We start from the raw sequence: 144179 nt of genomic DNA, 5'->3' as shown, positions 1-144179 counted from the left end.
CCAAAGTGTTTTCCAAAGCCGCTATACCATTTTACATTCCCACCAACAATGAACAAGTGTTTCTATTTCTCCACATCCTCTCCAACACTTGTTATTTTCTATGGTTTTTTTTTTTTAATAGTAGTCCTTTTGGTGGATTTTCAGGCTTTTTTAATCTTCAGATTTATTGTGGAAAGAGGGATCCTGTAGGTCCCTTTCTAGATGAGTTCAATCAGCTGTTGCTATGCAGGATTTAGCATCTAAGGTTCCAACCAATAACTGTAAAGCTATATAGGATATATGGATAATGGTAGACATTGGTCACAGTATCTTTGAAAATTTTCAGATACGAATTGCAAGTTTTTGGAAAAGTAGAGGAGGTACCATCTGAAAAGTGAAAATTGTCCTTTAAATAGGATATAGGTCAGATAATGCTGGAACATATACACCCAAAAGAATTCTGAAATCTCCTATGAATATTTGCTGGTCTTGTTTGGAATAATCTTTAATTATGGCTTTTAATTCAATTCATGTCCAAAGTTTAAATTCCACATTAAAGGGTATGCCAGATTTTAGTAGAAGGCTTCATCTGGACTCAATAATTTTCCCTCAGAGGGTCAGAATGAACCCGTTAAGGCAGCTATAGCAGAAGGGCTGGTAAAGGAAAGCTAGAGAAGAGATAGGTTTGGTTTGGAGTTTGCTCCCCTTTTCATCTGTTTTTGGCCTTTTCTTTTTGTAATGACCTTAAAGTGAAGCTATTATGGAGACAGCAGCTTCCACCTACCACTCTTGGATCCTTTTTTTTTTTTTTAATGTGCAAATGAAGTGCACAATTTTGTTCATACCAAAAGTTTCTCAAAGACAAATTGTCGTTCTGTCATAGCCACCCATGACAGGAAAGTCGCATGTAGCAAGTCAATAGTGTGAATACATATTAAATAGTGGGATTTTAGCAGGCAGAGGAGAGGAAGATTTAAAGTCAGTGCACAGGGAAGCAGATTTGGCCTAATGGATAGGGCATCTGCCTACCACATGGGAGGTCCAAGGTTCAAAGTCAGGACCTCCTGACCCGTGTGATGAGCTGGCCCATGAACAGTGCTGATATTCACAAGGAGTGCCGTGCCACACAGGGATATCCCCCGCTTAGGGAAGCCCCACACGCACAGAGTGTGCCCCGTAAGGAGAGCTGTCCAGCACGAAAAAAGTGCAGCCTGCCCAGGAATGGTGCTGTACACACACAGAGCTGACGCAGCAAGATGATGCAACAAAAAGAGACACAGATTCCGGGTGCCACTGAAAAGAATACAAGCGGACACAGAAGAATACACAGCAAATGGACACAGAGAGCAGACAACTGGGGAGGAGAAGGGGAGAGAAATTTTTTTAATTTATTAATTAAAAAATAAATAAAGCAAGAGATTATTATGCTGCAGCTAGATGAAATGTCTCTTTGGCCCCAGGTCTTGTGCCTCAGTCACTCAGATACCACTCTGACCTTAGTGGACTCTGCCCTTGAGTGGATGTTCTAGATGGTCCATTAGAACTGAACATAGGCAGTGCAATGGGTAGAAAAGGCCCATTACACCAAGCAAAAGTTCTGGCAAAACTGCTCGCCATCTGATACTGGTTGGGAGTCAGTTTATCAAGCCATAAGATTTTCAAATCTTATGTCTGCAAGAAAGTCAGAAAATTAGAGAGCTGAGGTGAGAACTGAAATGAAACCAAATGGAAGGTCTAGAGATAGAACTGAAACCAAACCAAAACCAAATTCCACAACCAAAGTCCCAAATAAAATTTGAATTCAATGCAAATTGTGTAGTTCAGATATAAGACAGGTTTACCTGGGGTGTGTGGAGTCATGGTAAATCAGGCAGTAGACACAAGGGGACAGCTGTATCCACCTCATATGGCCAGTCCTGAGAGCACACAGACTCAGAGGGACAACTTTTATATCTTGGTGGGATGTACAAACTTACCAAAAACAAATCAGATTACAGCATTTTATTCAGAACACCAAAGTTTTGCTGCAGCAAGGAAACTGATCATTCACAAAAGTGGAAATGATATCAGGCTTCAAGTATTGACAAATAGTCTTTATACACATAAAGAAAGAAGTTAGCTTGAGTCGTACTGACTGGATGGGGGTCTGTCCATTTGATAGGGGTGGGCTTAGGGTGATTAGAGCATAATTTAGTTTTGGACCAGGTGAAACTAACCAGAGGCTTAGACTAGAGGGTTGGCGCATTGGTAAAGGATTAAGTAGGTATGGGTTTGGGCAATTTAACTTAAGTGTTGGTTCTGAGAAAACCCAGAAACTCCTTTTTATTACATTTTTCAAGTGGAGGAAAATGTTACCTTTGAAAGGGACATTGACATAAGAAAATTCTTTTATATCTCTGTTTTTAATAAAATAAGGGCTCTGAAAATCAGTATTTTTTCTGTCAACAATTTATTTAAATACGAGAACAATAACAGTAAAAACAATAATGATATATCTTTGGTAGTCATTCTAAATAGTACTTAAAACATACATGAGCTAAAAATCACTATCTTCATTGGGCTGTTCTGTAACAAACTAAAACTACACAAATACAGAAGAAAGGTATCAGAAAATAAAACAAAGAAGTTTTTCTTTATTTCTTTTTTAAACGACAATTTTCACTTTTCTGATGGTACATCCTTTACTTTTCCAAAAACTTGCAATTCATATCTGAAACCTTTTCAAAGATTCTGTGGCCAATGTCTACCATTATCCATATATCCTATTTACTAAATAATTTTAAACATCTAAATGTATGAAAACAGACACAATAAAAAAAATAATGAGGGGAAGCAGACTTAGCCCAATGGTTAGGGTGTCCATCTACCACATGGGAGGTCTGTGGTTCAAACCCCAGGCCTCCTTGACCCGTGTGGAGCTGGCCCATGAGCAGTGCTGATGCGTGCAAGGAGTGCCCTGCCATGCAGGGGTGTCCCCCGTGTAGGGGAGCCCCACGGGGTGTGCCCCATAAGGAGAGCAGCCAAGCAAAAAAGAAAGTGCAGCCTGCCCAAGAATGGCACCACCCACACAGATACCTGACACAACAAGATGACACAACAAGATGACACAACAAAAAGAGACAGAGATTCCCGTGCCACTGACAACAACAGAAGCGGACAAGGAAGAAGATGCAGCAAATAGACACAGAAAACAGACAACTGTGGCGGGGGGGGGCACAATAAATAAATAAATAAATCTTTTTTTAAAAAGATATAAGATGGGAAGACGATGTGGCTCAAATGATTAGGCTCCCGTCTACAATTTGGGAGTTCCAGGATTTGATTCCTGGGGCCTCCTGGTGAAGGCAAGCTGGCCAGCATGGCAAGTTGGACCACACAGTGTGCTGACTCTCTCAGGAGGGCTGGCCCACAAAGAGAGCTGGCACAGCAAGATGATGCAACAAAAAGAGACACAAACAAGAGACAATAAGAGATGCAGAAGAACAGGGAACTGAGGTGTCACAAGAGATTGGGCACTTCTCTCCCAATCTAGGATGTCCCAGGATCAGTTCCCAGTGTCTGCTAAAGAGCAGACAAGCAGACACAAAAGAAGACACAGTGAATGGACACGGAAAGCAGACAGTGAGTAAAAAACAATGAGGAAATAAATAAATAAATATTTTTTTAAGATATACTTTGTATAAAAACAAAGGACAAAATGGCTGAAGTAAGTCCTGCCTTATCAGTAATAATGGCAGATTCCTGTGCCGCTGACAACAACAGAAGCGGACAAAAACAAGAACAAGGAGCAAATGGACACAGAGAACAGACAACTGGAGATGGGGGAAAGGGGAAAGAAAGAAACAAAAAATAAATCTTTAAAAAAAACCTAATGAAAGGTTTCCCTATATGTTTTTTCTTTTTCCCTTCTTGAATAATTGAGAACAAAAGCCATTAGGGGGAAGCAGATATGGCTCAAGCAATTGGGCTCCCATCTACCACATAGGAGGCCAGAGTTTGATACCCAGGGCCTCCTGGTGAAGGCAAGCTGGCCCTTGTGGCGAGCTGGCCTACATGGAGTGCTGGCCCATGCGGAGTGCTGCCCTGCCCAGAAGTGCTGGCCCACACAGAGATTTGGTGCAGCAAGATGACACAACAAAAAGAGACAGAGAGGAGAGATAATTAGAGACATAGCAGACCATGTAGCTGAGGTGGTACAAGAGAATGATCATCTCTCTCCCACTCCAGAAGGTCCCCAGGATGAGTTCCAGGGGCTGCCTAATGAGAATACAAGCAGACACAGAAGAACACACAGCAAATGGACACAGAGAGGAAAGAATGGAGAGAGCAAGGAGAAAGAGAGAGACAGAGAGAGACAGAGACATTAGGTGAGTCTGAGTAAAGTTGGCATCAATGTGGCCCAGTGCAGATGCCAAAGCACTTGAAAGCCATGTGTCAGGCATCAAATATACGGGGTAGTTACTGGGGTGGTCCAACAGAAGCTATTGAAGTCTGACCAATATGAGAATGACATCCATGGTGGGACAGAGGTGGGGTGGTGGATTAAACGGTGTGGTGGTAACCCAGTGCTCCCCACACAAAAAAAAGAGTCCTGAGCTTATTTCTACAGTGTTAATACTGTAATCAGGAATAAGTTCAAGCTAACAATGATTTAACAACCAGCTTGCAAAAGTCCTGAATATGTGACAATCATATCTCACAACCTCCAGCATACTACTGGGTAGATCAATCCTGTAAGTAAATGTATTGAGGAAAATGACAAGCACATTTCTCACTGTCAGATATAGGGTTACAAATTGGAAAGGGAGAAAAAATAGAATGGTGTTGAATTGGGATTAATACAATTAATTAGGGTAAACTCATGGTTTTCAATATACAAAGATATAGAAATAGTGATGTAAATGAGTGTAGATGTGTTTATATTCATAAATATGTATTATGGGTGTGTATGTATGTGTGTTTATGTAATTCCCTAGCTCTATCCACTAAGAGAACTGGGAGTGGTAACATACCTATGTCAGTAAGTACATCTAATTTCCAGATATTGAATGGCTCATTCTGGGTTTGAGGCAATGGAAGTACAACTTGAACCTGAAATATTTTTTGTGCCTGAAAGGAAAAAATTACTCAGAAAATTTTGACAAGTGTCAAAAAGACCCAGAAGCCAGTTTGAAGGGATTATGTTTTAGTTTCCTAGCTGTTAAATGCAATGGATTGGCTTAAGCAATTGGAAATTGTTGGCTCATAGTTTTCAGACTAGGAGAAGTTTAAAATCAAAGTATCATCAAGGCATTCTCCCAGAAGACTTCAGTATTCTGGGGCTGGCTGCTGGTGATCTTGGTCCTTGGATTTTCTGTCACATGGTGTATTAGTCAGCCAAAGGGGTGCTGAGGGAAAATACCAGAAATAGGTTCGTTTTTATAAAGGGTATTTATTTGGAGTAGGGGCTTTCAGATACCAGGCTATGAAGCTTAAGTTACTTCCCTCACCAAAATCTTTTGCCAAGTGTTGGAGCAAGATGGCTGCAGACACCTGTGAGGTTTCAGGCTTCCTGGGTTCCTCCCTTACAGGGTCTTGCTTCTCTCTGGGTACAGGGTTCCACTCTTCCCAGGGCTTACTTCTTTCTACACTCAGGGTTCCTCTCTTCCTGGGGCTTGCTTCTCCTTTCTCTGTATGCTTACTTCCTGGGGCTCCAGCTTAAGGCTTTAGCATCAAATTCCAACATCAAAACTCCAACTTCAAAAGCCCCCACCTCTGTCCTTTGCCATACCTTTTATCTATGAGTCCCCATCCACCAAGGGGTGGAGACTCAACACCCTAATGATGTGGCCCAATCAAAGCCTTAATCATAACTTAATCATGCCCTTCTATAGACCAGATTACAAACATAATCTAATATCTATTTTTGGAATTCATAACTATATCAAACTGCTACACGTGGCATTGCACACTGTGGTCTCTCCTCATTTCTCTGGGTTCCATTAACTTGGGCTTCTTCTTGTGGCTTTCTCTCTATGCGTCTCAACTTCATTCTGCTTATAAAGGACACAATAATAGGATTAAAACCCATCCTGATTCAGTTGAACCACATTTTAACTGAAGAAACTTCATCAAAAAGTCCTATTTACAATGAGTTCATGTCCATAGGAATGGATTAAGTTTAAGAACATATTTTTCTGGGGGCATAGTTCCAGGGCATCACAGATGTCTACTGGTCAAATCTGGGACAATTTGAACATCCAAATGAGTAATTATTGTAATGAACCATAACCCATTTGCAAAACAAAATAGAAATCCAAGAGTCCATAAAAATATTAACAAATTAGTTTATAACGTAAATGAGGAAAATAGTTTTCTTTAGAGTAGAATACCACGTAATAAATGTGGGATTGGCAGAACTTTAAAATCAGTCAATAATAGCCATAATAGCATTAATTAATTCAGCCAAGAAACATGTTTCAGATAGTCTCCAAAAATGGCCCCATCAAGTCCTCCCCTCCCCATACACAATAATACTTCTCGTATCAAGATATGAGATAGCCTAACTGAATTGCTTGACAAATAGTGTATACTGGAGGCAATGTTCCAGGACTTCCAAGACTAGGTCACAAGAAGGTTTGCAGTTTCCACATGGGTTTCCTGGAATACTCATTCTTAAGACTCTGTCTCTCTCAAAACTTGGTCACCATGATATAAGCCAAATTACACAGAAAGGAAATGCTTGGTAGCCTCCAAATGCCAGCCCCAGTGGAACTGTAGCCAATAGCCAGATTCAGCTTCCAGGGAGGTATGTAGGTAAGCATCATGGATATCAAGCCCAGGCAAGCCTTCAGATTACTCCACCGACCACCGGACTGCAAGCAACCAGACAACTCACAGATCTATGAGAGATAAAATAGTTATTTAAGTCGCTATGTCTGGGTGTGCTTTGTTACACACAACAGCTCTTCAGAAAAACAAACTTGGTAACAGTTTGATGTGAAAGAAAGACATTTTAATGAGAAATTAGATATATGTATAGACTCTAAGTGCCTCCCAAAAAACAGTTATTATTTAAATGAGTAGAAACAGCAAATTTACAGTGGAGATACCTATCAGACATCTATTTAATGAAGTGATCAAGCATCACTACAAGCAAACAAATTGAAAGAAATTTTTAAAAATAATTCCATGTTTCCCAAAGAATCAAACTAGTATTTTTTAAAATATATAACTTTATTGAATTGCTTCATATTTGTTTTATGGTGTAGCATTGAGTTTACTCATTAGAATGTAAACTTTACAGGAAAAAATCATTTCGTTTACTCTTGTGGCTTCAGCACAGAAGAGTTCCTGAATTGATGCTCAAAAACAGTGTCTGATTGAGTAAATAAATGAATCACATTTGGAGATCATGCACCATGATCTTTTTAGTGTTTAGGGCACCTAAGTGATTATTATCTAGCCTCAGTTACCAACATGTATTATGTTACATTCCAAAACATGATCAAAAAAATTCTGAAATGGTTCCCTTTTCTGATTACAAAATTAAGAGAATTATGAAGGTGAAAAATAATTCTACTTTTCATGGTCCCTATTCAACACTATTTCCCTATTTGCTCTTTTAAATGTTAAGCATTTATAGAAACAGGAATCAGAAAAACCTGAATTTGATATATTCATTCTTGTCATGGATCAAACATAGCATGACTGTCTTTGAGGAAAAGAAATTAAGTTTAAAATGTGCAGCAAAAGTAATTTATTGTGGGATGAATGGAGGAGAAAAAAGAGGCAGATTTTTAATAATAGGCTTTAATTTAAATCAGAAATTTCTGCTAAGAATTCCTTTGATAATTGCTTTTAATTTCTCTATCATTTGTCTTTTATACTTTAGCTATGTTCATTATGGGAAAGATTTTAAATTTAAAATAATTGTGCATGCTGAATTCTCTATTGCCTCAATTTTCATTTCACTACATTCCTTTAATGTTATAATGAGTAAAATAAAACAGTATATTTTGATGAATCAGTTAATAAGGAACATTTGACTAGTCAAATACAACTTTAGAAATCTTATGTTCTATTATTTTGGTATTCTATTTTAAATGCATTCTTATACCTTTTTATTGTTTTTATTATGCCAGTTTTCAGATCTAATTAATTCTGCCAGCACAATAGCTTGTTAAAAAGGCTTTAAGATAGTAAACAGCGGAGAATTATGCTATATCTGTGTCTATAAACACAAATGGTTTAATTATTTTAGTTAAGTGATCAGTTGTTAATTGTTTAAAAATGGTTAAATTCATTCAAGGCAGTTAAATCTGCTGTGTGCATAAAACAACGACAATATCAAAAATAAAAATGCTAGAAGCGTCATACGATGCTCTCCTAAAATTATGCAAAAATTGTGTATTTTAGATTGTATCTAGAAGCATAGTAGTCCATTTTCTACTAACCACACCTTATTTCTAAGTGGTTTAGATATTGGCTATCTGTTGTATTAGCCTAAATGAAAAATGGCTGATAAAACAGACATAAGTGACTGAGTTACTACAGCAGATCTTCTGTTTAAAGTACACGGGGATTATTCAGACTTCTTGTTTCTTGTTGTTTCTGCCATTCCTAAAGTGTTGTTCCTTCCCCTTAAAAGCACAAACTGTAAGTTAAACATATTACTTCCACTCATATCCCAATGGGTAAGCCTTGATCATACGACATACCTAGCTGCAAAGGAGACTGACAACCAGTCTATATTCTGAGTAACCATGGTCCAACTAAAAATTAGGAGAGTAAATAGCACTTTTAACCATGAGATTTCAATCTACTAAAAGCTCACAAATTTATACTTTATATTTAAAAATTGTATTTTGCATCTGTGCGGTGAAAATTTAGAGCCTCCATGATAAGTGGCCATAGCTGAATTTCAAATGGTAAGTAATATATAGGGAACATTTAGATGTTTTTCAATACAAATTGAATATTGTATAAAGTAATATTAATCCAAAAGAGTCAAACTTCTCTAGAACATTTTATACACAAGATTCATCACTAGACTACAATGATATGGTTCCATTTTCTTGTTCAGCATCCTTGTGTTGGACACCAGTGATCACCCAGCATCCTTTCTGCTCTCCTCTTTCTTGAATGATCAATTGATTACAATTATTCACATAAGAAGACTCTCTCCTCACCTCTCTACATACACACACACACACACACACACACACACTACTCAAGATCAAGAAAACTTACAGCAGCCATTTCACAATCATAAAGTGAGGTGAGGAGCCCCCGCTTCTCTAGACAGGGGGCTCGGGGTGGGGAGGCGCAGGCGTGAGAGGACGCACAGTGGCTCGAAGGACAACTGCGGAGACGAGGCGGATGGCGCAGGTCTACTTTACTGAGGAAGTACAAGCAGTTTTATAGAGTATGAAGAGAGGGGATTGGTGGAGGGTGATTGGGTTCTGATAGGCTAGATTGGCTGTTGTTACCTTATAAGGGCATAGAAGCAGAACTCGTCTACTAGGCTGGTCAGTAGTTACTAGGGAGAGCTTAAATTTGAGAGAGCTGAGCTGGATAGCTCGCTGATCGGTGGAAGAGAGCAGGCGTGTCTTTACGAGGTAGGAGGCCCTGAGATTGGCCCAGACGGAGGTGGTGTGGGGGGGCTTGCGTGAGTTTCCCCTGCGGGGAGGCGTAGGTGCAGACCTCGTCCCGAGGGGCCAACCAAGGGAGGCGTATTTCGTGCCTCAGACCTCGGAGGCGGCCAGTTCTGAGAGCCAAACTTTTGCATGCTTGCCCTCAATAAAGGAAACCAGACATTGTTTAAAGCTGATACTACAAGCAAAATAGTAGAAAAGCTGGAAAAAAACTTGTCTTTCATGACAAGGTGGAGCTGTTGGATCAACCCACCTTAATGCCATCCCTACAAGAAAATAAATAATCTTATATTTAATCTGGCTTAAGTCATTTTTCAAACACTCGCTACAGAAAGCATCTAACTGATATGTATTACTAAACAACTTCTTCCATTACTTATAAGAACATTGAGGAATACGATTTCCAGAGATAAGCTATTTACAACTCTGAAAAGCAAAATTTTCACCGAAATTTTCAAATTATCATGAAACACCTTCATATATATTCTGAATAAGTTTGGAAAGGAAAAAAGCAATACAACTTAACTTTGGATTGATCAGATCAAAATACTATTTATTTTAAAACATTGATTTCAACAGAATTTGTATACTCCTTCATCTAAGCATGTATCCCTGTGAGTCTCCAAAGTTCAATAGAGTTAAAAAATATATATGACCATTAAATGAAGGACAGATGCTTGACTGTCCAGAACTAAGAAACTGTTTGCAAGGGATGCCATGACAAATACCACCAACTGGTTGGCTTAAACAACAGGCTCTTTGTTTTGGAGACAACAGTTTCACAGTTTTGGAATCAAGGTCTCCACAGGCTGGGACTTCTCCTGGAGTCTATAACATTCTGGTGCAGGTTTGCTGCAATCTGCGGGGTTGCACTGCAAGGTGGCATTGCGCTCACGCTCTCTCTTTCCCTCCTTTGTCTCCTCTGACTTCTGATTTCTGCTGGCTGCTCAGTCATCCGTGTTTCTGTCTACATATCCTTTACATGTTCTTCTTGCTGTGGATTAAGACCCACCCTAACTCAGTTTGGCCTCATCTAAATAGGATCTTTTAACTATTCACAAATGAATCCACACCTCAATTAATAATAATATTTTCAAAGGTGTTATTTACAAATGGATTCACACCCACCAGACCAGAGGTTAGGACATAAATGTACCTTTTGTTAGGGACATGATTTAATCCCAAACAGAAACTAAATGTTTTCTCACTAAGGTTTGCCTACTGATAATTTTTTTTTAGCCCGGGACCTTGTACATGGGAAGCAGGTGCTCAGCCACTGAGTTACACTTGCTCCCCTACTGATACACTTTTAAGTACTTTTGCATCAGGCTTATCTTTCCCACAGGAAGAATCCTGGAAGCTTATATTCTTTCATCAGGCCAAGAGTACTACATTATTCAAACAGAACTTCAAACTGTCTCCCTTTGGAATAGAAATTGTCCTTAAAAGATCTTAGAATAGTTAAGCTTCTTTTGAAAGCAAACAATTATTTCCCAGACAGAAAGGAGAAACTGACATTGTAACTTTTGTCTCTTTTTTTCCTCAGGCTTCTTTCTTTATTTCATTATTGTTCTTGAAGTATTTACAATTTATTACACTTGGTACCACAAGATACGTCATTATAATTGTCATTCTTATTTAAGGTTTTGAAAGATGTTGAAAGGGATAGATCTTTGAGCCATCTGCATAAGAGATGAAGTAATACTAATATGTAATTGAATGTCAGTTGCTTGAGTAAAACAGATGATCCAATCACTTCTAACAACACGTTCTGGGCTGTGATAACCTAACAGAACTGAAGAAGGTCTCATGAAAGAATGAAAAGAAGACATATATTGGCTACTTTTAGCTTCATAGAGTTCATCATACTTTTCAGCTTATGGAGATTCATCAGAAACTGGCTTCCTGCATTTTAAAAGCAAAAGATAAAAAGCATTGATACATTGTAATACACATGCTGGAAAAATACATAAATGAATTGCTGTCTCAGATGTTTAAAAAAGGGAAAAGTTGATATCACAAGTTTTGGTTTTGCAAAAGGGAGAAAAATAGAAATTACAGATGTTAAGTAGGAAAAAGATTATGCACATCATTTGAACACATGGAAATGTCCAAATTTTCTTTCGTAACTGTAGAAAGGGGGAAATTTAATATATTTTACATAATTCAGTAGTGGTTTTGGAAATCATCATGGTAAGATGCCAATATTGCAGTTGATCATAAGACCAGAAGAGCAGGGTTTAATCCTTGACTCTACCATTTATTGACTGTGTGCCTTTAGATAAACTAATGAACTTCTCTGGGCTCCAGTTTTCTCAGCTGCAAGATAAAGATGATGATAATAATAGTACATAGCTAACAGGAGTGTTATACAGATTAGAAAGTAAATATAAAGAACTATATATTTATTTATTTTATATAAGAACAATGCATATACTCAAAAATGTTAACTACTATATATATATTTTATAACTTCATATGAATAAAATTTGTCTATTGACTATATTCATAACAACTGTCAATCAAAAGCACACTTCTATGCTTTTTATTTTAACTTTTAGTGGCCATGCAAATACATGATATATGGTTATTTAAGTTGACTTTGTTGAGAGCAAAATTAAACTATGTAGTCTGTTTTCTTACCTGTCTAAATGTTTATTCCTCCAGCTGTATATTTTAAAAAATAAATATACTGGTTCTGTTGGCAAAGCATAAATACAGCACAAGTAGCTAAAAAGTATTTTTAATATATTCATTACTTTTGATATATTCAATCCATTTATTTGGCAACTTATCAAAGATAAAAATAATAAGGTTTACTAGATATTTCCAACCAGTATGTGGAGTATTTTGTTTTCAATGAGCTCAGATTGTTTTTAGACAACAAACATTTCTCTTGGACACAGTAAATAACGAATCCATTGCATTTGTAATTTAGTCACATTGATTCCGCTCTCAAAATTACAAGTATTGAGATTCTACTGTATTTCCAATAACATGTTACTACCCATTTGGAAGTCAATTTTTTTTCTTATCATCAAATAGTTATTACGTACTAGGTGGATTCCAAGAAACATTAAAGCTGGAAGGACCTTAGATCATGTTGGACAAAGCTTTCCTTTCACAGATACAGAAACAGATGCCCATGAAATGATTCAAGAACAGAGAGAAGTTCAAGGTCACTGAATTTAACCAGGAAGTGAATTCAGATTTCTGTTCAACACATCCCACTACTTAATGTTCACAGACTCCCTGTCCTCAAATTACATCCAAGTTACTAGAAAACTTGTTTCTCTATAGAACAGTGAATGGATTTGTTATGACCTTTTATAAAGCTGTATTGAGACTTACAGAAGATTCTGTCTTCAATTCCACTAAAGATATTGTGCTGTCAATAGATAAGAAAAGGAAATTGGTGATATCCATAGCCAGAACTAAAGTTCGTGATGGAATCATGTTATCCTGATTAAAGAAACTGCTCTCCTTTGGTCAATCTGCCCCAGCTATTATCTGAGAACATCTAATCAAAAAGTGCTGGATGACATGTTCTAACAAGAAAAGATGTAGTTGTGAGTAATTTGAAGATGTTGATTGACCCTTTATTTACAGTAGAAAAAAAAAACTGCAATGAGATATCCTTGAATCCCAATGTGTTTTTTGGAAGACTGGCAATTTTAACCTCTTAATCAATCAAAAAATATTTGTATAATCTATCTTCATTTTACTTTATACTCAATGAAAAATAGAAAACAATCTTTTCATGAAAGTAAAGAAGAGAGTTAAGCATCGGCCTAATGAGTCTTATCTCTGTAGTTTCCAAGCCATAAAATTCTGTAGCAAATTTCACTTATTTTTCAAATCCTATTTTCAAACTGAATTTTTCTGATTAATTTCCTTATCTGCAATTTTGAAATGGCAGGAAATAAGGATCACTAAAAAATGGGAGAAGATATCCAACTTTCCTTGATTCCAAACTGGCAAAATGGTTTTTGGTGATTTCTTTAGATTCATTTGATCATTCTAATTCTTGAAAATAATATGCACACCTCAAATAATGTGACAGAATATGAAAGTTTAAACAATCTTAACATGGACACTTTACTGTCGTGTTAATCTCCCCATTTATTTGCCATTTAGAATAATGATAACCTTCCCCTTCCTTCAAGGGACATATTAATGATGAAGGTCTCCAGATCAAGGAAAGGCAAGCAAAATCTTTGGTGATAATGATTCAGACTCTAGTTTAAGTGGTCATCAACATCAAATGAGAAAAAAATAGAGGGAAGTTAGAGTTTTAAGAGGTGAGATTCCTCTGACCATGAAGTGAAGCCAGGCTGAAGAGACCCAAAGCAGGGAAGGGATCTTCTAGTTTCCCCCTAGAAGAATTCCTGAGAGGAAAACCCAGAGAGCTGAGAGAGGAGTGGCTGCATATTCCACCTAAGAAAGCTGGATCAAAAGCATAAATCTTTCAAGCCTCACCAATGTTTTATGGCCTAAGAATGACACAAAAGCAGCAATGAGCAAAAAGTGGTAATTGCTACTGATGGATGATTAGTGGCCTGAAATTCTTCTCCCACCTCCAAATTATGATACAGTCCTCACTGAGGCTTGGGCAGAGGAATCTTCAGGAAATATAGGTGGATCATGATGTCATCTATTAGTTGCTTTTAAAAATAAATGCAGAGCCTGAGTCCTTAGCTTCTTGCAGTTACACACTCACGCACATATTATGAGGACCTATGAATATAGAAATTCGACAGTAAGAGATAAACTGGGACAGTGAAAGTCCAAATTAAGAATAGGGCAACTACCCCTGCTTGGCTACACCCCAAACATAACTTTAGGTATCCCCCAAGCAGTCCCCTGTTTGATGACCTAGCTATCCCTCTCTGCCCCCACACAAGCAGTAGGATTTTCCCCCAAACTAGCTTTCTTTCTCCAGGTCTACTAGAACTTTTTCTTTTAACCCCATACAATCTATCATACTTCTTAACTCTGGATAATTTGGTCCAAGATCATTGCATTTTGTTTTGTTTTCTTACTTTAAAAAAAAAAATTTATTGTCTTTTTTTTTGAAAGATACATAGATCACAAAAAAATGTTTCATTAAAAAATATGAGAGGTTCCCATATATCCCACATCCCACCCTGCCCCACTCCTCCCACATCAGCCACCTCTTTCATCATTGTGGCACATTCATTGCATTTGGTGAATACACTTTGTGTTTTTGTTTTGGTTTTTGTTTTATTTTTTTTTAAAGATTTATTTATTTATTTAATTCCCCCCCCCCCCCTCCCCTGGTTGTCTGTTCTCTGTGTCTTTTTGCTGCGTCTTGTTACTTTGTCCGCTTCTGTTGTCGTCAGCGGCAGGGGAAGTGTGGGCGGCGCCATTCCTGGGCAGGCTGCTCTTTCTTTTCACGTGGGTGGCTCTCCTTACGGGTGCACTCCTTGCTCGTGGGGCTCCCCTACGCGGGGGACACCCCTGCGTGGCAGGGCACTCCTTGCGCGCATCAGCACTGCGCACGGGCCAGCTCCACACAGCTCAAGGAGGCCCGGGGTTTGAACTGCGGACCTCCCATGTGGTAGACAGAGGTCCCAACCACTGGGCCAAGTCCGTTTCCCTGGTGAATACATTTTGGAGAACTGCTGCACCACAGTGACCCTCAGCAAGTTATCCAGGCTTCATTTTATCATCTCTTCAAAGGAAGCCAAATTAGCTTTCATTTGAGAAGGTCATTTTTATGAATACATTTGATGATAAAAGTTAATGTTTAGACAATAATGCATATTTTCACTATTATTGATATTATCTTGGATGGACACATAATCTTAATGAGAACAATTATAATGGATCCTTTTTTGGAGCATTTTGTCTGCACGTAGATTTTTTTTCTTCTCATATCATCTCCATGGTGAAATTACATTGTAATAAGTACTTCTCATCTGTGAAAAGATTCCATTGACAAAAGCAGAAAGTTTAAAATATAGAATTCCATGATCAGATATTTATCTTTTCTATAATAAAATCTGATTAGCAAAAAAAAAAAGTGATCACTCTTGCTGAAATTAAATCTTCTAAATACACATTCAGAGATAGCCTTTCATTCTTGCATTTTCAATTACTCCTTTTTCTCTGTAACCACTCTTGCCCCAAAACCATACTTGCTCCAATTAAAATTAAAAAGCTGTCCTCTTCTCCTAAGCTTCTATCCAACTTTTCCTCAGTTTTCACAGCAAACCTCTATTAAAAATGTGATGACCATCTCTACCAACTCTATATTACCCTCTCACATGATGGTAGAAACCAATACCTCAATACAATATTTGCATTTGTACAAAAAAGCTACTGTACGTGTATGCCCACGTATATAAAATATTGGTAATAATTTGCTTATTATCAGTGACACTTTTGCACTATCTCTTTTTATTATACTTCTTTCTTCATCTTACTTTTTCTGACCCACTTACTTTCCAAATGTGCCTACACACACACACACACACACACACATACTCTTACTGAGCCACTTTGTCCATTTTGACTTAGTGATTTACAATGACTATTTTAATAGAGAAAAAAATTTAATGTCAATTATAAATGACAATAATGTCTCTAAATCAGGGGTTCTTAACCTTTTTTGCTCCACAGACCCCTTTGCCATTCAGGTGAACTAAGTCCACACTATACTGTGCATTATTTAATAGATACATCACACCTGCACTATCACGTCCCTACAAGAATAATGTTTTTTTGAATTTCAATTCAAGCTTACGGACCTCTTGTTAAGAACTCCTGCAAATCCATGATACAATTTCACAACAATTATGTAGCCAATCTTAGCTGATTGCTTGGTTGAATGATTTTTTTTTAAATGGTTAAAACACTGGTAGATTAAAAAGAGTTTTTATTACTTTATTGTAGGTTAAAAAAATTATTTGGGGAGCTTGACCTTACTGGTGGCAGTTACTGTTGAGCAATGGTTAATCCCTTTTAGACTACAAGGGCTTAACCACTTCTTAACATCTTCTTGATCTTTTATCTTGAACTCTTTTGCTTTATATTTCTTTCAGAAAAAATAAAGTCCTCTTCTTATCACAGAGCAAATATTAATCACACAAGAATAGAAAATCTTCTCATTAAAGCCTTGAAGCTCATTAGGAAGTTTAAGTTATTCTAACACTTCCCCGACATTGTTATATCCACATAGCTGAAGAGCCCTGACTTTCCTGCCAGTTAATTGTCTTATGAGCTGACCTAAAGACCAAAGTACATTTTCTATGCTGAACAGAAGACAGAGTTGTAGCTGTTTTTATTAAACCAACTAATTAAAAATTTCTCTGCCAAAACACTGTTCTTCCCTTTGTCTATTTCATTAGCAAATACTTGAAAGTATTTTACAGATAAGCTTCATTTTATACAACCAATGTGTTTCTGAAATGTCAGGAATATTTGGAACCCATTGGAGGTGCAGAAAAGGTTTCAAGCTAAAAGAAACTCATGTAAAACACTTTGATAATTGTAACATTCTCAAGTAAATAGCTATCCCCTAATAGATAAGTTCTTATAAAATTGTTCTTATAAAATAGATAAGTTATTATAAAATTGCACAAAGATAATAGTATTCTGTAAAACTGGAAGAAACTGAAAGGCAAAGACTGCTGTGTAAGAAAGGAAAGGAAGAAAGGAAAAAGATGAAATAAATAGGACCCATAATTGGCAACAGAAGGAATAGGGACAGAGTAAAGGAAAGAATCTCACCTTCAGAAAGCAAGTCCACCTAGCCTGCTTGTCGAGGAACTTATCAAATAATCTGAAGCAGTAAGTGAAAATCTAGAGAAACAGTTATGAAGCAGTAGAAAAGAGTCCTGCAGTCTACCAAAATGTAAAGTAAACATAGAACATATTTCCTCTCTTACTTTCCTATGCAGTTGTAAAGGTATTCGTGATGCTAACTAAAATGAAAAACAGTGTTAAAACCTTACATTTCTCATACTAAAGAGCAAATAATATAAATGCTATGCATTTTTTTGTTTCATGGGAACCACTGGATAAACAAGCCAAACAAGCAGTTTTTTTTTTTCTGCAGGTCTTTACTTTTCAGCATTTTAATACGTTTGTAAATATGGTGACTCTTCAACAAAACTATAGTGCTTCCCAAATTTATGCCACTGAAAACATTTTCTAAAATTATTTCTAGGAATTAAGAATTGGAGGACCACAAGTTAGAAAAAGTTGAACTAAAGTATAAAATCAAATGATACGAACCAGATGATTTAATTTGATTTAAAACATCAAGATTTCAAGTACTCATGTGGCACTGGATATAAAGCTGGTATAGAATAAACCGTCTCTTCTTAACAATGTTATGGAGAGGAGAAGAAAGGCACTGTGTGGCAACTACCCTGCTACAGCTATGGGTTCCAAAGCATTAAGAAATGTGCAGATAAATTAAGTCAATATAACCTTTTGGCATTCTTCATATTAGAATTTGAATGAATGAATAGTATAGTCACAAACTTTGATAAGCTTAATCAGGAAAACAAACAAATATATAAAAAGCCTAAATTCCCAGAGTTGCTGAACTTTGTAGTTTTCTTAGCATTTCCCAAATACCAGACACTTTATAAAATATTCTTCACTATACACATTGTTGCTTTCAAAAACACAGAAATTCCAATACCACTCTCATATACATAAGTTGCTCCATGAAGGTCTTGAACATTTAAATTACCACCTGTATTAGTCAGCCAAAGGGGTGCTGATGCAAAGTACCAGAAATTTGCTGGCTTTCATAAAGAGTATTTATTTAGGGTAAGAGCTTACAGTTACTAGACCCTAAAGAATCCAACTCAAGGTTCTCTCTCACCATGCATCAATGCAAGATGGTCACTGATCTCTGCGAGTGTTTAGCTTCCCCTCTGGGCTTACGTTCTCTCTGCTGCAGGCTGGATAGGGCTTGTCTCTCGGGGTTTCCTCTCTCTCCTGGCATAGGGCTCATTTCTTTCTGGGTCTTCTATATCAGTCTTGACTCTCTACCCAAGGTCAGCTGCAAACTATCAGGGAAATGTCTCATCTGTCCCTGGGGCTTTGGTTGTTTGAGCATTCTCCTTTCTGTCACATGGCAGGACCAAAATGACAAAGTTCTCTCCTCTGGTGTGTCTTATGTCTCTTGAGCAAGTGTCTATTTATATCAGCCCACCCAGGAGGCAGGGTCTCAACCTAAATCACGTGTTACTGACATGTTTGAATCAATAATCTTAACAGGTAATTTAATCAAAGGCCGCTGAACAAAATACAATATAATCAAAAGGTATCATACCCAGAAGAATAGATAAGTTTACAAACATAATCTTTCTCTTTTGGAGATTCACAAAAATCTCTGTCATACCACCTATAAATAGGGCCCTGATTTAATGAACATAAAACAATTGTGATTTGTGATCTTTTTACTTAAAATCCAGAATTTTTATGTAAGCAACTGAGTGGATAGTGAATAAAGGAAGAAAGGAAATTTGAGAAAAAATGATGAGAAGTAGATGAATTCAGTTTTTGCCATGCTGATTTGGGTGCCTCTGGGTATTCACACCTGAAGTTCAAAATAAGGTTGGGATAAAGATTTTGGATTCATCAGCAAACAAATAGGAACTGAAACCAAAGTGGTAGATAAGATTGTTCAGATGGGCTATTCAGATGGGCAATATAAAGTGATATGAGAAAAAACCTAGGAAAAAACACTGAAAAAAATCTCATTATTGAATGCTTACAGATAGAAAAACAAGAATTCCTTTTAGGATGATGATTTAATAAAGCTTATTTTACATGAAAGTGCATCGTATTATTGTCTTTCATATTGAGTTCATTTTCTCAATTCTTGCAAATCACACACGTCCATGCACACACATACTCAAACAGACATAAGCACAATATATAGCTTTCAGAATTGTGATTATAGTATAATATCAGTAGCATGTATACAAATTCATTTAATCTTCATAATAGCTTGTTCTGGTTACCTGTTGCTATGTAACAAACTGTTCCAAACCTTGGTATCTTGAAACAACAGTAATTTATTATATATCATGATTTTAAGGATCAAGAAGCTAGGTAGGGTTAGAATGGGTGATGCTTAAGCTCCCTAAGGAGTGAGGTGAAATCAATCAAAAGAATTCAGCTTAATGTCTGCATCTGATACCTTGGCTGGAATGCTTCAAAACCTGGGCTTAGCTGGTACTTTTCACCAGAACACTTACATGTGGTATCTTCCAGCATGACAGTATTAGGATAGTTAGACTTCTTATATGGTGGCTAAAGGCTCCCAGAGAGAATTTTCCAAAAGCAAGCACTCAGAGGGATTAGCAAAAGATGCAGAACTTCAGGTAACCCAGCCTCAAAAGTTCCAGAATCGCATTTCTACTTAGTTCTATTCATTAAGAATGTCACTAAGAGCAGCCCAGATTTAAAGAAATGGGAATTAGACTCTACCTTCCAAAGGGAGAGCTAGCAAAGAATTTATAGCCATCTATAATCTACCATGTGGCCTTATAACGTAAGTTTTAATATCACTCCCTTTTATAGATGAGAAAATTGAATTTTCTGTGAGAAGATTCCACAGCTATTAAGTGGCTGGACTAATTTTTAAAGATGGTGGCCCTAATTCCAGTGCCTTAGCCTTTAACTGCTATTTTAGACATTTTTATTCTAATTAACATTTGAGAAGCTATTTTGGTTAACAGCAGGTTTACTAACATAATAAGTAAAACTATCAAATTTTGGATAATTTGAAAGATATAATTTTTAAAATATTGTGTACCATGCACTTATAAATTTGGCAGAGGATGTGACACTTACCAACCCATAATCCTCAAGAAGCTAATACAAAATCACTTTAACATAGTGTGAAGCACGTGCTGTAAAAATAAAATCTCTATGGTGGCTCAAAGGCAGAAAAAACTGCCAGCTCTGTCTACTCTCTCAATCCATCACAGCAGGAACAGGATTGCCTTTAAAGGCTCAGTCTCAAAGACCACAACCTCCTTGAATCCATTCCCGAATCTCCAGACTGTATGCAATTTCTCTACCCTTTGAGCCTCTACTATATGTTGTTTATACGTATCTCAGGGTATTTTCCTTATCATACCTATCTTACCTTATCTCATGTACACACTTGTCTAATTGCCTCTCTTCTGTAAACCAGCACATTTGTCTTATTCATCTTTGGTTCTTCTTTAGCTCATGGCGTAGAAAGAATGAATCAATAATTATTTGGTGAATTAATATCCAATATCAGCCTATTAAAGAATTATTGAACATCCTATAAAAAATTGAATTATGTACCCCTGAAAAGATATATTCTTAATCTTGATTCATATTCCTGTGACTGTGAACCCTTTTGTAAACAGGACTCTTGGAAAATATATCATCAGCTAAGATATGGACTCTTTCCTGAACAGAATCATCTAAGATCCTAGTTAGATGTGGCCAAACTGAATCAGGAAGGACCTTAATCTGTATTTCTGGACATTGCCATGCGAGAAGAAACAGAGACACAAACCAAGAAACACCAAAGATTTCAGCAAGCCAGATCCAGAATGCTACAAATCTCAAGGAAAAAGCATGGACTTGCTGATGCCTTGATTTGGGACTTCCACCCCTAGAATTGTGAGCCAATACATTCTTGTTTTTTAAACCAACCCACTGTGTGCATTTGTCAGGGCAACCTGACAAACTAAGACACCCATTCAATATGTATTGATTGTCTACTATATACCAAGAACTAGGAACAGAGAGATTAAAAAAACATGGCCATCCTCTTATAAAATTTACAATATTGTTATCTAGTAAGTTTAAATCTAAACCGTAGAGTTTAAGGATTCATACCAGCACAGTTATTGGCAGCCAGGATAATGGCTTGAATCCAATATAAAGTGAGAAGTTCAGCTAACACAAATTTTGAAGCTTCATTGTTTACACTTTACAAAGACCTGAACATTCAAATCGCCCCCAAAATAAGCAGGGCCTATTTTTTATTCCTTATTGTCCAATTAGGGGAAAAGCTCTTCCTCATCCCGTGGTGTCACTTGCAATAAAGAAGGCTAAATTGGTAAGTCAAAAGCTCAAGAACTGAAAATGAATGGTTACTTTTGACTGGTAATAGCTTCAGAATATTGACAGTAGATAAATATCCTTATTAAAAGAAAGCATGTTACTGAAATCCTATTTCACTGATTATTTGGATTTATCACCAATATATCATTAAATTCTATAAATTAAAAATCTGTCTTCATTCAAACTTTTAGTGCATATTTATGAATATTAAATTTTGTTATTTTTATTTCATATGATTTTTTCCATGGAGCTGTCATTTCATTAAATCTAAAATAGTAATTTTCTAATTTAAAATATAAAGACTAAAATATTCTGGGAATGTTGCACTATTATTATACATAATAAATTTCTTTAGTAGGCATGATAAACTCTAGTTTTTCTACTGTAAATAGATTACAACTCTAAGTGGCCTTCTATGAGAGCAAATCCACTAAATAAGTTCATCTTTCTGTGTCCACTAACTCAATCATCCTGCTTGCTCATATCAAAATTAGCACTCAAGAAACACAAGGATGATGGCAGTCAAAATAAATAATGACATAACTGTAAAGTTTAAAGAGTTAATTTTCTCAGACATAGTTGAGTTTTAGCAGCACAAAGACTTAAACTAAAAGGAATCAATTCTCATTGGGAATTTTAGGCATCAGCTAGTAAGTGAAGATGGTAATGGGTGAGAAGGTGCTCTTTGAGTCTACCACAGTCTTGTTACAGATAATATTTCATAGTACATCACAACATTTGGTCCTGATAGAAGATTAGAGAACAGTCAATATCCTACATGAAAGGGAAACATTCTCTATTCTTTGTAAACTACAGAATCTGATATTAAGTCCCAGTTGAAGAGTGACTCACTAACAATAAAGAAAGTCTTATATTTTATTTCTCTGGTGAATCTTCCTGTGGAACAAGTTGTTACACCATGCATTGGGGGAACACAGGCTCAGGCGCATCTAAGACTCTCAGCAAATGATGGCTTTATTACTTACAAAGAGCAGGCAAAGAAACCCTTTTGTGGCCAGTCCCCCAGGAAGCCCAACTACTCAGGGTCCACATACCCAGCATGCCAGAGATGAGGGGTATTTGTGCTGCCAGAGTGGTTGGGTTTTCATATACCCCCAGGGGTGGGGTCTGACAATAAGCAAAACACATTCATCAAGCAACCCGTGCCTGGCAAGCAGCTGAAGCAGGTTAAGATTTAATGTCTCCACTAGGATGCCTACCATCTATTGCAAAATAGAAACATACTGACCACCTGCACACAAAGAAGCAAGTGGTGGGGGGAGGGAGGAGGGGAAGGAGTGGGTTAGGAAGGAACTGGGGGATGGCCACTGAGTGTGACCATGGCTTCCCCAGCACTACCCTTAGGAGTTATCTGTATACTAGATTACTTTAAAAGAGGACACATTAGATGGGATCTATTAGGCAATACCTAAATTGAGCATTGATTCAGGAAGAAAAGAGATTTAATTATGTTTTGATCTATTAAGCACTAATCTTCTTTGCAGAATTAGAGATAGAATCCAGCTCTTTTACTAGAAATTAGAAACAGATTCACAAGGCATAGGTGAATCACAATAGTGCTCTAAAACTGCTACCTCCTGGAAAAAGACTTTGACCAAAAGGGGGAAATATTAAATATCAAATGAAGTTTTTATGGCTAAAAGATTTGGAGTCAGTAGGTCATTCCAGAGGTATGCTTATGAACATCCCAGCAGGAACTCATTGACTGTGACAGTAAACAGTGTCTCAAATAGTGGGGCTCCTGAGGGCTGTAGAGACATCTAGACACTGTAAGAAGGGCAGACAGCTCAGGAATTCGGCACCCTGTCAGTGGGCCATACTTTAGAATATATGCTGCCCAATGTAAAAGAATTAGACTCATTTATAGTTTCCCTAAACATGGCTTTCCTGCCCCCATACTCATTAAATACATGTCCCAGAGACTTAAATCTTCAGTCTGTTCATATGCCAGTTGAGCCCTGACTCTCAGCAGAGTTGAAACACCTACTCTCCAGTTCTTTGGACTCATCCAGGACAACCAACAAAAGGATGATGACGGACAATGTCCAACCAAAAAAAAACAGTATCTAAAACTTCAAGAAACACAGTTCAATCCATCTGCCCAATGGAATCTAAGATTCCTTTCAATCAGAAGTAGAGTGAACATCACCATTCCCAAATCCTCAAGATTGAGGAATAAACAAAGATAAGGGGGGAGATGCAACTATGGACTAGAATAAACTTACTATTATTCTAGTAATGGAAGAACTTGTAAAATTGATATAAAGGCAGTGTCCACCAGAGGATCTGAGGGGAGAAAGAGGGAAAAATAGACATATGGGCACATTTTTGGGGACATTGGAATGGTCCTACCTGACATTGCAATGATGGATACAGTTCATTATACATTTTGTCAAAACCTATAAAATTGTGCAGGGCAAAGTATAAACTGTAATGTAAACTATAGTCCATGGTGAGTAGCATTGTTTCAATATGTGTTCATCAATTTTAACAAATGTACCACACTAATGAAAGATGCTGTTAATGTTGGAAAGTGAGGGAAGGAGGGAGCCATATCCCTGTTTACCTCAATGTAACATAACAACGGGTGAGTTATATGGGCATTCCCTATATTTTTTATGTAATATTTACATAAAAATCTTCTTTAAAAATAAAAATAAGAATTTTAAAGCAAAAATAAATTAAAAATAAATTTTAAAATTGCTGCATGAATGGAAAAAAGAATCGCTGCCTATCCTTCTGACACCCAATAGGTCAAAAAACAAAAGAATGGAGAAGATCTTATCCAAAGTAAAGTAATAAATAGGTAGGGAAGGCACAATTTGCAGAAAAATAAGGGTGGTATTTATCTTCTGATTTAGGTGTCCATACAGAAATGTATCAATCTTTACCTTTTCAAGGGGGGGAAATTGCACAATATCCTAAGACCACAACAGGTTCAACAGAAACAGCATAGACCATGCCCTTTATTGTTTAGTACAGATAAATGGAATTCTCCAGCATCTTTCTCAGTGAAGCCATATCCCTGTTTTCCTCAATGCAATACAAGTAAACATGATGTGCCCCACTCCCCACCATGGACCTAATCCTAGGACCACGAGAACTCTGCCACCATGCTTTCTTTCCCCTTAAGCTGACATTCAAAGAAACCCTGCCTCCATCATGCAGAGGGTAACATTCCTCCGTGATGATAGGGCAAACAATGGGAAGAATGTGGATCCTTTTATAATTTCATGGAGCAAAGGTGGACCCCTAAATTTGAACAGTCCTACAAGGGAAAAATGAACCTCTACCTTCTCTAATTTACTGAACATTGTTCTCTTTGTTATAGCCCTAGTCTTAACCTAATACAGACCAATGTGTCCTGTCCACTGAAGCTTTCCAAAAAACACCATCATTAGTACTTCATTTCATTATTCCTGATCAATATAGGCCTGTCTCAAATTGGGAGAAGCTAGGCATTCAAATATCCAAGTGTAAACAACATCTGAAAATGCGTAGCTAAGAACCAATCCTGCCAATATAATCCAAACATAGCAAAGTACCTAAATTCAGCTTCCATATATAATCAAGTTGCATGGGCCAGCATTATACAGAAAAGCTTGGAATTTTTAAATTACTTAGGGAGCCATTTGACTATCAATAAAAGAAAGTCATTTTAAAAAGCGACATTTGACATTTTTAAAAAATTATTTAAATCTTTCATCAAGGAGTTGTTCATAACAAATGTAGTTTTTCTTAATTTTGCATTACATTTTCCTATTACTTTGAGCTCTTTCAACAACCTTTTTTCTATATGTCCTCCCTGCCTCTACTCTAAATAGCTCTTCCTTAAAAACATGATTGTATTATTCTCAGATTAAATCATGCACTTTCTGTAAGATAAAGTCCAAACTCCCTTGAACAGGTTATATACAAGACCCTTCATGACATGACCCCTAGCAATTATTTCAGCCATGTGCCTTACTCTTCCCAGTCTGGTACTTCAACCTTAGGATCCTATTACTGCTTGTGGATTCCCTACAAATTCACACTATGCCTCAGTGATACATCTTGACTTCTCATCTCTCCTGAGATGCCACTGAAATAAAGATATAGATGTCCAAAAATAGAATCAATACATAATTGAGAAGAATGTAAGAGAGAAATTATCAGCAAATGATATATATCAACAGATTGCTAGAAATGAGAAAGTGAAAAATAGATCATTAACTAGTGCAAAAAATGCAAACGCCTAAAAAATAAAGTTAAGGGGCACAACTAGTTTGTAAAGCATAAATAAAAGAATTGGAAAACATGAGAGAAAACGTAAGACTCGTAGAGGACTTATATAGAGAACATTTGAATAAAAAATTTCAAAAACAGGAGAAAAGGGAAAAAAATGGAAAGAGGCAATTAATAGAAATAATAAAAGCAAATTTCTCAGAGTTGAAAGATATAAGTATTTAAATTGAAAAGTACCAAATAGAATGATTGTTAAAAAAAAAAAAAGACCCATATCTAGGGACAATGTGGCAGTTTGATATTGTTTCTGAATTCTAAAAATAGATATTGGATTATGTTTATAAACAAGTCTGTCCCTCCAGGCATATTAGATTATATTGGATTCAGAAGTTTCACTTTTTAAATGATTAAGGCTTTGATTGGGCCATGTCAATAGGATGTTGCATTCCTGCTCCCTTGGTGGGCAGGGACTCATAAAGAAACTCCACCACAGAGGAGGAAGGTTGGAGTTTTTAATGCTGGAGATTGGGAAGTAAGCACACGGAGTTGCAGAGAAGGCTCAATTAGACACAGTCAGAGGCCCCGGGAAGAGAGACGGGCCATTCACCTGATAGTCTACAGCTGCCCTTGTGGAGAAAACAGAGCAACTAATCCCAGAGAAAGGCAAACATTGGGAAGAGAGGATTCCAGGAAGCCTGAAGGCTGGCAGACATCTGCAGGCACTTACTCCAACACATGGCAGTAGACTGGTGAGGGAAGTAACTTGCACTTTATGACCTGGCAACAGTAAACTTCTACTCCAAATAAATACCCTTTATAAAAACCAACCAAGTTCTGGTATTTTTGCATTAGCACCATTTTGGCTGGCAATGCAGACAATTATAAAAAGTTTCTACAATTAAAAACAGATTACCTAAAAAATAAGAATGGATTGGCATAGTCCTCTCATCACCAACACTAAATGCTAAGAAAATTGATGAATGTCTTCCTGTTACTGAGAAACCTTTTAACTCTAGAATGTTTGTTCTGAGTGTAATGAGGAGCTATATAAAATAACAGCTCCCCACCAAACTGAGAGAGATACATCAGACCAAAGAAAGACTTGGACAAGTCCAGCATGGCAATCAAGTGAGTGTTTATTAGAGGGTTTATTTGGGACTTCATCATAGGTGGCGCAAGGAGAGATGATGATTCCAAAGTTGATCATGGCCTAATCCTCGTCCTCAGCAGAGGGAAGAGAGATGGCTCTTCCAGGCAAAACATCTCATTCACTGCAAAAGGAGAAGGGTCTTTTATAGTACATGTCTACCTGCAGAAGGAGAAGGCACATGAGGGGGGAGTAGTGCTCAAGACAGATTTTAAAGGAACAGACATTTGCAGTGTTTCAGCAGGCAGAAATTACATTTTCACAGTAACTATGTATAATACCTATTGATATGAGGTTAGTCAGGTAGCTCAAAAGAACAGATTGTTCTTAAAGCTCTATAGAGTAGAAAGTTAAATATTTTTGATACAAAATTTACTTGAGTTCACAAACACTTATTTCTCAAGACTCGCTTTGTAACTATTAAGGAATGAAATGCTGCTGCGACTAGAAGAGGAAAGAGCTGGAAAGGTTGGGGGAAAAACATAAACCCATACATGCCACAGTGATATACCCAGTGAGTCACACACATACAACACACACACAAATGTGTGCGCATGCTCACACACAAAATGAGAGTAAAATAACGTATTTGCTGATGTGATATGTACTTCCCACACAGCCTATCTTAAGAAATTATTTATGGAGTTCAGTAGAAAAATAATTAGGAAAACAAAAAGAAAGAGGAGAAAAAGGAGTAGAGATGGGATTCAGCAAGAGCAGAACCCATCCAAGAGAAAAATTAATGGAATTCCTGGAGAGAGGTTGTACAGCCGTTGTAGAGAACAACTGATTTGGATTAGTAGAGGAAGATGAATAGTGCCAAAAGGAACCAAGTTTTGGAAAAGATCTCAGTTTGAAAATATATGGGAAAAAACGTGTAAATATAGTAAAGACAAATATCTCTTAAAACAAGGGAGAAAAGTCTATTACTAACCTGGAGGAAAAGAAGAAAACTCTGTGAAAAACTATATTCAAAATATGGAGAAAGTAAAACTCTGCCAAGATTTTAAGCAATTGATAGTTTAAAAAAAAGAGAGAGAGAGAATCTATTCCACCCTATATGATCCGGCACACTTATAATAATGTAAACTTTCAGAGTCAATTTATGGAGAAAGTATAAAAGACCTCATCACTGTTTCATATTAAATTTCAAGTAGTAACAATCTCGACAAAATAAAAGAATAGCTGACAAATGGAGAATGATAAAGAAATAAATGCATCAGGGCATTTATTATCACAAGGGTAACACACAGAAATAAGAAAAAAGGTAATGCTCAAACCCTCAGAATAGATGTAAGCATAATATTGAATATTATGAAGAAACCACCAGAAAAAAATTAAAGAATATTTAAAAGAAGCCAAGTAACTGTTGAAGAGAAATAGTCCTGTTAACATCCGCCTTTGTGTACATCTACCCTACCAGACTCTGAGTTCCCTTGGAATAAAGACTACATTTTATTCATCACTGTATTCTCATTACTTGTACAGTATCTGGTACATGGTAGATAATAATTTTATGTTCTCTTAATGAATATTCAACCAACCATATTGGACAATGTAAATTAAAGTCAATATCAATACATTTATGGAAAGTGATGAAGACATTCAAGGAGATATTTAATTCCTTCCTTACCTCATTGTGCATTTTAACTTTCTAATGACATTAAAATGGGATAAAAGTAATGTAAAGCTGCTTATTTCCAAATCACCAGTATTTTATCAAGCATATATCAAAGGTTGGTCTCCAGTCTAACTGGTTATAAATCAACTCACCATCTTCAAAACGTTAATATCCCACACTAAGTCACAGCATGACACTATCAGTCTTAATTTGGTTTTATTTCACAGAAATGTTGCAATTACAATTTAGTCCACATTGATCAGCAAAAGTGAAAGGGCAAAATTAATTAGTGGAAACAGTAAAGGGCAAAAAATTAATATGATGACACATTTAAAGTGTTTAAAGTGTATGAAGAGGAACTGTTATTTTGAGCCTATCCATATTAATTTGAAAAAGTACGAAGGAGAAATTTTTGAATAAAGCTGAATTATAACACACTAAATTGTATGTCAACATTTTAAAAAAGCAATTACTAAACAGGACAACACAAGAGAACCTCATAGATTTGAAACATCTAACTAATAGACCTAACAATGTCTAATAACATTACATAGAAGCTTTGAAGAAAATTTACAGCAGCCGCATTAGAATGATGACTTCCAAATTGATGTGTGGACTTATACAAAACCTAATTAAAAACCAAGGGACTAATTTTTATTAGAATGCAGGCAATTTTTTAGATACTATATCAAATCTATAAAATTTTACATGGAGAAGATTTTCTGGTAAAATTTATTTTGAATATAGAAGCAAATGTCTCAGTTGAAAGAAATGAGGTTTCAATTGTAAAGTGCCAAACAGACTGTAAAAATGACCGACACTTAGGGATAAATGTAAAATATTCAAACAGTTAATTCCCTAAATTTATAAAGAATACAAGGACTTAATATCAATCAAAGTAAGACAAGGAATATTCTCCTCTTTTGGAAGGTTTGTTTGACTTTCAGGAATAAAATTATAATTTTACATTTATAATTTATACAACTCTATCACTTATAATTCATTTGTTCTAGAGAATACATTTCAGAGTTACACCTGGAAGGTGCTTTGGATTCCATAAATCAAAGGAACATGAAAGAGGTTAGAATTGCAAGCTCAATGTCACACAGTTATTAAGTAATTGAAAGGAGTCCAGAATTTGGATTTTCTGATTTCAGTTGTCTTTCCACTAAATGCTGGTTCCCGGCTCTTTCCAGAGAGCTTATTAGGTGTCACTTCAATTGGGGGCCATTTTGTAAAGGACCTAAATCTGTGATGAGCCTTTTCATATTGTAATCATTTCACGTAATTGAAAGCGTACAATATTTGTTCTTTTGTGTCTGGTTTATTTTACTCAACATGATGTGTTCACGTTTAATCCATGTTGCCACATGGAACTTCACTCCTTTTTATGGCCAAATAATTCCATTTAGGTATACACCACATTTTATTTATCCATTCATCTGTTGATAGGCATTTGAGTTGTTTCCACCTTTTGGTAATTATGAATAATGTTGCTATGAACAATGATTTGCAAATATCTGTTCAAGTCTCTGCTTTCAGTTCTATGGGGTATATACCTAGAAGTGGGATTGCCAGGACATATGATAGATATACACTTAATTTTCTGAGGAACTGCCAAACAATTTTTTTGTAGCACCTGCACTATTTTCTACTCCCACCAGCAATGAACAAGGGTTCCTATTTCTCCACATTCTTATCAACACTTGTTATTTTCCTTTTTGAAAATAAATTATAGCCATTCAAGTGGGTATGAAGTGTAGCTCATTATGATTTTTATTTACATTTCCCTGATTGTCAATAATGTTCAGTATAGTTTCATGTGTTCATTGGCCATTTGTATATCTTCTTTGGATAAATGCTTATTGAAATCTTTTGCCCATTTGTAATTGGGTTGTTTCTCTTTTTATTGTTGAGTTACAGTTTTTTCTTTCTATGTTCTGGTTATTAAACCTTTATCAGATATAGAGTTAGAAATTATTTTCTCCTATTCTGCTGGTTGTCTTTTCACTTTCTTTATAATGTTTTTAGATGCACAAATTTTGATGAACTCCAATTTATGTGTTTTTTTAATTTTGTTGTTCATACTTTTGGTATAACATCTAATGCTCCATTCCTTGTATTAACAAGGTCCTGAAGATATTCCCTATGTCTTTTTCTAGTTTTATAGCTTACATTTTATATTTAGGTCTTTGATCCATTTTAAGTTACCTTTTGTATCTGGTATGAGTAGAGGGCCACTTTACTAGCCTCTCTCTAAGCCAAACTTAGCATATAAAAGCACTACCTCTCCCCCTGCCCCCATGTGGGACATGACTCCCTGGCACTGAGAGTTTATTACCAAGCACCAACTAGCAATGCATCTGGAAAATACCTTGACCAACAAGGGAAAATGGTAAATATAAATGACTTTTTATGGCTAAGAGATTTCAAAGTCAGTCAGGAGGTCATTCCAGAGGTACGCTTATGCACATCTCAGCAGGAGCTCCTTGACTGCCACAGTAAACAGTGCGTCAAATAGCACTGCTCCTGAGGGCTCTAGAGACATTCAGAAACTATAAGCAGGGCAGACAGCTCAGGAATTCAGCACCCAGTCAGTGGGCCTTACTCTAGAACTTATGCTCCCCAGTCTAAGAGTTAGACTCATTTATAGGTTCTCTACACATGGCTCTTCTGCCTCTTTTATTTGAACCCATAATTAGCACTATACTTGATAAATATATGTCCCAAAGACTTAAATCTTTAGTCTGTCCATGTGCCAGTTTAGCTCTGAATTTCAGCAGAGTTGCAACACCTACTCTCAAGTTCACTGGACTCACCCAGGACAACTAACAGAGAGATGATAATAGACAATGGCATCCCAAGGAACAAACAGTGTCTGCAACTACAAGCAAGATAGTTCCATTCCATCTGCCCCATGAAATCTAGGCTCCCTCTTCATTAGAAGCAGAGTGGGCATAACCATCCCCAAATCCTCAAGATTGGGGAATGAGCAATGGACTAAAATAGACATTATTATTCTACTATAGGCTTATAGTAATGGAAGAACTTATCATTCTATCGCTCTTGTATCTGTCTTATCATTTCTATAAAGGCAGTGGCCACTAGAGGTTCTGAGGGATGGGGGAGGGAAGAATAGGTGTAAAATGGGGGTATTTTCAGGACATTGGAGTTGTCCTGTGTGACATAGCAGTGATGGACACATGCCATAAAATATTTTGTCGTAACCTAAAAAATGTTGTGGGACAGAGTGTAAACTATAATATAAATTGTAGCCCATGGCGAATAATAATTCTTCAATATGTGTTCATCAATTATAACAATTATACCATACCAATGAAGGATGTTATTGATTGGGAAAGTGTGGGAGGGGGAGGAAATGGGGAATAAAGGAATCCCTTTTATGTAGCAATTATGTAATCTAAAGCTTCTTTAAAAATAAAAAAATAATTTAAAAAAGAATAGCTTGAGAGCAGATGTGGCTCAACAGCTGAGCATCTGCCTTCCACATACGAGGTACTCGGTCCAGTTCCTGCCATCTCCTAAAAAGGACAAAAACAAACAAAAAAACCAACTCAGCAAAGCCGATGTGGCTCAGTGGAGGAGTGCTGGCTTCCCACGTACAAGGTCCTGAGTTCATTCCTCTGCCCTTGGCACCTTAAAAAAAAAAAAAGAATTTTTTTTTCAATTTAAAAATCAATTTGTATAATTTTCCCACCCATAGCTCTTCTGCTCCTTTTATTTGAACATATAATTATCACTGTACTCATTACTATATGTCCAGAGAATTAAATATTTCAGCTATCCATATGATCCATATGCCAATCGAGCCCTGAATCTCAGCACAGTTGCAGCTAACACCTACTCTTGGTTCATCAGACTCACACAGGACAACAAACAAAAGGATGATGATGGACAATGCCCATCCCAAGAAACAAGTGTCTATAAGTACAAGCAAGACAGTAACATCCATCTTCCCCAGGGGATCTAAGCTCCCTCTCGATTGGAAGCAGAGTGGACATCACCATCCCCAAATCCTCAAGATTAAAGAATGAACAAACATAAGGGCGGAATGCAACTATAGACTAAAGTAGGCTTATTGCTCTTCTAGTATTGGAAGAACTTGTAACATTGATATAAAGACAGTGGTCACCAATGATTCTGAGGGGAGGGAGAGGGAAGAACTGGGTAACAGGGGGCATTTTGGGGACCTTGGAATTGTCCTGCATGACATTGCAATGACGGATACAAGCCATTAAACATTTTGTCAAAACGTTAAGCCATGTTTAGTGGCAATAATCCAAAACGTGTTCATCAATTCCAATAAATGTACCTCACTAATGAAGGATGCTGTTAATGCGGGACAATGTGGTAGGCGTGGGGAGCGGGGCAAATGGGAATCCCCTACATTTTTATGTTGCAGTTGTATTATCTAAGTATCTTTAAAAAATAAATAAAAATTTTAAAACAAGCAAACAAAATAAATTTTAAAAGTCTATTTCTTGTAAACAGGAAAACAAAATGATAAAATTGTGTGGTGCAAAGTGTAAACCATAATGTAAACTATAGACCATGATTCGTAGCAATGCTTCAATACGTGTTCAGCAATTTTAACAAATGTACCTCACTAATGAAAGATGTTGTTAATGGGGGAAAGTGTGGGAGGAAGAGGAGTGGTATATATGGAAATCCCCTATATTTTTGAAGTAACATTTATGTAATCTAAAGCTTCTTTTAAAATAAAGGGGAAAAATCAGTTGGTCATGGGTGTGAGGGTTGGAGACATGTATATTTTACACATTTGGAAAACTACATTTGGAAGGCTGTCTACCACGTTCTCATGTTTGAAGATAATCTTTTTGAATAATTTGAGGAAATACAAATATAACTCTGTGAATTGCATTAAAACTTAACAGGTTAATGTATCTTTTTGTTGTGTTTTTTCACTTAGATATAATTCTATCTCTTCAAAAGAGTACATTATACTTTTACCCTAGAATACATTTTCCCTCAACTAGATTTTAAAACCATTAGAAAAAACCATAATCAAACAAAATTAGTATTTCTGCCTGGGTTGTAAGCTATCTAGTATGTCTGGTCCAAAAAGTTAAGGTACCTTAAGATCCAGGTAACTCATCCCACCAAGTAGGCAGACATTCAAAATGTGTTCTTTCATCACTGTAGACTTTAAGATGAATACTTCAGACCATCGAGACATTCCAAAAATATAAATGCATAATCCATGCATGATGAGCAGTAAAAAACAGCTGCTCTGCTGCATCTGCGGGATGATTTATAATTTTGAAGTAGTAACTACCAGAGATAAAGTGTGTTCTTGTTTCCCAGAATATAGGTTTTTCCTGTAACACCTTAATGGAAAGCCAGGACTTTTGACCAAAACAATGAAGTTTCCTAGTGGAAATAAAATAGCTCCTTTCATCTTGTCAGGAGACAGTTTCAAAAGGACAAGCTACATAGTGACTGAAAGGCAGACAATGTTAGTGTTTCAGTAAACACATTGGCCACACAGTGGTATGAGTTCAGTGACAGAGTAGCAGCAGCTGTACAAAAGCAAAAAGACTGATTAAAGATTTAAAATAGAAAGCAGAGAGGGGGAACAAAAGTGATAGGAAAGCAGCCCAGCATTGTACATAGTATCCAGAAACGACTGTACCTGTGGAATTCAAAAGAGAAGGCAAAAGGAAAAGTAAGTTTCAAGATTTGGGAGTAATTAAGTAAATTACTGTACTTAACAACTAGTACCCAGTACTAGAGCACTGTGACCAGGGTTCCACCATCCACCAGCCATGAGATATTGCTCAGATCATTTAGCTAAATAGCCCCATTTTCCTCACCTGTTGTCTTAGGTGAAAAATGATAAAACATACAATAAAAGCATCTACCTAATGTGTTCTATATGTTTTAAAATAGATAATAAAGAAAGATAATTAGTTGGTACAGTGTACTGAAAAGAAGATAACTATATTATCTTCTATACTAACTATATTAATATAGCAGAAAATCATGGAGTCCCTTGAAGCTTAATAAGAAAGTAGGAATAAGACATAGAAGACACAAGAACAGGACTAAAACACTGACTTAGCCACCCCCAAGTATAAGTGGGAGCCAAATGGTGGCAGTTAAGAGCATGGACTCAAGAACAAAACTGCCTAACTCTCTACATTCCAGGCAACTTGGGACAAGTTACTTATTCTACTTGTGCATCAGTTTCATTATCTGTATAATTAGAATTAGATAGCAACAGCAACACAGAATTATTATAAGATTAATTGTCCTTAAAAATCTTAGAACAGTGTCTGATTCTTAGTGTTAAAGAATTCCCTTCAGACATGGAGCTGCCCTGGATGGTGCTTCAGAGGTAATCACCGGACATTGTAAATCCTCACAGGGCCTACATGATGGAATAGAGGAGAGTATGGGCCATGATGTGAACCAATGTATATGAGGTGCAGAGGTGCCCAAAGATGTACTTACCAAATCCAATGGATGTGTCATGATGATGGGAACGAGTGTTGTTGGGGGGGGGGAGAAGGGGGGTGGGGGGGGGTTGAATGGGACCTCACATATATATTTTTAATGTAATATTATTACAAAGTCAATAAAAAATAAAAAAATTAAAAAAAAAAAAAAAAAAAAAGAATTCCCTTCATATTAATAAATAGAGTTTCAGTCCCCTAGAGAAGATAAATTGGTGATCAAAATTAAACAAACAGAAATTGAATATGTTGTTAACTGTCATTCTTATTTAGGACAGAAGTTTATTTTTATTATTTTTATTTTTTTAAGTAAACTATTTCAACTTCAAATGATAAAAAAAACAGATAAAAGGCAGCTTAATAAATTATGGAAGCATTACTATAAAAATTTCTGTTCAGGTAAATTAAATATTTACCACATTTAATCCTAAAAAAAACAAAACAAAATAAAACAAAAACTCATTTGTTTCTCCAGGGCTCAGAAAGATATGTAAATGAGCACAGATTGGTTAAATGACATAACAAAGGTCTCCATGTTACTTGAGAAAATGAAAAAAAATGCTTAATCATATTCATGTTTCATAACACTAAGCCCCATATTCTTTTTTTTTACCTTTAGCATTGATATAGTGGCTTCTTTGTATAATATTTCTATTAACTATAGTCTATAAATTACATTAGCTGTATTTTTCCATGTAACACCATATACTTAACACCTTGTAGCAAAAGAATATTATTGTACTATACTATTAATCACAATCCTCATCTACCTCCAAAATCACTATTAAACAGTCCCTTGATTCTCCTCTAGCTGTCTTTCAATTAAATTAACCTCCCTAACCTACCCGTTTCAGCCACAATCACATTTATAAATTAGTGTTGTTTGTTATATTCATTATAATGTGCTACCATCCACTCCATCCATTACCACATATTTAAAGATTAGACCATGTATATCTATTTATTGTTAAGTAATGATTTAAAGTTTCAATTCATGATCCTTAATCAAGCTTACTATTTATTTGTAATCAAATTATTTGAGAAATACTCCAGTAAATACTGGCTACCTTATTTTCCATTTTATATTATGTAGCCTCACATTATTGGAATTATTTTAATGCAGTAGGTATAACAAGGGATTTGAAGCTCCAGTATAGGAAATGGTTGTGGCACTGAAAGTTTTAAACACTGGTTACAATTTGACAGGGAAAAATAAAATTAGTCTGGTTGCCTCATTGAAAGATATATTAATAACCCCAGATAGCATAGCTCACTAAGATTGACATATTCTACAGACCAACACTTTCCTCATGAAACTTAATAGCAACATACAGAAGAGCAACCTGAGAAAAACGTGGCTAGGGTATCAATCAGGTGTTCACTCTGTGTTCCCACACTGGTATCAATAAGGATATTCAAACTAAAATGACACAGATACACTTTCTGTATGTGTGTAAATATGCAATGGCCCAAGGCAAGGATCTCCTAGTACTTAATGACTGATTCCATCCAGCGAACTTATCTACATACCAGGCAACTTCGGACAAGTTATTTATTTACCAAACACTCTATAAAATCTGGAATTGTCAATATAACAAATATATTTCCCAAACTATTCAGGCAACAATAGATTGCTCTAGAAATGTATATAGGAAGCCAATTTTACCTTCTTATACTTCTGGGTGTGTGCAGGTATGTTTGTTTTAGCTCATATATTATAACCTAAGTGAAATTGACAACTAAAAGTTTCAAAACTAAAAGTAAATTCCTACATACTCTCAGAGAATTTTTTAACAACACGCAAGAACTATAGAACCATCTTTCTCAGAGCTTCAGAAAACATTTAAAGGGTTGCAGTAACTTGGCAAGTAGTGAATTAAGAAAAAAGCAACTTTAAAAATGTTAGGAAAACCTCCTTTGAGGGCCCTTCTCCCACCCCTTCTCTGGCTTGATGTAGAGACAGGCCACACTTCCAATATGGTTTCATGATCCTGGTTCCAAAGGGAACAGAATAACCCTTATGTGCATATTAGAAGGCATGTATATCTGTACCAATCCATCTGGTGGCAGCCTGAAGGACTGAACCAGGATACTTGTCTATGTCTTTCTGGGCCCAGAATTTTCTCTGGATGTAGAAGTGGTTAGAGAGGGCAGCTAAAATGCTGTAAGAAGCAATCAAACTGCAGCTGCCTGGAGCAAATTATTACTACCTCTAAGACATACAGTATAACATCCAGGACCAAGAGGAAAGACTGTGAATTTCTTGAAGGAAGAGAGGCATTTGGAGGACCCATGGAAATTAGGGAATTCACAAGATCATGCACATTTGCCCAGGACAAGTCACATGCTCAAAAAAGACTGGATAGTACACTACACTTTCACTTCAGGTTGTTTTTTAGTTGGGGCTGTAAAGCTAGCTAAACTCTGAAAGAGAGCATCTATGCAGAAGTAATCTGCAAAGATTTGGAACTATAGAACCATCTTTGTTGTTGTTGTTGTTGTTGTTAGTTTCTCGGTTTTTTTATTTAGTTGTTTGCTCCTGGAATTCAAGGAAATTTCTCTCAATAATACCAGCTAGATAAAAGCTTAAGGAACAAACACTACAGTGATTAAATTCCAGAGTTAACACTTTAAAATATTCAAAGTCCCAGTTTGCAGTGAAAAAAAATTATAAGACATACAAATAAACAGGAAATGGCCTACTCAAAGAAACAAAATAAAACAACAGAAACCATCAATGAGGATGTCCAAAATTTTGACATAGTAGAAAAAGACTTTATTTAAAATTTTTCTTAAATATGTTCAAAGGGCTAAAAGAAAGCACAGATGGATTAACTAAAAATAATAGATAAAATGATATATGAAAAAAATGAGAATTTAAAAAAAAAAAATAGAAATCATTAAAAAGAACCAAGCAAAAATCCTGGAGTTGACCACAATAACTGAAGCTTAAAATTCCCTACAAGTGTTCAACTACAGATTGGAGTGGAGCTGTAAGAAGAAATAATCAGTGAACTTTAAAATAAGACCACTGAAATTATCCAGTCTGAAGAACAAAAGAAAAAATAATGAATAAAAGTAAACACAATCTAAGAGAACTGTAGAGCACTATCAAGCATACCAGCATATGCTTTCTGGAAGTTCCAGAAGAAGAAGAAAGACAGAAAGGCACAGAAAGAATATTTAAAGAAATAATGACTGAAAACTTCCAAAATTTAATGGAAGACATGAATATACACATCAAAGTTGCTCAACAAACTCCAAATAGTATAAACCCAAGGAGATTACCACTAAGACACATTATGATGAAACTGTTGAATACTAAAGACAAAGACAAAGACAGTCCTGAAAGCAACAAGAGAGAAGCAACTAGTCTTGTACAAAGGAGTTTCAATAAGACTCAGAACTGATTTCTCAACAGAAACCATGGAGGCAAAATGGCATTGAAGATGGCATATTTAAAGTTTTGGAAGAGAAAAATGCCAACCAAGAAATCTATATCCAGCAACACTGTCCTTCAGACATGAGGGAGAGATTAAGACTTTATAAGAGAAATAAAATCCAAGAGAGTTTGTCACAAGACATTCTCTGCAAGAAATACTAAAGAGAGTTCTGCAAGTTTCGCAAGAAAGGACAATAACAGTAGGGCAAAACCATATGAAGAAATAAAGATCTCCAGTAAAGGTAACTACATGTGTAAATATAAATACCAGTACTATTTTACTTTTTACTTGTGTGACAGTTTGAAGTTATTTTATGAATCTCAAAAAGAAAAAAGATATGCTCTTGAACAATCCATTCCTGTGGGTGTGGGGCTCTTTTGATAGTGCTATGTCAATGAGGCATGACTCAGGTTGGGTCTCTGCTTTCTTACTAGAACTTTATATAAATGGAGACACAGAGAGACACAGAAACAGGAAGCTGCCATTTAGATCCTGCCATGTGAGAGAAAGGAGAAAGTAGAGAGAGAGAGGACTCCATATTCACCTACAGCTGAGCTCAATGATAGAAGCCCTGAGAGTCTGAGAGAGGTCCCGGAGTCTAGAATCAGCAGAGCAAAGAGGCATAGAAAGAGGTCTCCAAGGGGATGGGTCACAGAGCAGCTCAAGGCTGAGGAGACAAGCCCTGCCATATGCATGATCACGACATGGCATAATGTCAGGATCACCAGTACCTGACTTTGGTGAGAAAGCATATCTAATTGTGCTTTGATATGGAAATTTCACAGTCTTGAAACTAGTTTTTTACCCTAATAAAATTCCCATTATAAAAGCCAACCCATTCCTGGTACTTTGGTGGCCCAGTGGCAAACTAAGATTGTAACTATGTTATTTACTTCTTTCAGTATAGAAAATGCAAATGCATAAAAAGTAATGATAAATCTATGGTTTGGGGCCCACAGTATATGAAGATGCAATATGCGACAAAATATAAACAACATAAGGGGGGAGGCAGAGGAGTATTGAAACATACCTAATTTAAATATACAAATTTAGTATATGTTTCTATACATCTTAATTTCTATTGAAATAAAATGAGCTTATTATAGATTTAGGATGTTACATTTAAGCCCCATGAAAACCACAAAGAAATATCTGAAAAATACAAACAGAAGGAAATGAGAAGGGGCTCTAAGGGATCACTACAAAATATCAACTAAATATAAAACTAGGAAGGAATGGAAGAAATGAGGACAAAAAAAAAAGGCATAAAACTTATAAAAGCCAAACAGAAAAGTGACAGAAGAAAATCCTGCATTATCAACAATTATTTTAAATGTAAATGGATTAAGCTCTCCAGTCAAAAGGCAAAGAATGGCAGAACGAATTTTTTAAAAACCATGACCCAACTGTATGCTGTTTACAAGAGATTCCCCTTCCCCTTATCTAAAGACACAAACAGGACAAAAGTTAAAGGATGAAGAAAAAAAATCTATGTAAATAGTAACTGAAAGCAATCTGGGGTAGCTTTACTAATATCAAACAAAATAGATTTTAAATTTAAAAAAAAAAACTCTTATAAGGGACGAAGAAGGACCTATCTATTGATAAAAGGGTTAATATATCAAGAAGATATATCAATTATAATTATATGTACACTAATCAATAGAGCCCCAAATTATATGAAGCAAGCATTCACAGATTTGAAGGAAGAAATACCTTAATAATAAGAAACTTCAATACATTGCTATTAATAATAAATAGAGGGAAGTGGCTGTGGTTCAAGAAATTCAGTTCCCATTTACCATATAGAGGACTGGGGTTCAATCCCTAGTACCTCCTGTTAAGGAAAAAAAAGAAAGAAAGAAAAAAGTTGTCCCAAACCTGCACAGAACAGAGAGGTGCAGTCCCCCATTGTGGTGAAACAACATACCAAAAAGACAATGATGCAACCAGATTTTTAAAATTAAATAATAATAAATAGAACACGTACACAGAAGATCAATAAGGACATAGCAGTCTTTAACAATACTATAATCCAACTAGACCTAACATATTGTGGTGGTTTGAACCTGTATGTACCTCAGAAAACGTTCTGTTCTTAAATCTAATCCATTCCCGAGGATGTGAACCCATTGTACATATGGCCTTTTGATGAGAATACTTAAATTGTGGCCCACTTCATTCAGGATGCATCTTATTCCTATTCCTGGAGTCCTTTGTAAGAGAATAAATTACAGACAAAAAAAGATAAAATCACAGGAGCAAGAAGCTGAAATCAATGAAACCTGGGAGAGAAGAGCCGATGAGCCTTGCCTTGTGGCAGAGGAACCAAGGATTGCCAGCAGTCAGTCTTCAGGAAGAAAGCATTACCTTGATGATGCCTTGACTTGAACATGTTCCTGGACTCTAACCATAAGCAAATAAATTACCACTGCTTAGGCTAAACCATTTCATGGTATCACTTTAAGCAGCCTTGGAAACTAAAACACATACAACACTTCAACTAACACAGCAGAACAAATATTCTATTCAGGTACCCCTGAATCATTGTCCAGGATAGACCACAAGTTAGGTCACAAAAGTCTCAATAAATTTAAAAAGACTGAAATCATACAAAGTACCTTCTCTAACAGTGGAATAGAGACAAATCAATAACAGAAGGAGAACTGGAAAATTCACAAATACACTAAATTAATAAATTAAACAATACACTCTTTTTTTAAAGATTTTTTTTTCTTTATTTCTCTCCTATTCCTCACCCCCCCCCCCCCCCAGTTGTCTGCTCTCTGTATCCATTTGCTCTGTGTTCTGTGTCCGCTCGGATTCTTGTCAGTGGTACTGGGAATCTGTGTCTCTTTTTGTTGCATCATCTTGCTGCATCAGCTCTCTGCATATGCAGCACCACTCCTGGGCAGGCTGCACTTTTTTCACACAGGGCAGCACTCCTTACGGGGTGCATTCCTTGTGCCGGGGCTCCCCTACACAGGGGACACCCCTGCATGTCATGGCACTCCTTGTGCACATCAGCACTGCACATGGCCCAGCTCACCACATAGGTCAGGAAGGCCCGGGTTTGAACCCTGGACTTCCCATGTGGTAGATGGATACTCTATCAGTTGAGCCAAATCTGCTTCCTACAATACACTCTTAAATAACCAATGGATCAAAAGAAATCACAAGCAAGATTAGGAAATAGCATGAGGTGAATTAAAATGAAAATACAACATATGAACATGTATGGGATGTGGCAGAGGTAGTGCTCAGGGGGAATTTATACTGCAAATAATTACATTAAAAAAGAAGATCTCAAACCAGTCATGTAACCATGCACCCAGAGGAATAGAATGAATGAACAAACTAAAATCAAGGAAACAGTTGCATTCACACTAGCAGCTAAAAGAATAAAATATCTAGGAATAAATTTAACTGGATTGAAAGACTTACAGAAAACTATACATATTACTGAAAGAAATTAAAGACCTAAATAAAATGGCAAGACATCCATGTTCATGGATCTGAAGACTTAATATAAAATATCAGTACTAACCAAAGTGATTCGCAAACTCGAAACAATCCCAATCAAAATTCCAAAAGCCTTCTTTGCAAAAATGGAAAAGCCAATCATTAAATTCATATGGAGGGGAGCCAGTGTAGCACAAGAGTTGAGTGCTAGCTTCCCACATGAGGTCCAGGTTCAATCACCAGTCCTGGTACCTCAGAAAAAAAAAAAAATTCTATGGAAAGGCAAGTCCCTGGAATAGCCAAAATGGCATTAAAAAAATGGATCAACAACCTAAATATAAGAGTTAAAATCATAAAACTCTTAGGAATAAAATTTAGAGGAATATCTTCAGGACCTTGTATTAGGCAACAAATGCTTAGCTGTTATATCAAAAGCAAGAGCATAAAAGAAAAAATAGATAATTTGAACCTCATCAAAATTAAAAACTTCGGTGCATCTAAGGATATTATCAAGAAAGTGAAAAGGCATCCTACAAAATAAGACAAAATATTTGGAAACCATATATCTGTAAGGGTTTAATATCCAGAATATAGAAAGAATTCTTACAACTCAACAAGATAAAGGAAAACAATTCAGTTTTTAAAAGGGCAAAGGACTTGAATAGACATTTCTCTAAATAATATAAACAAATAGTCAATAAATTCATGAAAAGATGTTCAACATCATTAGTCATAAGGGAAATTCAAATCAAAAACTACAATGAGATTCCACTTCACATCCACTAAGATGACTATTACTAAAAAAGAAAAGTAAAATAACAGTGTTGGCAAGGATGCAGAAAAATAGGAATCCTTATACATTGTTAGTCAGAATGTAAAATGGTACTGCCATTGTGAAAAAGTCTGGCATTTTCTCAGAAAGTTAGAATTACTATATGTCCTGGCAATCCCACTTTTAATTATATACCAAAAAACAAAAAACGGAAGTCAGAAATTCGAAGAGATATTTGTGCACCAATATTCATAGCAGCATTATTCAGAATTGCCAAAAAGTGGAAGCAACCCAAGGGTCCATCAATAGATAAATGGATAAATAAAATTATAACAGGATATTACTCAGCCATAAAAAGGAATGAAGTTCTGATACATACTATAACATGGATGAACCTTGAAAGCATTATGTTGAGTGAAATAGCCAGACACAAAAAGACAAACAGTGCATGATCCCACTTACATGGGCCTAGAATATGCAAATTCATAGAGACAGAAAGTAGATTACAGGGGCCAGAATGGAGGCTGGAATGGGAAGTTATTGTTTAATGGGTATAGAGTTTCTAATTAGGGTATTTGAGTATTGGATGTTAGTGATGGTAGCACAACATTGTGAACATAATTAATAACACTGAATTGTATACTAGAAAGAGGTTTAAATGGTAAGTTTTATGTTGCATATATAATACCACTATTGTTTTTTTTTCTGCCTTGCTAGTGCTAGAACCCTGCAACTAACATGACTGGAGAAAATCCACAGCATGTAAACTGGTTTAATTTAAATTCATGAACATATGTTTCATGTAGGTCCATAAAGCTGCCTGTCAATCAGACTATATTTGCCTAGTCTGTTCACTCTCCCAGTCTCCTGGATGACTATTTCATACGTTATTTCAAGCACATCTGATTATCATCCTCAGTTGTAACTGAATTTGCTTCCTGGTTCATCAAGTAACTGAAACAATCAGAAGAGCATATTCACAACCTTCTGTCCCCATGTAGTTTTCTTTCCTTCCTGTTATGGAAAATGAACTGTCTGTGTTCCCATCTACATCCAACCTCCCTTATCTTCTGCACTTGTTGCCACACTACTTCTCCACTCATGGACATGGCTCCAGTAAGTCTCCCTTTCTCTCTCATATCACCAAATATTTCCCACTATACTGGATCATTTCCACCAGCATTAGCCATAGTTTTTCACCCATTAAAACAAAAATAAATATATCTTATCTCTACTTCTCTTCTAATACCTCTATTTTCTCTTCCTTTACTTAGCAAAACAGCTTAATAAATTTTCCATGCTCCATATGTAATTCTTCTCTTCCTATTCTTTCTTAAATCATCACCAAAGAGGTTTTAATCCCCACCATTGTAGGAATCTATTCTCCTCAAAGTCACATATAACCTCCATATTGCTAATTGCAATAAATTGTCTGTGCTCATCATATTTGACCCATCAGTAGCCTTTGCCACAATTGATCACCAACACTCCTTTCTTTGGCTTTCAAGATATCATACATGCTTAGTTGTCCTCTAATCTCAGTTGCTGCTCCTTCTCAGTATCCTTTTTGCTTCCTCCTCTTCTCCCCCATCATTTTCTTTTCTTTTCTTTTCTTGTCCTTTATTCTTAAAGATGTTTTTGATTACATAAAAGTTACATCAAAAAGATAGGGGATTCCCATATACCGCAGCTCCTTTCCTTCTCACAATTTCCCCCATTAGCAATATCTTTCATTAGTGTAGTACATTTGTTACAATTGATGAATACATATTGAAACATTGCTACTAACCATGATCTATAGTTTACATTATGGTTCACACTTTGCACTGCACTATTTTATAGGTTTTGGCAAAATGTATAATGGCCTGTATCCATCATTGCAATGTCATACAGAACAAGTCCAATATCCCCAAAATAGTCCAAATTGCATATACCTATTTTTTCCTCTTCCTCCCCTCAGAACCTCTGGTGAACACTGTCTTTAAATCAATGTTACAAGTTCTTTCTATTACTAGAAAAATAATAAGTCTACTTTCGTCCATAGTTGCATTTCCCCTTATGTTTGTTCATTCCTCAAGTTTGAGGATTTTGGAATGGTGGTGCCCACTCTGCTTCTGATTGAGAGGGGCCCCCAACCTCTTAACATTACAGTCCACTGGGACTCAATTCTTGGTCCTCTTCTCTATATACTATTCCTTTGGTGAGCTTATCCAGCCCACCAAAACATCTTAAAACACCTTCTACTTAAGCTGATTAAATCTGTTTATGCTGATAACTCACAAATTTGAATCTCCAACCTTGAGCTGTATCCTGAACTTCAGACTCATATCCACTTGTCATTTCCACTTGGATGTCAATAAGCATCTTAAATATAACATAACTAAAACCAGTTTCCTGATGTCATGTCCAATCCTCCTCAACTCAAAGTGTTCCCCTTCTTGGTGAATGCAAACTTTATTTTTCCAGTTGTTCAGGTCAAAAGTTAACTAATCAATGTTGATACCTCCCTTTCTCTCATGCTTTTATACTATCAGGAAAACCTATGGACTCTACCTTCAAAATATCTACAAAATAAAACCTCTTCTCACTACCTCCACCACTAATGACCTAGTCCAAAACTACCACGATCTCTTACCTGAATTGCAACAGCCTCCTAACTTGTCTATGAGAGTCCCACCTTGGTCATCAACAGTGTATTCTCAGCAGGGTAGTGGAGGATAATTAGTAAGATTATAATACTCATCTGTTCAGATCTCCCACAATATCCCCATTTACACACTCATTTCAATTACAACAAAAGACAAAGTCTTTATAGGGATTTATAAGGCCCTACATAATCTGCCCCTTCTATTTTGCTTCCAACTTCATCATCTCATCCCTCCAGTCTTTCTGCTCAGCAGCCCCCACCTTGCTTTTGTTTAAACATGCTGAGAGACTTCAGCTTCATGACCTGTGCTAGAGCATTCTGCCTGGAATGCTCTACATCCAGATATTCATATGGCTCACTCTCTCTTAACCCCTTGGTGTCTGCTTAAATATAATTTTTTTCGGTGTGATAGACAGAATTCTAAAGTATAATCCTCTCCCCTTGAATATAGGTTAACCTGTGAATAAGATGGGATGTCACTCCTATGACTAAACATTAACCAGTACACAATGAGTTAATCAAGAGGGAGAGTATTCTGATTAAGCTGGGAGGATGGCCTTGACTAATCAGAGAAGACTTTAAAATAAGGTGCAGTGACTTAATCAGAGAAGACTTTCTTTATATCAATGTTTATATCAAGGTGAAATGTCAGTGACACTCTAGCTGGTCTCATAGAAAATGCAAACTACCATGTTGTGAACTAAGAGGGTCACAAGCAAAGGAATGGCAGGTGGCCTCTTGAAGCTGCTAGCCAAGAGCTACCAGGAAGACAGGGACCTCAGTCCTACAACCACAAGGAACTGACTTCTGCCAATAACCTGAGTGACCTTGGAAGAAGACCCTGAGATCCATATAAGAACAAGAGCACAGCTGCCATCTTGATTTCAGCTTTGTGATACTTTGATCAGAGGACCCTGGCCTGATTCACAGAAACTATGAAAGAATAAAATTTATGTTAAGCCATTTAATTTGTAGTAATTTGTTATCAGCAATAGAAAATATGTTCAGTGGTCTCTCCTAGCAATCTTATTTAAAATTACAACCACTGTGTTTGCACTTCTTCCCTTTATTCTCCTCTATTATATTTTTCATGACACTAATTCATTTTGTTTATTGCCTCTCTCCAGTAAAATGTAAGCTTCACAAGAGCAAGGATTTTTATCTGTCTTATTCACTGTTTTGCTTAAGTACAGTTCCTGGCATGTAGTAGAAGCTCATAAATATTTGTTTAATGAATAGATAAATGTTAGATACATGAATAAAAGACATAATAGTATTCTCCCAGAATAACCAAAATAATCATTTATTTAATTTATAAAACTATGTATCCAAAATCAGTGAATCTTGAAGTTTAGTTAACAAACATTAATGAATATTTAACTTATCTTTAGGTATATAAAGCATTATGATTATTATTAGAAGTAATAAAAAACACACGCAATTTTCATAAATTTGAATACTATAAACAATAATAGAAATTATAAGCCTTTACTTTGGGCTTACAATTTGCCTGGCACTCTTCTAAATACCATCCTTACAAATTTAACTCATTTTCTTCTCACAAATGCATTATGAGATAATTACCATTACTATCCCCATTTTAAATTTAGTGACACTTAAACATAGAGAGGATTAATAATGTACCCAAGGATACACAGCCAGAAAGTGATAGGACCAGACTCAAAACCAGGCAGTATAACTCCAGAGCTTGACCGTTTTAGCCACCATGTTTTAAACTTTGAGATTTTAACTTCATTATATTTTAAATATCTGTATATACATAAAATTTACCTTTATTTATAATCAAGACATTATGAATAAACTGAAAAGGCCAATGAAAAACTTTAAAAGACATTTGAACCAGATGGCAAAGAGTTAATATCCTGATCTAGGAAACCCTTAAAAATTAATAAGAAAATCACACTATCCTAAGAGAAAATGAACAAAGAACACAGTAGATAGATTATAGAAGAAGAAATATGAAATGTTAAAAAATTTTTGAAAAAATTATTCTATCTTGCTGGTAGATAACGAAAAAATGCACTAAAGCCGTTTTTAGACAGTTTTTTTCTTCTTAGACTGACAAAAGAAAATGTAATCTTTGATGAGGTTTCAAAAAGATAGGCACATGCTCCCTCTGCCAGGGCAAGTATACATTAGCATGATGTCCTGGGTTGAATTGTATCCCCAAAATTCATGTCCACCTGGACCCTGTGAATGTGACCTAATTTGGAATTAAGACCTTTACAATTGTAATCAAATTAAGATGAAGTCATGCTGGATTAGGGTGGGCCCTAAACCAATCACTGGTGTCCTTATAAGGAGAAAGACTCAGACACGCAAAGAGCAAAGATGGCCATGTAAAGATGGAGGCAAAGACTGGGGTTATGCTGCCACTAACAAAGGAATGTGAAGGATTGATGGCAACCACCAGAAGCTAAAAGTGGCAAAGAAAGAGTCTTTCCTTGAATCTTCAGAGAGAGCATGGCTCTTCTGACACCTTGATTTAGACTTCCAGCAGCCAAAATTGTGAGAGAATACATTTTTGTTGTTTTAAACTACTCAGCCCTAAGAAACCAATGCATATAGCAACTGCCTTTTAAAAATTCACATTATATGACTCACCCAAATTCTTCTCATAAAATAATCTATTATAAGGAAATACTTCCTTATAATATTGTAATATTGTAATAAGAATAAAGATTCTTTAGCAATTATCTTTAAATGTCTCAGAACACAAGGAAATGTATAATTGTCATATTATTGGGATTTTTTTGCTGTCATAGTATTTGGTTCTTCATGTTGCTTTGGTCAATATACACATCACTAGACATGTCTTCCCAAGAAGCTATGCTATCATTTTATGTGATCCGTCTGTATTAGTCAGCCAAAGGGATGCTGATGCAAAATACCAGAAAATTGGTTGGTTTTTACAAAGGGTATTTATTTGGGGTAGGAGCTTACAGATACCAGGCCATAAAGTATAAGTTACTTCCCTCACCTAATTTTACATCCATGTGTTGGAGCAAGATGGCTGCCAACATCTGCAAGGGTTCAGGCTTCCTGAGTTCCTCCCTTCCTCAAGATTCTTTTTCCTGGGCTCAGGGTTCCTCTCTTTCTGGAGCTTTCTTCTGTTTCCTCTATGAGCTTACTTCCTGGGGCTCCAGCTTAAGTCTTCAGCATTAAACTCCAAAATCAAAACTCCAACATCAAAAACCCTCAACTCTGTCCTTTGCAGTGCCTTTTATCTGCAAGTCCACACCCACCAAAGGGTGGAGACTTAACACCCTACTGCCACAAGAGGTTTACATAATTACTTAATCAAGTAAACCTATGAATCCAATATGATCTAATATGTCCAGAGAAGAAGATCCCTTTACAAACATAATCCAATATTTCTTTTTGGAATTCATCAATAATATCAAACTGCTATACCATCTAAGGCAGATAATGAAATACCACATTACATTTGATTGTAAGATGAATTTTTATTTTTATTTTAACATCTGAAGTTACCTCACAATTTATGGTCTGTCATAGATTAATCAACAATGATTTTTATTTCTTTCTTCATGGTCTATAAAACATCGGTTCACCTTTAAATAGACAATGTCTTCTTTCAATAAAACATGTTGGCCCCTCATCTCTTCCATTTGATCACTTCAAATCAATGAAGTAAATTCTTGGTTTTCCAAACAACAAATGGCCAAGTCTCCCCAATTTTAAATTCATAACTCTTATCTAAATAAGAAAACAAATCACTTGTCTTAACCAGCAAGAACTGGTTTCTGGTGCAACCCCAATAGACCTGAAAAGCACATACAAATGAGTGTTTTCATAGAGTCTGTGCAAGGAAATTGTCCATGTAGTTTTGCAAATTTTACATGACCTTTTTAAATTAGCAACGAATGATATGTGAAAAAAAAAAACTTACAGCCAAAGACATTGTATATGTGTCAAGGCCATCTCTGGTTAAAATTCTGAACCTAGACAGCTTAGTTCTGCTGGGGAAGTCACAGATACTTAGTGGCCATCTCCCAGCCCTCACCCTGCCTCCTGTTCTCTTGTATGATGATGTTTCCGTTCCACAACCTGGGGATGATGTTAAGTCTAATGAAAATGACCTACCAGATTTCAAACCAGAAAACCAAGAATGAAGAGCCCCAAATGCTAATCAAAACAGGAATTCTTGGTGGCATAGCCCCCTCTGCCAGAATGGATAAAAACCATGCTCAAACGGTATATTTTTGTCTCTCTTCTCTGACATGAAGTGGGGTGTACAGAGCTGCCATCCACCAATCCCAATCCGAGCAATTTTGGCCATCTCAGGAGTCAGGCTACACTAGTATTTCTTCCCCGCCTCTCAAAGGCTATTATATAGCCTTTGTGCTATATAATAAAGGGGTCAGTTACAGAAAGTTTCTGTTTTGCCTGAACCCGTGTTCCCACTACACACCATATAGCAACTTGCTTCATGTTTTGGTGCAGCAAACATGTTGGACAGGAAAATAAGGAGTGGGTTGATATTTTGACCATTCCTTTCATCACTCTTGCATTCCTTTTGTCCAGGAGCATCCTCGGTAACACACGACTCAGGACTTTGTGGGCTAAACTGGGGGGTTGCTCCCCACCCTATCAAGCCACGTTGCGGTACCAACCCATGGCTAAGAAACTGGGGCAGAGGCAACGCTAAACGGGACTTTGAAAATCAACCCTAGGGTGTTGGCTATTTGGTTCAACATGAATAGCAATGAGGTTGGGGCTTCCACCACACAGTATACATTTCCCTGGCTCATGGCCTCTTTTATCTGCTCTCATTCGGGCATTCTGGAATCAGGCAAACTCGGTGTACTCAGACCAGAACAACTGGTCGCAAGGTTAGTGTGAGTCCAGTCATTATTCAGGGGATGTTAAAACTGAAGATGAGGAACTGGAGAAAAAAGAAATGTGAGCTTTTAAGGACAAGGAAATATGGGATATGTGTGACAGAGATGGACAGAAACCAGGAGAAGATCTCTTTGTGATAAGAGATTGATGACCACCCTGATCAGCAAGGCTGAGCGGAAAAGTCTCAGCCATCTCACATCCAACCCTGTCCTGCAACAGACTCTCAGTCAATTGGAGCTATAAAAGGAGGAAGCAGAGGGCAGGGAGAGAGCTGCAGCAGCTAGTGCCAGGGCTGAGCTCCGCAAGGCTCCCAACCTTGGTTTGACTGGGTCCTAAAGGGAGTAATACCAGTAGTTCACACTCCTGATGACCTCCCCTGACTCCAGCTAAGGCTTGGACTAAGGAGAGGGCAGCCTTGGTCATGCTCCTACAGCTGAGTATTGGCGCATAGATATTCCATCCCAGATGGAGGAATACTGTGCCTTACCAGATTCCCATGCCACAACCAAACAATGAAAATTTTACTAGAAAGGGCCCCCAAGAGTGGAGGAACAAGTAGATTTGGCTCCTCCCTCCAGGTCTTCTCCCGGAAGATGAGATTTAGCAGGTTTATCATACCGTCCCCTCTTGGTATAGGGCCTCCCATGCTAGAGGAGTGATCAACTGGCAGTAGTGACAGGCCAGCGGCAGTGGGTGCATGCCCACTAACGCTACAGGCTCTAGGATTGGGTCGCGGATTGGGTCAGAAGCCGTCCCTTCCTGTAAGGGCTCCCACTCACTGAGGTAGGTTCTTATGGTTATTAGAGCAAAGAGTCCCAAAGGACACCATAGGCAGGATCTCTACTGGACAACACTGGGAAAAATATAAACGAAAAATATAAACCAGAAGGAGGGCTACGGGCTCAACGAGGTCAAACTGCCCCGGCCGGACCTCCTTCCCATAACCCCTAAACCCAGGCAGTAGAGGAGGGGTGGACCTTGCAGGTCTCCCACCTTTCCCTTCAGCCCTGACTGAGGATTCGGGTCCTTAGGAGGAGATTTGACTAAATGAAAAACGGCCTAGGGGTGGAGCCAAACACCCAGTCCACCCCACATCACACTGGGAACAGAAGGTCTTATGCCCCTGCGAGGCATTAGGAGGTCCCAGCAAGGGGGTTATTTGGGGACAGTGAACAAACCCTTATGGGACTTTTGGAACAAATTACTGTTCTTACAGTCACCCACCTCTGATAAAAGGTCAAGTGGTTGAGTGGGCTCTTTTCAGATTGACACCAGCATATTCCTTATCCTCCTGGTACCCATACATCATTTGACCTGGAAAGCAGGCACTTTTCACTAGGAAATGGAGAAGAAGCCGATCATGAGGGAGGTAAACGTGGCTATTTCAGTCACCCTGCCTCTAGGTCTTTTAGAGCCCAGATCTCCATTTGAATTGCAGGTTTCTGTGACAAACATTCTCTCAGGCAGGAAGAAGCAACAAGAATTCACAGGTCCCTAGGCTTTTCGAAGAACAAGTTCCCAGTGCTACTCCCCCTTTGAGAGGCAACTTCTGTGCTATTGGGACTTCGTAGAAATGGAAAGGATCGCCAAGAGTTCTCATGTACTCCTGAGATGAGAAATCCCTATCATGTCCTGGATATTGAGTAATCAGGACACTCGCCCAGGAAGTCCCCAACCACAGAGTATCATTAAATGGAAGTTGTACAGTTAGGATCGTGCCTGGGCCCTCAGGGATTGACATGCTTGCCTGAGTGAGAGGTAGAGGCCTGCTCAGCAATCATCCTGTTGAAACACCAGATGAAGGCCCTTCCCTCCCTACATTAGTATCTTGGGGACCCCAACTCAAGGGTGCCCCACCAGATGTTCAGCACAGGTCCACTGATGGATCGGCCACGTTGAAGCCATTTGGCATCTATTGGTCATCAGCTACTGTTTTTCCTTGCCACTGTCTCCTTATACCATCTCTGGCACTGGAATAAATGCCCAGAGTTCCTCTTAGCCCTGGAACACTTGGAGCCAAGCACCCCCATGTACCTGTTTACTGAATCATGGGCCATCACCAACAGCTTAGTGGTCTGGTCAGGGTCATGGAGGGAGCCCTGCGTGAAGAAGACACTTTGAAAACAATTGGTAGCAAAGGCAAGCACTATCTATGCCACCCATGTTGATGCACATGAGAAAGGTCTATATCGTGATGAACGTCATTGGAATGACATCCCAATGAAGGCTGCAACCAGCTGCTTTTCACACCTGATGAGGTCTCCTACCCAGAGGATGAGGACCTTGAAATTACCCACAGTGATATCCTTGAAATAATTAAATTTCCCATAGATATTTCTGCTGCCGAGTAAATTCACTACTGAACTGGACATGGAAATTCTAACACTATGAAATTATGGGCCCAGGAACACAGAGTACCTCTTTCATTAAAAGAGGTCTAATCTGCCATTTACCAATGTGAAAGATGTCAACTACAAGGCAGAGTCTGAAGAGGGCATTTAACTGCTATTCCCAGAGGGGCCTCACCAGATCACTCATGGCAGGTGGACCACACTGGCCCTCTCTCAGTTGTCCAAAGTATGCCCTATGCCTTGATCATATTAGCCACCTATTCAGGATATGGCCTTGCCATTACAGTTTGTCATACAGATGTAGTACATAAGTGGAATATCTTGGAAAAGCAGTTTTGCCACTCCTTCAGGTACCCAGATGACATCTTCTCTGACCAGGGACCTTATTGTACTGCACAATCTACTCATAATGGACCCAGATTCATGGAATTAGATGTAACTTCCATGTCACCCACCACCCACAGGCAGTCAGAAGTGTGGAGAAATTTAAAGGCCACCTGAAAAAGCAGTTTTAATGTCTGCATCCTGAAAAGGGAACCAAGAACACACCACTTGGGACTCTCCTTTCCAGCCCCAATCAGAGGATCATCCCACTCTTTATCCTACTATACTTTCCAAACAAATCCCAGATTGGTGGGAGGTTAGGAACAACAGATGGAGAAATGGGATGACAAAAGTAGGCTTAGAAGTTGTGGCAGTTTGAAATTATTTTATGAATCCCAAAAAGAGAAATATTATGTTTTTAACTAATCCTTTCCTCTGGGTGTGATATCCTTTGATGCAATTAAATTCAGTTGAGAGGTCTTTGATTAGACTACTTGATAAGATCACTTTGGGGCTTTTGGTTGGACTATGTTGGTGAGGCATGACTCAGGTTGAGTCTCTGCCCCTTTGCTGGGTCTGATATAAACCAAACTGCAGAGAGAGACTCAGACACAGGAAAAGGAAACAACCATGTTTGATCCTGCCATGTAAGAGAGAAGACTAATAGATGACTTAAGCACAAAGCTCTTAAAGGCTGGGCCCATGAAGCAGCTCAAAAGGAGAAAGTGATCCCAGAGGGGAAGGCTGAAACCTGACGAAGTTCAGTAGGCTTCTTGCTTTGCTGTGTATCCAGACAACAGAATCAGCAGTAGCTGACTTTGGTGAAAAAGCATCTTTGATGGTGCCTCAGTTTGGACTTTTCACAGCTTTGGAACTGTAAGCTTTTACCCTAAATAAATCCCCTTTATAAAAGCCATCCCATTTCTGGTCATTTGCATCTGCACCCCTTTGACAAATTGAAAATGAAGTCCTTAACACACATTGGGCGTCAATCCAGTGGGCTGCACCTGAAGAGCCTGACACAAATTATGCCCCTGGTTGGGCCACCAGTTCCTTTGGGAACAGTAATGGAACAACTTCAAGGGGTCCTGACAATTCATATCTATCAGGAAGGGGTGGAAGTAGGCTAGAGGTTATGGGTAAGGCACTCAGATCAATAGGAAAGGGATGAGGTTATAGCTCAGGGCAAAGGAGCAGAGAGACTAGGTGGCCTTAAGAGAAAAAAATAAGGTACTGCATATAGGTCAAGCGAAGTGTCTACCACAGGAAGGGGTTGCACAGCCACCCTGTCAGGACTGGTTACTGCTCCCAGCTCCTGGTTTTCTACAGGATTGACCTGGCAGCGATTTGGAAGGAAGATACCTTTGTCCATCTGGCCAGAAGGAACATGACCTCTGGCCTGGCCAGATCTACCATGAAGTCCCTCACTCTTTCTCACCTCTTTGCTGAGTTCGGAGTGACACTCAAGGAGCTGATCATTCCTCTTTCACATTTGAACTAACACCAGGAAGTTCTTCATTTACACCCTGCGACAAAGATAACGGCACAGCTGTTGGATGTGAACTTTTCTTCCCCACATCCCTGGACAACCTGTCAGGATGCAACAACTCCCAATGGCAAAACCTGGCAAATGGTTCAGGCATTTTTCTAGTTTACTCACCAATGAATACATGATGTGCAATCTATCAGCCACCTTCCCTGACATTGCTGCGGACACAGCACAAGTCTTTGAGTCTCAACAAAAGTAATTACTCTGTAGCCAATTTTTTTTTTTGTCAAGTGATTTTCTTTGCTATTGTTTTTTTTTTTTCTCTCTATTTTTTTTAATGTTACATTCAAAAAATATAAGAGGTCCCCACATACCCTCCACCCTCTCTAGCCAAATTAGTTTAGGATAATCAAATTGCATTAGACTTCCTCCTAGCCCCACAAGGAGGCATGTGTAGGGTAATACCTCAAGGGAAGTGGAATAAGAAGTGACTAAAATCTATCCGCAAGCTCACTGGCTACAAAGAGTGAAAACAGATTCTGCGTGGGACCTCTTCAGCTGGCTCCCAGGGGGCAACGGAGTTTGGATGCAACCATTACTGCTGACAGACAGACGCAACACCCACCTTGGAGTAATGTTATGCGTAGGTGAAGGCCTGTGGTGTTCCCGCTGCTGTTCCCAAACTTTTACTGCCAACAGTGTTGAGAGCCACGGGCTGGCAGGCCAACCCGTCTCCACCTTCATGTCTGGATTGGAAGGTGGGCTTATGTTGTGGGTGATGATGCAGAGAAGGCTAGGACTCTTGGAGAGAGGCCGAGGGTCGGACTATGGGGAAATTACAGACACATGCTCCGCAGCCATCTCCCAGCCCTCATCTACCCCTGCCAGCTATTATGTTGTGCCATGAGGTTTCCTTATGTTTCCATTCCACAACCTAGGGGGGGATGTTAAGTCTAATGCAAAGGCCTGACAGACCTTAAACCTGGAATCCAAGAGAAAGCAGCCCCAGATGCTAATTAAGGCAGGAATTCTCAGTGGCAGAGCTCCCTCCCCAAGGGTGAATAAATACTACACTTAAACAGTATAGATTTGTCTGTCTTCTCTGTTGCAAAGTGGGGCAGGCAGAGCTGCCCTCTACCAACCCCAACCACAGCCATTTGGGCCACCCTGGGAGATCAGATCAGCCATGATGGAATTTCTTCCCCTCTCTTTTGGACCCTTTGTGCTGTGTAAGTAATAGAGGGGTCAGTTGCTGAAAGTTTCTGTTGTGCCTGACGCCGTATTCCCATGTCATACCGGGTAGAACCTCATTCCACAAACTCACACAGAAACAAAGCTATAAATCATCTAAGCTTTATATCCAATTGGAAGAACTGCAAACAGCTTTTTTGACAAGTAGTTCGTAAGTGTATGGTAGATGGCTTGGAACCTGGGATTCCTCCTGAGGAAGGACAGACAGCTTGTAGTGGCTCTGGGTCCCTGATATCACACTTATAAGTCTTTCACCAATAATGTATGTCTGTAAGTAATGTCAATACTACTTTATTTTGTTTTGTCTTGTTTTCTAAACCTATTGCCTTTCACCTAGGACAAATACCCATTTGGAAGAGACCAGGTAGAGAAGAGGGACCTGGTGATTATATTTGCTTAGTTAAGATTGGTAGCTCTGCCATATAGATAAGGAAACACTTATTCCACTTAGCCAGTGATATCCATTAGAGTTAATCCATGGTAAGTCAAGAGACATAAAAAGATAACAAAATATAAATAAAAATAAGAGGAAAAAGAGAACTTCATCATTGGCAGCAATAGCAGGATCCCTGTGGCATCTATTACAGGGAGTACAAGGTGGCAAACATACATTCCAACAGGAAAGAAAATTGTGGTAGGATCTAAAGATAAAGCATTGCCACTGCTGAGGAATTCACATACTCATCTGCATCAATTGTTTTTATAGTTCCATACTCTGTTTACAATAAATCCAGGTAGGAAGGCAGGGAGAGAGAGAAGGATAGAGGGAATGAGGGAAGAAGAAGAGAGGGAGTGAAGGTGGAAGAAAGGACACACTGAATATTTATAATATACATAGTTCCTAACTAACCTCTGTGTATGCTTCTCTTAACCTTAAAATCTACATTCTTAAAGACATGGAATCTTTATAGGGTATTTGTGGTAAGAAACATATATGGAGGAAGCGGGGGAAGCGGATGTGGCTCAAGCAATTGAGCTCCTGCATACCACATGGGAGGTCCCGGGTTCAGCCCCCGGTGCCTTCTAAAGAAGACAAGTGAGACAGTGAAATGACGCAATAGGCTGGCACAACAAGCTGAGACAAGATGACACAACAGGAGATCCAAAGAGGAAAATATATTGAGAGATACAATAAAAGCAGGAAGAGGAGATGTGTAACAGTTTGATATAATTGATGAATTCCAAAAAGAAATATTGGATTATGCTTGTAATCTGATCTGTACCTGGGCACGACTGAGTTATAATTAGGGCATTGAGTCCTCACCCCTTGGTGGGTGGTGACTCACAGATAAAAGGCATGGCAAAGAACAGAGTTGAGGGCTTTTAATGTTGGAGTTTTGATTTTGGAGTTTGATGCTGAAGACTTGAACTGGAGCCCTGGGAAGTTAGCACACAGAGGAAAGAGAAGCCAGCCCCAGGAAGAAAGGAACCTTGAAGACAGAATAAAGCAAGTCCCAGGAACGTAGGAACCCAGGAAGCCTGAACCCTCACAGATGTCAGCAGCCATCTTGCTCCAAATAGACTCTGGTAAGGGAAGTAACTTATGCTTTATGACCTGGTATCTGTAAGCTCCTACCCCAAATAGATACCCTTTATAAAAACCAACCAATTTCTGGTATTTTCCATCAGCACCCCTTTGGCTGACTAATACAAGGTGGCTCAAGCAATTAGGCACCACCCTCTCGCCTGGGAGGTCTGGGGTTAGGTTCCTGGTGTCTCCTAAAAGGAAGATGAGCATATAACAGACACAGCAAGTGCAAACAATGAGGGGATGGGAAGAAATAAACAAATAGTAAAAAAAAAAAAAAAATAGATATGGGAATGCCATATACACCTAAAGGGTTTAATGTTTTTCTTCCCCAGCTAGAAAGCAAGTTCAATAAATGCAGAAGATGTGTTTGCTTTGCTTGGTTTTCTCCATTAACCATTGCTGTATCCTCAGGACTGAGAACAGTGTCCAGCATACAATATGTGCCAATACATATTTGTTGAATAAATGAGAAAGTTAACACATTACTCAGGAACTTCATATGGTTCTCTCTCTCTTTATAACATTAAAGATGAAATGTTTAATATTATTCTTCAGAGTGAGAAAGCACACCAAGTTCAGAAATCTCTTATCTTGTATCATTTTAGTTGAAGTGTATCTCAACTTGAAAATTAAATTGAAGGTTTGCATTTTGGAGTAAGTCCTCCCCAACAGTCTAGTACAACTGCTTGAAATAATGAAAGCCAGATATCTTCCTTCACCAGTCATCAGTAAACTTGGAAGAAGTCAGAGAGAACATGGGTGTAAGTACACATGGAGAGGTCTGAGTTCCATTTTTCAGTCCATAAAACCTACAAGTAGTGACATGGTTAATATTGTTCTATATCTCATTTGAAGCAAGGGATGCAAGGGGTTAGTGTAGATTGGGAAGAATGTGAGCTAGTTCTGGTGGCTGAATGTCAGTTGAGGGCAGCAGAGAGCTACCAGAGATAAAAGTGTGTTCAGGAGGAAGATCAAACAGTTCCCAGCTGACGAGATGGTGAGCCATCATGTACTGTTGAAGAGGTCGTCCATTTAATAAGCCAGTCCGTAGGGTAGCCAGCAGGAATGGGGTTCCCAAATACATTAAGACATGAAACCATGAAACAAGGGAGAAGGGCAGGAAGAAACACCATGATACTCAAAATATTCTGGACTCTGGCTCAGCACAGTTCTCAGGAACCATTGATTCAACAGTGATCTCTCTCAAGAGCTTCTGAATCAGATGATGATTGAGATTCCTTCCAACTCCAAATTCTTGGATCCCAAGATTAGCAAACATGTTTTGAGTGCATTCCTTTTGCAAAGACTAACACTCCTGTAGAAAGAATATAAAATTGTTAGTATTAAGAGGAGAAAATCATTGTTCTATAAATCCACAACTTCTCTAAAAGAAAAAAAGAGAAGAAAAGCACAGACTCTACCATGTTACAAAAGTTTCCTAGAATACTTTAAAAGTTGAGACTTCTCAATATGTGCAGTGGAATCTTGGTGAGACCTAATGAACAGCAGCATCAGTCGTAACTTGGGTTCCAAGTCATACCACTCTCAGACCTGGAGGGTGATGGGGAGCGAGTTAGCAACCTATCTATAAGCCAGTATTCACACTTCTTTTCTGTGTCTTCCTAGTGGCATGACCTTAGGAGTCATTTTAGCCTCTTTGGGTCAGTTTCTTCACTTCTAAAATAAAATAAAATTTCTCTGTATGGACTCTGAAATGAATTCACAGGGGAAAAAATCCCATATAGAGTGCCTTAATTTCCCAACTCCTAAAAAAAAAATACTGCAAAAAGGGTTGGCTTAATAACGGAATATATTGACTCAGAGACTAAAAGGCTTATCTCCTCTCAGGGTTGGCATGTTCTGGCTTCTGATGATCTCTGGGGTTCCTTGAATTTCCCATCACATGGCTATGTCCTCTTTTCTCTTCCTGGCTCTGTTGACGCCCAGCTTCTGCCCCCACATGTGGCTTTCTCTACTTTTACTGAATTTCTTCTGCTTATAAAAGTACTCCAGTACTCTGGATTAAGATGCATCCTGTTTCAGTTGGCCATATCTTAACTAAAGTAACATCTTCAAAGGATCCATTTACAATGGGTCCACACCCACAGGAATAGATTAAAATTAAGAATATGTTTTTCTGGGGTACATAATTTAACCTACCACACAGAGATTCATATATTTTTATACTCATCTGAGTCACAGGAAGAACAGGAAGATGTCTAAAGAACAACAGAAAAGTACCTAAGACATAAACCTTTGACAAATTCAGAACATTCCTCTGTATAGACAGGATTCTCCTATATATCTTCAGGCTCACTGGAGTCCATATTATATACTGAGAATATTTGCATCACAGGGTGCTATTTGTCTCCCTTAAGTGGTCTTCTTCTTGCTAAATCATGTAACAATGTTCCAATACAGATAGAATTTGGAGATATTTTACTATTGCTTCCAGAAGGAATTTATTTCCAAGGTCACAGAAGCAGCAAGGGAATGTGGGCTATTTGCAGCCAGAATATTCTGGCTCTGGTTCATAATAATAGTAATAATAATAATAATAATAATAAATAATCATCACATGAGGATATGGGAACATGTTAGAAAAACTCAAATACAGCTGCTTCAGCTTTGTGTTCAGTTTAGTCCTGTTCTCACACTATGATTTTTCTGATGGACAGCAAGAGAGAGAGCTGAGCGCATGCCAATAAGTTAGTCAATGGCTACTAGAGAGCCTAAGATTTTTATCATTTTTCAAATCAGAAAAAGGGGCAGATGGGCCAGACACAGAGAAGGAGGGGTCATCAATCCTGACTTCTAATGGAAGGCTTAACTGAAAAGTTCAGAATTGACAAAAGCCAATTCTGCCTTGAGTCACAAATAACAAGAGAAGAAGCATAAGGAGGTCTTCTCAAATGAAGGCCAATGATTTATTGATCCATAGATCTTTTGGGCTATACTGGATCACAAAGTATCCAACCTCCTCAATATATGTACAAGTAAACTAAGGTCTGGAGAAGTGATGTGACTAGCTCAAATTCTCCCAGGTGTTAACAACTAGTCCAGTTATCTATCACCCTAGGCAACTACCTGGCTAGGCTAGCTAGCATGCCAATTAGAAGCCAAATTCCATAATAAACACACAGAATAGACTGGTCAAAAATAAAATGAAATAAACAAATTTGACCTCCTTTAAAGTTACAAAATGGATCCATATATTCAGTATTTATCAGTTTCTTTGCCAATAAGAAATGAAACGCAATTGTGCTAGAGTGATTGCGCACACAAACTACACCCAAACAAACAGCTAGTTTATAAATTCACAGGAGATGAATTCTTTCTACCACCTCTCCCTAGAGTGTTAAATGCCAACCAAATGCTAAAATTTTTATTCTTAAAAGAAATGTGCTGTGTAGTCTCTCCGACATTGCTAAGACTTCACCTGTGCCCAGACATCTTTTCACTGAATCATTCCAGGAAAAAAGAGATGGAGGCCATCCATGAACAGGAATCTCATTTCCTCGCATATTAAAATATTTTGAGCAAAAGTGATATAGACAGAAGATAGATCACAACTACTTAAATAACAGTAGTGTTTTCAATATGTTCCTGATATTGACTAGATCAGACAGCAATTTCAAATCAGCTAAATGGTTGGTAGAAAGGAAAAAGGAAATTCCTGTAGAAAAGAAATTTCAGAGATGTCTCCTTTTCTCTAAGTATCTATTTAGAAACATATCTAGTGATCATTTGGAAAATAGTTAAATAAAGTACAACCCACAAATCATGTTTTTAGAATTACTCTCCACTTGGAGTTTAAAGCATTGGAAGATATTCTTTACAATTGTAATTTTTGAAAACATGAGATAAACTCTTTTCCTTTATTTATCTTATTACAATAAGATAGCTCAGTAAAAATATCCTTTGCTATCAAATGAGCACTGTTTGCAAAACAGACAATCACGACTTTGAAATCATTCGTGGCTCTCTCTGAAAACTATCTTCAGTAAAATGCCATACCTCCATTGTGGCTATTGAGCATCTTGGTCACTAGATGTCGCTGCTGCCGTTTGAATGAGTTTTCTTGATAGGCTCCAACAAAAAAAGGAAGAAAAGATTCTTAAGGTTTTTAGACTCTTTAAAATTCTAAATTTTTAAATTGTGCTATTGAGAGAATTTTTAGTGAGTCTTTTATATATTAATGAATGCATATCACTTATTTTTCACATGAAGACCGGAAGACCTGCAAAACTGAAGTAACTTGCCTAAAGATCCATAGGTAGTAATGGTAGAGCCAGAGCTAGAAAACAGTTCTCCGACTCTACAGTTCTCCATGTCTATAATTCACTGCCTTAGAAAAAGAAAAAAGTGTTCCTGGTGTGAACAATGAAGACAATCATCTTTTGAAACCAAAGCCCGCTAAACAATATCTATTACATGTTAACTTATTTTTACTTTGCTTTGTCCCTGATGGCCTTTTTGAATCTGGGCACGTATGAATCCTGAGGACACATCATGGCTTTCCCAGCCCAACTTAAAGAGGAAGAGGACCTGACAAAAGGCTATCAACCAATTCAGGTAATTTCTTGCCTGAAAGTCTTCCCCATGGGAAAGACAACAGGTAGCCAGGAGAGTTACCTCTATAAAGTAATTTAACCTAGACAAACATGCACAGTGCAGACACAAACACATGCACAATCCAACAGACAGCATCTCCAATCTAGCTTCCCAGCCAGCTAAAAGAAAGCCAGTGGAGTCTCTTCAGAAGGCTGGGGCTAAGAAGGAGGCAGACATGGCTCAGAGAGTCAGCCTGACCTATTTTTATGGACTAAGGTGAAGAAAAAGGAAAGGCATGGACTGGAAGGAAGGCTGAAGGCAAGTTAACCGAGAGGCATCCAAGTGGCCACTATTGTGGCTTCCAGCTACTCTTGCTCACGAAGGAAAACCAAAAATTCATCAGCCCTCTAGGTGGACTGGCAGACAGGAGAAAGAAGGGGGAGCTTTCACAGACATGCTTAAAATGATGAACCCCTTTTCCAACCCCCACCTCAAATAAAGAAGGGGGTGAGAGTAGTAGGCGTGCTCTAGAAAGAAAAGAAAGAAAAGGAGCCAACCTCGCGGCTTGCCTTGGAAAAATCTCCACAGATGAGCATTTCTGTTGCGTTAAGTAGCCCGCATTTGCAGCCTAAACACGTAGGGGACGGCTAACATCGCCAGTTAATATAATGCAGAAGAGGAATGATAGTCCTGGATGTTGATAGTGGTAGCGCTAGATGTGCATGAAACAAAACGAAACATCTCTGAGCAGGACTTCAACTCTTACGGGTTTGGGTGGAAGGGATGCTTGAACTGGGGTAACAGTTTTTGAGGCTCGGTTATTTTTAAATGTATATATGTATTTCGTTTTACTATAAAAAATAATTTCTGCAGGATGGAACGAGCTGCTTAATCTGTGGTTTGGGGGCTCCTTTGGGTGGGACGACAGGAAAAGTCGTCTCCGGGATGTCTCCTTCAAACTCGAGTGTCGGACTGAAAAGTGACAAATGAGGAAGTTCCAAAACTCACTATTAAAAAAATGGCCACCACCTCCACGCAGCTTCTTTCATCCTATACTTGAGAGAGAGAATGCGCGAGAAGGGAGAAGAGAGAATAGGGAAGGAAAAGTGAGAAAGCAAGGAATGAGAGAGGGAGAAACAGATGGAATGGAACCTAACTGAAGTCCAATTCTTTTCCACGGTGTTTTCCCAAAACTAATTAAACTTGTTGCTTCGGTCCTCGCCTTTTTAGCAAACTTTCAGCCTGAGCAGTGTTTTAGTTTCATTAAAGCAAAAGAAAACGAAAGTTTGGCCCGAGAGAAGTGACTGGAGGGCGGGCGTGCTGCGCTCGACTGAGCCTGCTGCACGGATATACTAACCGGACGTTTTGCGCATTCAGTATTAACTTCTCTTTCCAAAGCCCCCTGAGCCTCATTTAGTATTTCCTTTCCCCCAGATGGTTTAAAGAAGCCAAGCGAGATCCAGGAGTGAGTCTGGCTTTTTCTAGGCGAGGAGGGTTGGGATCCACCCACACTAAAATGCGAAAAGTCGCCGAGTCCCTCCAGCCCCAGTCCCAAGGTCCCCCGCGCAAAGTGAGGATTTCTCCAAACTCCAGCCTCAGTGCAATGACCTGGGGTTTCCTCTACCCATCCAGATATGTCTTCCCCCTTGACTCCTTTAACTCGGTGTTCAAGGAACCCACTAGGAAAACTAAAGAACCCACGGGGCTCTGAGAACTGATTAAAAAGGCCATGATCTCCCATCTTCACTTGGGGAGGGGCGCCGGGAGGGACTTAGGAGAGTGTAAAAGCCCCGCGCGGTACACACTACCCGGCAGAGGGATCCAAGATGTTCTTTCTCTTTAAAAAGCCCGAAAGAAGCCCTGGGCATGTGGTGGTTCCGGCATCAGCCGTCTCTCTTTGAGACCCGAATTCAGACGGCTCTGAAAGAACTTTGGACTACAGTGGATTCTCTCTCCAGACCCAAATATTCCCGGACCGGCTTCGCTAACGCGCCCTTGGCTTTCCTGGGAGAGCGCCGCGCTGCCGGAGACTCAGCGCTTCTGTCAATTGCCGAAGAGAAAGACTCGCACAGAGCAATTACTAAGAAAATATTGTGACGATGTTGTAGGGCTGAAGGGGATGTGAGGGGGTGTGGGGAGGGAGTTAGTTTAAAGAGCAATTTGCAAAGAAATATTAACTTTGATTTCCGAGGTCACGGCCGGAAAAGGGGTTGGCGTTGGGTGAACTACAGAACTCTTCCGCTAGGGGGCGGACTTCGGTACCGAACAATCACTGGGCGAGTGCTGACTCCAAACACCGAATTAAGCCTCTTGGTGGTTAAAAATAATAATAGTAATAATATAGAGGTGCGGGGCTGTTTTTCCCCCTTTTGGATATTTATTTATTGCAGGGAAAAGTCATTGATTTTCCTAAGCAAACTGTGTTTCTCCTTCACTTGGTGGAAAATAAAAACTGTTTGAATAAATAAGTTATTTCTGAACATTTTGTTGTCAAAGTGTTAAATGTTCCCGTCATTTTTATTCAAACACTAACATGATTACAGCCAATTATATATTCACCAGTGTTCTTTATTTTAGAGTAATTGTACTTGTCACTAATAAAACAGAGGCATAATGGATCGCTACTGTTCTGGATTTTCAAGCAATTTTGTGTAATTTGATTGAATTATACATCTTATCTGCTACTTTTTTTATTTTTATATTTGGGGATCCTATTTTCTTGAAAATTGCAGCTCTATGCTTGTTTTGTTGTTTCTCCAGTAACGTACACTTCGGTAACACTGATAAATAGAAAGAGTCCCTTTGAAATGTCGAAAATCATCTGTTTCTTTCCCCACCCTCTCCCTGCACTTCAGCGCGGGGAAGACCTGAACTCTGCCTGCGAGGGAGTGAGAGCGAGTGGGAGCACTTCCTGAAAAGTCCAGCGCCCAGATAAACTCCCCAGCCCCCACCCCAAAGGCAGCCGCCTCCGGCATCAAGTCATTGGGGTTTTGTCTCTTTCCTGTAATGATACTGTTGGGAGTCTGGGGCTTCAAACATGCCAAGGCAAGCAGACCATGGGTTCAGTTCACGCGCAATATGTATCAAGGGAAAGGGTATACACGGCGCAGCCGAAAGATGAACTGTATATATTACTCCAATTTACCCAACCCCCAAAAGCCCTACCTAGCCACCCCACCCCCGCAATTATAACAATTATCTGTCTACTTGCTTATGTTCATTTTGGTTTCAGATGTACACACGTAGTGAACTGGATCAATAGTTTCTTTTAGACCATTTCGATAAAAAAAAAAAAAAGACAGGAAAAGAGAGGCACGCACACCTACTCCAATGTTCACATATCGGAACAAATCAAGAAATAAACTTGACAGCAGACAGACAGGAAGTAGGATTTTAAGGAACCATCTCTGTAACTGAAAGGGCAGAGAATGTGCCCTTCTTTTCCTACTAAACCCCTTCAGTTCTTAGGACAGGACTCAAACGCCCCGCTAGGAGTTACAGCTGCTAAGTGGAGCCAAAGTAGAGCCAAAGGCTCTAATGAGAGGCTTGTGCATGACCCAATATTTATCAATAATACCAAAACAAAATCAAATGGAACCAAGATTGAAGATTTTGAACTGCTTCTAAAGACCTGGTGTGGATACACGCACGTGGGTGAAGAAAGTAGGTGGAGGTGAGTTGGCTGCCATTTGTCCGCCCTGGGGAGCAACCCTAGGGCAAACTCCAATGCTAACTGATCACAACCAGCCACACTATCAGCTGAAAATTTTCGAGGGGACAAAGACTGCAGAGTGCACGCGAAAGATATTCTAAACCTTTTTTTCGTTTCTCCAAAAATAAACGGGGGCATGGAATCAATACCGTATTCATGCATGTAAATAGAGAAAGGGAATTTCTTCTGATTAAAATAAGAGGGAAAAAGGCATATTTCATGTGTGATTCCACATTGCCTTAAAATCTAGTGTCTCCCATTCCGTGATTTGTTTGGTGGTCAGGACTTAGCACGTCCTCCAGGAAAACCTGCGCGCTGCGTTTTTGTGTTACAGGCTGGAGAACAGATACTCAGACCATTTAGGGACCATTCTCTCGTCTTTTGGGTGTTTACTCCAAGACCTAAGGGTAGGCAACCTACGAGCAAGCGATCTGAGTACGATGGCCCGCACGGCAGGCGGCCGGGGAGGCTTCAAGTTGGGACAGCTCGGGTGGGAGCCGGAGGGAGCCTGGCAGCTCCGTGACCGCGCAGCCGCCGCCTGCCAGCGGCACTGGCGGATTTCGGAATGAGCCGGGCTTCTTCAGCGCTTGGGTTTCCTCTTGGCCTCATCTATCTTACCTAGCAAGTTCACGCTCCAAGAGAAAAGAAAAGGATGGATCGGGGCAGGGGAGGGGTAGAAGAAGAAAAAAACCTCTTCACCGCGGTGATTCATACACTCGGGAGCCAAACTTGCTGACCGTGCTTTCTTCTTTAACTTTCCTTTCTCTCCTAGGTGCCTTAGGACAAACCAGAAAGAAGATACTAAAATTGGTAAACAAGAAAATCTATCTAGGATTGTTTTAAAAATAAAAGTGCACCCTCCCCCACACCACCTTTGTTGTTGTAGATTCTGAAGCTGATGAGTCGAGTGGTTTTGTTTTCCCAGGATAGCGGTAACTTGTTCCTGACGGCGTTCTCTATCTAGCTTACCCTGTCGTCTTCTCACCTCCCCGCAAGCGGCTCTTTCCAAAGGACAGGAGAGATATAGAGGTACAACTGTACTCCTCCACTGACTTCGAAACCCCTTAAATGTGAATGAATATTCGAATTTGCTCCACCTGCACTGCACCTCATTTAACTGGGAGCTGTGCTTAATTCCAGTATGCACTAAAGACCTTTAACTCTTTATTTTCCCCGTTCACCGTGGCAAATGACCTCTTAGCCCAAAAATATTGATCTGTGTATGTGTGCTTTCGTGCTGATATACAAACACGAGACATTTAGACTGAAAAGGCAATTTTAAGGGGAGGGGGATCTGGAAATGAAACCTGAAAGCAAGGCCTCTCTGGCTTGATTGCGCTCGGCAGGCGCTGGCGACAAAGGAGCACAGGACCAGCGCGAGGGTGTGCGCTGAGAGAAGAGACGCTCGTCACCGGGAACCGGGAACCGCCGCTGTTACCGCGCAGAGGGGCTGGGCAGGGAAGAGGGATAAAGGCGACCTTGCAGGAAACGTTGTCCCCAAAGATTTTTCACAGTATTGAGTTGGGGGAGGAGAGACCTACTGGAATGGATGGAGAGAGGGAGAGAGAGAAGGCAAGTGAGTGTGAGATGGCTAAGAGGTACAAATTGACCTCTTGGTTTGTCCACATGGATTTTTTAAAAAGCAGACTGATTAATAAATTCACTTTTTTTCTCGTGTGATTTTCCCCATGTGAAGGGGGAACGTTGAGATGGAGGGTTCTCAGCATTCCTCTTGTCCTGCTCGCCCACTTTCCCAGTTTTCTCTCCTCTGATTGCTCCGCAGATTGTCAGCGGAGAGCATGTCCTGAACCCTAGTCATCAATCCCACATATGAACCTCGGGCTGTTCTGTGGACTCTGTACTTTTAACTATTGAGAGGGTGATTAGTGCAGAGTGGCCGCAGAATGGTTGCGTCTCCCACCGTCCCATCTTTCCTCACAAGGACTCCAGTTTGGGAGCAATTTGGAAGTTTGCTTCAAAACAGAGAGACTTGGCGCCCAGCATTCTCCAAAGGGCCATACAAACCTTCTAGACTATTCAGGCTTCTACTGGAAATCAAATTGGAAGCTTCAACTAATTAAGGAGAACAGTGATGGGATAGTTACAAGTCTGGACTCTTCATATGTTGAGGTCTGTAAGCTTTTCTCCCAGCCTATGTATTTAAGTCATAATTTTTCTCCCTCAATGTCCCACTGGTGGAAAGTTCAAGTTAGCACTTTCCTGAGTGCTGGTTTTTGTCAAGTCTCACTTGTTCACTTTTCAGATAGACTGGAGAGTTAAAGCTACAGACCTGAGCTCTAGCTTCCCTCATTTTCCTTTCCCTGACCCCTTTGAAGGATGGGGTGCGCCATTTTCTCTTCGAACAACCAGAGACAAAACAAGACTTGGTCCCTTGGGTGTATTTACTCTGATGGTGTGGGACCATTTCTCGAAAAGGTAAGCAGTGAAGGAATGGAACAGGCCTCCCCACACACTATTAGGGATTCAACCCCTTCAGCAAATAGTCCACCCTCGAAGGTCTCAAGCATGCTTGCAAATAATGGGAAGCAAGTAAAAGGGTGAAGGGCATTTTATATGTACAAGACATATGCAGAGGATTAGACTGAGAAGATCCTCGGAGGCACTTCAAAGGACCCTCGGAGCTGAGGTGGTTATATTTGGTGGTGAAGCTCTGCACACCTGGCTTTCAGCCTGGTAGTTTTGGCAAGAGGCCTCTCCCACGCATATTTTGCTACAGATCTCAGGAAGGTTCCTTTGGATGTGTCTGTACCTGTCTTCAGAGAGCCTGGAACCTCTGGCAATGTCACAGCAACCTGCCTGCAGAGTCCCATAGGTCTCTGTCTGGGCCTTCTCGTTTTACCTTGGACTTCCTTGTTTCCGAAGTGGTTCCCTAGCTTATACAAGTTAAACATTTCGACTCTCACATACAAGGCTCTCCCATAGATTTTTTTTTCCCGAGGTTCTCAAGCAAAATTGCCGGTGCCACAATGTTATGATGGAAGGATGCTGAAATGACAGGCCTAGTAGACGCTTGTCTTAATCATCGGCTTCTTAATTTAGTTTTAGTGCGGTGTGTGTGTGTGTTCACGCGCGCGATTGTGCGCGCCCCCGGGGATGTTGAAGGTGCGCGAGCGCGCGCGTGCTGAGAGCAGCCGCTGACAACCTGCAGCTCCCTAATGAGTGACGAGGCAGGGCTGCTGCAGAAAAGTAACACTTCCCTGGTGTGAAGACCTCTTACTGGGAAGTTTAGTTCACTACTGTTCTCGCAAACCTAATCGTATAACCTGTAACCAAAACCCACAGAACAAGGATACAACACGCTAAAGAGTAACTTCTAATCACTAAATGTTAGCACCATTACCTGCTGTTAGGAAGGGATTACAGAAGAGTTGGCTCCAGCGAGGGCTAGCCTCACTCCTCACAGAATTATTCTGGAAATACCTGGATGCCTCTGCAGGGATTCCGCTGGCTTCCAAACGTCACGGGGTCAGGGACTCCCTGAGCACCTGCAGGAAAAGACCTTTAGCCAGAGCTTGGCACTGGGCGCCGCTCCAAGGACACCCTGTCCAGGGAGGCGAAAACAGGATGGATTTTAGGTAAATAAGACCCACCTGCATTTAACCGGCAGGTAACAAGGAGAAAGTAAGCGAAGCACAGGCCAGAAGTGGGAATTAGCCCCTAAGGAAGCCAATGAAACACCGCCAAATGGAAAGATGAAATGCACTGCACCCTATTCAGATGCAGAATGCTGTGGAGCCTCCGTTATTAATTAATAGGCGAGCGGGAATAATCTAATTCACTTCCCAATCAATTCTTCCCTTGGAACTGTTCGCTCTTTACAAGGCCTGTCCTCTTTTGGGAGGGGAGGAGGGAAGGAAGGAGGACCTCAGAGGAGAAGTTTAGCACGATACCACAAAACTGCACTTGATCTGTCTTCTGCTTTTATTCATTAATGAACACACTTGTAAATGTGTGTGTGTGTGTAAGGATGATCAAGATTAAGTTGATCACAAGCGAAAAATAAATAAATAATGTAGAATTCATTTCAGGTCTGAGGTAACTGGATGTCTTCTGAAGGTAATCACAGAGACTGAGCGAGGCTAGAAATTCACAGCTAGGGCTTCCTGTGCTTAGGGACAGAGGCCCTACATAGATGCCTGGCAGTCCTTCAAATCCAATCTTCACCCAAATTGGAAGGTAGGGTGTACAAAGCCCTGTCCAACAACTTTCAACACACACAATACTCTGTCCAAGAACCCCTCCCCCTCTATTTCAGCCAGTAGCATTTCTAAAAAGACGCCACTGGTGAGACAAAGGTGGGCCACTGAGTAAACAGTGCATCTTTTGTTGAAGAGCCCTACCATGTATATATACATTACCCTATCTCAGCAAAAAGGGCATTTAAATTATTAGGAGGAATTCAAACTCACTTCCAGAAAGATTGCAAAATGACCTCTGCCATTAAAGAGAATAGATTCCTAATATGATTATTTTAAACTACATGCTATTTGTTCTTACACAAATATCCTATTTTGAGAGTCTTACATCCTTGCAATCCTTAAAATAATATGGCATAGTCTTAATTTGCATGAAAACGTTTCCCAGTCAATATACGTTCCTGGCATATAAAATCAGAGTACAGCTTTCATTAGCAGACCCCAGTTTTTACCATTTGAAAGTAAACAAAAGAAAAAATTTATTTTCACCTGCTAAAATTTTATAGAGGGTTACAAAACCATGCCCTCTCAGCTTTGACCTAAGAAACACCTTCAAACATTAAAAATTCATCAGTCAGAGCTGGTGTTGTATTCAAGGAATGCTGCTCCAGTTTGCTGCTGAGCTCCGATTTGAATAAAATGCCCAATGTTAACAAACAATACCCACGTTTGGCACTTTGTGTATTAAATTGATCAAACAGATTTTAGGAGGCACAATGCACAATTTGTACAGACCTGATTGAGTTAATATAATATCAGCAAATTTTACATCGAAATGATTCTGTTTCTTTTCTTTGTGTTTAAAACCAGCACAGATTACAAATTTTAATGATCTGAAAATGTTTGGTATACAAAATCATGCTTATTTCAGTATTAGCAAAAACACAAGAAATTTTTCAACACAAACACCCAGCTGTGTCTATTTTAAAAGCAGTTCAATGACAGCTTGCACTTATGAGCATGCAATCAGCTAATTTCGCTTTTTTTTTTCTTCTGTGTTAATCAACACTTTCCTTCCTGCATATCAGAGTACAAATAGTATAGTTACTCCACATCAGTAAATGTTTACGTAACCTGTCCTTTCCCAAGAATCCGGTTACACCGAATCATTTCACGCTAGACCGACTACGAAAACGTACCAGGCCGTCCACCTCAGAGGGAGCCCTGCGTGCCATTATAAGTGATGGTGAGAAGGGGGGTGGGGGGGGGGGGAGGAGAGAAATGGGGAGGAGTGGGTGGAGGGATGGAGGGAGAGGGAGAGTATTGGAGGGAGGGGAAGTGGTGGAGGGAGGGAGGAGTAGAAGGGAGAATGAGGGGAGGAGGGATGAAAGAGTTTAGGAAAAGTAGGAAGAAGAGGCCTGAGGAGGGGAGGAGAGCGGCAGGAGGAGAGCTGAGCAGGAAGAGGAAGATCCACAGATGTCTCCAGAGGGGCCGGCACAGCCCATTAGCTCACCGGCTCGGTGAGAAATCCGGAGCTTAGAAGTCAACGTCTGGGGCCACGTCACTATCAAAGTTGGTTGCTGGAACCTTTGAATTTTTCCATATGTAATTAGTTTGTTTTAAAGTAAGGAAATATGTGGAGGTGGGGAAAAATACATACAGTAGAAGGTTGTTTGAGGTTAGTCCAATATTCAGAGCTCCTTTGTGGCATTCCTAGCACATACATATTAAAAAGTCCCTAGCCATTTGTAATTTTTAAAATTTCTCTATTAGAATTTCAGGTGTGTGGGCGGAGGGGGCGGGAGTGGAACAAGCCCCTAATGATCTGCCTACTCATCAACTGCATTCTTTATCTTAGAATTGAGCTTTATTTTAAACATCACATATTAGCATCACTCTCTCTTCCTCCTTGATTTGCTTAAAAACCAAGCCTGCCAGACAATTTCACTGAGAGTTTCTCCAAGTGAAGAAATGCCTGCATTTTATGAGTATTTACCTTAGGAGGGGGAAAGGTGTTTTTCATTTATACTTCTCCTCCACCAACCTCAAGTCCCAGGCTACATCCTCCGTAAAATGTGGCGTGTTTCGTGCCCGTGTGGGATGAGCCAGCCTTTGATCAGTGTGCTCCGCACCAAATTCCAATGCCTGGGAAATGCTGGGCCTTAGCCCTGCCCCTGGCCACGGGATCCTTTTAAAGCCCCTGATTCGCAATTTCCCCACTCACTTCAGCCTTCAACCAAACCTTCCCAGTCCCAAAGGCCAAGATTGTGAGACCCACGTTCCCATGGCTCCTAGGAGCCTTCCGGCAGCACTCAGGGTGGGAAAGGGCTGGTTTCAGGATGCTGTTACTTCAGGATTGAGGCCCGCGAAAAATAAAGGCATTTGAGAAACGGAAAGGAAAAAAAAAAAAAAAAAAAAGAGGGAGTGGAAATACGAAAGCTTAAAAAGAAAAAGAAAAAAAGGGGGGGAACGAAATAGACGCCCACCCTTATTTTTCTTCTAATGTCAACAAGCAAAATGAAAGCATTTCCAGGGAGCTAGCTTGCGGCTACTCGCTTCCAATTCGGATTCGAAGCTGAGCAGAAGCTGGGGCGGCGAGGAGAAAAGACACCGACTCACCCCGCGCGTGAGCGACGGTCTGGAGCAAGAGAGAAGGGAAAGGAATAGACGCACATATATAACATGTGTTACCTGGTTTATTTTGAGATTGTTTGGTTTTGTTTTCTCCCTGGGAACCTCTCATTTCGGAAGACCATCAGGGACGCCCACCACTGAGCCGCCCCCGCCCGCCGCCGCCGCCGCCGCCGCCGCGCCGGGAGCCGCAGGCCTGGCTTCCCCGAGGCTTCCGAGCCCGGAGTTCGCCGCCGCCGGGGCCGCAGGAACCGAGTAAGTAACCCTGGCTTGGCCCCGCGCTCGCCTGTCCACTTCCTCCTCCGCATCCCATCGTTCCCACACCTCTCCCAGACTCTCCTCCCCCAAGGTATAGGACCCCCTCCCCACGCCAGAGGTGGGCCTTTCCCTCCCGACCCTCCGAAGCCTCGTCCGAAGGTTACCTCCAAGGGCACACTTCTCCGGACTCAGAAAGGCCAGACCCGGGCCGCAGGGCCGACTCCGGAAAGGGGTGCCTGGCCTCTTCCTCCATTTCCTGCCCTCTCCTTTCATCCTTTCCCTGAGCGCCCACTCTCCGCCTTCCCCCACCCCCATCCCGCCCCACCCCCGCTTTTAAAAATAAAATGGGACACAAACATTAATCAATAAGGGAAAACATTGACGCTCAAACGAAAATGACCCACTACAATGAGAAGCAAGCCGGAAACGTGAGCTATTGGCCCTGAGAGGGGGACTTCGGTGGAGGGGGCGGCGGGGGGCGCGGGGAAGGGCCGCGGCGCCAGGCCTCGGCGCAGCGAGCTCCCGCCGGCGTAGCCCTGCGCGGCTCGGCGCGGCCGCGGGGTTCGAGGCCCGCGGCGAGGGGGAGGCGAGCGCCCGAGGGGGCGGGAGCCGGCGGGCGGGGCGGCGGGGGGAGGGCCCAGGCCCCCCGATTGGCCGACGGCTGGAGAGACGCTCCCGCACGCCGCCGGCTCTGATTGGCCCGGTGGTAGGAAAGGTTAAACCAAAAATTTTTTTACAGCCCTAGTGTGCGCCTGTAGCTCGGAAAATTAATTGTGGCTATAGCCGCCTCGATCGCTGTCTTCCCCAGCCTCGCCGCGGCCGCTCCGGGACGCGCCCGCCCGCCGCCCGGCTCTCCCCCCCCTTGGGCTGCTGCCGCTGCTGCTGTGACTGCTGCTGCGAGAGGAGGAGGAGGAGGAGGAAGCAGCGCGGGGGGGGGGGGGGACCGGGGGGGTGGGGGGGGGATCATGAAGTAGAGTTGGGAGCGAGGGAGCTTCACCCCCGGGGCGGTGGTTGTTTCTTCTTTCTCTTTCTTTCTTTTTTTCTTTCCCCCCTTTTTTTTTTTTTCCTAATTCCTGAGGGGTGGTTGCTGCTCTTGCTACATGACTTGCCAGCGCCCGAGCCTGCGGTCCAACTGCGCTGCTGTCGGAGCGCTCAGTGCCGCCGCCGCCGCCCGCGCCGCCCGCGCCGCCCGCGCCCCGCTCGGCACCCGCCGGCCGCCGCCGCCCGCCGCGCCGCTGCCCCGCGCCCGCGCCCGCGCCGCCGCCGCCGCCGCCGTTTCCCCCCGACGACTGGGTGATGCTGGACATGGGAGATAGGAAGGAGGTGAAAATGATTCCCAAGTCGTCGTTCAGCATCAACAGCCTGGTGCCCGAGGCGGTCCAGAGCGACAACCACCACGCGAGCCACGGCCACCACAACAGCCACCACGCCCCGCACCACCACCACCACCACCACCACCACCACCACCCGCCGCCGCCCGCCCCGCAGCCGCCGCCGCAGCAGCCGCCGCCGCCGCCGCCCCCGGCCCCGCAGCCGCCGCAGGCGCGGGGCGCCCCGGCCGCCGCCGACGACGACAAGGGCCCGCAGCCGCTGCTGCTCCCGCCGCCGCCGCCGCCGCCGCCGCCGCCCGCCGGCCTGGACGGGGCCAAGGCGGACGCGCTGGGCGGCAAGGGCGAGCCGGGCGGCGGGCCCGGGGAGCTGGCGCCCGGCGGGCCCGACGAGAAGGAGAAGGGCGCGGCGGCCGGGGGGGAGGAGAAGAAGGGGGCGGGCGAGGGCGGCAAGGACGCGGAGGGGGGCAAGGAGGGCGAGAAGAAGAACGGCAAGTACGAGAAGCCGCCCTTCAGCTACAACGCGCTCATCATGATGGCCATCCGGCAGAGCCCCGAGAAGCGGCTCACGCTCAACGGCATCTACGAGTTCATCATGAAGAACTTCCCCTACTACCGCGAGAACAAGCAGGGCTGGCAGAACTCCATCCGCCACAACCTGTCGCTCAACAAGTGCTTCGTGAAGGTGCCGCGCCACTACGACGACCCGGGCAAGGGCAACTACTGGATGCTGGACCCGTCGAGCGACGACGTGTTCATCGGCGGCACCACGGGCAAGCTGCGGCGCCGCTCCACCACCTCGCGCGCCAAGCTGGCCTTCAAGCGCGGCGCGCGCCTCACCTCCACCGGCCTCACCTTCATGGACCGCGCCGGCTCCCTCTACTGGCCCATGTCGCCCTTCCTGTCCCTGCACCACCCCCGCGCCAGCAGCACTTTGAGTTACAACGGCACCACGTCGGCCTACCCCAGCCACCCCATGCCCTACAGCTCCGTGTTGACTCAGAACTCGCTGGGCAACAACCACTCCTTCTCCACGGCCAACGGCCTGAGCGTGGACCGGCTGGTCAACGGGGAGATCCCGTACGCCACGCACCACCTCACGGCCGCCGCGCTCGCCGCCTCCGTGCCCTGCGGCCTGTCGGTGCCCTGCTCCGGGACCTACTCCCTCAACCCCTGCTCGGTCAACCTGCTCGCGGGCCAGACCAGTTACTTTTTCCCCCACGTCCCGCACCCGTCAATGACTTCGCAGAGCAGCACGTCCATGAGCGCCCGGGCCGCGTCCTCCTCCACGTCGCCGCAGGCCCCCTCGACGCTGCCCTGTGAGTCTTTAAGACCCTCTTTGCCAAGCTTCACGACGGGACTGTCCGGAGGACTGTCTGATTACTTCACACATCAAAATCAGGGGTCTTCCTCCAACCCTTTAATACATTAACATCCCTGGGACCAGACTGTAAGTGAACGTTTTACACACATTTGCATTGTAAATGATAATTAAAAAATAAGTCCAGGTATTTTTTATTAAGCGCCCCCGCCCCCATTTCTGTACGTTTGTTCGGTCTTTAGGGTTGTTTATTATTCTAACAAGGTGTGGAGTGTCAGCGAGGTGCAATGTGGGGAGAATACATTGTAGAATATAAGGTTTGGAAGTCAAAATTCTAGTAGAATGTGTATCTAAATAGTGACTGCTTTGCCATTTCATTCAAACCTGACAAGTCTATCTCTCAGAGCCGCCAGATTTCCATGTGTGCAGTATTATAAGTTATCATGGATCTGTGTGGTGGACGCAGACCTTGAGAACAACCTAAATTATGGGGAGAGTTTTAAAATGTTAAACTGTAATTTGTATTTAAGAAGCATTCATAGTAAAGATGCCCAAGAAATTATTTTTGGCCATTTCTTGCTTTGTCCTTTTCTTTAAAGAACTGTTTTTTTCTTTTGTTTACTTTTAGACCAAAGATTGGGTTCTAGAAAATGCACTCGGTATACTAAGTATTATTAAGAACAACAGCGACGACAAAAAAAGGAAAGTTGTTTCAGTTGGCAGCACTGGCCATTCAAATGAATTGGAAGGGGACAAAATTAACGATTGCCTTCAGTTTGTGTTGTGTATATTTTGATGTATGTGGTCACTAACAGGTCACTTTTATTTTTTCTAAATGTAGTGAAATGTTAATACCTATTGTACTTATAGGTAAACCTTGCAAATATGTAACCTGTGTTGCGCAAATGCCGCATAAATTTGAGTGATTGTTAATGTTGTCTTAAAATTTCTTGATTGTGATACTGTGGTCATATGCCCGTGTTTGTCACTTACAAAAATGTTTACTATGAACACACAGAAATAAAAAAAATAGGCTAAATTCATATATATCTTGATACTTTTGTCTCTTTTATTAAACAGAGCTAATTTTTAAAAGCCCACTAAAGTCATAGGGAATTCAAAGGCATTTTCAGCCAACCTAAGACTTAAACTGCTCCTTTGATTTGAACTGAAATTTTTAAATGGAAATAATATTTTTTCCCCCATTGGGGAATCAAACTTTACAAGGAGCAGGCTATTTGATAAACACTAGCTTTAAAAAAAAAGTTTAGGCTTTTCAGCTGGTATCTTTTAAGTTTCTGTAGATATACAGCAAGAAGATATAATTTAATTTTATGTGCATAGCTCTTTACCTTGTGTTTATTTTCAAATCAGTTAATAGAATGCTTACCTTTTATATACTTTGTTTCAGGTATTTGTATAGCCTTGGCAAATTATAAATAATAAATAAATATGTATATGGTTAGATAGAAGTGAATATGATGCACACATATGTAATATATATAGACACACAGAGCCCTTCAGTTCAGGTACAATTTGCGCTATGAATGCTGCAAACATTTTTGTTCAAAATATTTGTATTTATACTTTCTAAGTCAGCATTTATTTTTGTGGCTGTTTACCCACAATGAAAGAGTTCTAATAAAGATGTGCTGAAGTTGCAATATAGATTTTGCTGAAGTGATCACCTGTTGTAATGACTTGCAGATAAATGTTTATATTTTATTTTTTAATTATAACAGTTTAAAGTTCTAGGTGTTCACAAGAAGATGCCTCTCTCCTTTATTCCCCCATTTTTACTACATAGAGGTATTTATTTAATGCCCTTTTCAGTATGTCTGTACAATCTAATCCAGAAATTTGTTCCTTTTGCTTACGCAGTCAATTTTAGCTTGTCGTATACATATATCAAAATGAAAACAGTTTTTGAATTGTTTCTGGCTGCCCAATTGCTATAACTCCAGAAAATAATTAGAAAATCTGAGTAAAAGGTTTACTAACTAATTGGATCCTGTGGTGAGTCGTGGAGCACAAGTTGTTCATTTGTTACAATTGTATACTCTGAAATGTGTTCTGCAGTAATGCAATAAGCTGGCTACTTCTTACAATGGGCCCAGTGAAAAATAATCTGTCCCCAAGATGTTATCGGCAAACAGAGTTGCTCAGGGGAAAAAAAAGGAAAAGAAAAAAAGCCTAGGGAGAAACAAACAAACTTAGATTTGAAATTGAAATACAAAATAGTTAATATTGGAAAATTATGTGTGGGTGTGTTGTTGAATGGATAGAAAAAGCATAGAGAGAAAGAGGATTTTTATGCTGAAAAATAAATTCCACCACTATCAAAATGAAAGGAAGAAGGAAGGAAGGAATGAATGAATGACAGAAAGAGAGAGAAAGAGAGAGAGAGCCCTAAGAAAGAAAGAGAAAAATAAAGGCCAGGAAATTTAAAAGAGCTGAAATCAAATATGCTCAAATGGGGGAATGGGCCAAAATATACCCAGGCAGCTCACTTAATTATCTCTTTTGAGATGATTTTTATCTTCTTAGAATATGAGCAATTTTCACCAGGGTGTACCAAGTTTCTTGAAAGTTAACAGTTCTTCAGAAAGAATCATGAAGTAAAATTCTCCAAATTATTAAGTGATTGTTTTAAAAGCCAAATTTATGACTGAATTTAAAATAGTACTTAAAAATTGCAGTAGAATCCAAGAGAATAGAGTTAGGCAGAGGAAATCCCCATTACACATTTGGGAGCTAAAATAGCTCAAAGAAAGGCATGTGTTTAGGCTGACAAAGGTGATGATGTATTGTTTGCTTTTGCCATGGATTTTATTTGTGGAAAGAGAACATAATAGCACATGGGCAGTACAGTCTTTTGCCTAACGAAATGTCAAAAAGTTGAGCTCTTATATTGAGGTAAAGGGATAGAGATATAAAAGAGAGATTTTCTCCATGGGTATTTTTCTTTTTCTTTTTCTATCCTTATTTGTAATTGTAGTGGGGTGTTTTGTTTTTTTTTTTGGATGATGTAGAAATAGAATTTCAATGATGAACTTCATACTTTGAGGTCAAGAGTTAAGTTGAATTCTTTGAATTCATAGGAACTAAAGATGGGTGGAAATACTGCTTGTACACATGTCCCAGTTACATATATAATGGTTGTGATTAAAAATAAGAATAGCTTGTTTAATAGGTATACTAGACATAAAGAGATATACAAAGAGAGAGAGAGAGACTTTGTAAAGGCCTCCTGAGGCCCAATATGAACATTCCATTTACTTCTATCTATCATCCCTCAAGTTATCTTTAAAAATGTGTATGACAGTCTGGCATGGCACTTAATACATTTTTGCATCAATTTGGTTGTAATGTTGTGTTGATATTTGTTGTCACCCACTTTGCCAGTTAAAATTAGTTTATGCCAGGAAAAAAAAAACACTTCAAAACTTTTGAAGCATATCTTTCATATTTATTATTGTTTTAAATGTTAGATCAAATTTGCTCTTTTTGAGCTGAGAGATTTGCAACTGAAAATTAAAATTTTAAGTGCCAAACTATAGCTTGCTTCCAGGTTTAAGGTATTTTACTTGCATTTGTCTGATATAAAGGTTAATAAAAATTATTAATATATAAAACATGAAAAGTTATTTAAACTTACAATAGTGAAATGATTTCTCGTATGTGCTATAAGGCTGGAAATCAAGTGAAATGACGTCCAGAGCTAACAAGATTTAATACAAATGTCAATATAGTCATGGAAAGTTTGGTGTGGCTTCTATGACTTGTATCAGGGCAGACAGTAAAAAACAAACAAACAGAAAACGTCTTACAGTGTCTTGATTTAAATATCTATTTAAATTGTTAATATCTTTCTCCTCAGAGAGCTGTATAAATCCAGTATATTCAGAACTCTAAATATACAAGTGTGGTTTTTAAGTGTTTTCCACAACATTGTTAAGGAATTTGCATGCATTGAAATAATTTTGCTTTGCAGAAATTAATTTTATGAATGGCTAAATTGGCTGGCTGTGTTTGGGACTAAAAGCCTGTTGGAGAATTAGGCTAACAAAGGGTGAAGGTGAAGATCATTAGAGGTTTTAGAGCTGGCTGAGACGGGTTGCTGGGGTTGTGTAACTGTGCCTAGAGGGCGGGGTTCCTGTACATTCCTACTTCACCAGATAACCTGCCCCCAACACCACTCCAGCTTCTGCCAGACAGATGGAACTCTCCAACATGAAAATCTGCGCAACCATTCCAACAAGCAGGGTAGGTGAACTTTGAATTAAAATGCCCGTCTTTTTTTTTTTTTTTTCTCCTTGAGGCCAGATCCCAGAGATAGGGAAAGAATATGGGTCATCTAGATTCTCTCTTTCCTGAGCGCACATGTCTGCATTCTTTGTAGCAGCTGCCTACCTGTAAGAGTTCAAAAGAGGCTATCTTTTACAGTTAGTACTTCTTTCTCAATTTTTTGGTGTAAGCGCTTTAGCAATTTCTTTCTCCCATCCCTATCATTTCTCTTCTCTACCCTCCATCCACCGCATCCCCCCCCCCCAAAAAAAGGAAATAACCACTAGCACATAAAATAACCCACCTCTTACTAAGTGCCCCCAATCCTACACTTTACCCATTCTAGTGGTCAGTTTGGGAGGATCTTCTCCTGAGGATGTAGGCCATGGGGGCAGCAGGCTGGAGAATACATGATTTGTGGGGTTGTATTTCGAGTCTCTCTCTTCTCCTTCCCGATTTCTTTTTGTTTATTTTTCCCTCTATCAGAGCTCTGCCAGAGGCTGTCCGAAGCATGCGGACGAAAAAAAAAAAAGACTTGAGTCCTGGGAGCGCTGTTTCGCCTAGATCGGTAAGTGAAAGGGCTTTTCCGAGGGGACCCGGCGGGAAGGGGGTTGGGAATGACCTACTGATTGCTTTTAGTAAGGTGGTAAACCGTGGCATTGAGGCCCGGGGACTAAAGTATTTATTTTTTTGCCGGAAAATTTTCCTTAGTGGGTTACCAACAAAAGTAGCTAAAAGAATGCATTATTTTTTCTCATCCGCAAAAATTCACGGTGGATCCCTAAAGTAAAAAGATTGTAGCCATGTCAAAGGGGAATGGAGAGAAAACAAGATGAAGTTGTATGGAGGACGGGTAGCGAGAGACTGAAATAGTGCAAAGTAATTCATTTCATGGGAATACGGTTTTTGAGTCTTCGAGAATACCCTAACGGCACTTTCTTAACATTCATACCTTGAGGTATTTGCTCTCCCTATTTTGAGAGAGAATGAGAGAACTTTGTTCCAGAGCCAAGGACTTCCCGCACTTGGGTTTTGTTGTTGTTGTTTGTTTGTAGAACTCTTCCCCAACCCTATTTTCACACTTAAGTCACCAGCTTTTCGCAGAACTGGCCCTCCGTCCCCAGCTTCTACCCATAATTTGGAGGAGTGTCCCCACCACCTTTAGCACGGCTGTCCCAGTTAGAGGGTGGCGCGCGATGAGCGCGGGAGGCTTCTCTCTCGCCTCTTCGAAGGACTCGGGAAATGAGCACCGTTCTGGGCTTGACTTATCCCTGCTGGGAATATCCCAGTTCCCGGCGTTGGGAATCTCAGGCAAATAATTGATTCTTAATGCACACTTAGGAGACGGAGGTGTATGCTCGAGAGCCTCGCTGTCCCGAGAGTAGCTGCGAGCGCGCCTTAGATACAGATTGGCACCGCCGGAAGCGAATTTGGGTCCCCCGCCACGGCGTCTTACTTCCACTCCCGGTGCTAAGGGACTCCGGGGGGGAGTTGGAGAAGGGCACGGTGGTGGGGCTTGAAGTCATTGTGGCAAGGAGCCCGAGGCTTTAGAGAAACGTAGAGGACAGAGTTAGGCTGCTGAGCCCGAATCTCGCGGGCGGCTCGTCACCAGGAACGAGAGGCGCTCTTGCGGGCTTTGCCGCCCAGATTTGCGCTGAGTGAAGCGCGGCGCTGCGCAGGAAGCAGCAAGGTGAGGGCGCTCTTGCCCAGGACAAGCCGAGCTTTGAGTTTCCTCGCGCACACTGACCGACTCAGGGAAAATTGATGCCAAAACCTTGCTTGTCCCTTTTTTTCTTTCTCCTTATTTTTCTGATCGGTTCTCCCGCCTCTTCCCCCCCCCCCCCCGCCCCCCTTAGAGGTGTTTCTTGTTTATCCGGTGCAGTTTCAGCTCTCAGTACTTAACTAAAACTGTGTTTTCTCTCTGACATCTTTCCTTTCCAATCCCCACTCCTCTACCCTTTCGCTTTTTAGCCCGTTTTCTTTTTCGGCCAAAGACTGTGGTCCAAGGCAGAAGGGTCTTAAGGGGGAAAGGTGGCCTCGAGGTAGGAATTCCTTTAGCGCTAAGGCGGACCTGGAGTGGGGAGAGGTAGGTTCGGGTGGACCGAGAACCCGAGTGTGCGGGAGATTGTCAGGCGGTGATCTTCTGCTTTGGGAAGACCACGGAAAAGAAAGAGCGATGCAGAAAAGAGTACGTCCACTTCTGACTCCCCTCCCAACAGACCCTCTTTTACCCAATTCCTGTGCTTCAGCACTGTCGTCACCCGCTCTTCTATCAAAACGTAAGTTAGGCAGAAATTTCGAAATTGGTGTGATCGGAAAAGACATTTAAAATAAAAACAAAAAATAATAGTTCTCAAAATTGTATGTGTGTGGGGTGGTGGTGGATAAAATGCCCTTCGTAATTTGGGGGGGGGGGGGGGCGGAGAGGGGTCTGTTGCCTAACAGGTATTGAAAGAAAACAATGCTCTTCCCTTGTGCTCAGCCTTGGTGGGTACCCAACTTTTCCCGACAAGGGGAAAAGCCGCGCGGGATGGAAACCACGTTGCCCGTTTGGGGATTTGGAGATTTGATTCGTATTCCAATGAAAGGGAGTATTCAGTTGCCAGTCACGTTTAGATATTCATTTTCAGCTTAGGTTGAATTTTCCTACTTGGCTAGCACTTCCCGAATCAGAGTCTCCGTCTTTGGTTTCATAAGGTCTTCCTTTCTCCCTCTTCTGTTTTACGAGTTCTTACTTTCTCCCCCAATTCTTCTATTGCCCCATTATTTTAATCAGAATGTATTTAAGGTGCAAACGTATATTCCTCTCTACCTGTCTGATAAGGCATTTGTTTATTCTGTTGATTGAACTGCAAGACCAAAAACTGTAAGAGGGCTAGGGAAGGTTTTCAATACCGTTCTTTCATTTTCTCAATGTTCTGAAATTTAATGACCTGATCATTGTTTCTTAGAGTTAAATTATTTGTTAAATTAGTTCTAAACAACAACTGATGATATTTGCCTTTTGGGTCCTATTGCCCCTGAATTCTTGGGCATGAATGGGAAAGAGAGGAGTTAAAGAGAATGCTTGATCACACAATATTACATGGATAATCAAAACCGATATTTATTTGATGGTGATAATGTATAGGAAAAATCACTTTCAAAGAAGCTGAGTTTCATAAATAAATTCTTTTAAAGGCCCATGTTTCAGAAGGATAACACTAGATTCAAGAATGACTGCAAATAAGCATCTTTGTTGATGAGGAAAAAAATATGGACACCGTATTTTCATATACAGAACGTAAATACAGAAACTCATGACACACCAGTGCTTGATAATTTAAATCATTTCTGCCCTCCCAGCAATAAATTTTCTCTAGTCTTAAGTAAAATCTGAAACATTGTTTTATATGTGAAATTCTAGAAATCAGAAGTATCTTTGTTTTTTGTTTTTTTTTGAGTCAGACTCGTTTGTTTGCATTTATTATATGTAGCAATTCTGGAATAATGAATATGCTTTTTCCCCCTTGCTTGTTTCAGATTGCATATGCAGGCATAGGTGTGAGAGCTTCCGTGGTGTATTGAGGAAATGCCATTTTTCCTCATTTGTTTTAACAAAAGGCCCAGGAATCTTTAAATCCAAAGGTACTACACTAGTTAGAAAATCTTTTAAAATAGAGAGTACTATTGTGTGTTTTCCTATTAAAATGTGTTGAATGAATAATTAGAGGCTGTAATGAAGGTTGAAAAATTCAGAGCAAGAATAAGGTGGTAATTTTATTATTTGATACTTTAATAATTTTTATAATAATGATGTAGTTGTAAAAAAGTTTGGCAAAGCTTTCATAGAAAAAGGTAGGGTATTCCTTCCAGTCCCTCAAAAATACTCTCAAAAGAATAAAGTAAAATCAGGTAGAACAAGCAGCAGGATTTGTTTATTTAGCATCTTTCAGCAGCAGCAGCAGTCATAGTAATAGTAGCAGCAGTAGTGATGGAGTTGAAAACATATACATTTAAATATAGATCGCAAGCTCTGATTGCAGGTTGGAAGACTAAAATCGATCATTTCTGCGTCGATAGTGTTGTCTATTGCTACATTGATTTGTGTTTATTTATGCAGAGACTTTCAGTTATTTACTTACATATTTCAGCATCTGCCTCTTGATTATTATCACGGGCTGGTTTTAATGAAAGAGCTTTTGGGAGGAAACGCACATGACAGATCCACTTTATGTAAACCTGATAGTGATAGTTTATGGAATTACTTATTCATACTTGCTTTTGGCAATTAGGAACCTGTTTCTGATTAAAACCTCGCACTGCTTTGAAAGTCCCATTCTTTTCACTTATAACATTGATGTATTTCAATAAAATAGAAAACCAGATAATTTTATGTCAGATAGGATAGAATGAAATTGATGAATGAACCTTGTCTTTTTTGGTTGGCACGACTCGGTTATCCTCATAAAAATAAGAGTGGCCGCTGGATTTACAAATGCTGTAGATGAAATAAATATTAAGTAGCAACGGGATTTAAATATAGAAATGAGACATCTGTTTTAAAACAATCTGTTAACTCTACAATTACGGCAGGGGTACCTATGCGGAATAAGATATTCCGGAGTTCCTGAGTACATGTTAAATACAAAAATGTATTTGTATATTTCTAAAATTCAGTGTATATGCACGGTTTTACCTTTATGAAGATAGGCAGTTCTCTTAGACCTCACATGCGAATGCTATGCATCAGGGCTCCTTTGAACAAACACCAAAGCTAAAGACCATGGAGTATATCTTCTTCAAGCACAAAGCAATAGCGGGAGATTGAGAAACGTTCGTGGTTTTGCTTCTCCTATGCCGTTATAAAGTACTGAAAGGTGACTTGACAACTGGGGAAAAAAGGTAGTCGAATTTATCAAGGGCTATTTACTCCTCGTTCAATAGGAATTTTCTCTCAGCTTGGAAGATGAATCTTCCCTTGGTAATCGTTTGGAATACACCTGCCAAATGTGTGGTAACAGTCCAGTTCTTCATTTCTTTCGCTGCCCCCTCCCGCACCCAAATTTTTGCGAGGAACATAGTAGAAGACAATTAAACGAATTATTTCTTGAGAACCAAACGTATGGAAAAAGAGTTAATTTCCTCATCCTGGAGGGTTTTCCTGAAACTACTTAACGTCAGCCTCCGCGCAGTATGAGGTGGGAATGTGCAGTCCGGTGGCGGAGGCAGAAGGTGCCCCAACCGAAGGACGTCAAAGCTTTGCAGAATTTTGAAAGGAGATGAGGAAGAGCTTGTAGTATTTGTGTTTACGGTCTTATTTTATTTTTCTATCCTGTACCAAGCCCTTAACGTTAACGTAGGGACATGGCCCTCGATGGACCAAGCACCCTTGGCATCTGCAGAGATTGAGATTCCAGAGCATCAGATGAACAAGATTTAAGGCTAAGGCGTGCTTACCCACCCCTCCCTCTGTCTTTTTACGCACGCACCAGCTCGTTCTCACGTGCATCGGGGTAGTGGACAGTGTTGACTTGAATTGCTCTCCGTAGCTCCAAGCCTTTCCTGTGAGTGAACCCGAAAACACTCGACAGGTCGTGAATAATCGTTTTAATGAGTGTGCAAAGCGTGCGACGGGGTGCACCGAGCTGTCGGGTTAAACAAACAACTTGTACCCTGACCAAATCCGATTGTTAAAGTGCAAAGTGATGTCAGTACCATTTCCATTGCTCTTCGGAAAGCACAGATCTGACTCGCGGGAGTCCAATTTTTTCCCATTAAAGAAAAATAACAATATTTTCCAACCATGTATGTGATCTTCTTCAACATTAATATGAGCCAACAAAAGCATCATTTGAGAATCAGAGAAGTAGTCGCGTTACTGCCTCAAAGACAAATCGAAAGAAAGGCAAAACGAGGAAGAAATCAGTGAACATAAAAAATCTGAGAATTTCTTTTTGATAGTTTACACATAATTGCTCATCGATATTGCAAAAAAACAAATAAACAAAACCCTTACCTTTGTGTTTTTGTTTACAGCTCATTTCAGGCAGATATCAAGCGAACTGTAAAATCTAAACAACTGGGGTTGATAATTCGGTCTTGTCCTAAGATGGAATCTGTTGACCTCCACCAACTTTTTCTCTTGAAAATTTAACTAAAATATTTGCGGTTGATTATGTCAGTCTGTGAGAGAATGAAGCGATAAGTAAATCCCACATTTATGCTTTCAAGGAAATTAGTTTGGAGGAAAGTAATGAGAAAGAAACCCTGATGGGTCACCACCTAAAACAATAAGAAAAAGTACAAGTGAACTCCTTGCAAATCATTCTCCACCCCTCCCTTTTTTTCACACAACTGCACTGGAGGAAATATTTTTCTTTCTTTCACACCCAGTAAAAGGATCTATTTGAAATCAGCCATATGCACTCCTTTCCCTGTTCATCTTTTATCTCTTCCACAATTTCAAATCTCAAATACAACAAGAAGAGTAGGAAAATAAAACTTAAGGCGATTTTAAAAATCTCTTTTACACATCCCTCTAAAAAGTTTCTTGAGAAGCATGTAAAATATTTCCCCCATCAGTGTTTTATATACATCTACAAACAGAATGACCAAGATGCTTGGGAATCAAAAACTAGTTTCTTCAACTCAATAAAAATATGCAGAGATTAAAATTTATATTTTATTGGGCTATGTATTATAGATTTTATTTTTTCTTTATTAAAGAGGAAACCATGATCTCTACATGGTTATTTATTCTCTTATAATTGTAATGGGATTGAAAAAATGAAACATGGGGTTATGATGCACTTGAATATATTCAAGCTCAGCATTTGCTCACTTAACTCCTATTGGCTATATTGTTATTTATCTGCCTGTTTGTGTTTCTATCGAGTTCACATACAAATGTCAGTATACACCTGAGAGCAATTAAATGATTTAATCCATCTAAAACATATAGCTGCGATACTAGACAGTAATCAATTTCTTGTGGAAGTCACTATAGTTTTGTTATTATGGTTGCAATTTTTAAAATATACCCATGTCTATGTAGTCTCAAGTGGATAAAATGGAAGATCTTTAAATTCACTGTTCATCTTCAAAACTTGGAAAAGAAACCAGGAGTTTAGCACAGTGCTTTTGTTGATGTAGACTGATATCTAGAGAATGTCTGTATCAGAACAGTAGTTGAGAATATCCTTTGTTTTCTAGGAAATTTGACAAAAAAATGACTACCAAAAACTAGACTTTTGCATTTTCATCTTGTTTTGAATATTTTCTGGCACACAACGGACTGTTCTGTTATTACCTAAACAGATTTCTTCTCTGTAGGCTGACTCGAGTTGTGGAATTTTAGGAGTCACTGAAAGAACTGCATCCATTTCTGTTTTAAATGCACAAACAGTAAAGCTAGAGGGTGCGTCTGTTTTTGTGTGTATATACGTAGCTAAAGAACTACACTATCAAAACATTAATTATATTTGAAAGAGAGCAGAGAGCTTGTTGTGTAGAGAACTGCATTATTGAATTTATATTCCATAGATATCTGCCTGAAGAGAGGACTGAAATTGTATACCTGTCTCATTTGATGCACCCTCTTGAGTGAGGTGTGTAAGAAGAGCAGAGAGGAAGGAGGCAAACTTGGAGGGGAGTGATCTTAGATGTTTGGATGGTCCTAAGTGGAAGGCATCCACGTGGAAATGCAAATCACATGAAGAACATACGTGGGACCTTTGTTCTCTGACAACAGAAACACACTATTTTTTCCCACTCTACCAAGCAAATCACAGAATGATCTTAGCTGCATCTTTGCAGGTGGGGTGATGGGAGGTGGGCTAAGTGACCCCAAGTCGTGTTTATTTCACAGCTGCCAAATTTTATATGCAAAATTTAGATCCACTTCCTCCTAAATCCTACAATGGTATGAATCATCCCTGATCATTTTTAGTTTTTGGCTTAATTACTAGTTTTCAGCTTTAAATTACCAATAAACTAATTAAACTGACTAATCTTCCTAAACTTCTGTTGAATAGTATAATAGCTGCAACAACAACAGAGATAACAAAAACTGCAACAATAATGACAAAAATAAAGTGTTAATAATAATAATAGAAACAATTATAAAAATAATTTCTCTGGGTGACAGAGTGAAGACAGAATCCACTTAAGTCTGAAATTGTGTTTCATGGATACAGTCAGGCATTCCTCTGATTTCTTGTTTCGCTAGGTAGTCGGGTGATCTGTTCCAGCCCAACTCAAGCTCCCTAATAGGAACTTCCTTGGTCTAATATGGTAGACCTCTTTTAATGGCGAGAAAACTGAGTACATTTGTATCTAACCCTCTCCTTCATTTCTATGGATATGACCCCCTGCAGTAGCCATTCCCAAAGAAGTCAGTCCTGGAAGTTGGTTGGGAGCAGAGACAAACAGGTGAGGAGATTCCTGGATGAAGGAAACTAGTGTCTTTTGACAGGAGCTCTGTTGATGAGTCACTAAATGGTCATATTTGGTTAGCATGCTCACAAAGCTGAAGAATTTAAGATGGGCTGAGTAAGTGAAGTTCCTGTGAACCTGTAGAGAACACTGGACCTGAGGAACTCAGCCCACAGAGGAAGGTACAAAAGCTAGAGATTAGGTCCCCAGGATGAACTCTTTTGATTTCTTTAGAGATAGAGGGATGGAAGGGAGCAATAAAGAGAAGGGAGTGGAAGTGAAAGGAGAAGAATAGGTAGAAGATTTTTGTACCTTCTGGTGGTTTAGTGAGAAAAGCTAAGCCCATCTCCTCAAGATGGGGGTCGGGGTAGGGGAGAGAGGTGCTTTTGTCAATTGTAAACCTGACAGGGTTTATTGTTTTGGGTGAGAAAACATCTACTAGTTCCTGGAACCAAGCTGGAAAGAACTTGCCAGTGAGTCTGTACCTGCAGGACTCCAACTCTCTTCTCAGCCCAAGGTTGCCCCCATCTCCTGCACGCCCCCTCCCACAAAATGACATGCTAGTTGATTTAAAAAAGCAGGTGGGCAGGGAATTATATTGAAAGTACGTCAGGCAGATGTTGGGGTCAAAACAGGTGATAATTGCCTTCATTTCTGAAGGGGAGAAATAAAGCTGGTTAGGAGAGGAAGGACAGTGGGAGAGAAGAGAGGCTGAGAAGAGAGGCTACTGGAAGTCTAGCAGCTAGGGACAAATGGAGAAGGGCATTAGATACAGAAGAGGGACAGTTTGTGAGGAGACAGGGTAACCGTTAAGTATTTTTGCTTTGTTCAGATTTCTTGCAAAGAAAATTGATGAGAAAACAAGATCTGCATGTCTTTTTTTAAAAGACTCATACAAAGAAAGGCATAAATATCAAAAGCCAGTTTTTGTCCTCCAGGAAACTTTTTTTCTTTAGATAGTGGTTTCAAGCTTGCATAAACAACTACCTGATAACATTAAACCAAACAGTAGTTGAAGGAAGAAAGGGAGGGAAAGAAAGAAGGAAGAAACTTTCCTATTAGTAGTCCCATGCATTTCTCCCTTTACCTTTCACAGCAGGGAGGATGGACAATACTTTTCATTTCTTTCTAAAAAGCATGAAAAAAAAATCCAGTTCATGATAATATTATGTCAGTAAAGATCAGCAGAGAATGAGGAGCTTTCCTTTCTGGGGATAATTTCACCGAGGTGATGCTCATCTTATCTCACCTCTTTAAGTCTGCAATGGAAGAAAAGCGGCTCTGGCTGCAACTGTATACTGCTCTGCTCTTAAATGGTACCTCAGGCTTCCTCCATGTACTAATAATAACTATTAAATTCACATCAACATTCTGGAAGTACTCCCCTGCAACTTGAAATCAAACTGAGCTTTACACAGAAAATTTCATTCTAATTAAGGTAATATTTTAAGGAAAATCTTTCTAACCAGTGTGATTTTTGTTTCACTTATTCTTTTGATGAACAGACTATCATTTGTTACAAAAAGCAAATTAAAAGAAATCAGCATGGCAGGTAAAAGTGACCCTCAAATCTGTTACCTAAACTCCCTGATATATTGCATTTGATAATTTATTTCCCAGTACTTTGCTTTTAATTGTATACAAGAGAAACTTCCATGTCAGTGGAGAGATCATAACTAAAAGAAACGGAAGTGTAACACTTTTGTAATGGGGATATTTGACAGAAAGAAACAATTAAAACACTGTTATTCCAGGAAGCAGTAAAAGTCATGTAGATACAGGCACAGAGTTCATGCACCCATTATCAAATTTAGTAGGCTTCTATACCAATATCTTAATAAATCTTTAGCCAATACAAACCAGATATTTAAATGTGTATGCATATCTTTTAAATACCCCACACTGCAGGTGGTTCAAATATTTATGGCTAATTTTTAAAAATAGAAACTAAAACCTAAACACAATGCTGATATTTATAACTTTTTAACCACCAACCATTGGGGTTTATATATGATCTGTAAACACTGAAGGACAGTCAGAACCATAACTTTCTGCTTAGATTATATTATGAGGGAGATTTCTAAATTGTCTTGGGGTGTGCAAGAATGAGGAATTTAGGGGTAGGTGGAATTAAGATCTATACATCTTTTCATCTTTAAGATGCAATCATTTCATTCTTCAAATATTTGCATTCTAATATTAAGTACAAGAAACCTACAGTTTCATAAATAGGAGGGAGTAAACTCAATTCAAGAAGTAGTATTTCAGGAACGGAATGATTTCAAATGATGCTAACATTTTTTTCCCCCAACAAGGAATATTGCAAGGTAGGCACAGTCAGATCTGGCAAATATCTTTGCGAAAGAATTGGGCAAAGCAAAATATCTTAGAAATGGGCCATGAGGGGTTTTAGTGGACTGATAGTCCTTGAATATTTATGAAGAGCAACATTCTTTTGAAGAAGGTTGTGCAGCTGTCTAAAATGTATGTTAAAAACTGCTGTGGATGTGGAGGGTAGCTATGTCCAAGCATCCCAGTTCTTACTAAACGTGACCTGTGTAGGATAGGAAAGGATTCTATTCCATGAGAGGATTTGCAGGAGTCTATTGGTCTTATCATGTTTATTCTCTATTAGATATACATTTCAAAAGCATCCCTTCCCCCTAGGCTCTCATTTGTAGTCTCAGCTTCACAGACAGTAGACAGCTTGCATTAAAGTGTGGTCCAAAGCATCAGTCCAACTCTAAAAGGAAGACAATGGCCAGGAAAAATAGCTACAGTCTAATCACAAAAATTTTTATTGGCAGTTGGGAAATAGGAAAGAGAGAGGCTGTAAAACAGGGTGGTGGGAGGAGAGCAATATTCTTTAGGTGAGTTTTGGGAAGAGGTTAAGGAAAATGCTGTTCAGAAATTGGGATTAATCGAGCAGTTTAAACATAAATCTGCCGGAAATCGTGCTCTGTGCGACTGAAAATGAAGGAATTTATGCATATTCTAATTTTCCCTCTTTGGCTGCTATTTTGGATGAAGAGACTTCTTTTGCTGATGGTGGGACTTTTTTGTCTGCAAAGGAAATGTGTAAATGAACACAAATGTTTTTGCTCTTTCCCTTTCTCTCCTTCATGCCCCTCTATTCTCCTTCTCCCCCTGCCCTCCCTTTACCTCCCACCCCCGCCCTTTCAACAGTCAAAAATATTAGGCTGCTCAGTTCTGTGACCATTGATCTCAGCATTTCTCCTCATCTCTAGGATGGTGGGGAATAGGCAGTGCAAGCAAAGGGGGAGCTAAGCCCTTGGGTCCTTAGACCTTTGGAAATTAACATAGAGTTTCCATTCCATTTCGGACTTTCAAAGGGTTTTGGGAAGAAGTCCTATGTTTAATGTGATGACAAATCATCTCGAAAGCGATTTCCTACCACAAATGAATTCTCAGTGATGACGAGCTTACGTAGAACTTAGAAGTGATTTTATAAACCACGTTGTGAAAAATCTATGGACTATCAGAGCAAGTCCAAACACTCTCCCTCCCACGCCTCTGGGAACAAATAAGGATGGCACATTTTAATTCCGTTAAGACCAGCGAAACACTCCCTAGCTCCCCTGTCTGAAGTAGGGGAATCGGGAATGCTCAGAACAAGTGAGGCAGAACGCTACGATCGTTTGTGGAATATGTGAAGGTTACCTGCCACGGGACGGGAAAATGTGGGGGAGGAAGGTACGGCGGGCACGACGCGGTGGGTGCAGAGTGGGAGGGCGGGGGAGCGAGAGGGAGAGAGTGCTGCTCGCCGCGTCCTCGGGCTTCCACAGCTGCAGGGCAGGCTGCCGCGGGATTCAGAATTTATTCGGGCGGGGGCGGTGGAAGACAGAGACAGGCTCCGAGTTTCTGTCTTCTTTTCTATACCCCCGATTAAAAACAAAACAAAACAAAAAAATGAAGACAACCTTATTCTTAACAATTTAACTTTAAAAGCGCCCGGGAGGTGCCTCCTCCCCTCCGCCCCGGCCGCTGTCACAGCGCGGTCCCGCCGGTGCGCCGCCCGCCGCCGGGGCTGGGGCCTGAGCGGGGCTGGGGCCCGAGCGGGGCGGAGCAGGCCTCCCCGCCGCCGCCGCCGCCGCCGCTGCCGCGGGCCTTCCGCAGACGCACCAGCAGCGCCCGCAGCGCCGCCCGCCGCCCCTCCGCGCCCCCTTCCCTGACGCCCCGCCCGCCGGGACCCCCCACCTCGGGGTGCAGCGCCGCTCGGCGAACGCGAGGCAGGCCGCTCCCCGCGCGGCGCCCGGCGCGCGGCGTCCCTTCTCTCCACGCACGGCTGTGGGCGCGCGTTCGCCTGAGAAAACTCGGGGAGAGGAGCGGGGTCCTTCCCTGAGAAACGCCGGTCCAGGTTACCGCCACATTTAGGGAACTCTTTGGAAAAGCTCAAAAGCCCCTGTTTTAAAAGGCCGGGACCTGGCGTCGGACAAATCTAGCGCCTGGGCGGCCCGGGGTCGCGTCGCGGCGGGGAAGCCCCGCCCTGGAGCTTCTCTCCCGCGCTCCCAGGCCTTGCACTTCCGGTCCCCCAGAGCGGGCGCGTCCCCGCAGTCACATGGCCTCCGACGTCGTTGGAAACTGGTTTTCTAACTGTTTTTGGTGGCCGTTGAGTCCTTTACCTGTTGATGTCACGTCCTCACGTTTGGGTGGCCGAAGGACAGAGCGGTGGGGAGAAGGGCCTGGTGAAGCTAAATCCTCTCTCGTTTCCTTTCAGATCACCTGCACCTTTCTGAAGACCTCTGTCCAGGTTCGCCTCAGCAACTCCGATTTAGGCCTCATTTCTCCCGGGCCTTGGCCAGTGTCTGAACTCAGTAGGCTTGTAATAAATAGTGGCACTTCTTCAGCCACGTTGTTCGTAGAGTTAGTGCATGTCCTCAGAAATCAGCTGATCTCTAACTTCTAGTATTTTGCTGAATTCAGGTGAGATACTGATAAATGATTTTTACAGGCACTTTGGTGTTGCATTTTCTAGGGATTCCAAAAACAAGTAAAATTCCTAAGAATTGTGGAAAATGTTTTCTTGAACTTACTTATATGGTAAATGCTGTAATTCTTAGAATTTGGAGGCATATCAGCTTTTCCGTAGAGTTTTTTTCCTCCATTTTGATTTCTCCTGGCAGTTTTACTTTTCCTGGTAAGAGCTTGAGGCTTTATGAAATGAAGTTCATCTCTTGGACCCAATTTTATGCAGAAACTAAGAAGTGTCTCTTGCTTTCCTGCTACGCTACAGTTAAACCATTGTCAATCCTAAGTCCCTTCTATCTTTTGTCTTCTCCTTAATCAGAGTATCATGCAGAAGTTCTTGTTCTTTATAATAACTTTTATTTTTAAATGCCATAAGAACTTCCTTTGTAACTGTGGGAGACTTGAACGTTGTGAAGCTGTGAGACTGGATTCAGTCAGCAAGTATTAAATGCATACTCTACTGAGCACTAATTGTATAACACATTGACTAGTCCCTAATGCATTCAGTGTCCCACTTTCATTGACTGTAAAATACTGAAAATATATAGTCAGATAACCATGAAAGTAACTGGAAAGGTTATAATTGCTAACAAAATGTAAAGTATATTTATTAGCATCATTATTAAAAAGTGTCGGAGGTGTACAAATATGACCTGTTCTTTTCCTTTGGGACCTTAAAGTTTAGTTGGGCATAAACAATGTAAATGTAAATTTATAGAACATCTAAGCAATGTTCAATGTCTGACATATAGAAGACATTCAATAATTGCTTCACATTTTAATTTGCAGTCATGTCATTCTTTTAATAGATAATATGATTCTGATAAATAAAGGAAGAATTAATTAGGAAAACTTTCATGAAGGTAATGAATTTTCATTTGTATACCACATATGAAGATCTGAATATACAAGCTATCTGTGTGCAAGAGGGGTAATGGTGGCATAAATGGGAAATGAGAAAGATGTTTGATGAGTTGGAGTTTGGTGGTAATTTGTAGGCACCCTTAAGACATTCAGAGGAGTTTGTATTTGAAAGTATGGGTGATAGAGAACTCTGGTGGGCCTCTGAGCAGAGGAAGGCGTAGTTAAAATTGAGATTTACTTTTGACATGATTCTTACCCTGCTACTGATTATAGGGAAAGTTGAGGGATAAAGAGCAGGGGAAAAGATTTGGTACAGCTCTGGAATGTGAGAATGCTCCAGAATTGATAAGACAGAACCATTGTTAGACTCCTTCTCCCCAATTTTTATACAAGACAAATGCATTTTAATGAACATCAGGGTTAATCTTGAATAGAACAAGAGCCACTGGACCTCTAGAGGCAATATTCTCCTCTTTTTCTTCATTATTTGTGGTTGTAGGGGATGGTAGTTGTTGACTGCATGGTGACTAACTTGAAGACATTTTCATCACCAGTTAAGCTCAAAATACTTTTCTCATTTAACATATCTACACATTTTTTAGTTGCAGTGGACCTCAATTCTGGTGATTTCCCCCCCAGGAGACATTTGGCAATGCCTTGAGACATTTTTAGCTGTCACAACTGTGTGTGAGGGTAGGGCATTACTGGCATCTAGTGGGTAGAGGCCAGGGATGCCTCTAAACATCCTACAATACAGAGGACAGCCCCTCACAACAAAGAATTATCCAGTCCAAAATGTCAGTAGTTCTGAGGTTGAGAAACCCTGAGTTTTGGGAAGAAAGCATGAGCTCTGACTAAGGAAAGCTACACCATGAGTCCCAGGACCTGACTTGCAGTATAGTAACTATTTCCGTTGGAGGAATATTTTTTTGTTCCTTTGTAAATTTTTGTTTGGTGAAACAAACGTACCATTGAAATGGCAGTGTGTCTATCTAGCCCTGGGGCTTTAGAAAGAGAAAATTCAGAGTGGTACCTCCTTGGATTTTCTACTTTCATAAAATGGATTTAGATATCTTATGGATTTGTCATACAAACATTATGTATTAATAAAATGTGCCTTTGGAGTTGCTTAGCAACTTATGGAAAGCTTGCTTTTTAGAAGTTCATTTGTTTGTTTAAAACCAGGGTAGGTTGCATATTATTAGCTACATTACGTAAATCAACAAAGAAATGTACACTGAAAATGGAATAAAATGTTTCAACACATTTTCTGCTCTCTGTGTCTGGCAATTAAAACACTCTAATTGTCTGGTAGAATTGCATCAAGTGTTCGACAAACATTATTTATGTATGAAACTTCAGCATAATATTGAGTATGTAAGAGAACCAAAGGGAAAGAATTAAGCAGGTTTGTCGTAAAGTATGTGTTTATCTTAACCTTTCTTCTTCAAAAATCTTATCTACTAAGTACTTTTATCAGACACTAATTATACTCTTTCTGGAAAGAATTTCTCCAACACCCTTCAGTGCCTGCACCCTTTAATCATATCTCATTACATCTACCCAATCCATATCTTTTTCACATTGCCAGGGCTCATTAACAGTTTTAAAAGCCAATCTTGGACATTATCATTCCCTGTAATCAGAATGAAATAATGCCAATAATATTTTATTTCTAAAATGTAATGGATCATTTAACTTTGTCCTGAAGCCATTTCTTCTTTAAATATTAATGAAAAATTAAGTTTCAAACATGCATTAAGCGAGCAGTAATGGTGAAATGTGTCTGAAAACTCTGAAGCACCTTTTTGAAGGAGAAGTTATTTTTATAAGCTGTTTTAACAGTGGATCATCAGTCACTTTGAAGGGAAGTGATCCTTGATTAACAGTTGGCTGACAGTGTGCTTCCACAGATGTGTGAGAGCAATACAGATGCTACCCATGAAACAGGACAGGTAATTCACAGACTCTAAGCAGTTTCTGCTCTTACTGAAAAAAGTAAAGATGAACCGGCCTTCATCTTTGTGTATTACCTCATTTAATTGATGTAGGCAAGACAGCCTAAATGCCCATTCAAATAATTAACCATAGGCACCACGTTTCCCATGAATTTAAACAAAAGTTAGTAAGTATGGGTAGCACTTTATCCCTTTTGTTTTCCCATTTTTAGAAATGGAAACACTAATTTTGAAGTTAGATTATGCATTTTTGAGATTTTCCACCAGAAGTTTTGTGGGAAATATGCTTTTGATGAAGGGTATTTTTTTTTCTCTCTAATGGTCATAGATGACTAAATTAGAGCCACACGATAAATGACTTTTTAGGACTTGAAAATCAAATCCTGTTTATCAGAATATAACTACCTAGGACTGGTAAGTTATTGTCTGAAATGGCAGCTTTCTTCACCATTATAATCAAGATTGAGATTCTTTCTCGAAAGTAATTTTTATTTTAAGTCTTAGCAAAAGCATAACACCGATTATTTATTTAATATGCACATACTATTAAATTATAGTATTGGAAAAAACAACTATCCAAAAGGCACTGTCTGAAAGTGCAGCTTTTGAACATGTACCCCAAGCTATTATTCAGTAGTAATGGAGACATAGTAAAGTTTTCACTCCTCTTTGATATTTTTTCATTCATTAGTTCTAACAAAAACACAATTATTTCTTACTTTGAGTGTTTTATTCAATGTTTCTTTAGTTTTTTTCTTTGGAATATCAGCTCTTTTCTTTTAAAATTGTTTCATTTTTATTTCCTTTCATTATATGTTCAGTTTGTTGACTATGGGAAACTTACAAAGTAGAATCAAATGAAACCATATGATTGTTTGCTGAATCTTATTTATCTTTTCAGTTATACATTTGCTAAGAATTGAATAGAGTAAGACAATTACATTTTTAGGATCTGTAATATTTTCAAAAATCACTTGGCATTTTTTTCTTTTAAATTCTTTATTTCTTGGCTCATCTCTTTGTTTTTGGCAGAGGGACATTGGATATGCTCAGATATACAACAGTTTCTTCATCTATGTTCTATATTGCTATACTGAAATAGCTCGTGTATTCGGATTTTACCAAGTTTTTACAGTGACACCATAGATGATACTTATTTAAATGGAATTTCTCTCATTTTATTATCAATTAAACTAGTTTGAATAAGTGTTAAGTTAATGTAATGCTACACAATTAAAAAATTAAAAATACAGTATTAACATTCGTTTAAAATTGTTTTTGCTGTATCTGCCTAAGTTTTTATCCTCTTCTGTTTACGTCTTACTAAGACATGGCCTAGTCTGTACTGATATATCTTTTCTTGTTCTTTTCATGTTCTTATTTTCAGAGATTTTTCATTGGCCAGTATAATGAAGGTTGATGGCATGATCATCTACTTAGGATCAAAGGATATCTACTCATTGATATACTCTTATCAAGCAGAAGTTTCCAAGTATGAGGTCTCCAAATCAGAAGTATCTGGATCCCAGCAGAAAGTAGTTTGAAGAGGAAAGGCATTCTTCAGTCCTCATGTGTCTCCAGATAAAGTAGCTTCAGCATTTGTTATGTGTTTTTGAATCTGTTTTTTCTATGGTATCCTCCTGATTCTAGTTAAACTGTTAGATAGGCCTTAAATACATTTGTCCATATCTGGAAACCTTGGTCCTCTTCCCACACTCTGGCTCCACAGATAAGGAAGAGGTAATAATAAAGGAATAAAAATTGTTTGTTTTTGTCTGACTGAATCATTCCAGTCTTGAAGCACCCTGCTGGGTTAATTAGCCTTATTATTGCATTTAGTATCTCCCACACACTTGTTTGTGGGTAAGTGCTTCTCTTGCATTTACCTATTTGGAAAATGTAACGTTGGGGCTTTAGTACTGGACTTTGCTTTTGAAGTGTACTGTGTTGTGGCAGCATAAAATTTGAGCAATCTTACTTGTTTCATTGATAGATTGATTGAGTGTACCTGGCAGAGCATGCTAACTGATTTTTTTCTGGGCCATGCCTCCTTTCAGAGCAACAGATTAGCTTATTATGGGGTTTGGTGCCTTTATAAGGAGATAGGGTGTCTCTTGTGGAGGGAATTTTGAGTTTTAACCCAGCAATCAAGAGGGGTGTTAAGATGGTTAACTGAATCCTGTGACTATATTGCTTCTACCTTAAGTGAAAGGAGAAGAATTTATCCACACTCATTTCTTAGAAATACAGGATTTTAAAAATGTGCATTACTTTATCCTAGAATCAGTTCTTCCAATTCTTGTTATAGCTATTGGTTCTTATAGGCTAAAATGAGAGAGGTACCGGCAAGGAATTTGAAATAAGGGCCATTAGATGAGATTGCCCTTTGCAAGTTAAACTTCTGGAACAGCACAAAATGGATCAACACTAAGATGTGCATAGTTACCTTAAAAGAAAAGATTAACTCCAGTGCATCAGGACCTAAGTTATACTAAGTGAGGGTATTAGCATGCCCACAGAAAGAGTATTAGTTATGAAAGGACAGATAAAGGAAAGTCAGAAGCAATGTAGGCAACGCTTATTCAAATATAGTTCAGACGGGAGGGAGTGGTCTTCAGTCCAGTGGACTTCTGTCCCAATGGCAAGGCCATTCCTATTGTGAATGCTATCAGGCTATTTAAACTTGATGCTATTAAACATTCTATCCATAAAAATGCCTTTATTCTGTTTCCATGCATTTTAAAAATATTCTGATTATGATTTGGTTTCCAAAGTTGCTCTGCTCTTAGAAAAGAATCACATGAATTTTAGGTATGTTATTTATAAATGTAGTTACATTTTAGTGAGCAATTATTATGTTCCAGGAATCCATTGAAGTTTTCAATTTAAACTATTCATCACAAATTAATAATTTAAATTTTGGGTCTGACTATTAGTGGCTTCTTTATTGCATATCTACCTTTGATAGATGGATTAACTTTTAACATGTTCAGAAAGCCAGGTTCTATGGTTTTGGGTATAAGGACCAGACCCAGGATTATAGTATATTTGCCATGGTCTGCTCTGTGACCCCTTCTTATGACAGATAATATGCATGCACAATGACATGATCCTATTTGCAGGCATAAAGGTAGTTGGAATAAATTACCATTGTACAAATAGTTTTTTGGGACCAAAGATTACCAATAATGCAATCTTATGTATTAAAAGCATGGTCACAGAGCAAAAATAACCATTTGAGTCTTGGATTTGCCATTTATTAGCTGTGAGTCTTTTTAATGTTTGTAGGCCTCTATTTTCTCTGTTTGATGACTATATTATGAAAATTTCCTCATCTGGCCACTTTGATATTTAAGGAAATTATTAATATAAAGTGGTTAGCTTTATGTACAGAGTGTGGTAAGCATGGATGGTAGCTAATGCCTTAAGCATTTATCACCAAGAGTAATACTAATATTCTCATCATAAGAGGAAATAAATTTAGAATATTATTGGATAAGCAAGACTCTCTCTGGGACCATTTGCAGAATATTGGCGATCATACAGCTTCTATAAACTTTTCTTACTGTAATATTTAGCTCCAATACAATTATTGACATTTGCCTTCCATTAAAGTACCACATTTGATTCTTGATTATTCATACTATACAAAGAATTGATAATTAATGAATAAATAATATTCTAGCCTCTCCTAAGTCTCAGTGGTTTAATACAATCCAGATTTATTACTCCCTCATGTTACATTCCAGTGTGGACCGGGGTGAAGAGTTGGTATAGGACTTTGTTCCATTTAGTCCTGTTAAGTCATTTAGAGATCCAGAAGTGGCTCTGGTTTCTCTGCATTGGGTAGGGAGGGAAGAAAGTTTATTGAGGATCTTGCACGTATTCTATCATTTAATCAGCCAGAAGTTAGTCACATGGCACAACCTAATTGCAGGGGAGACTGGGAATGTAATTTAGCCATGTGTTTAGAAGGAAAAGAAATAGATTTGCTGAACATATAGTATCATCTCTTCTTTACTAACCAACCAAACACCACCGCTAACAAAATTGTCTTATAACTCTTCTCTAAATTTTCATCAATTAGTTAAAGATGACGAGGAACTCTTGGCTATAAAATGTATTTGCACATAAGTTTATAGAGCAGTAAGTCTCACGTTAGAAACCCTTTGTCAACAGGGACTGGCATCTAGGAAGGCTTTCCACAATCTTTTGATAAGTTTTTGTCTATAAAAATTCTCTGGGTAACTTTTTGTGGAGCATTTATCCTACTTCATTTCTACTTAAAGGTGGTATTATATCCTCAAATGAGCATTTTCCTTGCTTTTATCATCTTGTGTCATTATCCCAACATTCTTTTATTTAGTTGTTACTGAGAGCATACTTTCAGATTTAGTATGGAGATTAAGTGTAAAATAAGTAAATAGTGAATTGTTTTGTTAGAATGAAGTATAAAAGTCAATGCTTTTAAGATTTATTATTGTTGTTAACTGTGATTTCTAAGTGACTACAATACTTGGAAACCAGTGGATTGAAATGTTAGATATAAGTTTTTTTTTTCTCTGACGAATTGCTGAAATAATGAACTTTACTCACAGTACAAGTTTTGCTATGATACTCCAAAATACGACCTTTTCTAAAGTTCTAGTTTATTGATGAGAGAGTTCTCTATATAAAACCTATTCATCACATGAAATCTCAAGGGCTATCCAAAAGACAGACTTTTAATGTTTTCATGACGTTTCCTCGTCATAGATAAAGAAATAGATTCAAACTTCCTGTATGTTTTACACTTTACTCAACAAATTACAAATGCTAACAACAAGCACTCAACACCCACATTTTAATAATATTAACAATCTATTGGAAATAGGTTAAATATATTAGTGTTTTCCTTTCCACGGAGTGCATTTTTGATTATACTGATAACTATTTGGAAGGAATCAGTAGTTTTCTTATAACTAATATGCAGATATGAAATCGGTATTACTTTCCATATCTTTTATTAGAAATCAAAGTATCCTATATTATCCATGTTTAATTGAAGAAATGTTTAAAATACTTATAAAGGTCATTTTGAAATGACCATTTAGTAATTAAGTGAAGTTAAAGACTGACATTCTTTAGATGATATTATACGTTCATGCACATACTTCTGTTTTGAGTGGCTGTAACTGATTAATAATTCTTATATAAAATATTTGTTGTTTTCTGACTGTATTTTGCACTTCCTCATATAATTACCTGTTTGCAAATTAAAGGTTAGAGAGTTCAAAATAATAACATCATAATTTTAGTTTCTGCATTAGCCTAACCAATTTTAGCCTTTATTAAATAACTAAATGTAGAAAAATGAATATCCAAAAATACATTAGTTCTTTAATTGGAAATGCATACTATTTAATTAAACAATTCTGAGAGAAAATATTTGCAAATACACATTTTAAAAGGTAGGAAATGACAGATTTATAGTGTTAAGTAGAAATATGTTATTAAGTGTGTAGTCATAAAGAACCATGATAAAATATTTTAGGTAGTATGCATTTATATAAGCTCAGTTGTCTTGCACTATATATCATTTTTTATCACTTTTTATTGATTGTATTGTTTGTGTTATATAAATAATTTTCTTGATACTTAAGAATAATAATGAAGATGAGGAAGAATTTACTGAGAAAACAATTCGAGTTATTATAACCATTACACAACCATTCTAAAACTTTCATTTGCATGTACTTTTATGAATATGAACCTCTTTTAAGAGTTTTTAAGTTTTCAGTATAGTTGGACATTACAAGTTATTGAATATTCATATAAGAAATTAATGCCTTGAGTGCTGCATATTCTGTGTAAGATTTCATATAATGTATTAAAGTATTAAGAGGGCTTAAGTGTTCTAGACTTTAAGCTACTTTGTTCATTTTGTTTTATAACTTAAATTGATATTGTAAATTCTACATTTCTATGACTAAACTTTTATATTATAGAACCTAGACATTTTAGCTTAAAGTTTTAAGCATATTTGATAAAAATAATTTTAGTCCGATAGTAGTTCAGCAGAAATTGTTTAGTGTTTGAAGTTTTGTGCAACGTAAATTTTAATTAAAATTCATTGGCAAATCATTTACGATTTTATGTAAGTTGACTTCAAGATATTTTCTTCCAAACAGTTGTTACATTTCTACATGTTTCCTGCATGGTGGATTTTGTATTTAGCATCTGGCATGTTTTCTCAACTACTGGTTTATAATGAAAACATGTAGGTACTCCAGGGAATGTGTTAAAAGCAAAAATTCTATGATCCTTGAAAGGTAAATGACAGCGCTGAGATTGTCACATCTGGATCAGATATGTTTCATCTGTTTACTTAACTAAACAAACACAAATAAAGATAATTAGTATCCTAACTGCATGTTTTAAAAAACAACTTATGGCTTTGATTAGGTCAGAACTCAATTTTAACTTTTGTTTTGTTCCCACAAATTATTGAAAAATAGATTGACCTTCAGTATAAAGTGCCTTTGGGTGATTACAGCAAATCTGTTATTTCATATTTTGACATTTGAAGATAAAGTTTATCTTTGGCTTTCAAACAACGGTATATAGTATATATTTATATATAATATATATATTACACACAAGTATGTAATGTAAATTCTTGTATACCTAATTCATCAGCTGGATTTACCTCACCATGTTTTCATTCTTAGAAGTTACAACATATTTCAGAATCGCTAATTTGTAGCTGTGAAAATCAGTCACACACACACAAAAGTAAAATGAATCCCTTGATAAAAATAACAATTGTTGGTATTTAAACTAAGTTTTAAGCATCATAATAAACTATTAATTGATTTTAAAATTTACCTTGGCATGTCAATGATTAATTTGAACAAGAAATTTTAATGTAAACTAATATTTTCTAAATTGAATTAGTTTTAACTCAAACTATTTTTAATATCATGAAGACAGGAACTTGTAATATTTTGTTTATGTTCTGATCATGTGTCTTGATTTTAAATTGGTGTAATCATATCTTCTTGCTGAGTTGAAAATATTTTCTTTAAAGTCTAGTCACATGGCTTGCTATTAAATTAATATAATCATATCCTCTTGTTCAGTTAAGAGTAAAGTAGTTGTTTAATTAAACATGCCATTTGTTGATAATGTAGTGTTTCAGAAATACTAGTTCAAAAGATAAGGATTTCTATCAAACATTTTGATTTGACAACTAAATTACATTCCCTCCACCATAAAGAGGTAAGCAGAAAACTGTAGCAGTGACTAACAGACATATATATTATTACTCAGAGATATGATATGCATCAGTTTATAAATATGACCTTTTCCACTTTCAAGATTAAGACAGAATCTCTGCAACAACTAAAATAATGAATTTCAATCTGGACTTAGTATTAAAATATTACCATTCCTTTTATTAGTCAATTCAGAAGGGAAAATATAGCAGAATGTACTTTGATAAGAAAATGTGGATAAAATGAAATCTGTATGGTATACATATGAAAATTGTGCCTCAGTAAACACTATACTCAAGAATGAAAAATACAATATGACTCCCATTTGCCAAAGCAGAAGTAGGAGGATTGTGTGTCCTTTATATTTTGTTAAGTGGCTTTTGTTGTAATTTTTCCCTTAGTCAGAGCTTTAACTATTATAGCAATTAACTATTATAGCAATTACTATTATTTTTATTACAGAGAAAGGTAGCCTCCTACCTTTTCGTTAAATTTATTAAGTGGTAACATAACAATAAAAACTATGTGAAGTAAAAATTTATTTATTGCTAAATTTGCTTGGAAGTTTGGGTAATCAATCTAATTTTCTATGAAACTAGAAGACAAGTTTTATACTTTGGTTATCTTTGATATAATTACAGTGCTTTGTTTTTTGAGAAAAAATTTCTGATTTTGTTTTTCCCATTAGAATAAAACACTATATAGCAAAAATAAAAGATTACTAAAAAGTATGCATGACCTTGCAGTTTATCAGAACAAACAAGGGAAATTGATGTTACTATATCACAAAACATAAACAATCAGGCTTTCTGTCATTTATTCAAAGTTCAGCTTTTAGAAGCTTGTTAAATATGTTTTCAAAATAGTTGAAATATTGTCTCTTATTCTATGAATTATAATGTGGATATAACACCTATTTCCACAATCACTGTTTCTTTGACATCTCCTTGTTAGGTTTTAAAAATTATTTTAATAGAAATACTGATACAGCTAATATTTATTAAGTATTATGCATTTTACATATATTTACTATTTGGTGAATTTGATCATATTTCCATATACCCAACACACACAAACACATTACTATGCTCATAACATACTTGCAAACTTTATTAAGTAGATTAAAATTTTATATGAAAACAAAATGATCCAGTATTCTATAATTAAGTTAAAGAAAAATGATATTAATGTGTGGTTAAGCCAATCTGGTGTTATTTTATTTTGGCAGTTAAATCTTTTTCTCCCCTCAGTGAACCACAAAGAGAGAAGATGGGTATGATTTTTCCAGGGGTGAAATAGGTTGTCTGTCAGTTGGGTTTAGGCGACAGTCTGTCTGCAAGCCGTAAGATGATCTGCAGAGCCCCAGAGGAAAGCAGGCAGGATTCCTGGCTTGCAAGAATAGATATTGATCTACCTTAGCCACCTAAACAATGCCTCACCTGTTTGCCTTGTCCATACCTTATTTTACGCAGTCTAATGCTTGTTTTGTTTGACTTTTCTTTTATTTCTCTGGATCTGAGCTTTGATACACTTTGGGGAGTACATAAACACAGTGTTGTACTTGAACATCACCATACTTCTGAGCCCTCCGGTGGTTTAAGACCACCCCTCCCTCTTGAATAGCTCTGTTATTGAAAATTATGAACCAGAGCTAAATTACTAGGCCACATACAGAAGTGGTTGATCCAGCAGTCTAGTGTCCAATAACACTGAATGTGAGATGATGCTAATTACTGCCCTATGAACCTTGTTTAAAATTTCTTGAATTTCAACAAGTAAAAGGCTTTATTATTATTAATTCTTTTTTTCCCCAGCTGATAGTTGAAAGATAAGTTACTATAGTATTTAGAATTCTATGAACTTATTTTAGAGCACAAATATGTTACTATGTACCGCCTCAAGCACTAATGAAATACAAAACTACATTCAGCTTCCCAGTAAACTATAATATAAATATTTTACCAGCACTTATTATTAGTTTGCCATTTCCTGCTGACAGCTATTCCAACTTTGCCAGCAGGCACTGGGTCTCACAATTGTATTATGTTTTGAACAAATAGCGACAAACAAAAATTCTTGCAAAATAAATGAACAAGATTTCTTAGGAAAAAAATCTCTTCCAATGTTAAATGAATATTTCTTTCAAACTCTGACACGTAATATTATTTAATTTGCATATTGCACATTTTACTTTCACTGGAAAACAATTAAGTTAATGAGGATCTAAATTATGTTCACTCTTAGGGATAATTTAACATTACTGGTTGTTTGATTTTTTTTTTTTTTAACTTTCTGCTGTTCTGGAGCAGCCCAACTCATAATACTTCTGTTGATGATGGAGGACTCTAGTTTTCAAATGACACAGTTTAACACTAGGGAGGAAAAATTCAACTTTTCTAGAACTCCAAAGAGAGAAGTTTCACATAAAGCTTTGAGTTTTTTCCTGTACTGTCAAGGAATACCATAAACTTAACAATTGATGAAATCCAAAAACACTTATAAAATGCCTTACCTTTACATTTGTATGATTTTCTAATCAGGGAAACACTTTAAAAAAAAAAAATCTCTATGAAAGTCTCCTGCTTTACAGAGGAAAAATCCACATGAATGATCTCATCCCAACTTAAACATGTTTCCTCTTGTTCATGCCCTTCTTCTTCCATCACCAATAACTGCAAAGCATCCATAAACAAAATGTCAAATATCCTACTTTATGAGCCTCATCTATTAGTTTTGCAGCTCATTCCCTCCAGTATCCCGCCTCTAACAAACCTTCAATCCATTGATCCTACCACCTTTTCACTATTCTTCATTCCCTCATGTCCTCACTTAACTTTTATGTTCAGTTAAAATCACGCTTCTGCAAACACCATCCACTCCTTTGCCCACTCTTCATCATGCTAGTTTTATAAAGCATAACTTTTGTTAAAATCAAATTCCCAACCTTTGCTGCATCTGCCCACTTGTAATTAAATGTGGCTAGAGAAAAAAAATATGAAACAATGCTGATTCATCTCAGCTTAAATCACTTATCTTAAGCAGACCCTCGATGCTGTCAGGCAATCATATTGCATTTTCCCAGTTCATTCATTTAAGACACTAGATGATTATTTTATATCTTCTTTCCTCAAATTTCTAACACCTCTTTCCCCAACATGATCCTAAATTGTTTACCATGATTTCTATCTTAAGAATACTGAAACAGTAGAGACTTTCCATAAGCGGCTACCTCTACATCTATTAACCTGTGTGCTAATTTACTTTCACTTTTATTTACTAAACTTTTATTTCTTCCTAGTACTTGTGTATTAGATTCTATCCCTCTCACCTACTCTAGCACATGGTTTCAGCAATTCTCTCCTTTCTTTTCTGCACCATCTATATTTCCTTCTTTGCTGAATCATTCACATCAGCATGCAACCATGCTGCTATTTCTTGCATATATAAAAAACTTGCTTTTGACTCCAATTTCCCTTCTGGCTCATTCTCTTAAAAATCTTTCCTCTTTTCTCATTTATTTCATAACAAAGTTCCTTGAAGGGGCTGTTTATGCATGCTGTTTCCAATTTCTCTCCTCCTATTATTTCTTGAACCCATTCCAAACAGATTTTCAACATCAAAGCTGTGCTGAAACTGCCTCTATCAACGTCATCGATGACCTCTGTGTTGCTAAATCCAATGGGCAATTTTTAGGACTTATTTTATAAGTTTAAAAGTTTTCCATGAGTAAAATCCTATGATAGACAATGTGGAATACCGAGAAGCATAATAGGTCATCCCTATCTTATGGGAGGTTAGAATGACTAAAGGGCTAGAGCCTAAAGATATATAAAAACTAAATATGTGGTGAATGCTATAAGCAGTGATGCTGGAGTCAGACTGTCTGGGTTTAATCTTTGATTACTAATTGTGTGACTTTGAACAAATTACTTAAGCTCCCTAAGTTTCACTTTCCTCATTTGTAACAAGAATGTAATAGTGCCACTTATTACAGAAGACACTGATAGTTGACTACAAAATAACAATATCATCTTCTTCCTTACTAATAGAAACCTGACTTTCTTCTGAATGGAAATATGCACACTAACAACCTTGTCTGGTTTCATGTGACACAGTTCTGGCCAATAAAACTTGGTTCAAAGAGACTGCTTCTAGAAAAGTTTTCTAAAGCAGAAAGGGTCAGGGGATATATGCATTCTTCCCTTTTCTTTCTCTTCTACTTGCCTAGAATATGGATATGGTGCTGGATTTTAGAACCATATTCCTTTGGGGTTTTCCATTCAGACATCCTTAATATACCACTCTTGCCCTCATGCTTAGCACACTTTATTATACTTAGTAAAATTAAGGAATGCTTCCTAGAAAAGATGACATGAATAGGATCTTAAAATCTGAGTAGAAGTTAGTGAGGTGAGGTAGGTGACTAAGAAAGCTCCAGATATACATACCTGCACATACAAAGTTAAAGAAATGCAGGCGCTTTCGAAAGAAGATGAAGCTGGATAAGCTGGCAAAGGTAACATCTTGAAGAGCATCATATGCCATTCTAAAGATTTTGAGTGAAGAATGGTCAACCCAGGTTCGTGCATGTTGATTTTAAGAAGACTGTATGGCATTCAGATTTAGAAGTCCAATAGGTAACTGGACTCAAAAGAGAAGTCAGGACTGGAGATGAATATTTGGAAGTGATTAATGTGCAGATGCTATGAGGAAGCTATCAGTATGGATAAGTCATTCAGTAGGCAGATTCTATAATGTCCAGCCCAATAATATCTAATCCCATCACTAAGTTCTCCTGCATCCACAATAGATAGTTCTTATCATTGGTGGGCCCCTACTTCGAGGTCCTGAGACTCTATTGCAATGCCTGAGAACTTTCTTCAGCGCCATAAGAGATTGATCAGCCAGCATCCAAGGTGGCATGGATTTAATGTTCTCAAGGGCAGCCCTTAAGTAATAGTGATGGGAGTCAGGGGATAAATATTCAAGTTCCCTAAATCTCAGTTGGATAATTATGAGGCACATATTACAGGATTTCCAATATATTCACTTTCAATTTTCCACAGTGGAAGGCCATACATTAACACACTCTTCCATGTTTCACTTTTTCTACTTTCTCACTTGTGCTTCCTGGGATTACTTACAAAATAAATTATCCTACATTTAAGCACTTGAATTAATGACTGCTCTGGTGAAATCTAAACTAAGACATAAAAGGAAAATGAATAGAGTTTGTTCTTTTTTAAGATTATATTACAGCTTTATTGTATTTTTTTCCTTCTCCTCCCCATTCCCTGCCATGCTGTTTTTGCTGTCTGTGTCCATTCTCTGTGTGATCTTCTGTATCTACTTCTCTTTTTACCTTCTCTTCTTATCTTTCTCCTCTAGGATTCAGTGGGATTTGATCCTGGGGACTTCTGATATTGAGAAAGGTTCCATGTCAATTGTGTCACCTCAGTTCCTGCTCTCTTTTGCACTTCGCCTTGACTCTCCCCTTCATCTCTCTTTAGCTGTATCATCATCTTGCTGTGTGACTCACTTGCACGGGCACTGGCTTACCACACAGGCACTTGGCTTGCTGCATGGTCATTTGGCTCACCACGTGGGCACTGGCTTGCTGCACAGGCATGCTTTCTCTTCTTCTTTTTCACCAGGAGGCCCCAAGGATCCAACCCAGGTTCTCCCATCTGGTAGGTAGAGGCCCTATCACTTGTGCCACATCCGCTTCCCTGAATAGAGTTTTAAAGAGACGAAAACTGGGGAGAACAACAATTGCAGGAAGAGCAAGCATGAGCCTAAAATGGAGAAAAGTAAAGAAAAGTCAGAATGGTAAGAGCAAAGACCCATGTCCTGAGGTTATTGAATTATTTTAAGATGAGTACCCTGACCTTAGGGAGGTCGAGAAAGGTTTTGTCTAGAGATTTAGCTCTTTGGATATCATGGTACCCTAAATGAAGACATTTCATTGGAGTGATAGGTAGGGTAGAGAGCAAGTTTGGTTGCTTAAACCAGAGTACATTGAGTAAAATATTTTAAATGTGTTAGCTTAATAAGTCTTAGGGGAAAGGAAATTCAACCTTTTCAGAAATCTACCAAATTATCTGAGACTGAGAAAACAGTGAAAATATCTAGCACCACTACATACAAAGCCACCGGATCCACTCTTCAGAGATAAGCAATGCTACCAATTTCATCTATAAAGAAGCATCACTCAAATTAAGGAGATTGTATTTAATTCACTTAGAAAATAGGGAGGCATTGAAAGTTCCTGAGGAGGGAAGCAAGATAATACAGGATTCAGAGAAGGTAGAGTGATAAGAGACTGAAGCCAGAGCTAGCAGCCTCAAAGATGAAGAATGAACCCAGAGGGGGACTTCTGGGGAGAATGACAAAATAGGAAGTCCCAGGACTCAGTCCTGCCATCAAAAACAACTCTTAAACTGGCAGAACATTTCTGAAACAACTATTTTGTATCTTTGGAGGTCAGAAGAATAATATACAGCATTCATGGAAGAGTAGGACGTAGGACAAAGAGGCTGATAAACTATGATAAAGAATAGGAAATTGGGCGGCAGACTTGGCCCAATGGTTAGGGCGTCTGTCTACCACATGGGAGGTCCATGGTTCAAACCCCGGGCCTCCTTGACCCGTGTGGAGCTGGCCCATGCACATTGCTGATGCGTGTAAGGAGTGCCTGCCATGCAGGGGTGTCCCACGCATAGGGGAGCCCCATGCACAAGGAGTGAGCTTCATAAGGAGAGCCACCCAACGTGAAAGAAAGTTCAGCCTGCCCAAGAATGGCGCCACACACACGGAGAGCTGACACAGCAAGATGACACAACAAAAAGAAACACAGATTCCTGTGCTGCTGACAACAACAGAAGCGGACACAGCAAACAGACACAGAGAACAGACAACTGGGGTGGGGGAGAAGGGGAGAAAAATAAATAAATAAATCTTAAAAAAAAAAAGAATAGTATATTGCTCTCTCTACATAGTGACTACTGACACCCATCCCCACTCTCATGGTAGGCTGCCTTGGGGTCCAGTTTCTGGGTAACTCACTGATGACAGAAGGAATATAAAAGTCCTCTTCTTCAAGAATAGGGTTGGTCATAGCTGATTGCTGATCAGGGCTTTTGATTAACAAATTTGGGTCACTGGGGCCCTGACTCTGAGGGAAGCTATTTTCACAACCACTGTGGACAAAGGGGCAGCAATCATAGTTTCAACCCTCCCTGGACAGAGCAAAGACAGTGGACATTTAAAGATACAGCATTTCCTCAGGGCTGCAGGAGACAGTTATTTGGAAGGTTGCATTTGTTGGTCTGGCCAGGAAAACTCAGCTTTGGGGGTCTACCAGAGAAGCTTTTGGCACTCTTCATGATCCGCTCTCCTGGGCATTTTGGAGTTGACTTATACCCCCTTTAAAGGTCTCTCACCCTGTTTTGGCTTGGAAAGACTGATTTGGGAAAGTCCTTTCTGGGGTGAACCATCTCCAAGAATTTGCTTCCAAGCAAAAAACTGGAGACAACAAAAGGAGTGTAAAAATCGATAGGGTGGGAAGTCTGTGACAAAGGCCTACCAGCTTCAAACAACCAGAAGAGGTAGATCAGTCTCCTGGAAAACAGAAGGGACAGTTAAACTCCTATAAATAAGGGAACTATAAAAACAGTGAAAAGCAAAAGCCCAGAACAAGACAGAGGACCAGAAAGACAGGGAAAATTCTGGATACTGCATTCACTGTGGGCAGATCTTCCTGATGGGAAAGCTGAAGCTCAAGAAAATCTCTGTCTTATCAGTAGCTGGTTACAATGCCAATTAAGAGACATCCTCTGGAATAAATCCCAGAGTTAACAGTTCAAAATATTAAAATGTATAGTGTGCAACAAAAGAGTACAAGACAAACAAAGAAACAGGAAATGATGGCCCATCCAAAGGAAGAGGATAAAATACAGAAAACACCAATGAAGAAGATGAGAATGTGGACATATTGAATAAAACTTTTAAAGAAAGCATCTTAAAAATTCCCAAGAAGATGAAGGAATGTACAGAGAAAGAACTAAAGGATATCAGGAAAACAATGAATGAGCAATATGAGAGCCTATGTAAAGAGATACAAATTTTAAAAAGGAACCAAACAGAACTACTGGAGTTGAAGACCACAATAACAGAAATGAAAAAATGTCCAGGATGGTTTCAAGAGCAGATTGGAGCTGGTAGAAGAAAGAATCAGTGAACTTGAAGACAAGACACTTGGAACAAGTCAAGCTCAGGTGCAGAAAGAAAAAAGAAATATAAAAAGTGAGACTGGCCTATGACAGCTATGGGACACCACAAAATATATGCATTATGGGAATCCCAGAAGGAAAAAATATATAGCAAAAAATAGAGAAAGTGGCAGAAGGAATAGTCAAAGAAATAATGAAAGAGAGCTTTCCAAACTTAGCAAAAGATGTGAATATGTACATCCAAGAATCTTAGAGAGCACCAAACAGGATAAACATGAAGAAAAACAAACCCCATCCTATATTAATAGCACTATTGAATGCAAAGGACAAGGATAGAGTTCTGAAAGCTGCAAGAGGGAAACAACATTTTACATACAAGGAAGTCCCAATTAAATTGAGGGCTGCTTTCTCATCAGAAACCATAGAAGCAAGAAGGCAGTGGCTTGAAAAACTTAAGGTACTGAAAGAAAACAACTGCCAGTCAAGAACTTTATATCTGGCAAGATACTCTTTCAGATATGAGGGAGAGATTAAGCCATTCTCAGATAAATAAAAGGTGAGGGATCTCATCAACACTTGACCTACCCTACAAGCAATGCTAAAGGGAGTTCTTCAGACCTGGCTCAAAGCTGCATAAAGAAAGATACCTGTGGTAAAGGTAATCATTTAATTATAAATGGCAGCATTATTGTAGTGTATAGTTTGGTATATAACTCCACTTCTTACTTCCTACAAGTAAAAATGCCAATGCATAAAAAGTAATGATATCCCTGGCACCAAGGGATTACTATGAAGCACCAACTAGCAATGCAACTGGAAAATGACCTTGACCAAAAGGAGGAAAAGGTAAGACAAATGAGTTTATATGGCTAAGAGACTTCAAAGTGAGTCAGAAATTCATCCCAGAGGTTACATTTATGCACATCTCAGCAGGATCTCATTGATTGTCAAATTAAACACTACCCCAACTATCAGTCCTCCTGAGGGCTCTGGAGACACCCAGGCACTATGGTCAGGGTAGATAGCTCATGAGTTTGTTGCCTTGCCAGTGGGCCATACTTTGAGGTTTGTGCTCCCAACAGAGTTGGACTCTGTTGTGGTTTCCCTATACACAGCTCTTCAGTCCCTTCTATTTGAACCTATAGTTGGTGCTGGAGTTGGTAGCTGTGTATCCAAGAGACTTGAATCTTTGGCCTGTCCATGTGCCAGCTGGGCCCTGAAGTTCAATAGAGTTGCAAAACCTAATCTTCAGTTCATTGGACTCACCCAGGACAACTAACAAGGGGGTGATGATAGACAACCATCATACCAAGGAACTGAGAAAGCCTACAATTTGCAAGTAAGAAAGTCCTATCCATCAGCTGTATAGGACAGAAGCCTCTTCTAAATCAGAGGTGGAGTGGACATCACCATCCCAGGATCCTCAGGATTGGGAAATGAAATATGGACTAGAGTGAACTTACTGGTATTCTACTATAGACATTGTGACTCTAGCAATGGAAGAACTTACATAATTGATGTGGAGTAAGTGGCCACTGGAGGTTCTGAGGCCAAGGAGAGGGATAACAGGTATAATATAGTGGCATTTTTGGGACTTGGGAATTGTCCTGAATGATGTTGTAATGACAGATACAGGCCATTATATATTTTGCCATAACCTACAGAATTGTGTGGAAGAGAGTATAAACTATAATCCATGCTTAGTGGCAATGCTCCAAAGAGTGTTCATCATTTGCAATGAATATACCACACTAATAAAGGATGTTACTAATGGGGGCAAATGTGGACAGTGTGGGAGACAGGGCATATGGAAATCCCCTATATTTTTTTTATGTAACATTTATGTAATCTAAATATCTTTAAAAAATAAAGTAATGATAAATCTATGTTTTTGGACGTACAATATACGAAGACATAAGTGGTAACAAGTACAAAGAAGTGGTGGGGGGAGGCAGAGGGGATCTAGGAAAAGTCTATGTGCTTGTTAATGAAGCTAAGTTGGAATCAACCCAAAGATGATCGCTATATATTTAGGGTGTTAAATTTTAACCCTCTGATAATGGTAAGGAAAATAAATAAAAAAGTATAGTCAGAAGGGAGTGGATGTAGCCCAGTCGTTGAGCACCTGCCTCCCATGTACGAGGTCCTGGGTTCAATTCCTGGTACCTCCTAAAAAAAGTATATCCAGGTAGAAATGAGAAGGATACAAATAACAAAAATAGTAATGCACATGAAGACATCACATTAAGTGAAATAAGCTAGATACAAAAGGGCAAATATTATGTGAGCTGATTTGAAACAATTAGAATAAGCAAAGTCAAAGAGTATCTACCTTATAGGTTACTAGGGGACTGGGGATAGTGAATGGGAATTTAACACAATATGTACAGGACTCCTATTTGAAATGACAGAAATATTTTTTTTTTTTTAAAGATTTATTTTTATTTATTTAATTCCCCTCCCTTCCCCCGGTTGTCTGTTTTCTGTGTCTTTTTGCTGCGTCTTGTTTCTTTGTCCGCTTCTGTTGTCGTCAGTGGCCGGGGAAGTGTGGGCGGCGCCATTCCTCGGCAGGCTGCTCCCTCCTTCGCGCTGGGCGGCTCTCCTTAAGGGCGCACTCCGTCTGCGTGGGGCTCCCCTACACGGGGGACACCCCTGTGTGGCACGGCACTCCTTGCGCGCATCAGCACTGTGCATGGCCAGCTCCACACGGGTCAAGGAGGCCTGGGGCTTGAACCACGGACCTCCCAAGTGGTAGACTGACGCCCTAACCACTGGGCCAAAGTCCGTTTCCCCAGAAATATTTTTTAATAGATGGTGGTGATTGTAAAACAATATTGGAAACACAATTAACAGCATTGAAATATATATGTTAATAGGATTAAAAGGGGAAATGTTAGATTGTATAGATGGTAATAGAATAAAAATTTTAAAAAATCCATGGAACTACACTACACAGGGAACCCTAACTTAAACCATGGACAATTAATAGTACAATTTTAATTATATGCTCTCATCAGTTGTAACAATTGTTCCACACCAATGCAAGTTGTTGTTGTTGGGAGTGTTCTCTGGGATTCCTGTATTTTAGGCATGATTCTGTAAACCACAATTTCTCTAATAAAGAAAAACAATGTAAATGCAATGGGGAGTCACTGAAGGTTATAAAATTTGCCTGTGAACCTACTTATATAAATATATATGTAAATATTCTTACTGAGTAGTTTCAATATTAAGGAGGTATAAAGGTATTTTATTGGTTGTGATTATGTTGCAAAGTTTAGACACACACACCCCCACACATTTTAAAGAATGATCCCAGAGAAGCAAATAGACTTGAATAGAAGAACACAAAATGTGAATAGCAAAATGGTACTGGAACCACTAGGGATAATGAATGGAAATTGTTTGGTGGTAAGTGGTAATATTAATAATAATTTTCTAAAATGAAGAGGTGCACAGAAAAATTGAATATATTATCTTGGCTGATGGTAATCTATTTCCTATCTGGAGAAGCAATCAATAGAAAATGGAATGTTGTATACCAGATAGTTGGAATAAATGGCTTAAATGAATTTCCAATTCCCCAATTTTGCTATTTTAACTTTTTAATTTGCTGATTTATAATGCAAAGTATAGTTAATGTTTCCCATAGGGCAATTCTATTAATTCAAAGTAAAGAAAAATGGGATATTTTTACAATCATTAGAAACATAGGATAATTAAAGAATCCAATATAATTATCTAGATTTTGTATATTCCTGAATTTAGTGAGTACAACTGATCTGACTTTTCTAAATTTTGCTAGGTTTACTGGAATTTTTATTCTATTTAGAATAGCAGTCACGTGATAGATAATGGTAGATCATCAACTAAAATAAAATCCTTCTCTGTGAAAATTTTTTTCCCTTTAAAATTATGACAGTCATTCTATGGCAGAAACAAGCTTTCAAGAACCAAAGTAAAGTGTTATAAAAAGAAGATAATTTGTGAACTGATAACCCACTTATTTATATTTACAAGATTATTGCTTCACCTCTTGGAATACTTTGGTTGTGAAGTAAAGATTTGAGGAAATTAATGGTCAGATTTTATTTAAATTGCTTCCAGTGGTTTTCAACTAGGTGGGAGGTTGGATAGATAAAGAGATATTCTCTATCCTCCTACCCTGAAAGTATATCAGAATCTTAGAGATTGAAATAGAAGGGTTGTGTATGTAAGGTGATAAGGGACATACTTATATTTTCAAGAGATCCCCAGGGCAACAACTGCATCGCCATCAAGTTTAGGCCAATGCAGGTCAGTACCTTTGCTTTACAGTGGCTTAAGCTTACTTAATCTTTCAATTGCCTTTCATCTATCTAGCACTGCAACTCCCCCCACCTTTCCATTTTTGGAAAGGCAACTAATTGTGATAAAGTGAGACATTTTGTAGTAAAAAGGATACAGTTTTAAATACCTTTAAAACATTTCAAAAAGCAATACAATTAGCTAAGCACTTATGTTTTATTAGTAATAGCAAGCAAAATTAATAAGTAAATTCAACTAAAAATGATTATGTGTCAGAGTGTATAGTTTTTACATTGACATTTCACATAATCTGACTTTGCTTAGAAGAGAAATCACTCGGCTGTTAAAATTACTTTTAAAGAGCTGTCAAAATTGGAAAACCTGCTGTCAAAAATATGATGAGAAAAGTTTAAAATGGTAAGTATGTTGATTTAGACAAAAAATATTACCTTCATGGAGGAAAACTTGAATATTTATCATTATTTTCAAAAGGGATGATTTTCCCCCCTGAAATTGGACATTTTTGTTTTAAAATTTATATACTGACACATGCATATTTTGTTTTAATAGCAACATGAATGAAACCATTTATATTTGTACCACAATGAGAACATCTCTAGGTGCAAAAAATTCTAGACTATTAATGTCATCATTACTTGTTCTTACCATAATTTATTTTGTTTCATTTTTAACTGAAGAGATACGTAAACCCTGACACTTAATTTTAGGTTCTCTGACTTCTTATGTATGTTCTTATCAAATAAAAATATTTCACCTAATGGAGAATTGCAAATCTATGTTTTCTAGAAAGTTTAGTAAGATTTTTTTCTGCCTTTTCACATTATAAGAAAATAATATCTCTGATATACCACACACTCAGTTACATGAATTGAGAATTTGAATGCCAAAATGGCTTAATTTTGAAGCTCCACATTAACCTTCACTTTGAAGATTGATACTTCTATCATTATGATAATATAATTCCAAAAGAGATAAATATTTGAAAGTACTGAAACTGGGGATGGATATATTAATAAAACTAAGACCTCTTTTAAGCCTCTTTGTTTTTACAATGAGCAAAATCTGTCAATTATTTAAACCTCTAAAAGTTCAAGTTTTCTTTGAAATAAAAAGCCAATAGGATTCTCTAGAATTTACTAAAGATTCCATTGTTGATACCTAATTAAAGTGAATAAGGGTTTATATGTAGATGAATAAAATATATGAATATAAATAGCATACAAGATATTTTTCCTCATTTTCCCCACTTACTATAAATAATGTAGGATGTTAAAATTGGCATTCTGATCTTCTGTGATGCCAATTTGTCATTTTTGTGCGACCTTGTGTGTTTGCTTCTTACTCCATATATAAAATAGAAGTAATTGCTATCTCCCACCTGGCACATTCACCACTATATTATCAGGATTAGTATACACATGATTGTAAAGCACATTGTAAAATAAATATTTGAATGACTCTTTTATTTTATAAAGAAGAAATTCAGAATAAAAATATAGTTATGATGGGGTGGATTATTTGAGCCAGAATGTAGGAGAAAAAAATTTCCCTGGTGGAAAGAATAACTCAATACAATTGTTGCTTTTGCACAAAGAGTGCCTTTTTATGGCATCTACTATATTTTACTTCTTATATGAAATAATTTAGGACTGGCTATTAGATTTATTAATCTTTACAGAGCCTTACATTTTAAAACCATTGGATTTAATCGTCATCAAAATTTTTCTAAATTCAATTTTGCACAGGACATAATATGTGCATCCCAACACATACAGGCTTAAACAATAAAGGAGCTTACAAACATTGCTACAAATAAGATAAATATATTTCCATGGCATCAATACAAAATGCCAGTGTAATGTTAGGTAATGTCAATTATATAGAAAATTATGCTTGAAGCCTACAAATTTAAACTCACCTGAATCTGAATATGTAAATCTTATTGTTCTCAAACCATGTTGACATACCCTCATTGCACATATGCATAAGAAACTATAAATTTAGAACTCTAACCTGTAATCCAAGATACGGTATGTGTACATTGGAGAAAAGTTTATGTTGCTATGGGAACTTTGGCTTTTGTTTACATTCTGCTGCAAACTATATTATGTGCCATGGTTCACCTTAATGACTACCTTCATGTATTGCTAATTATACTATTTTCCCTCATTCACTCTGATGATTAACTCCTTAAGGTTAATATTGCTCATCTTTATTGAGTTAGTTCATATTTTCTTGAATACGGAAATATGAACTTGCATTTACCTTCATTTGTGAAAATTGCATTATGCATGTCACCTGTTCATTACATTAAATAAAAAGAGTTTTAGTTTTTATGAGATTTGCAAAATCACATTTATGAAAATTATAAGCTTGACCTTGTTTGCCTTTAGGAATAACATATACCAAACTGTAGGAAATAAAATTTGTAAACACTTTTTTGTATTGGACATAAAATATATAAATTCCTTATTCAAAATGTACATAATGAAATGTGCATTATGTGTATGCAGAATCCCTTTTGAGTTAGTAGGAGTCTATGTAGTCAATTAGTAAGTGAATCTATTAGATTGTAACAGTGCCTGTCAAATAGATATTGAATCTCAAGGTTTTATTTACCTTTCCAAATTTTCCAGTGAAGAATTTGAGATTCAGAAAAATTTCAGAATGGAAATTATGGATGGGTTATTTAAATTAAGATAAATTATGATTGATATCTTTATTTAGAAATGGTCATTCAGTTCCTACCATGTGCTAGATACATGCTGGGCATGGGTATTTTATGGCAAGCCAGGTAAGTGTTCATGAGGGTGTAAATAAGTAAAGAAGGAATTTTAATACAGGCTTTCCTTTTCTGTATTTTATAATTGATTGTCAAAACCCTTAGGGTTTTTTTAAAGGTGGTGAAACTGTTTTGTATGAGACTGTAGTGATGGATATACTACATTATGTATTTGTCAAAGCCCATCGAACTTTATAACACAAAAGTAAACCTTAATGTATGCAAATTAAAAAAAATCATTTCAGGAGGCTGTGAAATCCCAGGATGGAATGCAAACTGTGATAATAAGAACCTAATTGTATGATAAATATATGAAACACCTTACTGAAAGGGCGGGGAATAAGGTGCTGACCTAAGTAATTTTGGAAATGAGTGGAGACTGAAAGAATAAAGGCAAAAGGAACTGCATAGACACCCTATATGCTATTAGATATTTGTTTCCCTCTGGGGTATGGGTTAAGAATTCTGAAACCACTGTACATGTTTCATAGAATTGAACAGTTAAGTAAATAGATGACAGATGATGGGAGCTAGGTTTCTTACTATTATTGTATGAAGTTACAGACAGACAAGGGGAGAAGGCTAAAATGATCAATGTGGTAATAGATTAGAGTACGAGAGGTGAGCATGAACTCATTTTTAGCCTAATGAAGATTCAGATGGCTAGATATGGAAATACTTGTAGATATGTATATATACACAGATTAATATATAACACATATTTCCTTACCCTGTCAGCTGAGAGGGACTAGACACAGGCATATCCAGTAGCAAGAAGCACACCTAGCCCCCAAATCTTGCTTTCTAACACCATTTTCTGATAAAAAGATCCAGGGTTCCTCGGAGAAGTGGCTGATTGTAGAATTTGGAGAACTTATAGCGTCAGGAAGTAAGGAAGTGATCAAAACATACCCATTCTCCCACACACAGGCACACACTCACTCCACACTGGTGTGATGCATATATGTCAAAGGGTCAAAAGAACAATGAAGTGAACCAAAAGAGTTCTCAATGGCCAAAACTGGAATGATTTCAACAACAAAATAAGTTAAGTAGCATTGAATTACAACCCAAAGTAAAAAATTAGTATCCAAAAGTTCATATTTATATACGGAATAAATCAATACATGAATAAATCAATACCTGGGAATGAATAGGCAAATGTCTGTGCAGAAGAGTTCCCAATTATATAGGTGGATATTCCATTCTCAAGGAGATGGAGCATAACTTAAGTGTAGGCAATGCACAGTGACATACTTCCAAAGAGAACAGGATGAAAAAGGAGAAAAAAGTTACTTTACAGCAGAGAAGCCTGGCCAACACTATGTCAGTCTGGTGATCTAGCTGAACACAGTGACACTTCTTGTTGATTGTAGGTACCCTTGATAGGATGAGATAAGAATGGCACTTTACCTCTGTTGTCTTTCTTTCAAAGACCCATAATTTCAGTGTAAGCACCAGAAAAACACCAGACAAGCCCCAATAGAAGGACATTATATAAAATAGCATGACTCTTCTAACTGTCAGGGTCATCAAAAATAAGGAAAAAAAATTTGTGAAACTGTTATTCACAAGGAGTCTATGGAGGGTGATGACTATATGAATGTCATACCTTAGATGGAATCTTGGAACAGAAAAGAGCAGGTAAAAATAAGGGGATCTGAGTCAAGGATGGACATTAGTCAATAATATTGTATTAGTGTTTGTTCATTAATTTTGACAAATATATCGTATTAATGTAAGATGTTTATAATAGGAGAAACTATTGAGCATGTGGGAATTCTCTGTATCTTTGCAGCTTTTCTGTAAATCTAAAATTATACTAAAATAAATTATGCTACAGGAATAATAAAATAATATTTAATATAATAAGATTACACTAAAAGCCAGACTGAGATTTTCAATCTTTATTTCTAGTGAACCTTTAGTCCTAAAGGTCTGGCTTGATCAGAATCAAATCTCAACAGAGTAAAGGGAATGTGAATGCAGCTTATACTGACAGAGTCAATTGCTTCAAGTTTTCTTTTTAAAAAAATTCTTTGTGCTGTGTGTGCCTGGTTCATCTCTCTTCTTCTTCTCCCTTGGCTGTTTAAAACTTTATTGCTTGTTACTTATTTGCATTGATATCTACCTTGAGCCACACTTACAACTCTGATGTGACTAATCAGTAGACTGAAAGCACCATATGGTTTAAACCTCTTATATTATGTAGTTTTGTGTGTGTGAGTGCATGTGTTGCCAATGGTTTACCTATTTAAAGTAAATCTCTTTCTTACCTCTCTCCACAGCTACCACATCAACAATTTTAAACATATTGTTCTGATTGTTACCAAATAAACTTGTATCTCTGTATGTCTTGATATAAAGCATTCTACAATATTTATTAAATCCTTGATGAGAAACACAAGGAATTTTATTAAGTACCCTGTCTCCCAATTCATATTGCATTTTTGTTTTATTATATTATGATTATTAATAGTATAGCATTATTTGTTATATTAACTATTATAATTTTGTAAGAAACTTGTAAATGTTACAAACTAATATACATTTTAAAATTTATTGAAGTATATCACTCATAAATAAATGTACATAAACAGTAAAAGTATAGTAATAGTTGTAAATTTACAAAACAAACATATATAACATCATGCAGGGCTCTTATACCTTACCCTACAACCAATACCTTGAATTGTCGTGAAACATTTTTAACTAATGATTAAACAGCATCCTAAAAATATTACTAATAACCGAAGTATCTTACATTTGGTGTATTTTCCCCAATCCACCCTATTATTATTAGTATAGTATAATTTTTATATGAATATACATAAACAATATATATAGTAAAAGTTGTTAGTTTACAAAGCAAACATACATAACATCATACAGGGGTCCCATACATCATCCCACTACCAAAACCTTGCATTTTCTTGAGATATATGTTACAAATTATGAAAGAATATCAATAAACTCTTACTACTAACTAGAGTACTTATCTTATATTTGGTGTATTTTCCCCCCAACCCACCCTATTATTATTTGTTAAATATATTTTTATGACAGAAGTGGTAAATCTTACAAAACAATAATGCACATGCGCAGAATTCCCATACAACATCCCTCTATCAACACACCACACTGTGGTGGAACACTTGTTACAGGTTATGAAATAATATCATCAGACTGTTACCAGATACATAGCATACATATGGCACACTTGCCAATTATCAACACAGTAAATCTTTGGCATAGATGGATGAATATTATATTACTGTTAACCATGGTCCTTAAGTCACTCCAGTTGTATTTTTCCCATGCTTCTCCACATTCCCACCACCCTGCAATGACGACGTATATCTGCTCTAGCTCACAAAGGACAAACTTGCATCTGTACTGTCAACCACAATTCTCATCCACCTCTGGGTTTACTGTGTTATTCAGTCCCTAGATTATTCTCTAGCTTTCTTTCAATTGGCATTTACATCCCTAGACTACCCTTTTCAGTCACATTTCCATTTATAAACCAACTTACTCACCATAATGTGTTACCATCAACTCTACACATTTCCACCCTTTAACAATAAAGTTAATTAAAACTTCTACATAGATTAAACATTAGTAGTCTATTTCTATCCTCCTTTATCTCCTTTAAGAATCTACCAACTACCTCCAGATCTTGAAGATGTTTCTTACATTATCTTCTAGATTTTTTAGAGTTCTTGCTTTTATATTCAGGTTTTTGATCCATTTTGAGTTAATTAATTTTTGTAAGGTGTGAGATAGGGGTCCTCTTTCCTTCTTTTGGCTGTGGATATACAGTTCTCCCCGCATCATTTGTTGAATGGACTGTTCTGCCCGAGCTAGGTGGGTTTGATAGGCTTTTCAAAAATCACTTGACCTTAGATGTGCGGGTCTATTTCTGAACCATCAATTCGGTTCCATTGGTCTATGTATCTATCTTTATGCTAGTACCATGTTGTTTTTACCACTGTAGCTAGGTAATATGATTTAAAGTCTGGAAGTGAGGTCCTCCAACTTCTCTTTTCCTTTTTAAGGTGTTTCTGGCTATTCAGAACCCCTTACCCTTCTAAATAAATTTGTTTTTAAAAGTGCTGGTGGAATTTTTATTGGGATTGCATTGGCTCTGTATATCTATTTGGGTAGAATTAACATCTTAATGATATTTAGTCTTCCAATCTATAAGCATGGAATGTTCTTCCAATTATTTAGGTCTTTTAAAATTTCTTTTTAACAATGAGTTGTAGTTTTCTGAATACAAGTGCTTTGCATTGTTGGTTAAGTTTATTACTAAATATTTGATTCTTTTAGTCGTTATTGTAAATGGATTTTTTTTCCTTGACCTACTCCTCAGATTGTGCATTACTAGTGTCTTTTAAAGCCCATTTCTTCTGATATAAGTATAGCTACTCTGATTTTTTTTGTTACAGTATGAGTGGAATATCTTTTTCCAACCTTTCAATTTCAATTTATTGGTATCCTTGGGTCTAAGGTGAGTCTCTTGCAAACAGCATATAGGTGGTTCATATTTTCTTATCCATTCTGTCAGTCTGTGTCTTTTGATTGGGGAGTTTAATCCAATAACATTCAATGTTATTACTGTAAAGCTAGTTCTTATTTCACCCATTTGACCTTTGGGTTTTGCCTGTCATATTTCATTTTCACCCCTCTTTCAAGACTTTAGTTACTTTTACTGATATAGTCTTCTTTTCTAGACTCTCTTCCAAGCTTCTCTCTCCTGTCTTTTCTTTTCAGACTGTAGCACACCCTTTAGTATTTTCCTGCAAAGCTGGTCTCTTGGTTACAAACTCTTTTAGTTTCTGTTTATCTGTGAATATTCTAAACTCACCCTCTTTTTGGAAAGACAATCTTGCTGTATATAAGATTCTTGGCTGACAGTTTTTCTTTTGCAGTATCTTAAATATAGCATACCACTGTCATCTTGACTCCATGGTTTCTGATGAGAAATCAGCACTTAATCATATTGGGTGTCCATTATATGTTATACATTGCTTTTCTCTTGCTGTTCTCAGAATTCTCTCTGTTTTTGGCATTTGATATTCTGATTAGTATGTGTCTCAGAGCTGGTCTACTCAGATTTATTTGGATGGGAGTACATTGTGCTTCTTGGAAATGGCTATTTATGTCCTTCAATAGGGTTGGGAAATTTTCTACCATTATTTCTTTAAATATTCCTTCTGCCTCTTTTCCCTTTTCTTCTCCTTCTGAGATACCCATGACACATATGTTTACATGTCTCTTGCTGTTGTTTACTTCCCTGAGACCTTGTTCAATTTTTTCCATTCTTTTCTTCATCTGTTCTTTTGTATGTTCACTTTTGGAGGACCATTTCTTCAAACTCACAAATCTTTTCTTCTCCCTCCTCAAATCTGCTATTATATGATTCCAGTTTTTTTTAAAATTTCATTTATTGCAACTTCATTCCCATAAGATCTGCTATTTTTCTATGCATGCTTTCAAATTCTTCTTTGTGCTCATCCAATGTCTTCTTAATAAACCTTAATCTCTTTAGCCATTTTATTGAATTTATTAAGGAGATTTGTTTGAGTGTTTATGATTAGTTGTCTCAACTCTTTTATGTCATCTGGAAGCTTATCTTTTTCCTTTAACTGGTCCACATCTTCTTGTTTCTTTGTGTGGATTATAGTTTTTTGTTGGTGTTTTGGCATCTGACTTACTAAATGTATTTATTTGGGTGCAGTTTCTCTCTTTAGTTAAGGGCTTTCTTGCCCTTTTTCCATTGCTGGTTGTGTAGTAGGAACCAAGGATGTAGTTGATGCTGGAAGCTGTGGAGCCTCAAGCTGCCCTCGTTGCCCCAGGGACCAAGGAAGATTCTCCCAACATTCTCCTTTGTCAGGAGTAGAGACAGAACCACAGTCCTGTGTAATAATCCAAGTCTTGTAGGCCTCGACTATAGTTGCCCAGAGAGACTGATGAAGATTCATGCCCCTTTCTCTCTTGCCTGGGGTGGGGATGGAGCTGCAGGTGTGGGCAGCAATCTATGCCACGTATGTCTAAAATGACCACAATTGCCCTGGTGGACTTCTGACTATTCAGTCTGTGCCAGCTGAATGTACTGCAGTTACCTGGAGAGGCTGGTGCAGGGCCTGCCAGCTTCCTTCCTGCTAGAGTTGGGGCTGAGGCCTAGGTTAGGGCTGCAAGCTGGTCTATGATTTTCAGTCAGCCCAGCTTTTCCACATGCCAGGAGGTGGAGTCAAAATGGCAGTTTTCTGACTTGAACAGGTTCAAACTTTAGCTGTTCTTAGGATTATGCTTTAGCCAGCCAAATTTACTAATCAGTAGCTGAATTTGGTGGCACTCGTCTCATCCTCCTCTGTGTTTGGGAAATGGAGCTTCCAATTCCAGCAGTAGAATAGCTCCTGAGGAGGCTTGCACCCCCAGAGTAGGATGATCACTGGCCTCTGTGGTGTGGCTTATATTTTCCTGGAGAGGCTGGTGCAGGAATCCCTAGCTCCTCCCTGTTGGAGGTAAGGTTGGGTCTTAGGCTAAAGTTACAATCTGAATTGGATGGAAAGAAGCCGGTCCCTAAGAGCACTGTGATTTTCAGTCCAGCCTGCTTCCTCTAGTTAAAATGGTGGCTACCAGGCTCTTTCTGGCTTGGACAGGTTCAAACGTTAGCTGTTCTAGGATTATACTTTAGTATGCTGATTTTACTACTACTAGCTGAAGTTGGTGCCCAACCATTTCTTTCTCCCCCATTTTTGGAAAGTGGACCTTCTAATTCCATCTATGGAATAGCTCCCAAGTTGGCTTATATTGTCAATGGAGGATGGGCACCAGCCTCTGTGTGGCATGGATTGCTCTACTTGCGAATCTTCTTTGCAGATGGGCAGTCTTCTCCTTCCATTCCTTCAAGGATGTTGCAGGGTGTTTTCTGGTCAAGTGTACCCCTAAACAGGTGCTTTAGATAGCTCTGGGTGATTACTAACTGCCCTGTGGCATGAAATGACTCTATGAGTTCCTTACTCTGCCACCATCTTGCTGGTTGTTCAATGTATTTTTTTCTAAACTTATACATATTTTATTTTTTCATTTTGAATTAACCTCAAACTTACAGAAATATTGTAAGAATAGCACAGAAAATTAAAAATCCTTTCCCTGGATTTACCAATAATTGGATGAAAATATCATGTTGGGAGAGAATTGACATCTTAACAATATTGAGTCTTTTTATTCAGGAACATAGAGTATCTCTCCATTTATTGAAATGTTCTTTGATTCCTTTCATCAGAGTTTCATTATTTTCCTCACATATATAATGTATATTGGTATATTTATGCTTAAGTATTTCTTTTTTGGAACTAATGTATGTAGTATTGTGCCTTTAATTTAAAATTACAAATGTTCATTGCTGGTGTTTAGGAAAGTAATTGTATTTTGTATATTAACTTTATATTCTGAGAACGTGCTATAATCTGTTATTAGTTCCAGGAGTTATTTAATCGTTTCTTTGAGATTTTCTGCATAGATAGTTGTTATCTGCAAACAAAGACACTTTTATTTCTTCCTTTTGTATACATTTTATTTTCTTTTTGTCTTATTGCATTAGGTAGGACATCCAGTATGATGCTGAGAAAGAGTGGGCTTCCCTGCCTTGTACTCAATTTTAGGGAGAAAGTATCTAATTTCTCACCTTTAAATATGATTTTAGCTGTGTTTTGTAGATGTTCTTTATCAAATGAACATTCTTTCTGTTCTTAGTTTCTTCAGAGTTTTTGTTTATCACAAAAGGTGTTAGATTTGGTCGAATAGTTTTTCTGCATCTCTTGGTATAATCATATGATTTTTCTTCTTTAGCCTGCTCATGTGATGGATTACATTAATTGATTTTTGAACGTTGAAGTAGCCTTTTCATTTGGAAAAAATCCCACTTGATCATGGTGTATAATTATTTTTATATGTTTGCTAATATTTTGATGAGGATTTTTGCATTTATGTTCTTGATATTGGTCTGTAGTTTTCCTTTCTTGAAATGTCTATTGAGAGTGTCCTGGCTTTGTAGAATGAGTTAGAAAGTTTTCCATCTTCTGTTTTCTGTGAGTGCTTTGGGAGAGCTGATATCATTTCTTCTTTGTTAGACTCTACCAGTAAAACCATCTTAGTCTCTAATGTGAACTAAATATGAAGAATAAACTAAAACATATAGTAAAGGTTATTAGGAGATAAGAGGAGGGCTGAAAAGGGGTAATGATGCTTAAAGTATGTTGAAGTTTTAATAACTTGACTGTGAAAGTGTGGAGATGATTAGAGTTGATAGTGAAATATTATACTGGGTAGAACTAACAGTTGGTTTATAAATGGGATTGTGGCTGAAAGGGGCATGTAAACTTCAATTGAATGTAAACTTCAATTGAAAGAAAACTAGAGAATAATCTAGGAACTTGATAACATAATAAACTCAGAGGTTAATGAGAATTGTAGTTAATAGTACAAATACAAGAATTTCCTTCTATGAACTAGAACAAATATACATCACTATTGCAAGGTGTAAGAATGTGGAGAAGCATGGGAAGAAATACAATTAATGCAATTTATAGACTATGGTTGACAGCAATGCCCTAGTATTCTTGCATCAATACCAAAGATGTACTGTGTTAGTTATGGGGGAGGGGGGAAGTATGGAAAAAATATACCAAATGTATGCTATAGACCATAGTTAGTAGTAATAGTCCAATGATATTATCTCATAATCTGTAACAAATATTCCACAACAATGTAGTGTGTTGGTGGAGGGGCGTTGCATGGGAATTCCACACATGTGCATGATTGTTTTGTAAGTTCACAATTTCTGTAATAAAAATATATTAAAAAAAGAAACAATGACAATCAAATGCAGTACATGATCCTGGAGTGGATAGAATAATAGAGGAGAAAAGACTGAAAAGGACATTATTGGTAGATACGAAAACTTGGGAAATAAAAACTCTAAGCTGTTTATCAATGGTAAATATCTTGAACTTGATTACTTAAGGTGGTTACAGAAGTAAATTTCTTTTTCTTAGGAAATGCACTTATAAGTATTATTTGTTCAAGAAACATGATGTATGCATGCAAACTTCTCTCAAGTATTAGAAAGTAGACAAATATAGACATGTTGATAGAGAAAGCTAGATAGAGTGATATGGCAAACGTGGCAAAAAGTTAAAACTGGTGGACCTAGGTACCTAAGGGAGTATGTTGTAGTTCTCTGAGTTTTGAACCATTTTTTGCAACCGTCCCCTAAGTTTGAAATAATTTCAAAATAAAAACTATAAGAAAATGAAAACAATTGCATCATCATAGAGAAATGACTACTTTATTATATGTAATGACCTTTATTCTTGATTATTTTCTTTGCTTTATCTGAAGTTAGTATAGCTCCTCCTGCTTTCTTTTGTTTAATGTTAATATAGCATATTTTCTCCATCCCTTTATTTTGATATATCTATGTCATTATGTTTAAATTGGATTTCTTATATGCAACAGATAGCTGAGTCTTGTTTTTTAATGCCCTCTGACATTCTCTGTCTTTTACATAGAGTGATTATTGATATCGTTTGATTAATATCCACCATGTTTGTAAGTGTTTTATATTCATTACATATACTGTTCGTTTCTTCTTACACCTCCTTTTTTTGTCTTTTTTGGTTTTAGTTGAACATGTTATATGAGCCACTTTCTCTACTTTCTTAGGACATAAGTTACACTTTAAGCAGCTTTTTAGTGTTTTTTTTTCCTAGAATTTACAATATAAATTTAAAACCAATCTAAGTCCACTTTCTAATAACACTATAACACTTGATGGGCAGTGCAGGTACCTTATAACAGTTTCCCCAATTACTCCTTTCCATTCCTTACAGTGATGCTGCCATTCATTTCACTTATCCATTAAGTTATTATCACCCAATATTTTGCTGCTATTATTACTTTGAAGTTATCGCTTAGATTAGATAGGAATAAGAAAAATGAAGGTTTTATTTTACCTTCACTTATTCTTCTCTAATGTTCTTTTTTTCTATATAGATCTGAGTTTCTGAAATATATTACTTTTCTTCTCTCTAAAGTTCTTTTAACATTTCTTGAATGATAGATCTACTAGAGACAGATTTCTTCAGTTTTGTTTTCTTTTAAGAAAGTTTTTATTTCTCCTTCAATTTTAAAAAATCTATACAATGGATACAGAATTCTAGATTGGTTGGTTTTTTCTTTCAACATTTCAAATATTTCACTCTATTCTCTTTTTGCTTGTATGATTTCTGGGGAGAAGTCAGATGTAATTCTTAAACTTCTGTCTCAATAGGTAAGGATTTTTCCTTCTGGATTCTTTAAAAATTTTCTGTCTTTTGTTTTCTGCAGTTTGAATTTTGGAAAACCTGTGACCATTATTAATTCAAATATTTTTTTCTATTCTTTTCTCTCTCTCTCCTGGCATTTCCATTATATGTTTGTTATACCTTCTGTAATTTTCCCACAGTTCTTGGATATTCTATTTCACTTTTTCAATCTTTTTTCTTTTTGCATTTTAGTTTGGGAAATTTCTATTGACATATTTTCAAAATCATTGATTCTGTCAGTGGCCATGTCCAATCTATTGATGAGTCTATCAAAGGTATTCTTCATTTCTGTGACTGTTTTATTTCTAGCATTTCCATTTAATTCTTTCTTAGACTTCCCATGTCTCTGCTTTTATTCCCCATCTTCCTTGCAGGTTGTCTATTTTTTTTTTTTTTTTACATCAGATTTATGTAATTTCTCAAATATCTTAATGTATTTCTCAAATATCTCATATCCAAGTCTGTTTGTGGTGCTAGTTTTGTCTTCCAGATTGTTTTTCTCTTGCCTTTTAGCGTGCTTTATAAATTTTTGTTGACAGCTGGATCTATTGGGTAATAGAAACTGAGGTAGACAGGCCTTTGCTGTGAAGTTTTAAGTTTATCTGGCTAGGAGTTCAGCTTTGTTAATTGTTTATTTGCACCTGTAGGTTTCAGAGTTTTCATATTCCTCTAGTGTCCTTGGTTTTGTCTCTCCTGTTTTCTTGGGGTTTCCCTAGAAACTCCTTTCAAATAGAGCCTGAGCCTTGAAGTACTTTCAGTTATAATTCACCATTTTTATACAGTTGTCCTGGTAATGTGATGGCAAGGTATATGGGAAAGGGAAATAGTCTATAATTTTATGATTAGTTCTTAGTTTTTCAGTTGGCCTGTGTCTCTGGGCTGAAACCTTCACAAATGCTTCTTGGTTCTTAATTTTTCTTCCTTAAGCAAGGCAGGATGGCTAGAAGGGGCTGCAATTGGATAATTTACCTGACACCAAGTCACATAAGGCTTTGGTGACATCTTTTCCCTTGCTGGATAGGCCTTTGCTGTGAAGATACTCTGAGCTTATATCAAAAGTTATATTTCCTTGGGCATATTTCAAAATGGTTGCTTTTCCTCTTCTTCCCCCAAAATGAGATATTTTTCTCCAATTTTCCCTGTGAGGACCTGGTAAGGCTTTTGCTGGCAAAATCTATGAAAGTATGGAGGTCCCTCTTAGACCAGGTCCCTAGGAGATTTAAATTCTCAAGCTAGTCCACAGTTACCTCCCTCAATTCATCGATGGTACTTACCACTTAAGTATTCCTACAAGTTACTGGCTCTGGTGACTTCTCTATCAGGTAAGCTGTTCTGTAGTCTCCATATTCTGTATATTTGCCTTCTTTTTAGTGATTTTTTTTTTTTGAGATATGAGGGGTTGTCCTGCTGTGATTCAATTCTCTGATGGATCTCAGAAAAAACCATTGATTTATTATTTTTTCAGTTTTTTGCTTGTTGTGAGAACAGGAGTGACAACTTGCAAGCTCTTTACATATCAGAGCAGAAATGTGAAAGTGTTATTATTTTTTACTCATACCCATAGTATGAACTGGCTGATTGGTTTCCATTTCTGTGAATAGATGTGTTGGAATTTTGATTGGAATTGCATTGAATCTGTGTATCACTTTGAGTAGAATTGACATTTGTAGCACTATTTACTCTTCTAATTCATGAACACAAAATGTCCTTCCATTTATTTAGGTATTCTTTAAGTTCTTTTAGCACTGTTTTGTTGTTTGGCTTGTACAAATCCTTTACATCCTTAGTTAAATTTATTCTTATATACTTTTATTTTAGTTGCTATTATGAACAGATTTTTTCTCGGTTCCCTCTTTGGTTGTTCTTAACTAGTGTATAGAAATACCACTATTTTTTTTGTCTTGAGCTTGTACCCTATCACTTTGCTGAATTTGTTTATTAGCTCTAGAATCTTTTTATGGTGGATTTTTCAAGATTTTCTCTGTATAAGGTAATGTCATCTGCAAATAGGGAGTTTTCCTATTTGGATGACTTTTCTTTCATTTTCTTGCCTAACCTTCTGGCTAGAACTTCCAGTACAAAGTTGAATAATAGTGGCGACAGTGGCCATCCTTGTCTTTTTCCTGATCTTAGGGAGAATGCTTTCAATCTTTCACCCTTGAGTATGATGTTAGCTGTAGGTTTTCATATATGCCTTTTATCATGTTAAGGATTTTCCCTTGTATTCCTTGTTAACTGTTTTTTTTTTTAAATCAGAAGGGGTCCTGAATTTTGTCAAATGTCTTTTCTGCAGCAACTGAAATGATTATGTATTATTTTCTTCATTCTAATAATGTGGTGTATTGAATTACTTGATTTTCTTATGATGGACCACCCTTGCATACCTGAAATAAGTCCTGCTTGATCATGGTGTATGATTCTTTTAATGGGCTGTTGAATTCAGTTGGCTCGTATTTTGTTGAGGATTTTTGCAACTATATTCATGAAGGATATTGGTTTGTAATTTTCTTTTCTTGTGGCATCTTTATTTGGCTTTGGTATTAGGAGTTGCTGGCCCCATAGAATGGGTTGGGAAGTGCTCCCTCCTCTTAAATTTTCTTTGGAAGAATTTAAGTAGAATTGGAATTAAGTCTTGGAATGTTTGGTAGAATTTACCTGTGATACCATTTGTCTTGGACTTTTCTTTTTTGGAAGGTTTTTGATCACTGAATCAATCTCTTTACTTGTTATTTGTCTCTTGAGCTTTTCTATTTCTTTTAGAGTCAGTGCAGGTTGTGGTATGTTTCTAGGAATTTGTCCATTTCATCTAGGTTGTCTAATTTGTTGGCATATAGTTGTCCATAGAATCCTGTTACAATTCTTTTTATTTCTCTGTTGGTGGTTATAATGTCTCTCTTTCAATTCTGATATTAATTAATTGCATCATTTTGCATTCTTCCTTTGTATAGCTAAAGATTTATTGATTTTATTCATCTTTCTAAAGAATCAATTTTTTATTTTCTTAATTCCCTTTATTGTTTTTATTTTATTTTATTTATTTATTTCCCCCCCATTGCTGCTTGCTTGCTGTCTGCTGTCTGTGTCCATTCACTGTGTGTTCTTCTGTGTCTGCTTGTCTTCCTTTGTTGTGTCATCTTGCTGTGCCTGTACTCCGTGGGTGTGGACTGTCGGCTCTCTGCAGGAGCAGGCCAGCTTGCCTTCACAAGGAGACCCTGGGACGCGAAGCCAGGGCCTCCCATATGGTTGACGGGGGCCCAATTGATTAAGCCACATCTGCTTCCCTCCCTCTATTGTTTTTTATTCTCTGTTTCATTTATTTCTGCTCTAATTTTTTTCTTGCTTGTTTGCTTTGGGTCTAGTTTGCTGTTCTTTTTCTAGATTATCCAGGTGTGCAGCTAGGTCTCTGTTATGAACCATTTCTCCATTTTAAGATAAGCATTTAGGGCTACAAATTTCCCTCTGAACATTGCCTTCTTTGCCTCCCATAAATTTTGCTTTGTTGTATTCTCATTTCCATTCTTCTTAAGATATTTCCTGATTTCCCTTCTATTTCTCCTTTGACATAGTGATTGTTTTAGAGTATGTTGTTTAACCTCCAGGTATTTGTGGATTTTCCATTTCCTCATCTGTCACTGATTTCTAGCTTCATTCCATTGTGGTCAGAGAAGGTGCTTTGTATAATTTCAATCTTTTAAAATTTACTTAGCATTTTTTTGACCTAACTTATGGTCTATCCTGGAAAATGATCCATATGCATTTGAGAAGAATGTGTATTCTTATATTTCTGGATTTAGTGTTCTGAATAGGTCTGTTAGGTCTAGTTCATTTATTATATTTTTTAAGTTCTCTATTTCCTTATTGATTTTAGGTCTAGATATTTTATCCATTGATGAAAATGGTGTATTGAATTCTTTAACTATCATTTCTTATAGTTTTTCTCCTGTATTTTGGGACATTGAAGTTAGGTGTATAAATGTTTATGATTGCTATTTTTTCTTGGTGCATTGATCCTTTTTAATAATATGTAGCACCCTCATTTGTCTCTTGTAACCAGTTTTGATTTAAAGTCTGTTTTGCCCTCTTTTAGCATAGCTTTCTTATGTCTTCATTGGTTACCATTTGCACGAATTTTTTTGTCCTTTTCATTTCCAACCTATTTGTGTCTTTGGGTCTAAGGTGAGTGCCTTTTAAACAACACACAATTGGATCATCCTTTTTTATCCCATCTGCCATTCTGTGTCTTTTGATTGAGAGTTTAATTCCATTCAGCCATTATTACTGATAAGGCAGGACTTACTTCAGCCATTTTGTCCTTTGTTTTTATACAAAGTATATCTTAAAAAAATATTTATTTATTTATTTCCTCATTGTTTTTTACTCACTGTCTGCTTTCCGTGTCCATTCACTGTGTCTTCTTTTGTGTCTGCTTGTCTGCTCTTTAGCAGACACTGGGAACTGATCCTGGGACATCCTAGATTGGGAGAGAAGTGCCCAATCTCTTGTGACACTTCAGTTCCCTGTTCTTCTGCATCTCTTATTGTGTCTTGTTTGTGTCTCTTTTTGTTGCATCATCTTGCTGTGCCAGCTCTCTTTGTGGGCCAGCCCTCCTGAGAGAGTCAGCACACTGTGTGGTCCAACTTGCCATGCTGGCCAGCTTGCCTTCACCAGGAGGCCCCAGGAATCAAATCCTGGAACTCCCAAATTGTAGACGGGAGCCCAATCATTTGAGCCACATCGTCTTCCCATCTTATATCTTTTTTTAAAAAGACATATTTATTTATTTATTGTGCCCCCCCCCCCCCCCGCCACAGTTGTCTGTTTTCTGTGTCTATTTGCTGCATCTTCTTCCTTGTCCGCTTCTGTTGTTGTCAGTGGCACGGGAATCTCTGTCTCTTTTTGTTGTGTCATCTTGTTGTGTCATCTTGTTGTGTCAGGTATCTGTGTGGGTGGTGCCATTCTTGGGCAGGCTGCACTTTCTTTTTTGCTTGGCTGCTCTCCTTATGGGGCACACCCCGTGGGGCTCCCCTACACGGGGGACACCCCTGCGTGGCAAGCACTCCTTGTGCACATCAGCACTGCACATGGGTCAGCTCCACACAGGTCAAGGAGGCCTGGGGTTTGAATCGTGGACCTCCCATGTGGTAGGCGGATGCCCTAACCATTGGGCTAAGTCTGCTTCCCTATATTTTTTCTTTTTTTCTCTCTTTTTTTCTTTATTGCAGCCTCATTTTGTGTATGGTTGATCTTTTGTAAAGTAACGGATTGATCTCTTTTACATTTCCATTTCTTCATATATTTTAATTTGTTTCTTTGTGGCTACCCTTGGTTTTGTATTAAACCGTCTAAGTTCATAACTGCCTAGTTTGAAAACATACCAACTTAACTTCAATAGCATTTACATTCTTTGCTCCTCATCCCTCTGTTTTCCTCTTCTTTGGATTGTTTTTGTTAGATATTACCTTTTTATATTTTCTTTGTCCATTACAAGGAAATATGAAGATTTCTTATTAAAATTTATTCTAAATCTTTTAGGAAATAAAGAGTAGAATTATAAGCTGACAATGCAATACTATTGGGTTTTGCATTTACCCATGTAATTACCTTTACTGGAGATCTTCATTTCTTCATACTGCTCCAAGCCACTATCTCCTGACCTCTTTTTTCAGCATTAAGAACTCCCTTTAATGTTTATTGTAGAGAAGTCCTTTTAATAACTGACTCTCGGTTGTTTTTTTCTTTATCTCTGAGTGTCTTAAACTCTCCCTCATTTTTGAAGGACAGTTTTGCTGGATAAAGATTTTTGCCTGGCAATTTTTCTCTTTTGGTGCTTTAAAAATATCATACCACTGCCTTCTTATCTCAATGGTTTCTGATGAAAAAATTGGCACTTAAATTATTGAGAATCCTCTTTATGTGACAAATCACTTTCTCTTGTTGCTTTCACAATTCTTTATCTTTAGTATTTGACATTTTGATTAGTATTTGTCTTGGATTTGGTCTATTAGATTTTATCTTATTTAGAGTATGTTGTACTTCTTGGACATGTACACTTATGTTTTTCATAAGAATTGGGAAATTTGCAGTCATTATTTCCTCAAACATTCTTTCTGCCTCCTTTCCTTTCTCTTCTCCTTCTTGGACTCCCCTAATATGTATGCTGGTCTATTTCATGCTGTCCCACAAGTCACTTAGTCTTTGTTCAGTTTTTGGAATTCTTTTCTTTACCTATTCCTCTGACTGTATGATTTCAATTGTTTTGTCTTTTACTTCACTGATTCTTTCTTCTGCCCATTTAAATCTGCAGTTCTAAGCCTCTAGTGTATTTTAAGTCTCGATTATTGTGGTTTTTCATCCCCACAAGCTCTGTTATGTTCCTTTCAAACTGTCTAATTCCTTTCGTTCACGTCATGTTTTTAATATCTTTTCACTCTATATCCATATTTTATTACTTTCTACCCATATTTTATTGATTTAGGAGATTTATTTCAACTTTGATTAGTTGTTCCAATGTTTGTATTTCCTTTGAAGTTTTAATTTATTTCCTTGAATGAACCATGTATTCTATTTTCTTTGTATCTCTTATGATTTTTTTGCTTATGTCTGGGCATTTGATTATTTTTACAGTTTCTCTCAATTGCCTAGGACTTTATTACAGATTGTGTGTTAAGACTTTTCTTCAATGATTGGTTCAGACTATTCTTAACCTTCATATTTAGCAGTTCAGATTTTTTCAAGTCTTTGGCAACGGTCTTTTGCTCTGTGCACAGGCCACAACTTTTAAGATTACCTTTTATGCATCTGTTTTATTTCCGGGGTAGATTTCCTTTCCTCTTCTCCTGAAGTTCTGGGCTATTCTGTTTGTTTTAACACAAATTTTCCTCCCTTGTGGCTAATATTTGCTCAACTGCTCTTCCACAGTCAGGGTTACCTTTTCACCACAGCATTAGTCCTCTGTTCACTCTCCCTTATAGCATTTCAGTTTCCCCTTTTTTTTCCTGTATAGCATTTCTGCCCCTGGTAACTTACACATAGGGTATTTCTACCCCAGGGAGTCAACTTGAGTCAGCATTCAAAAAAAGCCCATCTTTTCATTTAGGTGAATCAGCAATTAGAGATCCAATTGGAAGGGTTCATGGCTTGCCAATAGTTCCACTGTGAGCAACTCTTGTTTCCTGTTTCTTGGGTGCTGCTTTGTATGTACCTGTTTGTCGACTGCTAGGGTGTCAGCGTGGATCTACGTGGCCTTTGATTCCTGTGATTGAATGTGTGTGGGACACTAAATCACTTCCAGGAGTGGTTCTGTGGTCAGTGACATGGAATGTGCTGCTGTGTGACTCAAACTGTGTAGGACTAAGTGTGAGCAAAGAGGTCCAGACTGGCACATACCATTTGCAGATCTCCTACATTCTTTAACAGTATATTTTCCCCTTTGATTCAGTATTTGTCAAGTCTTTTTCTAGGATCTATCATCCTCTAGAGTGAAGCAAATGGAATCTGTCCTTTTATTTAGCTGTCTTCTCAGGAAACTTTTCTGGAGAGGTCTTATGCCACTATCTTGAAGATGTCACCTCCTCTCCATGACTTTTTATTTGAACTTCATCCTATATACTTTTGGTCATTTCTTTCATCAATCTTCAATTTGTGGATTATAACTGTCTTCCAATTTTTCCAAAACTGGAGCTGTTTTTCCCCCCATTCTTTGTGTTGAGTTTCAATTATTTTTAGGAGGAGAAATATAGAATCCAGATTTATGCAACTCTGATAATACCAGAAGTCTGAATCAATTTGTTGACTTTTAATGCATTTTGAGTCATAATTTACTGGTTTATGAAGTTGTAACTAATAAAATATTCACTTTAATGGAACATATATCTTGAAAATATTGTAGATACTTGATAATCATTTGTTCAAGACTAAAATTATGGGTTCAAAGACTAGGATGGGGTTTGGTAATGAGGTGTATAATTGGGACGAGTACACCGTCAAAACTGAGGGACAATGTCAATGATAGTATAATAGTTAAAGAGGGAGCAGAATTGTCAGAGTTGAATGATTGCTTAGAAATTGATACCTATAGAAGCCAAACATCCAAATGGAACAATTAATCCAGGTCAAGTAAGCAGTAGAGATGCTATGCCAGAGATAAGAGAATGACAGAAATGATAGAAATTTTCATATCTCTTTCTACCATGGCATGTTTTTATGCCAACCCACTATGAAGGTAATACAGGTTTGCATTAATATACGACTGATAGTGTTTGGTAATAGGGCTATGCTAAACACTCTGGGTGTTTCAAAGAGTTCAATCATATCTTGGTCCATGGTAGATATGTTTTTGAAAGTACCTTTTCAATTTTTTATCTGTCTGTATATTTATTCTGCTTTATGGTCCAAGTATACTCTATACTTCTATATATGCTCTATATAATATTATATATATTATATATAGAGCATATATTATATATGCTCTATATAATATATATATGCTCTATATAATATTATTTTATTAATAGACTTTATTTTTAGAACAGTTTTGTGCTTTCTATAGTTTACTTTTTGCAAAATGTCATATAATTGGATATATACAGTATGTAGCATCTTAAGACTAGTTTCCTTTACTTAGGAATATGTATCTAAGTTTCCTCTATGTCTTTATGTCTCTATGATAGCTCATTTCCTCTCATTGCTGAATAGTATTCCATTGTATACATGTACCTGAGCTTGGTTTTCCTTTCACTTACTGAAGGACATTTTGTCTAGTTCTAATTTTTGGCAATTATGAATCAAGTTGTTTTAAACATTTGTGTGCAATACTTGTAATTTATAGGTACAAATTAGTTGCATTTTGGGGTAACGTCCAGATTAATACAGTCATATCAGATTTTCACCTTTATGAAATTGCTTAAAATTACTTGAAATGCAAGGGAAGAGTAACTTAAGAGAGACAAGTCTTTACAAGATTTTTCAAAATACATGGGAACAATGAACTAAGTGGACTAAATCTCTTTAAGATACTGGAAGATGTGTGTCCATACTTTTGGCAACCAAGACACATTCATAACAAGGAAATAAAATTCTATAACTTGAAGTTTAAAGAAGCTTTAGGAAGAAAGTCTATAACTGCAGTGTGATTCTCTAATCATAGTCTATTTGAAGACAAATTTACAGCTACCTTTAGATAACGTGAAAGAAACTTCCAAGAGGAGATATTGAATGGAATGGGATACCAAAAAATTATTAATACATTAATGAGTTTAAGTACTATATCAATTTATATTTAAAATGTTCATTTCTTTCAAATAATGTGATGAAAATACAGCAAATATATCCTATTTTAGAAGTATGACAAAACAGGCTGTCCAAAGCAAAACTGTGAGTGAGATAATTTGAAGCTGAGAAAGCATAAATACAGTACGAGCCCACATGCCGTGGAAAGTTAACAAATAGGGAAGGGAAGCAGCGGGGGAAACCCCAGAGCGTTTAATCTTATTTTATGGTGGCATTCATGTACTGAAAGGAGTGAAACAACAGCCCCCACATTTCCAGAAATGAGTCAGTTTCATGTCTCAAGCTGATTATAAACCATTCAAGGAAGGCAGCCTCCCACAGCTGACTTTAACTGTGATTGGACTGGAGGATGGCCATTCGTTTGGGCATGCCATATGTACCCTGCAGCCATCCAAACCTGATCATCAGGTTAAACCTGGAGTTTCTCTAGGACCAAAAATTAGCTTACAAATAATTTTCATATGTGTGCTCCGAAAATGATAGCAAGTCAACAGGCCAGTTCCATATGCTTAAACCATACTCCTTACCTTTTGACTTAAGGTCGATAATTTAAAAGTTAAGGGAACCCAGCTTAATTGTAGACTTTTTTATTCTCATTACAAAGAAAGGAGTTCCATCTGAAGGACATAGGCCATACTGTTCGGCATAAATTCTCAGTTTCTTGTGAAAGTCAGAATTGCTATCGAACAGGATGCATTCAAGACTGTTTATGGTCCAGAAAGGGAAAAACACCTTTCTAGATAATACTGTGGCCTTTGGTAATGAAACTCTAAGTATAAGTGCTTGTAAAAACAATCTTCTGTGTGTTTTTTCTTTTTCAATCACATAGGTTGATCTCACATTTAGAGATTTCATTTTAAGCTTTCTTCTGAGAAGAAACTTACTTAGAATATACATAACAAAGGATTTCTTTCTTTATTAGAGAAGTTGTGGGTTTACAGAACAATCGTGCATAAATACAGGATTCCCTGTTATTAACACCTTGCATTAGTGTGGAAACTTTGTTACAGTTGATCAAAACACATTTCAAAATTTTACTTATTTATTCCCTACCTCCCACCATTGTTTGTGCTTGCTGTCTACTTGTCTTCTCTTTAGGAGGCACCAGGACCGAACCTGGAACCTCTCATGTGGGAGAGAGGCCTTCAGTTGCTTGAGCCACCTCTGCTCCCTGCTTTGTTGTTTTTCTCTTTGTGTCTCTTGTTGCATCACCTTGTGTCAACTTCCTGCGCCAGCCCATTGTGCCAGCTTGCTGTCTTGCTCGTCTTCTCCAGGAGGCACTGGGAACCGAATCCAGGGCTTCCCATGTGGTAGGTTGGAACTCAATCACTTGAGCCACATCTGCTTCCTGAAAGCACATTTTTATAACTGTATGATTAACTGTAGTCCAAAGGTTTAACTTTGGGTTCACTGTTTGTGTAGTGCATTTCCATGGATTTTTAAAAAAAGATTTATTTATTTATTTCTCTCCCCTTCCCCCTGTCCCAGTTGTCTGTTCTCTGTGTCTAATTTGCTGTGTCTTCTTTATCGACTTCTGTTGTTGCCAGTGGCATGAGAATCTGTGTTTCTTTCTGTTGCGTCACCTTATTGTGTCAGGTCTCTGTGTGGGCGGCACCATTCTTAGGCAGGCTGCACTTTCTTTTGCGCTGGGCCGCTCTCCTTATGGGTGCACTCCTTGTGCTTGGGGCTCCCCTACGCGGTGGACACCCTGCGTGGCAGGGCACTCCTTGCGCGCATCAACACTATGCATGGGCCGGCTCCACGCGGGTGAAGGAGGCCTGGGGTTTGAACCGCGGACCTCCCATGTGGTAGGCAGACGTCCTAACCACTGGGCCAAGTCCGCTTCCCTCCATGGATTTTTATAGATAGTTTTATCATGTTACCATATATATAACCTAACAATGCAAAAGGTTTGTTTTGCAGTTTGGAATGATATTCTGCATTTTACTTGACGAGAAACACAGAAGTACTGAAACTTGCTTAAAGTGTTCATGTTTCTGCTACTTATTTGTAATTATCATTCAGGATCAGATATGAAACCACTAGTTTTGCTACATGATCAACTTTGATTAAAATAATTGTGATAGTATCAGAGCTATAAGATAAAGAGCATGTTCTCTGTCAGCTCACAGAAAATAAATATCTGTTGAATGAATGAAAACATTATATATTGGTGTATTAGTCAGGGCTCTTTAGGGAAACAGAATCAATAGGAGATATCTGTAAATAGTATGTGATTTTATGAGTCTCTTACATGACCATGAGGAGGCACAAGTCCAGGTTCCGCAGGCAGGCTGCAAACCAGGGCTCCAATGAAAGTCCAATGAACGTCCTTGAAGAGTTTCCAGGAAACATTGGCTGTCCAAAAATGAGCTGGGAAATTCTCTCTGAATGTTGAAATTACCTCCGCTTCTAAGGCATTCAACTGATGGGATAAACTGTCACACATTGCTGACAACAATCTCCCTGACTGATGTAGATATAATCAGCTATCTCTGTAGTAAAGTCATTGGTAACTAAAGTCCATAAGTGTCCTTGTATTACAGTTAGCCCAATGCTTGCTTGACCAAACAACTGGGCACAATTACCACCCTAACAATCACAGTTGACATATCAGCCTAACAATCACAGTTGACATATCAGCCTAACAATCACAATTGACATATCAGCCTAACAATCACAATTGGATATTTTAAATTTGATTTATTCCAGTATGAATAAAAGTATGAAGACTAGTTTATAATGTTGTAGACTGTAATTTAAGAAAAAAAGTCTTTCTTCATAAAGTTACCATTTTATTTAAAACAAAACAAGAAAAACATTTTCTAGTATAATTACTTAATTTTTTTATTAAAGAAGTTGTAGGTATATAGAAAAAATCGTGCAGAAAATACAAAGTTCCCCTATACCCCTTTTTATACACATTTCCATTATTAATATTTTGCATTAATGTGTTGCCTTTTTTATAATTGACAAAACAATATTATAATTTTACTCTTAACTGTTTTTCCCACTTTACATTAATGTTCACTGTTTATGTTGTATAATCCTGTGGACTTTTAAAATTATTCTAGTAACATATATACAACAAAAAACCTCTGTGTAATTTATGTGCACTTTACTTCAAACATTAACTACTCTTACTGATTTGTGTCAAATTTTGCTGAAAACACGGAGTGTTGGATTTAAGAGAAAAGGAAGTTAAATTGTTAATTATCTTATTTTTCATGGGCTCAGTCTAACCAGTTAAACCCTTGTTAAAAAATAATGAATCAGATATGATTTTAATGAAATATTTGGAAAGAAAAAATTTTATTTTTCTCCACTCTTACAGATGTGCAAGCTAAATTAAAAGAGCATACAACTTATGCTATCTCACAGTTATGGTGGCAAGAGGTCTGAAAGCAAGGAGGGAGAAAGGCCATGCTCCCTCTAAAAACTGTAGGGAAGAATCTGTTTCATGCCTCTCTCCTGGCTTCTGGTGCTCTTCAGCATTCCTTGGCTGTGGCTTAATTTAATCTCTGATTCATTCACCACATGGCATTGTCCATGTATCTGTATTTCCCTTCCCATTCTAAGAAGGACATCAAATCATACCGGATCGAGAGCCCTGTGGAGTGAATTGTTACAATGGTATGTCATGAGCATCTGGAAAACACAGGTTCAGGGCACAAGAGAAACTGTCACCAAATGATTTCTTTATTGATTGCACAGTATAAAGAGTCCAGAGGAGAGATAACCTCTTTATTACTTACACAACACCCAGAGCCTGTGGTGTTTTGAAGCTGTATGTACCCCAGAGCTTAATCCATTCCTGTGTGTGAGAACTCATTTTAAGTAGAACCTTTTGATAAGGTTATATCAGCTAAGGTGTGATACAACCCCATCAGGATGGGTCTTAATCCTATTACTGGAATCCTTAAGAAAATGAAATTCAGACTGAGGGAGAGAAAGGCACAGTAAGTAAGAAGCTTCAGGAAGAGAATGGAGAGGCCAGAGGAGGACGCCATGTGCATTGCCATATGGCAAGCTAAGGATGAAGAATCGCTAGCAGCCAGCCCCAAAACAGAGTCTTCAGGAAAAAGCTTCACTGGCTTTGATGATGTCTTCATTTTGGCTTTCTTTTAGCCTCAAAACCATAAGTAAATAAAATCTCATTGTTTAACCAGACTCATTTCATGGTATTCGCTTAAGGAGCCCAGGAGACTAGAGCAGAGTCTAAAAGAGGAGGGGAAGAAATCCCACAGAGGGTCATCTCTCTGGGTGGCCAAAACTGCTCAGGCCAGGTAGGTAGGTGGTAGCGCCACACAATTCCCCACTTCATGCCTGAGAAGAGAAATAATCTAACAAATCTACACTGTTTGAGTGTGGTTTTTATCCACCTTCAGGGAGGGGACCCTGCCACAGAGAATTCCTGTTCTGATAAGATCTGGGACTGTTTGTTCCCAGTTTCAGGGTTTTCATCAGACTTAATATTTCCCTCAGCTGAAGAATGGCACACAATAGAAAAGGAGGTAGGAGTAGTGGAAGGCCAGAGAATGGCCTTAGCATGTATTCATGATTTCCCAAGAGAAGGAGGTGGGCGTAAGTTAGGTGGGGGGCAGGAGGGGGGTGATGGATGCTTAACAGGTGTCTGTGACATCCCTAACAGGTCCACCCTACTCCAGTATAACATCATTTTGGCTTAACTAATCCCAATCGTAATGACTCTATTTCTAAATATAGTCCCATTCTGAGGTACTGGATGACAACAGTCCTGTTTGGAGGATATAATTCAATCCGTAACAGTGATATTCAGTAGGAAATTTCAAAATTTGAAGATATGGAACATAATAGGGGATTTGTATATGTTGGGTTTTCAGAAAATCTCTTCAGCTTTGTTCTCATGGGGACATATTTTTTAAGGTGAGTTGAATCGTTAAAGCTCCAGGAGCTCTAAAACTCAAACTTTCCCACCATATTCACTAATTTGGCATTTATACATATAAATGGAATCTGCTCAAGCACCATTTAATTTTTCCTAGGAGAAGGTATAGGGAAAAATTAAATTTTAACTTATTTTTTCATATAAAGTGGAAAGTAAGCACGGTCACTATACCACTTCATATTCTTTCCAAGGAAAAATAAGGCACACAATTAATCCAGGACAAGAATTCAGAATTCATATAAGTGGCACTATGCATTTATGATATGTCCTCCAAACCTAAGGTTTATAGTGAGTGAGGCAAGAAATTATAATTCACGCTATCAAAAATCTGAAGAGGGAGGGAGTATTTTTGCTATGCACAAGCTGAATCAAGTTAATGAGGCATCTAACATTGCAAAAAGAACGTTGTCTATAAATAAATTCAGTCTGATTGGGATGTATTAGTTGTCTGATAATATTCTGTAGCCTACAGATGCTTTGGATGAATTGTAGATGTTTTTTCGAAAGAGAGAGACCATTGGAATTGTCTTTGCAAAGCTCCAGGTCATTTCTTACAGATGACATTACAATTATTTTTTCCCTTAAAAACAGGGCTTCGCATTTGTGATAATATTTCCAAAGTAACAAATTTAGCATAAGACAAAGTATTCTCTTCAGCTGAAATCCACCTAAACTCTGGAATTTGGGGGAAATGCCTATTTACTCACTCATTTCCACCCCATTGAAATCTGCCTCTTAAGATACTACTCATAGGCTACATAGACCTACAACCTTGTATATATATTTATGCTTATTGTTGATGGGAGGACTGGACTCTGATTGAATGCACATTATTTATGATTAGATGCCAAATGTTTCTATAGAGTGGAATGAATCTAATTCTTCCATCCTAATTTTAAGCTCAGGTTCCATAGAATTTGTTTTTCATAGGATTTTAGACTCTAGAAGCAGGCTGTCCCATAATATGTTCCTCAAGATAGACCAAATGCTGGGACATAAAAAATGTCTCAACAACCTGTAAAGGATCAAAATCTTACAAAATATCTAAGTGTGTATATAAGTAAGCACAGTACCTAGAATTTTTGGTGCTTAATACCAAATATCTGTTGTTTGAGTCACTTTATACATGAATAGTTTGTGGACCTTGTTTGTGT

General features: G+C 38.2%; 1 protein-coding gene and 1 long non-coding RNA gene across 3 annotated transcripts; one reads left to right on the top strand and one right to left on the bottom strand.

Moving 5' to 3' along the window:
• Positions 1 to 55938: 55938 nt before the first annotated feature.
• On the bottom strand, positions 55939 to 72987 carry LOC131277958 (uncharacterized). 2 transcript variants are annotated; one of them, XR_009185035.1, is made up of 4 exons: positions 72860 to 72987; positions 69011 to 69155; positions 61401 to 61472; positions 55939 to 58698 (listed from the first exon to the last, which is right to left on the bottom strand). It is a non-coding gene; the product is annotated as an uncharacterized lncRNA (long non-coding RNA). The 2 variants fall into 2 exon arrangements; XR_009185036.1 differs by lacking the exon at positions 72860 to 72987 and adding an exon at positions 71006 to 71317.
• Positions 72988 to 73958: 971 nt separating this feature from the next.
• On the top strand, positions 73959 to 101980 carry FOXG1 (forkhead box G1). Its single transcript, XM_058293630.1, has 5 exons — positions 73959 to 75473; positions 75973 to 79610; positions 80118 to 80199; positions 92785 to 92990; positions 97245 to 101980. The coding sequence occupies exon 1, from the start codon at positions 73992 to 73994 to the stop codon at positions 75453 to 75455; it is 1464 nt and encodes a 487-aa protein (XP_058149613.1). The 5' UTR covers positions 73959 to 73991; the 3' UTR covers positions 75456 to 75473; positions 75973 to 79610; positions 80118 to 80199; positions 92785 to 92990; positions 97245 to 101980.
• The last annotated feature ends 42199 nt before the right edge of the window (positions 101981 to 144179 follow it).

The sequence above is a fragment of the Dasypus novemcinctus genome, chromosome 3 (assembly GCF_030445035.2).
Source record: "Dasypus novemcinctus isolate mDasNov1 chromosome 3, mDasNov1.1.hap2, whole genome shotgun sequence".
In the NCBI taxonomy this organism is placed as follows: domain Eukaryota; kingdom Metazoa; phylum Chordata; class Mammalia; order Cingulata; family Dasypodidae; genus Dasypus; species Dasypus novemcinctus.
The sequence above is the reverse complement of the archived record's forward strand: the minus strand, read 5'-3'. Positions and strand labels throughout refer to the sequence as shown.

Excerpts from the sequence above, each read along its gene's own strand:
- FOXG1 (XM_058293630.1), top strand. The coding sequence starts at position 73,992 with ATGCTGGACATGGGAGATAGGAAGGAGGTGAAAATGATTCCCAAGTCG.